Genomic DNA, 140343 nt, shown 5'->3' on the forward strand with positions numbered 1-140343 from the left:
GAGTAAGAGTTAAGACAGTAGCTATTAGGCCAGAAGAAGAGTCCAAGACCTTAACCATTAGGCCAGAGTAAGAGTTAAGACAGTAGCTATTAGGTCAGAAGAAGAGTCCAAGACCTTAACCATTAGGCCAGAGTAAGAGTTAAGACAGTAGCTATGAGGCCAGAGTAAGAGTTAAGACAGTAGCTATGAGGCCAGAGTAAGAGTTAAGACAGTAGCTATGAGGCCAGAGTAAGAGTTAAGACAGTAGCTATTAGGCCAGAGTAAGAGTTAAGACTGTAGCTATGAGGTCAGAGTAAGAGTTAATACAGTAGCTATGAGGCCAGAGTAAGTGTTAAGACAGTAGATATGAGGCCAGAGTAAGAGTTAAGACAGTAGCTATGCGGCCAGAGTAAGAGTCCAAGACCTTAACCATTAGGCCAGAGTAAGAGTTAAGACAGTAGCTATGAGGCCAGAGTAAGAGTTAAGACAGTAACTATGAGGCCAGAGTAAGAGTCCAAGACCTTAACCATTAGGCCAGAGTAAGAGTTAAGACAGTAGCTATGAGGCCAGAGTAGGAGTTAAGACAGTAGCTATGAGGCCAGAGTAAGAGTTAAGACAGAAGCTATGAGGCCAGAGTAAGAGTCCAAGACCTTAACCATTAGGCCAGAGTAAGAGTTAAGACAGTAGCTATTAGGCCAGAGTAAGAGTTAAGACAGTAACTATGAGGCCAGAGTAAGAGTCCAAGACCTTAACCATTAGGCCAGAGTAAGAGTTAAGACAGTAGCTATGAGGCCAGAGTAGGAGTTAAGACAGTAGCTATGAGGCCAGAGTAAGAGTTAAGACAGAAGCTATGAGGCCAGAGTAAGAGTCCAAGACCTTAACCATTAGGCCAGAGTAAGAGTTAAGACAGTAGCTATTAGGTCAGAAGAAGAGTCCAAGACCTTAACCATTAGGCCAGAGTAAGAGTTAAGACAGTAGCTATGAGGCCAGAGTAAGAGTTAAGACAGTAGCTATGAGGCCAGAGTAAGAGTTAAGACAGTAGCTATGAGGCCAGAGTAAGAGTTAAGACAGTAGCTATTAGGCCAGAGTAAGAGTTAAGACAGTAGCTATGAGGTCAGAGTAAGAGTTAAGACAGTAGCTATGAGGCCAGAGTAAGTGTTAAGACAGTAGATATGAGGCCAGAGTAAGAGTTAAGACAGTAGCTATGAGGCCAGAGTAAGAGTTAAGACAGTAGCTATTATAACAGAGTAAGAGTTAAGACGGTAGCTATGAGGCCAGAGTAAGAGTTAAGACAGTAGCTATGCGGCCAGAGTAAGAGTCCAAGACCTTAACCATTAGGCCAGAGTAAGAGTTAAGACAGTAGCTATGAGGCCAGAGTAAGAGTTAAGACAGTAACTATGAGGCCAGAGTAAGAGTCCAAGACCTTAACCATTAGGCCAGAGTAAGAGTTAAGACAGTAGCTATGAGGCCAGAGTAGGAGTTAAGACAGTAGCTATGAGGCCAGAGTAAGAGTTAAGACAGAAGCTATGAGGCCAGAGTAAGAGTCCAAGACCTTAACCATTAGGCCAGAGTAAGAGTTAAGACAGTAGCTATTAGGCCAGAGTAAGAGTTAAGACAGTAGCTATGAGGCCAGAGTAAGAGTTAAGACAGTAGCTATGAGGCCAGAGTAAGAGTTAACACAGTAGCTATGAGGCCAAAATAAGAGTTAAGACAGTAGCTATGAGGCCAGAGTAAGAGTCCAAGACCTTAACCATTAGGCCAGAGTAAGAGTTAAGACAGTTGTGATGAGGCCAGAGTAAGAGTTAAGACAGTAGCTAGGAGGCCAGAGTGAGAGTTAAGACAGTAGCTACGAGGCCAGAGTAAGAGTTAAGACAGTAGCTATTAGGCAAGAGTAAGAGTTAAGACAGTAGCTATGAGGTCAGAGTAAGAGTTAAGACAGTAGCTATGAGGCCAGAGTAAGTGTTAAGACAGTAGCTATGAGGCCAGATTAAGAGTTAAGACAGTAGCTATGAGGCCAGAGTAAGAGTTAAGACAGTAGCTATTAGGCCAGAGTAAGAGTTAAGACAGTAGCTATGAGGCCAGAGTAAGAGTTAAGACAGTAGCTATGAGGCCAGAGTAAGAGTCCAAGACCTTAACCATTAGGCCAGAGTACGAGTTAAGACAGTAGCTATGAGGCCAGAGTAGGAGTTAAGACAGTAGCTATGAGGCCAGAGTAAGAGTCCAAGACCTTAACCATTAGGCCAGAGTAAGAGTTAAGACAGTAGCTATTAGGCCAAAGTAAGAGTTAAGACAGTAGCTATTAGGCCAGAGTAAGAGTTAAGACAGTAGCTATGAGGCCACAGTAAGAGTTAAGACAGTGGCTATTAGGCCAGAGTAAGAGTCCAAGACCTTAACCATTAGGCCAGAGTAAGAGTTAAGACAGTAGCTCTGAGGCCAGAGTAAGAGTTAAGACAATAGCTATGAGATCAGAGTAAGAGTTAAGACAGTAGCTATGAGGCCAGAGTAAGAGTTAAGACAGTAGCTATGAGGCCAGAGTAAGAGTCCAAGACCTTAACCATTAGGCCAGAGTAAGAGTTAAGACAGTAGCTATGAGGCCAGAGTAAGAGTTAAGACAGTAGCTATGAGGCCAGAGTAAGAGTTAAGACAGTAGCTATGAGGCCAGAGTAAGAGTTAAGACAGTAGCTATTAGGCCAGAGTAGGAGGTAAGACAGTAGCTATGAGGCCAGAGTAAGAGTTAACACAGTAGCTATGAGGCCAGAGTAAGAGTCCAAGACCTTAACCATTAGGCCAGAGTAAGAGTTAAGACAGTAGCTATGAGGCCAGAGTAAGAGTTAAGACAGTAGCTATGAGGCCAGAGTAAGAGTTAAGACAGTAAGACAGTAGCTATGAGGCCAGAGTAAGAGTTAAGACAGTAGCTATGAGGCCAGAGTAAGAGTTAAGACAGTAGCTATGAGGCCAGAGTAAGAGTAAAGACAGTAGCTATGAGGCCAGAGTAAGAGTCCAAGACCTTAACCATTAGGCCAGAGTAAGAGTTAAGACAGTAGCTATGAGGCCAGAGTAAGAGATAAGACAGTAGCTATGAGGCCAGAGTAAGAGTTAAGACAGTAGCTATGAGGCCAGAGTAAGTGTCCAAGACCTTAACCATTAGGCCAGAGTAAGAGTTAAGACAGTAGCTATGAGGCCAGAGTAAGAGTTAAGACAGTAACTATGAGGCCAGAGTAAGAGTCCAAGACCTTAACCATTAGGCCAGAGTAAGAGTTAAGACAGTAGCTATGAGGCCAGAGTAGGAGTTAAGACAGTAGCTATGAGGCCAGAGTAAGAGTTAGGACAGTAGCTATGAGGCCAGAGTAAGAGTCCAAGACCTTAACAATTAGGCCAGAGTAAGAGTTAAGACAGTAGCTATGAGGCCAGAGTAAGAGTCCAAGACCTTAACCATTAGGCCAGAGTAAGAGTTAAGACAGTAGCTATTAGGCCAGAGTAAGAGTTAAGACAGTAGCTATTAGGCCAGAGTAAGAGTTAAGACAGTAGCTATTATGCCAGAGTAAGAGTTAAGACAGTAGCTATGAGGCTAGAGTAAGAGTCCAAGACCTTAAACATTAGGCCAGAGTAAGTGTTAAGACAGTAGCTATGAGGCCAGAGTAAGAGTTAAGACAGTAGCTATTAGGCCAGAGTAAGAGTTAAGACAGTAGCTATGAGGCCAGAGTAAGAGTTAAGACAGTAGCTATTAGGCCAGAAGAAGAGTCCAAGACCTTAACCATTAGGCCAGAGTAAGAGTTAAGACAGTAGCTATTAGGTCAGAAGAAGAGTCCAAGACCTTAACCATTAGGCCAGAGTAAGAGTTAAGACAGTAGCTATGAGGCCAGAGTAAGAGTTAAGACAGTAGCTATGAGGCCAGAGTAAGAGTTAAGACAGTAGCTATGAGGCCAGAGTAAGAGTTAAGACAGTAGCTATTAGGCCAGAGTAAGAGTTAAGACTGTAGCTATGAGGTCAGAGTAAGAGTTAATACAGTAGCTATGAGGCCAGAGTAAGTGTTAAGACAGTAGATATGAGGCCAGAGTAAGAGTTAAGACAGTAGCTATGCGGCCAGAGTAAGAGTCCAAGACCTTAACCATTAGGCCAGAGTAAGAGTTAAGACAGTAGCTATGAGGCCAGAGTAAGAGTTAAGACAGTAACTATGAGGCCAGAGTAAGAGTCCAAGACCTTAACCATTAGGCCAGAGTAAGAGTTAAGACAGTAGCTATGAGGCCAGAGTAGGAGTTAAGACAGTAGCTATGAGGCCAGAGTAAGAGTTAAGACAGAAGCTATGAGGCCAGAGTAAGAGTCCAAGACCTTAACCATTAGGCCAGAGTAAGAGTTAAGACAGTAGCTATTAGGCCAGAGTAAGAGTTAAGACAGTAGCTATGAGGCCAGAGTAAGAGTTAAGACAGTAGCTATGAGGCCAGAGTAAGAGTTAACACAGTAGCTATGAGGCCAAAATAAGAGTTAAGACAGTAGCTATGAGGCCAGAGTAAGAGTCCAAGACCTTAACCATTAGGCCAGAGTAAGAGTTAAGACAGTTGTGATGAGGCCAGAGTAAGAGTTAAGACAGTAGCTAGGAGGCCAGAGTGAGAGTTAAGACAGTAGCTACGAGGCCAGAGTAAGAGTTAAGACAGTAGCTATTAGGCCAGAGTAAGAGTTAAGACAGTAGCTATGAGGTCAGAGTAAGAGTTAAGACAGTAGCTATGAGGCCAGAGTAAGTGTTAAGACAGTAGCTATGAGGCCAGATTAAGAGTTAAGACAGTAGCTATGAGGCCAGAGTAAGAGTTAAGACAGTAGCTATTAGGCCAGAGTAAGAGTTAAGACAGTAGCTATGAGGCCAGAGTAAGAGTTAAGACAGTAGCTATGAGGCCAGAGTAAGAGTCCAAGACCTTAACCATTAGGCCAGAGTAAGAGTTAAGACAGTAGCTATGAGGACAGAGTAAGAGTTAAGACAGTAACTATGAGGCCAGAGTAAGAGTCCAAGACCTTAACCATTAGGCCAGAGTACGAGTTAAGACAGTAGCTATGAGGCCAGAGTAGGAGTTAAGACAGTAGCTATGAGGCCAGAGTAAGAGTCCAAGACCTTAACCATTAGGCCAGAGTAAGAGTTAAGACAGTAGCTATTAGGCCAAAGTAAGAGTTAAGACAGTAGCTATTAGGCCAGAGTAAGAGTTAAGACAGTAGCTATGAGGCCACAGTAAGAGTTAAGACAGTGGCTATTAGGCCAGAGTAAGAGTCCAAGACCTTAACCATTAGGCCAGAGTAAGAGTTAAGACAGTAGCTCTGAGTCCAGAGTAAGAGTTAAGACAATAGCTATGAGATCAGAGTAAGAGTTAAGACAGTAGCTATGAGGCCAGAGTAAGAGTTAAGACAGTAGCTATGAGGCCAGAGTAAGAGTCCAAGACCTTAACCATTAGGCCAGAGTAAGAGTTAAGACAGTAGCTATGAGGCCAGAGTAAGAGTTAAGACAGTAGCTATGAGGCCAGAGTAAGAGTTAAGACAGTAGCTATGAGGCCAGAGTAAGAGTTAAGACAGTAGCTATTAGGCCAGAGTAGGAGGTAAGACAGTAGCTATGAGGCCAGAGTAAGAGTTAACACAGTAGCTATGAGGCCAGAGTAAGAGTCCAAGACCTTAACCATTAGGCCAGAGTAAGAGTTAAGACAGTAGCTATGAGGCCAGAGTAAGAGTTAAGACAGTAGCTATGAGGCCAGAGTAAGAGTTAAGACAGTAAGACAGTAGCTATGAGGCAAGAGTAAGAGTTAAGACAGTAGCTATGAGGCCAGAGTAAGAGTTAAGACAGTAGCTATGAGGCCAGAGTAAGAGTAAAGACAGTAGCTATGAGGCCAGAGTAAGAGTCCAAGACCTTAACCATTAGGCCAGAGTAAGAGTTAAGACAGTAGCTATGAGGCCAGAGTAAGAGATAAGACAGTAGCTATGAGGCCAGAGTAAGAGTTAAGACAGTAGCTATGAGGCCAGAGTAAGTGTCCAAGACCTTAACCATTAGGCCAGAGTAAGAGTTAAGACAGTAGCTATGAGGCCAGAGTAAGAGTTAAGACAGTAACTATGAGGCCAGAGTAAGAGTCCAAGACCTTAACCATTAGGCCAGAGTAAGAGTTAAGACAGTAGCTATGAGGCCAGAGTAGGAGTTAAGACAGTAGCTATGAGGCCAGAGTAAGAGTTAGGACAGTAGCTATGAGGCCAGAGTAAGAGTCCAAGACCTTAACAATTAGGCCAGAGTAAGAGTTAAGACAGTAGCTATGAGGCCAGAGTAAGAGTCCAAGACCTTAACCATTAGGCCAGAGTAAGAATTAAGACAGTAGCTATTAGGCCAGAGTAAGAGTTAAGACAGTAGCTATTAGGCCAGAGTAAGAGTTAAGACAGTAGCTATTATGCCAGAGTAAGAGTTAAGACAGTAGCTATGAGGCTAGAGTAAGAGTCCAAGACCTTAAACATTAGGCCAGAGTAAGTGTTAAGACAGTAGCTATGAGGCCAGAGTAAGAGTTAAGACAGTAGCTATTAGGCCAGAGTAAGAGTTAAGACAGTAGCTATGAGGCCAGAGTAAGAGTTAAGACAGTAGCTATTAGGCCAGAAGAAGAGTCCAAGACCTTAACCATTAGGCCAGAGTAAGAGTTAAGACAGTAGCTATTAGGTCAGAAGAAGAGTCCAAGACCTTAACCATTAGGCCAGAGTAAGAGTTAAGACAGTAGCTATGAGGCCAGAGTAAGAGTTAAGACAGTAGCTATGAGGCCAGAGTAAGAGTTAAGACAGTAGCTATGAGGCCAGAGTAAGAGTTAAGACAGTAGCTATTAGGCCAGAGTAAGAGTTAAGACTGTAGCTATGAGGTCAGAGTAAGAGTTAATACAGTAGCTATGAGGCCAGAGTAAGTGTTAAGACAGTAGATATGAGGCCAGAGTAAGAGTTAAGACAGTAGCTATGAGGCCAGAGTAAGAGTTAAGACAGTAGCTATTATAACAGAGTAAGAGTTAAGACAGTAGCTATGAGGCCAGAGTAAGAGTTAAGACAGTAGCTATGCGGCCAGAGTAAGAGTCCAAGACCTTAACCATTAGGCCAGAGTAAGAGTTAAGACAGTAGCTATGAGGCCAGAGTAAGAGTTAAGACAGTAACTATGAGGCCAGAGTAAGAGTCCAAGACCTTAACCATTAGGCCAGAGTAAGAGTTAAGACAGTAGCTATGAGGCCAGAGTAGGAGTTAAGACAGTAGCTATGAGGCCAGAGTAAGAGTTAAGACAGTAGCTATGAGGCCAGAGTAAGAGTTAACACAGTAGCTATGAGGCCAAAATAAGAGTTCAGACAGTAGCTATGAGGCCAGAGTAAGAGTCCAAGACCTTAACCATTAGGCCAGAGTAAGAGTTAAGACAGTTGTGATGAGGCCAGAGTAAGAGTTAAGACAGTAGCTATGAGGCCAGAGTAAGAGTTAAGACAGTAGCTATGAGGCCAGAGTAAGAGTTAAGACAGTAGCTATTAGGCCAGAGTAAGAGTTAAGACAGTAGCTATGAGGTCAGAGTAAGAGTTAAGACAGTAGCTATGAGGCCAGAGTAAGTGTTAAGACAGTAGCTATGAGGCCAGAGTAAGAGTTAAGACAGTAGCTATGAGGCCAGAGTAAGAGTTAAGACAGTAGCTATTAGGCCAGAGTAAGAGTTAAGACAGTAGCTATGAGGCCAGAGTAAGAGTTAAGACAGTAGCTATGAGGCCAAAGTAAGAGTCCAAGACCTTAACCATTAGGCCAGAGTAAGAGTTAAGACAGTAGCTATGAGGACAGAGTAAGAGTTAAGACAGTAACTATGAGGCCAGAGTAAGAGTCCAAGACCTTAACCATTAGGCCAGAGTACGAGTTAAGACAGTAGCTATGAGGCCAGAGTAGGAGTTAAGACAGTAGCTATGAGGCCAGAGTAAGAGTTAAGACAGTAGCTATGAGGCCAGAGTAAGAGTCCAAGACCTTAACCATTAGGCCAGAGTAAGTGTTAAGACAGTAGCTATGAGGCCAGAGTAAGAGTTAAGATAGTAGCTATTAGGCCAGAGTAAGAGTTAAGACAGTAGCTATGAGGCCAGAGTAAGAGTTAAGAAGGTAGCTATTAGGCCAGAAGAAGAGTCCAAGACCTTAACCATTAGGCCAGAGAAAGAGTTAAGACAGAAGCTATTAGGTCAGAAGAAGAGTCCAAGACCTTAACCATTAGGCCAGAGTAAGAGTTAAGACAGTAGCTATGAGGCCAGAGTAAGAGTTAAGACAGTAGCTATGAGGCCAGAGTAAGAGTTAAGACAGTAGCTATGAGGCCAGAGTAAGAGTTAAGACAGTAGCTATTGGGCCAGAGTAAGAGTTAAGACAGTAGCTATGAGGTCAGAGTAAGAGTTAAGACAGTAGCTATGAGGCCAGAGTAAGTGTTAAGACAGTAGCTATGAGGCCAGAGTAAGAGTTAAGACAGTAGCTATGAGGCCAGAGTAAGAGTTAAGACAGTAGCTATTATAACAGAGTAAGAGTTAAGACAGTAGCTATGAGGCCAGAGTAAGAGTTAAGACAGTAGCTATGCGGCCAGAGTAAGAGTCCAAGACCTTAACCATTAGGCCAGAGTAAGAGTTAAGACAGTAGCTATGAGGCCAGAGTAAGAGTTAAGACAGTAACTATGAGGCAGAGTAAGAGTCCAAGACCTTAACCATCAGGCCAGAGTAAGAGTTAAGCCAGTAGCTATGAGGCCAGAGTAGGAGTTAAGACAGTAGCTATGAGGCCAGAGTAAGAGTCCAAGACCTTAACCATTAGGCCAGAGTAAGAGTTAAGACAGTAGCTATTAGGCCAGAGTAAGAGTTAAGACAGTAGCTATGAGTCCAGAGTAAGAGTTAAGACAGTAGCTATGAGGCCAGAGTAAGAGTTAACACAGTAGCTATGAGGCCAAAATAAGAGTTAAGACAGTAGCTATGAGGCCAGAGTAAGAGTCCAAGACCTTAACCATTAGGCCAGAGTAAGAGTTAAGACAGTTGTGATGAGGCCAGAGTAAGAGTTAAGACAGTAGCTATGAGGCCAGAGTAAGAGTTAAGACAGTAGCTATGAGGCCAGAGTAAGAGTTAAGACAGTAGCAATTAGGCCAGAGTAAGAGTTAAGACAGTAGCTATGAGGTCAGAGTAAGAGTTAAGACAGTAGCTATGAGGCCAGAGTAAGTGTTAAGACAGTAGCTATGAGGCCAGAGTAAGAGTTAAGACAGTAGCTATTAGGCCAGAGTAAGAGTTAATACAGTAGCTATGAGGCCAGAGTAAGAGTTAAGACAGTAGCTATGAGGCCAGAGTAAGAGTCCAAGACCTTAACCATTAGGCCAGAGTAAGAGTTAAGACAGTAGCTATGAGGCCAGAGTAAGAGTTAAGACAGTAACTATGAGGCCAGAGTAAGAGTCCAAGACCTTAACCATTAGGCCAGAGTACGAGTTAAGACAGTAGCTATGAGGCCAGAGTAGGAGTTAAGACAGTAGCTATGAGGCCAGAGTAAGAGTTAAGACAGTAGCTATGAGGCCAGAGTAAGAGTCCAAGACCTTAACCATTAGGCCAGAGTAAGAGTTAAGACAGTTGTGATGAGGCCAGAGTAAGAGTTAAGACAGTAGCTATGAGGCCAGAGTAAGAGTTAAGACAGTAGCTATGAGGCCAGAGTAAGAGTTAAGACAGTAGCTATTAGGCCAGAGTAAGAGTTAAGACAGTAGCTATGAGGTCAGAGTAAGAGTTAAGACAGTAGCTATGAGGCCAGAGTAAGTGTTAAGACAGTAGCTATGAGGCCAGAGTAAGAGTTAAGACAGTAGCTATTAGGCCAGAGTAAGAGTTAATACAGTAGCTATGAGGCCAGAGTAAGAGTTAAGACAGTAGCTATGAGGCCAGAGTAAGAGTCCAAGACCTTAACCATTAGGCCAGAGTAAGAGTTAAGACAGTAGCTATGAGGCCAGAGTAAGAGTTAAGACAGTAACTATGAGGCCAGAGTAAGAGTCCAAGACCTTAACCATTAGGCCAGAGTACGAGTTAAGACAGTAGCTATGAGGCCAGAGTAGGAGTTAAGACAGTAGCTATGAGGCCAGAGTAAGAGTTAAGACAGTAGCTATGAGGCCAGAGTAAGAGTCCAAGACCTTAACCATTAGGCCAGAGTAAGAGTTAAGACAGTAGCTATGAGGCCAGAGTAAGAGTTAAGACAGTAGCTATGAGGCCAGAGTAAGAGTTAAGACAGTAGCTATTAGGCCAGAGTAAGAGTTAAGACAGTAGCTATGAGGTCAGAGTAAGAGTTAAGACAGTAGCTATGAGGCCAGAGTAAGAGTTAAGACAGTAGCTATGAGGCCAGTGTAAGAGTTAAGACAGTAGCTATGAGGCCAGAGTAAGAGTTAAGACAGTAGCTATTAGGCCAGAGTAAGAGTTAAGACAGTAGCTATGAGGCCAGAGTAAGAGTCCAAGACCTTAACCATTAGGCCAGAGTAAGAGTTAAGACAGTAGCTATGAGGCCAGAGTAAGATTTAAGACAGTAGCTATTAGGCCAGAGTAAGACTTAAGACAGTAGCTATGAGGCCAGAGTAAGAGTTAAGACAGTAGCTATGAGGCCAGAGTAAGAGTTAAGATAGTAGCTATGAGGCCAGAGTAAGAGTTAAGACAGTAGCTATTAGGCCAGAGTAAGAGTTAAGACAGTAGCTATGAGGCCAGAGTAAGAGTCCAAGACCTTAACCATTAGGCCAGAGTAAGTGTTAAGACAGTAGCTATGAGGCCAGAGTAAGAGTTAAGACAGTAGCTATTAGGCCAGAGTAAGAGTTAAGACAGTAGCTATGAGGCCAGAGTAAGAGTTAAGACCGTAGCTATTAGGCCAGAAGAAGAGTCCAAGACCTTAACCATTAGGCCAGAGTAAGAGTTAAGACAGTAGCTATTAGGTCAGAAGAAGAGTCCAAGACCTTAACCATTAGGCCAGAGTAAGAGTTAAGACAGTAGCTATGAGGCCAGAGTAAGAGTTAAGACAGTAGCTATAAGGCCAGAGTCCAAGACCTTAACCATTAGGCCAGAGTAAGAGTTAAGACAGTAGCTATGAGGCCAGAGTAAGAGTTAAGACAGTAGCTATTAGGCCAGAGTAAGAGTTAAGACAGTAGCTATGAGGCCAGAGTAAGAGTCCAAGACCTTAACCATTAGGCCAGAGTAAGAGTTAAGATAGTAGCTATGAGGCCAGAGTAAGAGTTAAGACAGTAGCTATGAGGCCAGAGTAAGAGTTAAGACAGTAGCTATGAGGCCAGAGTAAGAGTTAAGACAGTAGCTATTAGGCCAGAGTAGGAGGTAAGACAGTAGCTATGAGGCCAGAGTAAGAGTTAAGACAGTAGCTATGAGGCCAGAGTAAGAGTCCAAGACCTTAACCATTAGGCCAGAGTAAGAGTTGAGACAGTAGCTATGAGGCCAGAGTAAGAGTTAAGACAGTAGCTATGAGGCCAGAGTAAGAGTTAAGACAGTAAGACAGTAGCTATGAGGCCAGAGTAAGAGTTAAGACAGTAGCTATGAGGCCAGAGTAAGAGTTAAGACAGTAGCTATGAGGCCAGAGTAAGAGTAAAGACAGTAGCTATGAGGCCAGAGTAAGAGTCCAAGACCTTAACCATTAGGCCAGAGTAAGAGTTAAGACAGTAGCTATGAGGCCAGAGTAAGATATAAGACAGTAGCTATGAGGCCAGAGTAAGAGTTAAGACAGTAGCTATGAGGCCAGAGTAAGTGTCCAAGACCTTAACCATTAGGCCAGAGTAAGAGTTAAGACAGTAGCTATGAGGCCAGAGTAAGAGTTAAGACAGTAACTATGAGGCCAGAGTAAGAGTCCAAGACCTTAACCATTAGGCCAGAGTAAGAGTTAAGACAGTAGCTATGAGGCCAGAGTAGGAGTTAAGACAGTAGCTATGAGGCCAGAGTAAGAGTTAGGACAGTAGCTATGAGGCCAGAGTAAGAGTCCAAGACCTTAACCATTAGGCCAGAGTAAGAGTTAAGACAGTAGCTATGAGGCCAGAGTAAGAGTCCAAGACCTTAACCATTAGGCCAGAGTAAGAGTTAAGACAGTAGCTATTAGGCCAGAGTAAGAGTTAAGACAGTAGCTATTAGGCCAGAGTAAGAGTTAAGACAGTAGCTATTATGCCAGAGTAAGAGATAAGACAGTAGCTATGAGGCTAGAGTAAGAGTCCAAGACCTTAAACATTAGGCCAGAGTAAGTGTTAAGACAGTAGCTATGAGGCCAGAGTAAGAGTTAAGACAGTAGCTATTAGGCCAGAGTAAGAGTTAAGACAGTAGCTATGAGGCCAGAGTAAGAGTTAAGACAGTAGCTATTAGGCCAGAAGAAGAGTCCAAGACCTTAACCATTAGGCCAGAGTAAGAGTTAAGACAGTAGCTATTAGGTCAGAAGAAGAGTCCAAGACCTTAACCATTAGGCCAGAGTAAGAGTTAAGACAGTAGCTATGAGGCCAGAGTAAGAGTTAAGACAGTAGCTATGAGGCCAGAGTAAGAGTTAAGACAGTAGCTATGAGGCCAGAGTAAGAGTTAAGACAGTAGCTATTAGGCCAGAGTAAGAGTTAAGACTGTAGCTATGAGGTCAGAGTAAGAGTTAATACAGTAGCTATGAGGCCAGAGTAAGTGTTAAGACAGTAGATATGAGGCCAGAGTAAGAGTTAAGACAGTAGCTATGAGGCCAGAGTAAGAGTTAAGACAGTAGCTATTATAACAGAGTAAGAGTTAAGACAGTAGCTATGAGGCCAGAGTAAGAGTTAAGACAGTAGCTATGCGGCCAGAGTAAGAGTCCAAGACCTTAACCATTAGGCCAGAGTAAGAGTTAAGACAGTAGCTATGAGGCCAGAGTAAGAGTTAAGACAGTAACTATGAGGCCAGAGTAAGAGTCCAAGACCTTAACCATTAGGCCAGAGTAAGAGTTAAGACAGTAGCTATGAGGCCAGAGTAGGAGTTAAGACAGTAGCTATGAGGCCAGAGTAAGAGTTAAGACAGTAGCTATGAGGCCAGAGTAAGAGTTAACACAGTAGCTATGAGGCCAAAATAAGAGTTCAGACAGTAGCTATGAGGCCAGAGTAAGAGTCCAAGACCTTAACCATTAGGCCAGAGTAAGAGTTAAGACAGTTGTGATGAGGCCAGAGTAAGAGTTAAGACAGTAGCTATGAGGCCAGAGTAAGAGTTAAGACAGTAGCTATGAGGCCAGAGTAAGAGTTAAGACAGTAGCTATGAGGCCAGAGTAAGAGTTAAGACAGTAGCTATGAGGCCATAGTAAGAGTCCAAGACCTTAACCATTAGGCCAGAGTAAGAGTTAAGACAGTAGCTATGAGGCCAGAGTAAGAGTAAAGACAGTAGCTATGAGGCCAGAGTAAGAGTCCAAGACCTTAACCATTAGGCCAGAGTAAGAGTTAAGACAGTAGCTATGAGGCCAGAGTAAGATATAAGACAGTAGCTATGAGGCCAGAGTAAGAGTTAAGACAGTAACTATGAGGCCAGAGTAAGAGTCCAAGACCTTAACTCATAGCTACTGTCTTAACTCTTACTCTGGCCTAATGGTTAAGGTCTTGGACTCTTACTCTGGCCTCATAGCTACTGTCTTAACTCTTACTCTGGCCTCATAGCTACTGTCTTAACTCTTACTCTGACCTCATAGCTATTGTCTTAACTCTTACTCTGGCCTCATAGCTACTGTCTTAACTCTTACTCTGGCCTCAGAGCTACTGTCTTAACTCTTACTCTGGCCTAATGGTTAAGGTCTTGGACTCTTACTCTGGCATAATAGCTACTGTCTTAACTCTTACTTTGGCCTCATAGCTACTGTTTTAACTCTTACTCTGGCCTAATAGCTACTGTCTTAACTCTTACTTTGGCCTAATAGCTACTGTCTTAACTCTTACTCTGGCCTAATGGTTAAGGTCTTGGACTCTTATTCTGGCCTAATAGCTACTGTCTTAACTCTTACTCTAGCCTTATAGCTACTGTCTTAACTCTTACTCTGGCCTCATAGCTACTGTCTTAACGCTTACTCTGGCCTAAGTGTTAAGGTCTTGGACTCTGGCCTCATAGCTACTGTCTTAACTCTTACTCTGGCCTCATAGCTATTGTCTTAACTCTTACTCTGGCCTAATGGTTAAGGTCTTGGACTCTTCTTCTGACCTAATAGCTACTGTCTTAACTCTTACTCTGGCCTAATGGTTAAGGTCTTGGACTCTTCTTCTGGCCTAATAGCTACTGTCTTAACTCTTACTCTGGCCTCATAGCTACTGTCTTAACTCTTACTCTGGCCTAATAGCTACTGTCTTAACTCTTACTCTGGCCTCATAGCTACTGTCTTAACACTTACTCTGGCCTAATGGTTAAGGTCTTGGACTCTTACTCTGGCCTCATAGCTACTGTCTTAACTCTTACTCTGGCCTAATAGCTACTGTCTTAACTCTTACTCTGGCCTCATAGCTACTATCTTAACTCTTACTCTGGCCTCATAGCTACTGTCTTAACTCTTACTCTGACCTCATAGCTACTGTCTTAACTCTTACTCTGGCCTAATAGCTACTGTCTTAACTCTTACTCTGGCCTCATAGCTACTGTCTTAACTCTTACTCTGGCCTAATGGTTAAGGTCTTGGACTCTTACTCTGGCCTCATAGCTACTGTCTTAACTCTTACTCTGGCCTAATAGCTACTGTCTTAACTCTTACTCTGGCCTCATAGCTACTGTCTTAACTCTTACACTGGCCTCATAGCTACTGTCTTAACTCTTACTCTGGCCTCATAGCTACTGTCTTAACTCTTACTCTGACCTCATAGCTACTGTCTTAACTCTTACTCTGGCCTAATAGCTACTGTCTTAACTCTTACTCTGGCCTCATAGCTACTGTCTTAACACTTACTCTGGCCTAATGGTTAAGGTCTTGGACTCTTACTCTGGCCTCATAGCTACTGTCTTAACTCTTACTCTGGCCTAATAGCTACTGTCTTAACTCTTACTCTGGCCTCATAGCTACTATCTTAACTCTTACTCTGGCCTCATAGCTACTGTCTTAACTCTTACTCTGACCTCATAGCTACTGTCTTAACTCTTACTCTGGCCTAATAGCTACTGTCTTAACTCTTACTCTGGCCTCATAGCTACTGTCTTAACTCTTACTCTGGCCTAATGGTTAAGGTCTTGGACTCTTACTCTGGCCTCATAGCTACTGTCTTAACTCTTACTCTGGCCTAATAGCTACTGTCTTAACTCTTACTCTGGCCTCATAGCTACTGTCTTAACTCTTACACTGGCCTCATAGCTACTGTCTTAACTCTTACTCTGGCCTCATAGCTACTGTCTTAACTCTTACTCTGACCTCATAGCTACTGTCTTAACTCTTACTCTGGCCTAATAGCTACTGTCTTAACTCTTACTCTGGCCTCATAGCTACTGTCTTAACTCTTACTCTGGCCTCATAGCTACTGTCTTAACTCTTACTCTGGCCTAATGGTTAAGGTCTTGGACTCTTACTATGGCCTCATAGCTACTGTCTTAACTCTTACTCTGGCCTCATAGCTACTGTCTTAACTCCTACTATGGCCTCATAGCTACTGTCTTAACTCGTACTCTGGCCTAATGGTTAAGGTCTTGGACTCTTACTCTGGCCTCATAGTTACTGTCTTAACTCTTACTCTGTCCTCATAGCTACTGTCTTAACTCTTACTCTGGCCTAATGGTTAAGGTCTTGGACTCTTACTCTGGCCTCATAGTTACTGTCTTAACTCTTACTCTGGCCTCATAGCTACTGTCTTAACTCTTACTCTGGCCTAATGGTTAAGGTCTTGGACTCTTACTCTGGCCGCATAGCTACTGTCTTAACTCTTACTCTGGCCTCATAGCTACTGTCTTAACTCTTACTCTGTTATAATAGCTACTGTCTTAACTCTTACTCTGGCCTCATAGCTACTGTCTTAACTCTTACTCTGGCCTCATATCTACTGTCTTAACACTTACTCTGGCCTCATAGCTAGTGTCTTAACTCTTACTCTGGCCTCATAGCTACTGTCTTAACTCTTACTCTGGCCTAATAGCTACTGTCTTAACTCTTACTCTGGCCTAATAGCTACTGTCTTAACTCTTACTCTGGCCTCATAGCTACTGTCTTAACTCTCACTCTGGCCTCATAGCTACTGTCTTAACTCTTACTCTGACCTCATCACAACTGTCTTAACTCTTACTCTGGCCTAATGGTTAAGGTCTTGGACTCTTACTCTGGCCTCATAGCTACTGTCGTAACTCTTATTGTGGCCTCATAGCTACTGTCTTAACTCTTACTCTGGCCTCATAGCTACTGTCTTAACTCTTACTCTGGCCTAATAGCTACTGTCTTAACTCTTACTCTGGGCTAATGGTTAAGGTCTTGGACTCTTACTCTGGCCTCATAGCTACTGTTTTAACTCTTACTCTAAGACAGTATCTATGAGGCCAGAGTAAGAGTTAAGACAGTAGCTATTAGGCCAGAGTAAGAGTTAAGACAGTAGCTATGAGGCCAGAGTAAGAGTTAAGACAGTAGCTATGAGGCCAGAGTAAGAGTTAAGACAGTAGCTATGAGGCCAGAGTAAGAGTTAAGACAGTAGCTATAAGGCTAGAGTAAGAGTTAAGACAGTAGCTATTAGGCCAGAATAAGAGTCCAAGACCGTAACCATTAGGCCAGAGTAAGAGTTAAGACAGTAGCTATTAGGCCAAAGTAAGAGTTAAGACAGTAGCTATTAGGCCAGAGTAAGAGTTAAGACAGTAGCTATGAGGCCAAAGTAAGAGTTAAGACAGTAGCTATTAGGCCAGAGTAAGAGTTTGGACAGTAGCTATGAGGCCAGAGTAAGAGTCCAAGACCTTAACCATTAGGCCAGAGTAAGAGTTAAGACAGTAGCTATGAGGCCAGAGTAAGAGTTAAGACAGTAGCTATGAGGCCAAAGTAAGAGTTAAGACAGTAGCTATTAGGCCAAAGTAAGAGTTAAGACAGTAGCTATTAGGCCAGAGTAAGAGTTAAGACAGTAGCTATGAGGCCAAAGTAAGAGTTAAGACAGTAGCTATTAGGCCAGAGTAAGAGTCCAAGACCTTAACCATTAGGCCAGAGTAAGAGTTAAGACAGTAGCTCTGAGGCCAGAGTAATAGTTAAGACAGTAGCTAGCTATGAGGCCAGAGTAAGAGTTAAGACAATAGCTATGAGGTCAGAGTAGGAGTTAAGACAGTAGCTATGAGGCCAGAGTAAGAGTTAAGACAGTAGCTATGAGGCCAGAGTAAGAGTCCAAGACCTTAACCATTAGGCCAGAGTAAGAGTTAAGACAGTAGCTATGAGACCAGAGTAAGAGTTAAGACAGTAGCTATGAGGCCAGAGTAAGAGTTAAGACAGTAGCTATTAGGCCAGAGTAGGAGGTAAGACAGTAGCTATGAGGCCAGAGTAAGAGTTAAGACAGTAGCTATGAGGCCAGAGTAAGAGTCCAAGACCTTAACCATTAGGCCAGAGTAAGAGTTAAGACAGTAGCTATGAGGCCAGAGTAAGAGTTAAGACAGTAGCTATGAGGCCAGAGTAAGAGTTAAGACAGTAGCTATGAGGCCAGAGTAAGAGTTAAGACAGTAGCTATGAGGCCAGAGTAAGAGTTAAGACAGTAGCTATGAGGCCAGAGTAAGAGATAAGACAGTAGCTATGAGGCCAGAGTAAGAGTTAAGACAGTAGCTATGAGGCCAGAGTAAGTGTCCAAGACCTTAACCATTAGGCCAGAGTAAGAGTTAAGACAGTAGCTATGAGGCCAGAGTAAGAGTTAAGACAGTAACTATGAGGCCAGAGTAAGAGTCCAAGACCTTAACCATTAGGCCAGAGTAAGAGTTAAGACAGTAGCTATGAGGCCAGAGTAGGAGTTAAGACAGTAGCTATGAGGCCAGAGTAAGAGTTAGGACAGTAGCTATGAGGCCAGAGTAAGAGTCCAAGACCTTAACCATTAGGCCAGAGTAAGAGTTAAGACAGTAGCTATGAGGCCAGAGTAAGAGTCCAAGACCTTAACCATTAGGCCAGAGTAAGAGTTAAGACAGTAGCTATGAGGCCAGAGTAGGAGTTAAGACAGTAGCTATGAGGCCAGAGTAAGAGTTAAGACAATAGTTATGAGGTCAGAGTAAGAGTTAAGACAGTAGCTATGAGGCCAGAGTAAGAGTTAAGACAGTAGCTATGAGGCCAGAGTAAGAGTCCAAGACCTTAACCATTAGGCCAGAGTAAGAGTTAAGACAGTGGCTATGAGGCCAGAGTAAGAGTTAAGACAGTAGCTATGAGGCCAGAGTAAGAGTTAAGACAGTAGCTATGAGGCCAGAGTAAGAGTTAAGACAGTAGCTATTAGGCCAGAGTAGGAGGTAAGACAGTAGCTATGAGGCCAGAGTAAGAGTTAAGACAGTAGCTATGAGGCCAGAGTAAGAGTCCAAGACCTTAACCATTAGGCCAGAGTAAGAGTTAAGACAGTAGCTATGAGGCCAGAGTAAGAGTTAAGACAGTAGCTATGAGGCCAGAGTAAGAGTTAAGACAGTAGCTATGAGGCCAGAGTAAGAGTTAAAACAGTAGCTATGAGGCCAGAGTAAGAGTCCAAGACCTTAACCATTAGGCCAGAGTAAGAGTTAAGACAGTAGCTATGAGGCCAGAGTAAGAGATAAGACAGTAGCTATGAGGCCAGAGTAAGAGTTAGGACAGTAGCTATGAGGCCAGAGTAAGAGTCCAAGACCTTAACCATTAGGCCAGAGTAGGAGTTAAGACAGTAGCTATGAGGCCAGAGTAAGAGTTAGGACAGTAGCTATTATGCCAGAGTAAGAGTTAAGACAGTAGCTATTAGGCCAGGGTAAGAGTTAAGACAGTAGCTATGAGACCAGAGTAAGAGTCCAAGACCTTAACCATTAGGCCAGAGTAAGAGTTAAGACAGTAGCTATGAGGCCAGAGTAAGAGTTAAGACAGTAGCTATAAGGCCAGAGTAAGAGTTAAGACAGTAGCTATTAGGCCAGAGTAAGAGTCCAAGACCTTAACCATTAGGCCAGAGTAAGAGTTAAGACAGTAGCTATTAGGCCAAAGTAAGAGTTAAGACAGTAGCTATTAGGCCAGAGTAGGAGTTAAGACAGTAGCTATGAGGCCAGAGTAAGAGTTAAGACAGTAGCTATTAGGCCAGAGTAAGAGTCCAAGACCTTAACCATTAGGCCAGAGTAAGAGTTAAGACAGTAGCTCTGAGGCCAGAGTACGAGTTAAGACAGTAGCTATGAGGCCAGAGTAAGAGTTAAGACAATAGTTATGAGGTCAGAGTAAGAGTTAAGACAGTAGCTATGAGGCCAGAGTAAGAGTTAAGACAGTAGCTATGAGGCCAGAGTAAGAGTCCAAGACCTTAACCATTAGGCCAGAGTAAGAGTTAAGACAGTGGCTATGAGGCCAGAGTAAGAGTTAAGACAGTAGCTATGAGGCCAGAGTAAGAGTTAAGACAGTAGCTATGAGGCCAGAGTAAGAGTTAAGACAGTAGCTATTAGGCCAGAGTAGGAGGTAAGACAGTAGCTATGAGGCCAGAGTAAGAGTTAAGACAGTAGCTATGAGGCCAGAGTAAGAGTCCAAGACCTTAACCATTAGGCCAGAGTAAGAGTTAAGACAGTAGCTATGAGGCCAGAGTAAGAGTTAAGACAGTAGCTATGAGGCCAGAGTAAGAGTTAAGACAGTAGCTATGAGGCCAGAGTAAGAGTTAAAACAGTAGCTATGAGGCCAGAGTAAGAGTCCAAGACCTTAACCATTAGGCCAGAGTAAGAGTTAAGACAGTAGCTATGAGGCCAGAGTAAGAGATAAGACAGTAGCTATGAGGCCAGAGTAAGAGTTAAGACAGTAGCTATGAGGCCAGAGTAAGTGTCCAAGACCTTAACCATTAGGCCAGAGTAAGAGTTAAGACAGTAGCTATGAGGCCAGAGTAAGAGTTAAGACAGTAACTATGAGGCCAGAGTAAGAGTCCAAGACGTTAACCATTAGGCCAGAGTAAGAGTTAAGACAGTAGCTATGAGGCCAGAGTAGGAGTTAAGACAGTAGCTATGAGGCCAGAGTAAGAGTCCAAGACCTTAACCATTAGGCCAGAGTAAGAGTTAAGACAGTAGCTATGAGGCCAGAGTAAGAGTCCAAGACCTTAACCATTAGGCCAGAGTAAGAGTTAAGACAGTAGCTATTAGGCCAGAGTAAGAGTTAAGACAGTAGCTATTAGGCCAGAGTAAGAGTTAAGACAGTAGCTATTATGCCAGAGTAAGAGTTAAGACAGTAGCTATGAGGCTAGAGTAAGAGTCCAAGACCTTAACCATTAGGCCAGAGTAAGAGTTAAGACAGTAGCTATGAGGCCAGAGTAAGAGTTAAGACAGTAGCTATGAGGCCAGAGTAAGAGTTAAGACAGTAGCTATTAGGCCAGAGTAAGAGTTAAGACAGTAGCTATGAGACCAGAGTAAGAGTCCAAGACCTTAACCATTAGGCCAGAGTAAGAGTTAAGACAGTAGCTATGAGGCCAGAGTAAGAGTTAAGACAGTAGCTATGAGGCCAGAGTAATAGTTAAGACAGTAGCTATTAGGCCAGTGTAAGAGTCTAAGACCTTAACCATTAGGCCAGAGTAAGAGTTAAGACAGTAGCTATGAGGCCAGAGTAAGAGTTAAGACAGCAGCTATGAGGCCAGAGTAAGATTCCAAGACCTTAACCATTAGGCCAGAGTAAGAGTTAAGACAGTAGCTATGAGGCCAGAGTAAGAGTTACGACAGTAGCTATTAGGCCAGAGTAAGAGTTAAGACAGTAGCTATTAGGCCAGAGTAAGAGTCCAAGACTTTAACCATTAGGCCAGAGTAAGAGTTACGACAGTAGCTATGAGGCCAGAGTAAGAGTTAAGACAGTAGCTATGAGGCCAGAGTAAGAGTTAAGACAGCAGTTATTAGGCCAGAGTAAGAGTTAAGACAGTAGCTATTAGGCCAGAGTAAGAGTTAAGACAGCAGCTATGAGGCCAGAGTAAGAGTTAAGACAGTAGCTATGAGGCCAGAGTAAGAGTTAAGCCAGTAGCTATGAGGCCAGAGTAAGAGTTAAGACAGTAGCTATGAGGCCAGAATAAGAGTTAAGACAGTAGCTATTAGGCCAGAGTAAGAGTTAAGACAGTAGCTATGAGGCCAGAGTAAGAGTTAGGACAGTAGCTATGAGACCAGAGTAAGAGTCCAAGACCTTAACCATTAGGCCAGAGTAAGAGTTAAGACAGTTGCGATGAGGCCAGAGTAAGAGTTAAGCCAGTAGCTATGAGGCCAGAGTAAGAGTTAAGACAGTAGCTATGAGGCCAGAGTAAGAGTTAAGACAGTAGCTATTAGGCCAGAGTAAGAGTTAAGACAGTAGCTATGAGGCCAGAGTAAGAGTTAAGACAGTAGCTATGCGGCCAGAGTAAGAGTCCAAGACCTTAACCATTAGGCCAGAGTAAGAGTTAATACAGTAGCTATGAGGCCAGAGTAAGAGTTAAGACAGTAACTATTAGGCCAGAGTAAGAGTCCAAGACCTTAACCATTAGGCCAGAGTAAGAGTTAAGACAGTAGCTATGAGGCCAGAGTAGGAGTTAAGACAGTAGCTATGAGGCCAGAGTAAGAGTTAAGACAGTAGCTATGAGGCCAGAGTAAGAGTCCAAGACCTTAACCATTAGGCCAGAGTAAGAGTTAAGACAGTAGCTATTAGGCCAGAGTAAGAGTTAAGACAGTAGCTATGAGGCCAGAGTAAGAGTTAAGACAGTAGCTATGAGGCCAGAGTAAGAATTAACACAGTAGCTATGAGGCCAAAATAAGAGTTAAGACAGTAGCTATGAGGCCAGAGTAAGAGTCCAAGACCTTAACCATTAGGCCAGAGTAAGAGTTAAGACAGTTGCGATGAGGCCAGAGTAAGAGTTAAGACAGTAGCTATGAGGCCAGAGTAAGAGTTAAGACAGTAGCTATGAGGCCAGAGTAAGAGTTAAGACAGTAGCTATTAGGCCAGAGTAAGAGTTAAGACAGTAGCTATGAGGTCAGAGTAAGAGTTAAGACAGTAGCTATGAGGCCAGAGTAAGTGTTAAGACAGTAGCTATGAGGCCAGAGTAAGAGTTAAGACAGTAGCTATGAGGCCAGAGTAAGAGTTAAGACAGTAGCTATGAGGCCAGAGTAAGAGTTCAGACAGTAACTATGAGGCCAGAGTAAGAGTTAAGACAGTAGCTATGAGGCCAGAGTAAGAGTCCAATACCTTAACCATTAGGCCAGAGTAAGAGTTAAGACAGTAGCTATGAGGCCAGAGTAAGAGTCCAAGACCTTAACCATTAGGCCAGAGTAAGAGTTAAGACAGAAGCTATGAGGCCAGAGTAAGAGTTAAGACAGTAACTATGAGGCCAGAATAAGAGTTAAGACAGTAGCTATTAGGCCAGAGTAAGAGTTAAGACAGTAGCTATGAGGCCAGAGTAGGAGTCCAAGACCTTAACCATTAGGCCAGAGTAAGAGTTAAGACAGTAGCTATGAGGCCAGAGTAAGAGTTAAGACAGTAGCTATAAGGCCAGAGTAAGAGTTAAGACAGTAGCTATTAGGCCAGAGTAAGAGTCCAAGACCTAAACCATTAGGCCAGAGTAAGAGTTAAGACAGTAGCTATGAGGCCAGAGTAAGAGTTACAACAGTAGCTATTAGGCCAGAGTAAGAGTTAAGACAGTAGCTATTAGGCCAGAGTAAGAGTCCAAGACTTTAACCATTAGGCAAGAGTGAGAGTTAAGACAGTACCTATGAGGCCAGAGTAAGAGTTAAGACAGTAGCTATGAGGCCAGAGTAAGAGTTAAGACAGTAGCTATTAGGCCAGAGTAAGAGTTAAGACAGTAGCTATTAGGCCAGAGTAAGAGTTAAGACAGTAGCTATGAGGCCAGAGTAAGAGTTAAGACAGTAGCTATGAGGCCAGAGTAAGAGTTAACACAGTAGCTATGAGGCCAAAATAAGAGTTAATACAGTAGCTATGAGGCCAGAGTAAGAGTTAAGACAGTAGCTATTAGGCCAGAGTAAGAGTTAAGACAGTAGCTATGAGGCCAGAGTAAGAGTCCAAGACCTTAACCATTAGGCCAGAGTAAGAGTTAAGACAGTAGCTATGAGGCCAGAGTAAGAGTTAAGACAGTAGCTATGAGACCAGAGTAAGAGTTAAGACAGTAGCTATTAGGCCAGAGTAAGAGTTAAGACAGTAGCTATGAGGCCACAGTAGGAGTCCAAGACCTTAACCATTAGGCCAGAGTAAGAGTTAAGACAGTAGCTATGAGGCCAGAGTAAGAGTTAAGACAGTAGCTATGAGGCCAGAGTAAGAGTTAAGACAGTAGCTATTAGGCAAGTGTAAGAGTCTAAGACCTTAACCATTAGGCCAGAGTACGAGTTAAGACAGTTGCGATGAGGCCAGAGTAAGAGTTAAGACAGTAGCTATGAGTCCAGAGTAAGAGTTAAGACAGTAGCTATGAGGCCAGAGTAAGAGTTAAGACATTAGCTATTAGGCCAGAGTAAGAGTTAAGACAGTAGCTATGAGGTCAGAGTAAGAGTTAAGACAGTAGCTATGAGGCCAGAGAAAGTGTTAAGACAGTAGTTATAAGGCCAGAGTAAGAGTTAAGACAGTATCTATGAGGCCAGAGTAAGAGTTAAGACAGTAGCTATTAGGCCAGAGTAAGAGTTAAGACAGTAGCTATGAGGCCAGAGTAAGAGTTAAGACAGTAGCTATGCGGCCAGAGTAAGAGTCCAAGACCTTAACCATTAGGCCAGAGTAAGAGTTAATACAGTAGCTATGAGGCCAGAGTAAGAGTTAAGACAGTAACTATTAGGCCAGAGTAAGAGTCCAAGACCTTAACCATTAGGCCAGAGTAAGAGTTAAGACAGTAGCTATGAGGCCAGAGTAGGAGTTAAGACAGTAGCTATGAGGCCAGAGTAAGAGTTAAGACAGTAGCTATGAGGCCAGAGTAAGAGTCCAAGACCTTAACCATTAGGCCAGAGTAAGAGTTAAGACAGTAGCTATTAGGCCAGAGTAAGAGTTAAGACAGTAGCTATGAGGCCAGAGTAAGAGTTAAGACAGTAGCTATGAGGCCAGAGTAAGAATTAACACAGTAGCTATGAGGCCAAAATAAGAGTTAAGACAGTAGCTATGAGGCCAGAGTAAGAGTCCAAGACCTTAACCATTAGGCCAGAGTAAGAGTTAAGACAGTTGCGATGAGTCCAGAGTAAGAGTTAAGACAGTAGCTATGAGGCCAGAGTAAGAGTTAAGACAGTAGCTATGAGGCCAGAGTAAGAGTTAAGACAGTAGCTATTAGGCCAGAGTAAGAGTTAAGACAGTAGCTATGAGGTCAGAGTAAGAGTTAAGACAGTAGCTATGAGGCCAGAGTAAGTGTTAAGACAGTAGCTATGAGGCCAGAGTAAGAGTTAAGACAGTAGCTATGAGGCCAGAGTAAGAGTTAAGACAGTAGCTATGAGGCCAGAGTAAGAGTTCAGACAGTAACTATGAGGCCAGAGTAAGAGTTAAGACAGTAGCTATGAGGCCAGAGTAAGAGTCCAATACCTTAACCATTAGGCCAGAGTAAGAGTTAAGACAGTAGCTATGAGGCCAGAGTAAGAGTCCAAGACCTTAACCATTAGGCCAGAGTAAGAGTTAAGACAGAAGCTATGAGGCCAGAGTAAGAGTTAAGACAGTAACTATGAGGCCAGAATAAGAGTTAAGACAGTAGCTATTAGGCCAGAGTAAGAGTTAAGACAGTAGCTATGAGGCCAGAGTAGGAGTCCAAGACCTTAACCATTAGGCCAGAGTAAGAGTTAAGACAGTAGCTATGAGGCCAGAGTAAGAGTTAAGACAGTAGCTATAAGGCCAGAGTAAGAGTTAAGACAGTAGCTATTAGGCCAGAGTAAGAGTCCAAGACCTAAACCATTAGGCCAGAGTAAGAGTTAAGACAGTAGCTATGAGGCCAGAGTAAGAGTTACAACAGTAGCTATTAGGCCAGAGTAAGAGTTAAGACAGTAGCTATTAGGCCAGAGTAAGAGTCCAAGACTTTAACCATTAGGCAAGAGTGAGAGTTAAGACAGTACCTATGAGGCCAGAGTAAGAGTTAAGACAGTAGCTATGAGGCCAGAGTAAGAGTTAAGACAGTAGCTATTAGGCCAGAGTAAGAGTTAAGACAGTAGCTATTAGGCCAGAGTAAGAGTTAAGACAGTAGCTATGAGGCCAGAGTAAGAGTTAAGACAGTAGCTATGAGGCCAGAGTAAGAGTTAACACAGTAGCTATGAGGCCAAAATAAGAGTTAATACAGTAGCTATGAGGCCAGAGTAAGAGTTAAGACAGTAGCTATTAGGCCAGAGTAAGAGTTAAGACAGTAGCTATGAGGCCAGAGTAAGAGTCCAAGACCTTAACCATTAGGCCAGAGTAAGAGTTAAGACAGTAGCTATGAGGCCAGAGTAAGAGTTAAGACAGTAGCTATGAGACCAGAGTAAGAGTTAAGACAGTAGCTATTAGGCCAGAGTAAGAGTTAAGACAGTAGCTATGAGGCCACAGTAGGAGTCCAAGACCTTAACCATTAGGCCAGAGTAAGAGTTAAGACAGTAGCTATGAGGCCAGAGTAAGAGTTAAGACAGTAGCTATGAGGCCAGAGTAAGAGTTAAGACAGTAGCTATTAGGCAAGTGTAAGAGTCTAAGACCTTAACCATTAGGCCAGAGTACGAGTTAAGACAGTTGCGATGAGGCCAGAGTAAGAGTTAAGACAGTAGCTATGAGTCCAGAGTAAGAGTTAAGACAGTAGCTATGAGGCCAGAGTAAGAGTTAAGACAGTAGCTATTAGGCCAGAGTAAGAGTTAAGACAGTAGCTATGAGGTCAGAGTAAGAGTTAAGACAGTAGCTATGAGGCCAGAGAAAGTGTTAAGACAGTAGTTATAAGGCCAGAGTAAGAGTTAAGACAGTATCTATGAGGCCAGAGTAAGAGTTAAGACAGTAGCTATTAGGCCAGAGTAAGAGTTAAGACAGTAGCTATGAGGCCAGAGTAAGAGTTAAGACAGTAGCTATGCGGCCAGAGTAAGAGTCCAAGACCTTAACCATTAGGCCAGAGTAAGAGTTAAGACAGTAGCTATGAGGCCAGAGTAAGAGTTAAGACAGTAACTATTAGGCCAGAGTAAGAGTCCAAGATCTTAACCATTAGGCCAGAGTAAGAGTTAAGACAGTAGCTATGAGGCCAGAGTAGGAGTTAAGACAGTAGCTATGAGGCCAGAGTAAGAGTTAAGACAGTAGCTATGAGGCCAGAGTAAGAGTCCAAGACCTTAACCATTAGGCCAGAGTAAGAGTTAAGACAGTAGCTATTAGGCCAGAGTAAGAGTTAAGACAGTAGCTATGAGGCCAGAGTAAGAGTTAAGACAGTAGCTATGAGGCCAGAGTAAGAATTAACACAGTAGCTATGAGGCCAAAATAAGAGTTAAGACAGTAGCTATGAGGCCAGAGTAAGAGTCCAAGACCTTAACCATTAGGCCAGAGTAAGAGTTAAGACAGTTGCGATGAGGCCAGAGTAAGAGTTAAGACAGTAGCTATGAGGCCAGAGTAAGAGTTAAGACAGTAGCTATGAGGCCAGAGTAAGAGTTAAGACAGTAGCTATTAGGCCAGAGTAAGAGTTAAGACAGTAGCTATGAGGTCAGAGTAAGAGTTAAGACAGTAGCTATGAGGCCAGAGTAAGTGTTAAGACAGTAGCTATGAGGCCAGAGTAAGAGTTAAGACAGTAGCTATTAGGCCAGAGTAAGAGTTAAGACAGTAGCTATGAGGCCAGAGTAAGAGTCCAAGACCTTAACCATTAGGCCAGAGTAAGAGTTAAGACAGTAGCTATGAGGCCAGAGTAAGAGTTAAGACAGTAACTATGAGGCCAGAGTAAGAGTCCAAGACCTTAACCATTAGGCCAGAGTAAGAGTTAAGACAGTAGCTATGAGGCCAGAGTAGGTGTTAAGACAGTAGCTATGAGGCCAGAGTAAGAGTTAAGACAGTAGCTATGAGGCCAGAGTAAGAGTCCAAGACCTTAACCATTAGGCCAGAGTAAGAGTTAAGACAGTAGCTATGAGGCCAGAGTAAGAGTTAAGACAGTAGCTATGAGGCCAGAGTAAGAGTTAAGACAGTAGCTATTAGGCCAGAGTAAGAGTTAAGACAGTAGCTATGAGGCCAGAGTAAGAGTTAAGACAGTAGCTATGAGGCCGGAGTAAGAGGTAAGATAGTAGCTATGAGGCCAGAGTAAGAGTTAAGACAGTAGCTATTAGGCCAGAGTAAGAGTTAAGACAGTAGCTATGAGGCCAGAGTAAGAGTCCAAGACCTTAACCATTAGGCCAGAGTAAGTGTTAAGACAGTAGCTATGAGGCCAGAGTAAGAGTTAAGACAGTAGCTATTAGGCCAGAGTAAGAGTTAAGACAGTAGCTATGAGGCCAGAGTAAGAGTTAAGACAGTAGCTATTAGGCCAGAAGAAGAGTCCAAGACCTTAACCATTAGGCCAGAGTAAGAGTTAAGACAGTAGCTATTAGGTCAGAAGAAGAGTCCAAGACCTTAACCATTAGGCCAGAGTAAGAGTTAAGACAGTAGCTATGAGGTCAGAGTAAGAGTTAAGACAGTAGCTATGAGGCCAGAGTCCAAGACCTTAACCATTAGGCCAGAGTAAGAGTTAAGACAGTAGCTATGAGGCCAGAGTAAGAGTTAAGACAGTAGCTATAAGGCCAGAGTAAGAGTTAAGACAGTAGCTATTAGGCCAGAGTAAGAGTCCAAGACCTTAACCATTAGTCCAGAGTAAGAGTTAAGACAGTAGCTATTAGGCCAAAGTAAGAGTTAAGACAGTAGCTATTAGGCCAGAGTAAGAGTTAAGACAGTAGCTATGAGGCCAGAGTAAGAGTTAAGACAGTAGCTATTAGGCCAGAGTAAGAGTCCAAGACCTTGACCATTAGGCCAGAGTAAGAGTTAAGACAGTAGCTCTGAGGCCAGAGTAAGAGTTAAGACAGTAGCTATGAGGCCAGAGTAAGAGTTAAGACAATAGCTATGAGGTCAGAGTAAGAGTTAAGACAGTAGCTATGAGGCCAGAGTAAGAGTTAAGACAGTAGCTATGAGGCCAGAGTAAGAGTCCAAGACCTTAACCATTAGGCCAGAGTAAGAGTTAAGACAGTAGCTATGAGGCCAGAGTAAGAGTTAAGACAGTAGCTATGAGGCCAGAGTAAGAGTTAAGACAGTAGCTATGAGGCCAGAGTAAGAGTTAAGACAGTAGCTATTATGCCAGAGTAGGAGGAAAGACAGTAGCTATGAGGCCAGAGTAAGAGTTAAGACAGTAGCTATGAGGCCAGAGTAAGAGTCCAAGACTTTAACCATTAGGCCAGAGTAAGAGTTACGACAGTAGCTATGAGGCCAGAGTAAGAGTTAAGACAGTAGCTATGAGGCCAGAGTAAGAGTTAAGACAGCAGTTATTAGGCCAGAGTAAGAGTTAAGACAGTAGCTATTAGGCCAGAGTAAGAGTTAAGACAGTAGCTATGAGGCCAGAGTAAGAGTTAAGACAGTAGCTATGAGGCCAGAGTAAGAGTTAAGCCAGTAGCTATGAGGCCAGAGTAAGAGTTAAGACAGTAGCTATGAGGCCAGAATAAGAGTTAAGACAGTAGCTATTAGGCCAGAGTAAGAGTTAAGACAGTAGCTATGAGGCCAGAGTAAGAGTTAGGACAGTAGCTATGAGACCAGAGTAAGAGTCCAAGACCTTAACCATTAGGCCAGAGTAAGAGTTAAGACAGTTGCGATGAGGCCAGAGTAAGAGTTAAGCCAGTAGCTATGAGGCCAGAGCAAGAGTTAAGACAGTAGCTATGAGGCCAGAGTAAGAGTTAAGACAGTAGCTATTAGGCCAGAGTAAGAGTTAAGACAGTAGCTATGAGGCCAGAGTAAGAGTTAAGACAGTAGCTATGCGGCCAGAGTAAGAGTCCAAGACCTTAACCATTAGGCCAGAGTAAGAGTTAATACAGTAGCTATGAGGCCAGAGTAAGAGTTAAGACAGTAACTATTAGGCCAGAGTAAGAGTCCAAGACCTTAACCATTAGGCCAGAGTAAGAGTTAAGACAGTAGCTATGAGGCCAGAGTAGGAGTTAAGACAGTAGCTATGAGGCCAGAGTAAGAGTTAAGACAGTAGCTATGAGGCCAGAGTAAGAGTCCAAGACCTTAACCATTAGGCCAGAGTAAGAGTTAAGACAGTAGCTATTAGGCCAGAGTAAGAGTTAAGACAGTAGCTATGAGGCCAGAGTAAGAGTTAAGACAGTAGCTATGAGGCCAGAGTAAGAATTAACACAGTAGCTATGAGGCCAAAATAAGAGTTAAGACAGTAGCTATGAGGCCAGAGTAAGAGTCCAAGACCTTAACCATTAGGCCAGAGTAAGAGTTAAGACAGTTGCGATGAGGCCAGAGTAAGAGTTAAGACAGTAGCTATGAGGCCAGAGTAAGAGTTAAGACAGTAGCTATGAGGCCAGAGTAAGAGTTAAGACAGTAGCTATTAGGCCAGAGTAAGAGTTAAGACAGTAGCTATGAGGTCAGAGTAAGAGTTAAGACAGTAGCTATGAGGCCAGAGTAAGTGTTAAGACAGTAGCTATGAGGCCAGAGTAAGAGTTAAGACAGTAGCTATGAGGCCAGAGTAAGACTTAAGACAGTAGCTATGAGGCCAGAGTAAGAGTTCAGACAGTAACTATGAGGCCAGAGTAAGAGTTAAGACAGTAGCTATGAGGCCAGAGTAAGAGTCCAATACCTTAACCATTAGGCCAGAGTAAGAGTTAAGACAGTAGCTATGAGGCCAGAGTAAGAGTCCAAGACCTTAACCATTAGGCCAGAGTAAGAGTTAAGACAGAAGCTATGAGGCCAGAGTAAGAGTTAAGACAGTAACTATGAGGCCAGAATAAGAGTTAAGACAGTAGCTATTAGGCCAGAGTAAGAGTTAAGACAGTAGCTATGAGGCCAGAGTAGGAGTCCAAGACCTTAACCATTAGGCCAGAGTAAGAGTTAAGACAGTAGCTATGAGGCCAGAGTAAGAGTTAAGACAGTAGCTATAAGGCCAGAGTAAGAGTTAAGACAGTAGCTATTAGGCCAGAGTAAGAGTCCAAGACCTAAACCATTAGGCCAGAGTAAGAGTTAAGACAGTAGCTATGAGGCCAGAGTAAGAGTTACAACAGTAGCTATTAGGCCAGAGTAAGAGTTAAGACAGTAGCTATTAGGCCAGAGTAAGAGTCCAAGACTTTAACCATTAGGCAAGAGTGAGAGTTAAGACAGTACCTATGAGGCCAGAGTAAGAGTTAAGACAGTAGCTATGAGGCCAGAGTAAGAGTTAAGACAGTAGCTATTAGGCCAGAGTAAGAGTTAAGACAGTAGCTATTAGGCCAGAGTAAGAGTTAAGACAGTAGCTATGAGGCCAGAGTAAGAGTTAAGACAGTAGCTATGAGGCCAGAGTAAGAGTTAACACAGTAGCTATGAGGCCAAAATAAGAGTTAATACAGTAGCTATGAGGCCAGAGTAAGAGTTAAGACAGTAGCTATTAGGCCAGAGTAAGAGTTAAGACAGTAGCTATGAGGCCAGAGTAAGAGTCCAAGACCTTAACCATTAGGCCAGAGTAAGAGTTAAGACAGTAGCTATGAGGCCAGAGTAAGAGTTAAGACAGTAGCTATGAGACCAGAGTAAGAGTTAAGACAGTAGCTATTAGGCCAGAGTAAGAGTTAAGACAGTAGCTATGAGGCCACAGTAGGAGTCCAAGACCTTAACCATTAGGCCAGAGTAAGAGTTAAGACAGTAGCTATGAGGCCAGAGTAAGAGTTAAGACAGTAGCTATGAGGCCAGAGTAAGAGTTAAGACAGTAGCTATTAGGCAAGTGTAAGAGTCTAAGACCTTAACCATTAGGCCAGAGTACGAGTTAAGACAGTTGCGATGAGGCCAGAGTAAGAGTTAAGACAGTAGCTATGAGTCCAGAGTAAGAGTTAAGACAGTAGCTATGAGGCCAGAGTAAGAGTTAAGACAGTAGCTATTAGGCCAGAGTAAGAGTTAAGACAGTAGCTATGAGGTCAGAGTAAGAGTTAAGACAGTAGCTATGAGGCCAGAGAAAGTGTTAAGACAGTAGTTATAAGGCCAGAGTAAGAGTTAAGACAGTATCTATGAGGCCAGAGTAAGAGTTAAGACAGTAGCTATTAGGCCAGAGTAAGAGTTAAGACAGTAGCTATGAGGCCAGAGTAAGAGTTAAGACAGTAGCTATGCGGCCAGAGTAAGAGTCCAAGACCTTAACCATTAGGCCAGAGTAAGAGTTAAGACAGTTGCGATGAGGCCAGAGTAAGAGTTAAGCCAGTAGCTATGAGGCCAGAGTAAGAGTTAAGACAGTAGCTATTAGGCCAGAGTAAGAGTTAAGACAGTAGCTATGAGGCCAGAGTAAGAGTTAAGACAGTAGCTATGAGGCCGGAGTAAGAGGTAAGATAGTAGCTATGAGGCCAGAGTAAGAGTTAAGACAGTAGCTATTAGGCCAGAGTAAGAGTTAAGACAGTAGCTATGAGGCCAGAGTAAGAGTCCAAGACCTTAACCATTAGGCCAGAGTAAGTGTTAAGACAGTAGCTATGAGGCCAGAGTAAGAGTTAAGACAGTAGCTATTAGGCCAGAGTAAGAGTTAAGACAGTAGCTATGAGGCCAGAGTAAGAGTTAAGACAGTAGCTATTAGGCCAGAAGAAGAGTCCAAGACCTTAACCATTAGGCCAGAGTAAGAGTTAAGACAGTAGCTATTAGGTCAGAAGAAGAGTCCAAGACCTTAACCATTAGGCCAGAGTAAGAGTTAAGACAGTAGCTATGAGGTCAGAGTAAGAGTTAAGACAGTAGCTATGAGGCCAGAGTCCAAGACCTTAACCATTAGGCCAGAGTAAGAGTTAAGACAGTAGCTATGAGGCCAGAGTAAGAGTTAAGACAGTAGCTATAAGGCCAGAGTAAGAGTTAAGACAGTAGCTATTAGGCCAGAGTAAGAGTCCAAGACCTTAACCATTAGTCCAGAGTAAGAGTTAAGACAGTAGCTATTAGGCCAAAGTAAGAGTTAAGACAGTAGCTATTAGGCCAGAGTAAGAGTTAAGACAGTAGCTATGAGGCCAGAGTAAGAGTTAAGACAGTAGCTATTAGGCCAGAGTAAGAGTCCAAGACCTTGACCATTAGGCCAGAGTAAGAGTTAAGACAGTAGCTCTGAGGCCAGAGTAAGAGTTAAGACAGTAGCTATGAGGCCAGAGTAAGAGTTAAGACAATAGCTATGAGGTCAGAGTAAGAGTTAAGACAGTAGCTATGAGGCCAGAGTAAGAGTTAAGACAGTAGCTATGAGGCCAGAGTAAGAGTCCAAGACCTTAACCATTAGGCCAGAGTAAGAGTTAAGACAGTAGCTATGAGGCCAGAGTAAGAGTTAAGACAGTAGCTATGAGGCCAGAGTAAGAGTTAAGACAGTAGCTATGAGGCCAGAGTAAGAGTTAAGACAGTAGCTATTATGCCAGAGTAGGAGGAAAGACAGTAGCTATGAGGCCAGAGTAAGAGTTAAGACAGTAGCTATGAGGCCAGAGTAAGAGTCCAAGACTTTAACCATTAGGCCAGAGTAAGAGTTACGACAGTAGCTATGAGGCCAGAGTAAGAGTTAAGACAGTAGCTATGAGGCCAGAGTAAGAGTTAAGACAGCAGTTATTAGGCCAGAGTAAGAGTTAAGACAGTAGCTATTAGGCCAGAGTAAGAGTTAAGACAGTAGCTATGAGGCCAGAGTAAGAGTTAAGACAGTAGCTATGAGGCCAGAGTAAGAGTTAAGCCAGTAGCTATGAGGCCAGAGTAAGAGTTAAGACAGTAGCTATGAGGCCAGAATAAGAGTTAAGACAGTAGCTATTAGGCCAGAGTAAGAGTTAAGACAGTAGCTATGAGGCCAGAGTAAGAGTTAGGACAGTAGCTATGAGACCAGAGTAAGAGTCCAAGACCTTAACCATTAGGCCAGAGTAAGAGTTAAGACAGTTGCGATGAGGCCAGAGTAAGAGTTAAGCCAGTAGCTATGAGGCCAGAGCAAGAGTTAAGACAGTAGCTATGAGGCCAGAGTAAGAGTTAAGACAGTAGCTATTAGGCCAGAGTAAGAGTTAAGACAGTAGCTATGAGGCCAGAGTAAGAGTTAAGACAGTAGCTATGCGGCCAGAGTAAGAGTCCAAGACCTTAACCATTAGGCCAGAGTAAGAGTTAATACAGTAGCTATGAGGCCAGAGTAAGAGTTAAGACAGTAACTATTAGGCCAGAGTAAGAGTCCAAGACCTTAACCATTAGGCCAGAGTAAGAGTTAAGACAGTAGCTATGAGGCCAGAGTAGGAGTTAAGACAGTAGCTATGAGGCCAGAGTAAGAGTTAAGACAGTAGCTATGAGGCCAGAGTAAGAGTCCAAGACCTTAACCATTAGGCCAGAGTAAGAGTTAAGACAGTAGCTATTAGGCCAGAGTAAGAGTTAAGACAGTAGCTATGAGGCCAGAGTAAGAGTTAAGACAGTAGCTATGAGGCCAGAGTAAGAATTAACACAGTAGCTATGAGGCCAAAATAAGAGTTAAGACAGTAGCTATGAGGCCAGAGTAAGAGTCCAAGACCTTAACCATTAGGCCAGAGTAAGAGTTAAGACAGTTGCGATGAGGCCAGAGTAAGAGTTAAGACAGTAGCTATGAGGCCAGAGTAAGAGTTAAGACAGTAGCTATGAGGCCAGAGTAAGAGTTAAGACAGTAGCTATTAGGCCAGAGTAAGAGTTAAGACAGTAGCTATGAGGTCAGAGTAAGAGTTAAGACAGTAGCTATGAGGCCAGAGTAAGTGTTAAGACAGTAGCTATGAGGCCAGAGTAAGAGTTAAGACAGTAGCTATGAGGCCAGAGTAAGACTTAAGACAGTAGCTATGAGGCCAGAGTAAGAGTTCAGACAGTAACTATGAGGCCAGAGTAAGAGTTAAGACAGTAGCTATGAGGCCAGAGTAAGAGTCCAATACCTTAACCATTAGGCCAGAGTAAGAGTTAAGACAGTAGCTATGAGGCCAGAGTAAGAGTCCAAGACCTTAACCATTAGGCCAGAGTAAGAGTTAAGACAGAAGCTATGAGGCCAGAGTAAGAGTTAAGACAGTAACTATGAGGCCAGAATAAGAGTTAAGACAGTAGCTATTAGGCCAGAGTAAGAGTTAAGACAGTAGCTATGAGGCCAGAGTAGGAGTCCAAGACCTTAACCATTAGGCCAGAGTAAGAGTTAAGACAGTAGCTATGAGGCCAGAGTAAGAGTTAAGACAGTAGCTATAAGGCCAGAGTAAGAGTTAAGACAGTAGCTATTAGGCCAGAGTAAGAGTCCAAGACCTAAACCATTAGGCCAGAGTAAGAGTTAAGACAGTAGCTATGAGGCCAGAGTAAGAGTTACAACAGTAGCTATTAGGCCAGAGTAAGAGTTAAGACAGTAGCTATTAGGCCAGAGTAAGAGTCCAAGACTTTAACCATTAGGCAAGAGTGAGAGTTAAGACAGTACCTATGAGGCCAGAGTAAGAGTTAAGACAGTAGCTATGAGGCCAGAGTAAGAGTTAAGACAGTAGCTATTAGGCCAGAGTAAGAGTTAAGACAGTAGCTATTAGGCCAGAGTAAGAGTTAAGACAGTAGCTATGAGGCCAGAGTAAGAGTTAAGACAGTAGCTATGAGGCCAGAGTAAGAGTTAACACAGTAGCTATGAGGCCAAAATAAGAGTTAATACAGTAGCTATGAGGCCAGAGTAAGAGTTAAGACAGTAGCTATTAGGCCAGAGTAAGAGTTAAGACAGTAGCTATGAGGCCAGAGTAAGAGTCCAAGACCTTAACCATTAGGCCAGAGTAAGAGTTAAGACAGTAGCTATGAGGCCAGAGTAAGAGTTAAGACAGTAGCTATGAGACCAGAGTAAGAGTTAAGACAGTAGCTATTAGGCCAGAGTAAGAGTTAAGACAGTAGCTATGAGGCCACAGTAGGAGTCCAAGACCTTAACCATTAGGCCAGAGTAAGAGTTAAGACAGTAGCTATGAGGCCAGAGTAAGAGTTAAGACAGTAGCTATGAGGCCAGAGTAAGAGTTAAGACAGTAGCTATTAGGCAAGTGTAAGAGTCTAAGACCTTAACCATTAGGCCAGAGTACGAGTTAAGACAGTTGCGATGAGGCCAGAGTAAGAGTTAAGACAGTAGCTATGAGTCCAGAGTAAGAGTTAAGACAGTAGCTATGAGGCCAGAGTAAGAGTTAAGACAGTAGCTATTAGGCCAGAGTAAGAGTTAAGACAGTAGCTATGAGGTCAGAGTAAGAGTTAAGACAGTAGCTATGAGGCCAGAGAAAGTGTTAAGACAGTAGTTATAAGGCCAGAGTAAGAGTTAAGACAGTATCTATGAGGCCAGAGTAAGAGTTAAGACAGTAGCTATTAGGCCAGAGTAAGAGTTAAGACAGTAGCTATGAGGCCAGAGTAAGAGTTAAGACAGTAGCTATGCGGCCAGAGTAAGAGTCCAAGACCTTAACCATTAGGCCAGAGTAAGAGTTAATACAGTAGCTATGAGGCCAGAGTAAGAGTTAAGACAGTAACTATTAGGCCAGAGTAAGAGTCCAAGACCTTAACCATTAGGCCAGAGTAAGAGTTAAGACAGTAGCTATGAGGCCAGAGTAGGAGTTAAGACAGTAGCTATGAGGCCAGAGTAAGAGTTAAGACAGTAGCTATGAGGCCAGAGTAAGAGTCCAAGACCTTAACCATTAGGCCAGAGTAAGAGTTAAGACAGTAGCTATTAGGCCAGAGTAAGAGTTAAGACAGTAGCTATGAGGCCAGAGTAAGAGTTAAGACAGTAGCTATGAGGCCAGAGTAAGAATTAACACAGTAGCTATGAGGCCAAAATAAGAGTTAAGACAGTAGCTATGAGGCCAGAGTAAGAGTCCAAGACCTTAACCATTAGGCCAGAGTAAGAGTTAAGACAGTTGCGATGAGTCCAGAGTAAGAGTTAAGACAGTAGCTATGAGGCCAGAGTAAGAGTTAAGACAGTAGCTATGAGGCCAGAGTAAGAGTTAAGACAGTAGCTATTAGGCCAGAGTAAGAGTTAAGACAGTAGCTATGAGGTCAGAGTAAGAGTTAAGACAGTAGCTATGAGGCCAGAGTAAGAGTTAAGACAGTAGCTATGAGGCCAGAGTAAGAGTTAAGACAGTAGCTATGAGGCCAGAGTAAGAGTTCAGACAGTAACTATGAGGCCAGAGTAAGAGTTAAGACAGTAGCTATGAGGCCAGAGTAAGAGTCCAATACCTTAACCATTAGGCCAGAGTAAGAGTTAAGACAGTAGCTATGAGGCCAGAGTAAGAGTCCAAGACCTTAACCATTAGGCCAGAGTAAGAGTTAAGACAGAAGCTATGAGGCCAGAGTAAGAGTTAAGACAGTAACTATGAGGCCAGAATAAGAGTTAAGACAGTAGCTATTAGGCCAGAGTAAGAGTTAAGACAGTAGCTATGAGGCCAGAGTAGGAGTCCAAGACCTTAACCATTAGGCCAGAGTAAGAGTTAAGACAGTAGCTATGAGGCCAGAGTAAGAGTTAAGACAGTAGCTATAAGGCCAGAGTAAGAGTTAAGACAGTAGCTATTAGGCCAGAGTAAGAGTCCAAGACCTAAACCATTAGGCCAGAGTAAGAGTTAAGACAGTAGCTATGAGGCCAGAGTAAGAGTTACAACAGTAGCTATTAGGCCAGAGTAAGAGTTAAGACAGTAGCTATTAGGCCAGAGTAAGAGTCCAAGACTTTAACCATTAGGCAAGAGTGAGAGTTAAGACAGTACCTATGAGGCCAGAGTAAGAGTTAAGACAGTAGCTATGAGGCCAGAGTAAGAGTTAAGACAGTAGCTATTAGGCCAGAGTAAGAGTTAAGACAGTAGCTATTAGGCCAGAGTAAGAGTTAAGACAGTAGCTATGAGGCCAGAGTAAGAGTTAAGACAGTAGCTATGAGGCCAGAGTAAGAGTTAACACAGTAGCTATGAGGCCAAAATAAGAGTTAATACAGTAGCTATGAGGCCAGAGTAAGAGTTAAGACAGTAGCTATTAGGCCAGAGTAAGAGTTAAGACAGTAGCTATGAGGCCAGAGTAAGAGTCCAAGACCTTAACCATTAGGCCAGAGTAAGAGTTAAGACAGTAGCTATGAGGCCAGAGTAAGAGTTAAGACAGTAGCTATGAGACCAGAGTAAGAGTTAAGACAGTAGCTATTAGGCCAGAGTAAGAGTTAAGACAGTAGCTATGAGGCCACAGTAGGAGTCCAAGACCTTAACCATTAGGCCAGAGTAAGAGTTAAGACAGTAGCTATGAGGCCAGAGTAAGAGTTAAGACAGTAGCTATGAGGCCAGAGTAAGAGTTAAGACAGTAGCTATTAGGCAAGTGTAAGAGTCTAAGACCTTAACCATTAGGCCAGAGTACGAGTTAAGACAGTTGCGATGAGGCCAGAGTAAGAGTTAAGACAGTAGCTATGAGTCCAGAGTAAGAGTTAAGACAGTAGCTATGAGGCCAGAGTAAGAGTTAAGACAGTAGCTATTAGGCCAGAGTAAGAGTTAAGACAGTAGCTATGAGGTCAGAGTAAGAGTTAAGACAGTAGCTATGAGGCCAGAGAAAGTGTTAAGACAGTAGTTATAAGGCCAGAGTAAGAGTTAAGACAGTATCTATGAGTCCAGAGTAAGAGTTAAGACAGTAGCTATTAGGCCAGAGTAAGAGTTAAGACAGTAGCTATGAGGCCAGAGTAAGAGTTAAGACAGTAGCTATGCGGCCAGAGTAAGAGTCCAAGACCTTAACCATTAGGCCAGAGTAAGAGTTAAGACAGTAGCTATGAGGCCAGAGTAAGAGTTAAGACAGTAACTATTAGGCCAGAGTAAGAGTCCAAGACCTTAACCATTAGGCCAGAGTAAGAGTTAAGACAGTAGCTATGAGGCCAGAGTAGGAGTTAAGACAGTAGCTATGAGGCCAGAGTAAGAGTTAAGACAGTAGCTATGAGGCCAGAGTAAGAGTCCAAGACCTTAACCATTAGGCCAGAGTAAGAGTTAAGACAGTAGCTATTAGGCCAGAGTAAGAGTTAAGACAGTAGCTATGAGGCCAGAGTAAGAGTTAAGACAGTAGCTATGAGGCCAGAGTAAGAATTAACACAGTAGCTATGAGGCCAAAATAAGAGTTAAGACAGTAGCTATGAGGCCAGAGTAAGAGTCCAAGACCTTAACCATTAGGCCAGAGTAAGAGTTAAGACAGTTGCGATGAGGCCAGAGTAAGAGTTAAGACAGTAGCTATGAGGCCAGAGTAAGAGTTAAGACAGTAGCTATGAGGCCAGAGTAAGAGTTAAGACAGTAGCTATTAGGCCAGAGTAAGAGTTAAGACAGTAGCTATGAGGTCAGAGTAAGAGTTAAGACAGTAGCTATGAGGCCAGAGTAAGTGTTAAGACAGTAGCTATGAGGCCAGAGTAAGAGTTAAGACAGTAGCTATTAGGCCAGAGTAAGAGTTAAGACAGTAGCTATGAGGCCAGAGTAAGAGTCCAAGACCTTAACCATTAGGCTAGAGTAAGAGTTAAGACAGTAGCTATGAGGCCAGAGTAAGAGTTAAGACAGTAACTATGAGGCCAGAGTAAGAGTCCAAGACCTTAACCATTAGGCCAGAGTAAGAGTTAAGACAGTAGCTATGAGGCCAGAGTAGGTGTTAAGACAGTAGCTATGAGGCCAGAGTAAGAGTTAAGACAGTAGCTATGAGGCCAGAGTAAGAGTCCAAGACCTTAACCATTAGGCCAGAGTAAGAGTTAAGACAGTAGCTATGAGGCCAGAGTAAGAGTTAAGACAGTAGCTATGAGGCCAGAGTAAGAGTTAAGACAGTAGCTATTAGGCCAGAGTAAGAGTTAAGACAGTAGCTATGAGGCCAGAGTAAGAGTTAAGACAGTAGCTATGAGGCCGGAGTAAGAGGTAAGATAGTAGCTATGAGGCCAGAGTAAGAGTTAAGACAGTAGCTATTAGGCCAGAGTAAGAGTTAAGACAGTAGCTATGAGGCCAGAGTAAGAGTCCAAGACCTTAACCATTAGGCCAGAGTAAGTGTTAAGACAGTAGCTATGAGGCCAGAGTAAGAGTTAAGACAGTAGCTATTAGGCCAGAGTAAGAGTTAAGACAGTAGCTATGAGGCCAGAGTAAGAGTTAAGACAGTAGCTATTAGGCCAGAAGAAGAGTCCAAGACCTTAACCATTAGGCCAGAGTAAGAGTTAAGACAGTAGCTATTAGGTCAGAAGAAGAGTCCAAGACCTTAACCATTAGGCCAGAGTAAGAGTTAAGACAGTAGCTATGAGGTCAGAGTAAGAGTTAAGACAGTAGCTATGAGGCCAGAGTCCAAGACCTTAACCATTAGGCCAGAGTAAGAGTTAAGACAGTAGCTATGAGGCCAGAGTAAGAGTTAAGACAGTAGCTATAAGGCCAGAGTAAGAGTTAAGACAGTAGCTATTAGGCCAGAGTAAGAGTCCAAGACCTTAACCATTAGTCCAGAGTAAGAGTTAAGACAGTAGCTATTAGGCCAAAGTAAGAGTTAAGACAGTAGCTATTAGGCCAGAGTAAGAGTTAAGACAGTAGCTATGAGGCCAGAGTAAGAGTTAAGACAGTAGCTATTAGGCCAGAGTAAGAGTCCAAGACCTTGACCATTAGGCCAGAGTAAGAGTTAAGACAGTAGCTCTGAGGCCAGAGTAAGAGTTAAGACAGTAGCTATGAGGCCAGAGTAAGAGTTAAGACAATAGCTATGAGGTCAGAGTAAGAGTTAAGACAGTAGCTATGAGGCCAGAGTAAGAGTTAAGACAGTAGCTATGAGGCCAGAGTAAGAGTCCAAGACCTTAACCATTAGGCCAGAGTAAGAGTTAAGACAGTAGCTATGAGGCCAGAGTAAGAGTTAAGACAGTAGCTATGAGGCCAGAGTAAGAGTTAAGACAGTAGCTATGAGGCCAGAGTAAGAGTTAAGACAGTAGCTATTATGCCAGAGTAGGAGGAAAGACAGTAGCTATGAGGCCAGAGTAAGAGTTAAGACAGTAGCTATGAGGCCAGAGTAAGAGTCCAAGACCTTAACCATTAGGCCAGAGTGAGAGTTAAGACAGTAGCTATGAGTCCAGAGTAAGAGTTAAGACAGTAGCTATGAGGCCAGAGTACGAGTTAAGACAGTAGCTATGAGGCCAGAGTAAGAGTTAAGACAGTAGCTATGAGGCCAGAGTAAGAGTCCAAGACCTTAACCATTAGGCCAGAGTAAGAGTTAAGACAGTCGCTATGAGGCCAGAGTAAGAGATAAGACAGTAGCTATGAGGCCAGAGTAAGAATTAAGACAGTAGCTATGAGGCCAGAGTAAGTGTCCAAGACCTTAACCATTAGGCCAGAGTAAGAGTTAAGACAGTAGCTATGAGTACAGAGTAAGAGTTAAGACAGTAACTATGAGGCCAGAGTAAGAGTCCAAGACCTTAACCATTAGGCCAGAGTAAGAGTTAAGACAGTAGCTATGAGGCCAGAGTAGGAGTTAAGACAGTAGCTATGAGGCCAGAGTAAGAGTTAGGACAGTAGCTATGAGGCCAGAGTAAGAGTCCAAGACCTTAACCATTAGGCCAGAGTAAGAGTTAAGACAGTAGCTATGAGGCCAGAGTAAGAGTCCAAGACCTTAACCATTAGGCCAGAGTAAGAGTTAAGACAGTAGCTATTAGGCCAGAGTAAGAGTTAAGACAGTAGCTATGAGGCCAGAGTCCAAGACCTTAACCATTAGGCCAGAGTAAGAGTTAAGACAGTAGCTATGAGGCCAGAGTAAGAGTTAAGACAGTAGCTATAAGGCCAGAGTAAGAGTTAAGACAGTAGCTATTAGGCCAGAGTAAGAGTCCAAGACCTTAACCATTAGTCCAGAGTAAGAGTTAAGACAGTAGCTATTAGGCCAAAGTAAGAGTTAAGACAGTAGCTATTAGGCCAGAGTAAGAGTTAAGACAGTAGCTATGAGGCCAGAGTAAGAGTTAAGACAGTAGCTATTAGGCCAGAGTAAGAGTCCAAGACCTTGACCATTAGGCCAGAGTAAGAGTTAAGACAGTAGCTCTGAGGCCAGAGTAAGAGTTAAGACAGTAGCTATGAGGCCAGAGTAAGAGTTAAGACAATAGCTATGAGGTCAGAGTAAGAGTTAAGACAGTAGCTATGAGGCCAGAGTAAGAGTTAAGACAGTAGCTATGAGGCCAGAGTAAGAGTCCAAGACCTTAACCATTAGGCCAGAGTAAGAGTTAAGACAGTAGCTATGAGGCCAGAGTAAGAGTTAAGACAGTAGCTATGAGGCCAGAGTAAGAGTTAAGACAGTAGCTATGAGGCCAGAGTAAGAGTTAAGACAGTAGCTATTATGCCAGAGTAGGAGGAAAGACAGTAGCTATGAGGCCAGAGTAAGAGTTAAGACAGTAGCTATGAGGCCAGAGTAAGAGTCCAAGACCTTAACCATTAGGCCAGAGTGAGAGTTAAGACAGTAGCTATGAGTCCAGAGTAAGAGTTAAGACAGTAGCTATGAGGCCAGAGTAAGAGTTAAGACAGTAGCTATGAGGCCAGAGTAAGAGTTAAGACAGTAGCTATGAGGCCAGAGTAAGAGTCCAAGACCTTAACCATTAGGCCAGAGTAAGAGTTAAGACAGTCACTATGAGGCCAGAGTAAGAGATAAGACAGTAGCTATGAGGCCAGAGTAAGAATTAAGACAGTAGCTATGAGGCCAGAGTAAGTGTCCAAGACCTTAACCATTAGGCCAGAGTAAGAGTTAAGACAGTAGCTATGAGTACAGAGTAAGAGTTAAGACAGTAACTATGAGGCCAGAGTAAGAGTCCAAGACCTTAACCATTAGGCCAGAGTAAGAGTTAAGACAGTAGCTATGAGGCCAGAGTAGGAGTTAAGACAGTAGCTATGAGGCCAGAGTAAGAGTTAGGACAGTAGCTATGAGGCCAGAGTAAGAGTCCAAGACCTTAACCATTAGGCCAGAGTAAGAGTTAAGACAGTAGCTATGAGGCCAGAGTAAGAGTCCAAGACCTTAACCATTAGGCCAGAGTAAGAGTTAAGACAGTAGCTATTAGGCCAGAGTAAGAGTTAAGACAGTAGCTATTATGCCAGAGTAAGAGTTAAGACAGTAGCTATGAGGCTAGAGTAAGAGTTCAAGACCTTAACCATTAGGCCAGAGTAAGAGTTAAGACAGTAGCTATGATGCCAGAATAAGAGTTAAGACAGTAGCTATGAGGCCAGAGTAAGAGTTAAGACAGTAGCTATGAGGCCAGAGTAAGAGTTAAGACAGTAGCTATTAGGCCAGAGTAAGAGTTAAGACAGTAGCTATGAGACCAGAGTAAGAGTCCAAGACCTTAACCATTAGGCCAGAGTAAGAGTTAAGACAGTAGCTATGAGGCCAGAGTAAGAGTTAAGACAGTAGCTATAAGGCCAGAGTAAGAGTTAAGACAGTAGCTATTAGGCCAGAGTAAGAGTCCAAGACCTTAACCATTAGGCCAGAGTAAGAGTTAAGACAGTAGCTATTAGGCCAAAGTAAGAGTTAAGACAGTAGCTATTAGGCCAGAGTAAGAGTTAAGACAGTAGCTATGAGGCCAGAGTAAGAGTTAAGACAGTAGCTATTAGGCCAGAGTAAGAGTCCAAGACCTTAACCATTAGGCCAGAGTAAGAGTTAAGACAGTAGCTCTGAGGCCAGAGTACGAGTTAAGACAGTAGCTATGAGGCCAGAGTAAGAGTTAAGACAATAGCTATGAGGTCAGAGTAAGAGTTAAGACAGTAGCTATGAGGCCAGAGTAAGAGTTAAGACAGTAGCTATGAGGCCAGAGTAAGAGTCCAAGACCTTAACCATTAGGCCAGAGTAAGAGTTAAGACAGTAGCTATGAGGCCAGAGTAAGAGTTAAGACAGTAGCTATGAGGCCAGAGTAAGAGTTAAGACAGTAGCTATTAGGCCAGAGTAGGAGGTAAGACAGTAGCTATGAGGCCAGAGTAAGAGTTAAGACAGTAGCTATGAGGCCAGAGTAAGAGTCCAATACCTTAACCATTAGGCCAGAGTAAGAGTTAAGACAGTAGCTATGAGGCCAGAGTAAGAGTTAAGACAGTAGCTATGAGGCCAGAGTAAGAGTTAAGACAGTAGCTATGAGGCCAGAGTAAGAGTTAAGACAGTAGCTATGAGGCCAGAGTAAGAGTCCAAGACCTTAACCATTAGGCCAGAGTAAGAGTTAAGACAGTAGCTATGAGGCCAGAGTAAGAGATAAGACAGTAGCTATGAGGCCAGAGTAAGAGTTAAGACAGTAGCTATGAGGCCAGAGTAAGTGTCCAAGACCTTAACTATTAGGCCAGAGTAAGAGTTAAGACAGTAGCTATGAGGCCAGAGTAAGAGTTAAGACAGTAACTATGAGGCCAGAGTAAGAGACCAAGACCTTAACCATTAGGCCAGAGTAAGAGTTAAGACAGTAGCTATGAGGCCAGAGTAGGAGTTAAGACAGTAGCTATGAGGCCAGAGTAAGAGTTAGGACAGTAGCTATGAGGCCAGAGTAAGAGTCCAAGACCTTAACCATTAGGCCAGAGTAAGAGTTAAGACAGTAGCTATGAGGCCAGAGTAAGAGTCCAAGACCTTAACTATTAGGCCAGAGTAAGAGTTAAGACAGTAGCTATGAGGCCAGAGTAAGAGTTAAGACAGTAGCTATTAGGCCAGTGTAAGAGTTAAGACAGTAGCTATTAGACCAGAGTAAGAGTTAAGACAGTAGCTATGAGGCCAGAGTAAGAGTCCAAGACCTTAACCATTATGCCAGAGTAAGAGTTAAGACAGTAGCTATGAGGCCAGAGTAAGAGTTAAGACAGTAGCTATGAGGCCAGAGTAAGAGTTAAGACAGTAGATATGAGGCCAGAGTAAGAGTCCAAGACCTTAACCATTAGGCCAGAGTAAGAGTTAAGACAGTAGCTATGAGGCCAGAGTAAGAGTTAAGACAGTAGCTATTAGGCCAGAGTAAGAGTTAAGACAGTAGCTATGAGGCCAGAGTAAGAGTTAAGACAGTAGCTATTAGGCCAGAGTAAGAGTTAAGACAGTAGCTATGAGGCCAGAATAAGAGTTAAGACAGTAGCTATTAGGCCAGAGTAAGAGTTAAGACAGTAGCTATGAGGCCAGAGTAAGAGTCCAAGACCTTAACCATTAGGCCGGAGTAAGAGTTAAGACAGTGGCTATGAGGCCAGAATAAGAGTTAAGACAGTAGCTATTAGGCCAGAGTAAGAGTCCAAGACCTTAACCATTAGGCCAGAGTAAGAGTTAAGACAGTAGCTCTGAGGCCAGAGTAAGAGTTAAGACAGTAGCTATGAGGCCAGAGTAAGAGTTAAGACAGTAGCTATGAGGCCAGAGTAAGAGTTCAGACAGTAACTATGAGGCCAGAGTAAGAGTTAAGACAGTAGCTATGAGGCCAGAGTAAGAGTCCAATACCTTAACCATTAGGCCAGAGTAAGAGTTAAGACAGTAGCTATGAGGCCAGAGTAAGAGTCCAAGACCTTAACCATTAGGCCAGAGTAAGAGTTAAGACAGAAGCTATGAGGCCAGAGTAAGAGTTAAGACAGTAGCTATGAGGCCAGAGTAAGAGTTAACACAGTAGCTATGAGGCCAAAATAAGAGTTAATACAGTAGCTATGAGGCCAGAGTAAGAGTTAAGACAGTAACTATTAGGCCAGAGTAAGAGTTAAGACAGTAGCTATGAGGCCAGAGTAAGAGTCCAAGACCTTAACCATTAGGCCAGAGTAAGAGTTAAGACAGTAGCTATGAGGCCAGAGTAAGAGTTAAGACAGTAGCTATGAGACCAGAGTAAGAGTTAAGACAGTAGCTATTAGGCCAGAGTAAGAGTTAAGACAGTAGCTATGAGGCCAAAGTAGGAGTCCAAGACCTTAACCATTAGGCCAGAGTAAGAGTTAAGACAGTAGCTATGAGGCCAGAGTAAGAGTTAAGACAGTAGCTATGAGGCCAGAGTAAGAGTTAAGACAGTAGCTATTAGGCAAGTGTAAGAGTCTAAGACCTTAACCATTAGGCCAGAGTACGAGTTAAGACAGTAGCTATGAGGCCAGAGTAAGAGTTAAGACAGTAGCTATGAGGCCAGAGTAAGAGTCCAAGACCTTAACCATTAGGCCAGAGTAAGAGTTAAGACAGTAGCTATGAGACCAGAGTAAGAGATAAGACAGTAGCTATGAGGCCAGAGTAAGAGTTAAGACAGTAGCTATTAGGCCAGCGTAAGAGTTAATACAGTAGCTATGAAGCCAGAGTAAGAGTTAAGACAGTAGCTATGAGGCCAGAGTAAGAGTTAACACAGTAGCTATGAGGCCAAAATAAGAGTTAAGACAGTAGCTATGAGGCCAGAGTAAGAGTCCAAGACCTTAACCATTAGGCCAGAGTAAGAGTTAAGACAGTTGCGATGAGGCCAGAGTAAGAGTTAAGACAGTAGCTATGAGTCCAGAGTAAGAGTTAAGACAGTAGCTATGAGGCCAGAGTAAGAGTTAAGACAGTAGCTATTAGGCCAGAGTAAGAGTTAAGACAGTAGCTATGAGGTCAGAGTAAGAGTTAAGACAGTAGCTATGAGGCCAGAGAAAGTGTTAAGACAGTAGTTATGAGGCCAGAGTAAGAGTTAAGACAGTATCTATGAGGCCAGAGTAAGAGTTAAGACAGTAGCTATGAGGCCAGAGTAAGAGTCCAAGACCTTAACCATTAGGCCAGAGTAAGAGTTAAGACAGTTGCGATGAGGCCAGAGTAAGAGTTAAGACAGTAGCTATGAGTCCAGAGTAAGAGTTAAGACAGTAGCTATGAGGCCAGAGTAAGAGTCCAAGACCTTAACCATTAGGCCAGAGTAAGAGTTAAGACAGTAGCTATGAGGCCAGAGTAAGAGTTAAGACAGTAGCTATGAGGCCAGAGTAAGAGTTAAGACAGTAGCTATTAGGCCAGAGTAGGAGGTAAGACAGTAGCTATGAGGCCAGAGTAAGAGTTAAGACAGTAGCTATGAGGCCAGAGTAAGAGTCCAATACCTTAACCATTAGGCCAGAGTAAGAGTTAAGACAGTAGCTATGAGGCCAGAGTAAGAGTTAAGACAGTAGCTATGAGGCCAGAGTAAGAGTTAAGACAGTAGCTATGAGGCCAGAGTAAGAGTTAAGACAGTAGCTATGAGGCCAGAGTAAGAGTCCAAGACCTTAACCATTAGGCCAGAGTAAGAGTTAAGACAGTAGCTATGAGGCCAGAGTAAGAGATAAGACAGTAGCTATGAGGCCAGAGTAAGAGTTAAGACAGTAGCTATGAGGCCAGAGTAAGTGTCCAAGACCTTAACCATTAGGCCAGAGTAAGAGTTAAGACAGTAGCTATGAGGCCAGAGTAAGAGTTAAGACAGTAACTATGAGGCCAGAGTAAGAGACCAAGACCTTAACCATTAGGCCAGAGTAAGAGTTAAGACAGTAGCTATGAGGCCAGAGTAGGAGTTAAGACAGTAGCTATGAGGCCAGAGTAAGAGTTAGGACAGTAGCTATGAGGCCAGAGTAAGAGTCCAAGACCTTAACCATTAGGCCAGAGTAAGAGTTAAGACAGTAGCTATGAGGCCAGAGTAAGAGTCCAAGACCTTAACTATTAGGCCAGAGTAAGAGTTAAGACAGTAGCTATGAGGCCAGAGTAAGAGTTAAGACAGTAGCTATTAGGCCAGTGTAAGAGTTAAGACAGTAGCTATTAGACCAGAGTAAGAGTTAAGACAGTAGCTATGAGGCCAGAGTAAGAGTCCAAGACCTTAACCATTATGCCAGAGTAAGAGTTAAGACAGTAGCTATGAGGCCAGAGTAAGAGTTAAGACAGTAGCTATGAGGCCAGAGTAAGAGTTAAGACAGTAGATATGAGGCCAGAGTAAGAGTCCAAGACCTTAACCATTAGGCCAGAGTAAGAGTTAAGACAGTAGCTATGAGGCCAGAGTAAGAGTTAAGACAGTAGCTATTAGGCCAGAGTAAGAGTTAAGACAGTAGCTATGAGGCCAGAGTAAGAGTTAAGACAGTAGCTATTAGGCCAGAGTAAGAGTTAAGACAGTAGCTATGAGGCCAGAGTAAGAGTTAAGACAGTAGCTATTAGGCCAGAGTAAGAGTTAAGACAGTAGCTATTAGGCCAGAGTAAGAGTCCAAGACCTTAACCATTAGGCCGGAGTAAGAGTTAAGACAGTGGCTATGAGGCCAGAATAAGAGTTAAGACAGTAGCTATTAGGCCAGAGTAAGAGTCCAAGACCTTAACCATTAGGCCAGAGTAAGAGTTAAGACAGTAGCTCTGAGGCCAGAGTAAGAGTTAAGACAGTAGCTATGAGGCCAGAGTAAGAGTTAAGACAGTAGCTATGAGGCCAGAGTAAGAGTTCAGACAGTAACTATGAGGCCAGAGTAAGAGTTAAGACAGTAGCTATGAGGCCAGAGTAAGAGTCCAATACCTTAACCATTAGGCCAGAGTAAGAGTTAAGACAGTAGCTATGAGGCCAGAGTAAGAGTCCAAGACCTTAACCATTAGGCCAGAGTAAGAGTTAAGACAGAAGCTATGAGGCCAGAGTAAGAGTTAAGACAGTAGCTATGAGGCCAGAGTAAGAGTTAACACAGTAGCTATGAGGCCAAAATAAGAGTTAATACAGTAGCTATGAGGCCAGAGTAAGAGTTAAGACAGTAGCTATTAGGCCAGAGTAAGAGTTAAGACAGTAGCTATGAGGCCAGAGTAAGAGTCCAAGACCTTAACCATTAGGCCAGAGTAAGAGTTAAGACAGTAGCTATGAGGCCAGAGTAAGAGTTAAGACAGTAGCTATGAGACCAGAGTAAGAGTTAAGACAGTAGCTATTAGGCCAGAGTAAGAGTTAAGACAGTAGCTATGAGGCCAAAGTAGGAGTCCAAGACCTTAACCATTAGGCCAGAGTAAGAGTTAAGACAGTAGCTATGAGGCCAGAGTAAGAGTTAAGACAGTAGCTATGAGGCCAGAGTAAGAGTTAAGACAGTAGCTATTAGGCAAGTGTAAGAGTCTAAGACCTTAACCATTAGGCCAGAGTACGAGTTAAGACAGTAGCTATGAGGCCAGAGTAAGAGTTAAGACAGTAGCTATGAGGCCAGAGTAAGAGTCCAAGACCTTAACCATTAGGCCAGAGTAAGAGTTAAGACAGTAGCTATGAGACCAGAGTAAGAGATAAGACAGTAGCTATGAGGCCAGAGTAAGAGTTAAGACAGTAGCTATTAGGCCAGCGTAAGAGTTAATACAGTAGCTATGAAGCCAGAGTAAGAGTTAAGACAGTAGCTATGAGGCCAGAGTAAGAGTTAACACAGTAGCTATGAGGCCAAAATAAGAGTTAAGACAGTAGCTATGAGGCCAGAGTAAGAGTCCAAGACCTTAACCATTAGGCCAGAGTAAGAGTTAAGACAGTTGCGATGAGGCCAGAGTAAGAGTTAAGACAGTAGCTATGAGTCCAGAGTAAGAGTTAAGACAGTAGCTATGAGGCCAGAGTAAGAGTTAAGACAGTAGCTATTAGGCCAGAGTAAGAGTTAAGACAGTAGCTATGAGGTCAGAGTAAGAGTTAAGACAGTAGCTATGAGGCCAGAGAAAGTGTTAAGACAGTAGTTATGAGGCCAGAGTAAGAGTTAAGACAGTATCTATGAGGCCAGAGTAAGAGTTAAGACAGTAGCTATTAGGCCAGAGTAAGAGTTAAGACAGTAGCTATGAGGCCAGAGTAAGAGTTAAGACAGTAGCTATGTGGCCAGAGTAAGAGTCCAAGACCTTAACCATTAGGCCAGAGTAAGAGTTAAGACAGTAGCTATGAGGCCAGAGTAAGAGTTAAGACAGTAACTATTAGGCCAGAGTAAGAGTCCAAGACCTTAACCATTAGGCCAGAGTAAGAGTTAAGACAGTAGCTATGAGGCCAGAGTAGGAGTTAAGACAGTAGCTATGAGGCCAGAGTAAGAGTTAAGACAGTAGCTATGAGGCCAGAGTAAGAGTCCAAGACCTTAACCATTAGGCCAGAGTAAGAGTTAAGACAGTAGCTATTAGGCCAGAGTAAGAGTTAAGACAGTAGCTATGAGGCCAGAGTAAGAGTTAAGACAGTAGCTATGAGGCCAGAGTAAGAATTAACACAGTAGCTATGAGGCCAAAATAAGAGTTAAGACAGTAGCTATGAGGCCAGAGTAAGAGTCCAAGACCTTAACCATTAGGCCAGAGTAAGAGTTAAGACAGTTGCGATGAGGCCAGAGTAAGAGTTAAGACAGTAGCTATGAGGCCAGAGTAAGAGTTAAGACAGTAGCTATGAGGCCAGAGTAAGAGTTAAGACAGTAGCTATTAGGCCAGAGTAAGAGTTAAGACAGTAGCTATGAGGTCAGAGTAAGAGTTAAGACAGTAGCTATGAGGCCAGAGTAAGTGTTAAGACAGTAGCTATGAGGCCAGAGTAAGAGTTAAGACAGTAGCTATTAGGCCAGAGTAAGAGTTAAGACAGTAGCTATGAGGCCAGAGTAAGAGTCCAAGACCTTAACCATTAGGCCAGAGTAAGAGTTAAGACAGTAGCTATGAGGCCAGAGTAAGAGTTAAGACAGTAACTATGAGGCCAGAGTAAGAGTCCAAGACCTTAACCATTAGGCCAGAGTAAGAGTTAAGACAGTAGCTATGAGGCCAGAGTAGGTGTTAAGACAGTAGCTATGAGGCCAGAGTAAGAGTTAAGACAGTAGCTATGAGGCCAGAGTAAGAGTCCAAGACCTTAACCATTAGGCCAGAGTAAGAGTTAAGACAGTAGCTATGAGGCCAGAGTAAGAGTTAAGACAGTAGCTATGAGGCCAGAGTAAGAGTTAAGACAGTAGCTATTAGGCCAGAGTAAGAGTTAAGACAGTAGCTATGAGGCCAGAGTAAGAGTTAAGACAGTAGCTATCAGGCCAGAGTAAGAGTTAAGACAGTAGCTATGAGGCCAGAGTAAGAGTTAACACAGTAGCTATGAGGCCAAAATAAGAGTTAATACAGTAGCTATGAGGCCAGAGTAAGAGTTAAGACAGTAGCTATTAGGCCAGAGTAAGAGTTAAGACAGTAGCTATGAGGCCAGAGTAAGAGTCCAAGACCTTAACCATTAGGCCAGAGTAAGAGTTAAGACAGTAGCTATGAGGCCAGAGTAAGAGTTAAGACAGTAGCTATGAGACCAGAGTAAGAGTTAAGACAGTAGCTATTAGGCCAGAGTAAGAGTTAAGACAGTAGCTATGAGGCCAAAGTAGGAGTCCAAGACCTTAACCATTAGGCCAGAGTAAGAGTTAAGACAGTAGCTATGAGGCCAGAGTAAGAGTTAAGACAGTAGCTATGAGGCCAGAGTAAGAGTTAAGACAGTAGCTATTAGGCAAGTGTAAGAGTCTAAGACCTTAACCATTAGGCCAGAGTACGAGTTAAGACAGTAGCTATGAGGCCAGAGTAAGAGTTAAGACAGTAGCTATGAGGCCAGAGTAAGAGTCCAAGACCTTAACCATTAGGCCAGAGTAAGAGTTAAGACAGTAGCTATGAGACCAGAGTAAGAGATAAGACAGTAGCTATGAGGCCAGAGTAAGAGTTAAGACAGTAGCTATTAGGCCAGCGTAAGAGTTAATACAGTAGCTATGAAGCCAGAGTAAGAGTTAAGACAGTAGCTATGAGGCCAGAGTAAGAGTTAACACAGTAGCTATGAGGCCAAAATAAGAGTTAAGACAGTAGCTATGAGGCCAGAGTAAGAGTCCAAGACCTTAACCATTAGGCCAGAGTAAGAGTTAAGACAGTTGCGATGAGGCCAGAGTAAGAGTTAAGACAGTAGCTATGAGTCCAGAGTAAGAGTTAAGACAGTAGCTATGAGGCCAGAGTAAGAGTTAAGACAGTAGCTATTAGGCCAGAGTAAGAGTTAAGACAGTAGCTATGAGGTCAGAGTAAGAGTTAAGACAGTAGCTATGAGGCCAGAGAAAGTGTTAAGACAGTAGTTATGAGGCCAGAGTAAGAGTTAAGACATTATCTATGAGGCCAGAGTAAGAGTTAAGACAGTAGCTATGAGGCCAGAGTAAGAGTCCAAGACCTTAACCATTAGGCCAGAGTAAGAGTTAAGACAGTTGCGATGAGGCCAGAGTAAGAGTTAAGACAGTAGCTATGAGTCCAGAGTAAGAGTTAAGACAGTAGCTATGAGGCCAGAGTAAGAGTCCAAGACCTTAACCATTAGGCCAGAGTAAGAGTTAAGACAGTAGCTATGAGGCCAGAGTAAGAGTTAAGACAGTAGCTATGAGGCCAGAGTAAGAGTTAAGACAGTAGCTATTAGGCCAGAGTAGGAGGTAAGACAGTAGCTATGAGGCCAGAGTAAGAGTTAAGACAGTAGCTATGAGGCCAGAGTAAGAGTCCAATACCTTAACCATTAGGCCAGAGTAAGAGTTAAGACAGTAGCTATGAGGCCAGAGTAAGAGTTAAGACAGTAGCTATGAGGCCAGAGTAAGAGTTAAGACAGTAGCTATGAGGCCAGAGTAAGAGTCCAAGACCTTAACCATTAGGCCAGAGTAAGAGTTAAGACAGTAGCTATGAGGCCAGAGTAAGAGATAAGACAGTAGCTATGAGGCCAGAGTAAGAGTTAAGACAGTAGCTATGAGGCCAGAGTAAGTGTCCAAGACCTTAACCATTAGGCCAGAGTAAGAGTTAAGACAGTAGCTATGAGGCCAGAGTAAGAGTTAAGACAGTAACTATGAGGCCAGAGTAAGAGACCAAGACCTTAACCATTAGGCCAGAGTAAGAGTTAAGACAGTAGCTATGAGGCCAGAGTAGGAGTTAAGACAGTAGCTATGAGGCCAGAGTAAGAGTTAGGACAGTAGCTATGAGGCCAGAGTAAGAGTCCAAGACCTTAACCATTAGGCCAGAGTAAGAGTTAAGACAGTAGCTATGAGGCCAGAGTAAGAGTCCAAGACCTTAACTATTAGGCCAGAGTAAGAGTTAAGACAGTAGCTATGAGGCCAGAGTAAGAGTTAAGACAGTAGCTATTAGGCCAGTGTAAGAGTTAAGACAGTAGCTATTAGACCAGAGTAAGAGTTAAGACAGTAGCTATGAGGCCAGAGTAAGAGTCCAAGACCTTAACCATTATGCCAGAGTAAGAGTTAAGACAGTAGCTATGAGGCCAGAGTAAGAGTTAAGACAGTAGCTATGAGGCCAGAGTAAGAGTTAAGACAGTAGATATGAGGCCAGAGTAAGAGTCCAAGACCTTAACCATTAGGCCAGAGTAAGAGTTAAGACAGTAGCTATGAGGCCAGAGTAAGAGTTAAGACAGTAGCTATTAGGCCAGAGTAAGAGTTAAGACAGTAGCTATGAGGCCAGAGTAAGAGTTAAGACAGTAGCTATTAGGCCAGAGTAAGAGTTAAGACAGTAGCTATGAGGCCAGAGTAAGAGTTAAGACAGTAGCTATTAGGCCAGAGTAAGAGTTAAGACAGTAGCTATGAGGCCAGAGTAAGAGTCCAAGACCTTAACCATTAGGCCGGAGTAAGAGTTAAGACAGTGGCTATGAGGCCAGAATAAGAGTTAAGACAGTAGCTATTAGGCCAGAGTAAGAGTCCAAGACCTTAACCATTAGGCCAGAGTAAGAGTTAAGACAGTAGCTCTGAGGCCAGAGTAAGAGTTAAGACAGTAGCTATGAGGCCAGAGTAAGAGTTAAGACAGTAGCTATGAGGCCAGAGTAAGAGTTCAGACAGTAACTATGAGGCCAGAGTAAGAGTTAAGACAGTAGCTATGAGGCCAGAGTAAGAGTCCAATACCTTAACCATTAGGCCAGAGTAAGAGTTAAGACAGTAGCTATGAGGCCAGAGTAAGAGTCCAAGACCTTAACCATTAGGCCAGAGTAAGAGTTAAGACAGAAGCTATGAGGCCAGAGTAAGAGTTAAGACAGTAGCTATGAGGCCAGAGTAAGAGTTAACACAGTAGCTATGAGGCCAAAATAAGAGTTAATACAGTAGCTATGAGGCCAGAGTAAGAGTTAAGACAGTAGCTATTAGGCCAGAGTAAGAGTTAAGACAGTAGCTATGAGGCCAGAGTAAGAGTCCAAGACCTTAACCATTAGGCCAGAGTAAGAGTTAAGACAGTAGCTATGAGGCCAGAGTAAGAGTTAAGACAGTAGCTATGAGACCAGAGTAAGAGTTAAGACAGTAGCTATTAGGCCAGAGTAAGAGTTAAGACAGTAGCTATGAGGCCAAAGTAGGAGTCCAAGACCTTAACCATTAGGCCAGAGTAAGAGTTAAGACAGTAGCTATGAGGCCAGAGTAAGAGTTAAGACAGTAGCTATGAGGCCAGAGTAAGAGTTAAGACAGTAGCTATTAGGCAAGTGTAAGAGTCTAAGACCTTAACCATTAGGCCAGAGTACGAGTTAAGACAGTAGCTATGAGGCCAGAGTAAGAGTTAAGACAGTAGCTATGAGGCCAGAGTAAGAGTCCAAGACCTTAACCATTAGGCCAGAGTAAGAGTTAAGACAGTAGCTATGAGACCAGAGTAAGAGATAAGACAGTAGCTATGAGGCCAGAGTAAGAGTTAAGACAGTAGCTATTAGGCCAGCGTAAGAGTTAATACAGTAGCTATGAAGCCAGAGTAAGAGTTAAGACAGTAGCTATGAGGCCAGAGTAAGAGTTAACACAGTAGCTATGAGGCCAAAATAAGAGTTAAGACAGTAGCTATGAGGCCAGAGTAAGAGTCCAAGACCTTAACCATTAGGCCAGAGTAAGAGTTAAGACAGTTGCGATGAGGCCAGAGTAAGAGTTAAGACAGTAGCTATGAGTCCAGAGTAAGAGTTAAGACAGTAGCTATGAGGCCAGAGTAAGAGTTAAGACAGTAGCTATTAGGCCAGAGTAAGAGTTAAGACAGTAGCTATGAGGTCAGAGTAAGAGTTAAGACAGTAGCTATGAGGCCAGAGAAAGTGTTAAGACAGTAGTTATGAGGCCAGAGTAAGAGTTAAGACAGTATCTATGAGGCCAGAGTAAGAGTTAAGACAGTAGCTATTAGGCCAGAGTAAGAGTTAAGACAGTAGCTATGAGGCCAGAGTAAGAGTTAAGACAGTAGCTATGTGGCCAGAGTAAGAGTCCAAGACCTTAACCATTAGGCCAGAGTAAGAGTTAAGACAGTAGCTATGAGGCCAGAGTAAGAGTTAAGACAGTAACTATTAGGCCAGAGTAAGAGTCCAAGACCTTAACCATTAGGCCAGAGTAAGAGTTAAGACAGTAGCTATGAGGCCAGAGTAGGAGTTAAGACAGTAGCTATGAGGCCAGAGTAAGAGTTAAGACAGTAGCTATGAGGCCAGAGTAAGAGTCCAAGACCTTAACCATTAGGCCAGAGTAAGAGTTAAGACAGTAGCTATTAGGCCAGAGTAAGAGTTAAGACAGTAGCTATGAGGCCAGAGTAAGAGTTAAGACAGTAGCTATGAGGCCAGAGTAAGAATTAACACAGTAGCTATGAGGCCAAAATAAGAGTTAAGACAGTAGCTATGAGGCCAGAGTAAGAGTCCAAGACCTTAACCATTAGGCCAGAGTAAGAGTTAAGACAGTTGCGATGAGGCCAGAGTAAGAGTTAAGACAGTAGCTATGAGGCCAGAGTAAGAGTTAAGACAGTAGCTATGAGGCCAGAGTAAGAGTTAAGACAGTAACTATGAGGCCAGAGTAAGAGACCAAGACCTTAACCATTAGGCCAGAGTAAGAGTTAAGACAGTAGCTATGAGGCCAGAGTAGGAGTTAAGACAGTAGCTATGAGGCCAGAGTAAGAGTTAGGACAGTAGCTATGAGGCCAGAGTAAGAGTCCAAGACCTTAACCATTAGGCCAGAGTAAGAGTTAAGACAGTAGCTATGAGGCCAGAGTAAGAGTCCAAGACCTTAACTATTAGGCCAGAGTAAGAGTTAAGACAGTAGCTATGAGGCCAGAGTAAGAGTTAAGACAGTAGCTATTAGGCCAGTGTAAGAGTTAAGACAGTAGCTATTAGACCAGAGTAAGAGTTAAGACAGTAGCTATGAGGCCAGAGTAAGAGTCCAAGACCTTAACCATTATGCCAGAGTAAGAGTTAAGACAGTAGCTATGAGGCCAGAGTAAGAGTTAAGACAGTAGCTATGAGGCCAGAGTAAGAGTTAAGACAGTAGATATGAGGCCAGAGTAAGAGTCCAAGACCTTAACCATTAGGCCAGAGTAAGAGTTAAGACAGTAGCTATGAGGCCAGAGTAAGAGTTAAGACAGTAGCTATTAGGCCAGAGTAAGAGTTAAGACAGTAGCTATGAGGCCAGAGTAAGAGTTAAGACAGTAGCTATTAGGCCAGAGTAAGAGTTAAGACAGTAGCTATGAGGCCAGAGTAAGAGTTAAGACAGTAGCTATTAGGCCAGAGTAAGAGTTAAGACAGTAGCTATGAGGCCAGAGTAAGAGTCCAAGACCTTAACCATTAGGCCGGAGTAAGAGTTAAGACAGTGGCTATGAGGCCAGAATAAGAGTTAAGACAGTAGCTATTAGGCCAGAGTAAGAGTCCAAGACCTTAACCATTAGGCCAGAGTAAGAGTTAAGACAGTAGCTCTGAGGCCAGAGTAAGAGTTAAGACAGTAGCTATGAGGCCAGAGTAAGAGTTCAGACAGTAACTATGAGGCCAGAGTAAGAGTTAAGACAGTAGCTATGAGGCCAGAGTAAGAGTCCAATACCTTAACCATTAGGCCAGAGTAAGAGTTAAGACAGTAGCTATGAGGCCAGAGTAAGAGTCCAAGACCTTAACCATTAGGCCAGAGTAAGAGTTAAGACAGAAGCTATGAGGCCAGAGTAAGAGTTAAGACAGTAGCTATGAGGCCAGAGTAAGAGTTAACACAGTAGCTATGAGGCCAAAATAAGAGTTAATACAGTAGCTATGAGGCCAGAGTAAGAGTTAAGACAGTAGCTATTAGGCCAGAGTAAGAGTTAAGACAGTAGCTATGAGGCCAGAGTAAGAGTCCAAGACCTTAACCATTAGGCCAGAGTAAGAGTTAAGACAGTAGCTATGAGGCCAGAGTAAGAGTTAAGACAGTAGCTATGAGACCAGAGTAAGAGTTAAGACAGTAGCTATTAGGCCAGAGTAAGAGTTAAGACAGTAGCTATGAGGCCAAAGTAGGAGTCCAAGACCTTAACCATTAGGCCAGAGTAAGAGTTAAGACAGTAGCTATGAGGCCAGAGTAAGAGTTAAGACAGTAGCTATGAGGCCAGAGTAAGAGTTAAGACAGTAGCTATTAGGCAAGTGTAAGAGTCTAAGACCTTAACCATTAGGCCAGAGTACGAGTTAAGACAGTAGCTATGAGGCCAGAGTAAGAGTTAAGACAGTAGCTATGAGGCCAGAGTAAGAGTCCAAGACCTTAACCATTAGGCCAGAGTAAGAGTTAAGACAGTAGCTATGAGACCAGAGTAAGAGATAAGACAGTAGCTATGAGGCCAGAGTAAGAGTTAAGACAGTAGCTATTAGGCCAGCGTAAGAGTTAATACAGTAGCTATGAAGCCAGAGTAAGAGTTAAGACAGTAGCTATGAGGCCAGAGTAAGAGTTAACACAGTAGCTATGAGGCCAAAATAAGAGTTAAGACAGTAGCTATGAGGCCAGAGTAAGAGTCCAAGACCTTAACCATTAGGCCAGAGTAAGAGTTAAGACAGTTGCGATGAGGCCAGAGTAAGAGTTAAGACAGTAGCTATGAGTCCAGAGTAAGAGTTAAGACAGTAGCTATGAGGCCAGAGTAAGAGTTAAGACAGTAGCTATTAGGCCAGAGTAAGAGTTAAGACAGTAGCTATGAGGTCAGAGTAAGAGTTAAGACAGTAGCTATGAGGCCAGAGAAAGTGTTAAGACAGTAGTTATGAGGCCAGAGTAAGAGTTAAGACAGTATCTATGAGGCCGGAGTAAGAGTTAAGACAGTAGCTATTAGGCCAGAGTAAGAGTTAAGACAGTAGCTATGAGGCCAGAGTAAGAGTTAAGACAGTAGCTATGTGGCCAGAGTAAGAGTCCAAGACCTTAACCATTAGGCCAGAGTAAGAGTTAAGACAGTAGCTATGAGGCCAGAGTAAGAGTTAAGACAGTAACTATTAGGCCAGAGTAAGAGTCCAAGACCTTAACCATTAGGCCAGAGTAAGAGTTAAGACAGTAGCTATGAGGCCAGAGTAGGAGTTAAGACAGTAGCTATGAGGCCAGAGTAAGAGTTAAGACAGTAGCTATGAGGCCAGAGTAAGAGTCCAAGACCTTAACCATTAGGCCAGAGTAAGAGTTAAGACAGTAGCTATTAGGCCAGAGTAAGAGTTAAGACAGTAGCTATGAGGCCAGAGTAAGAGTTAAGACAGTAGCTATGAGGCCAGAGTAAGAATTAACACAGTAGCTATGAGGCCAAAATAAGAGTTAAGACAGTAGCTATGAGGCCAGAGTAAGAGTCCAAGACCTTAACCATTAGGCCAGAGTAAGAGTTAAGACAGTTGCGATGAGGCCAGAGTAAGAGTTAAGACAGTAGCTATGAGGCCAGAGTAAGAGTTAAGACAGTAGCTATGAGGCCAGAGTAAGAGTTAAGACAGTAGCTATTAGGCCAGAGTAAGAGTTAAGACAGTAGCTATGAGGTCAGAGTAAGAGTTAAGACAGTAGCTATGAGGCCAGAGTAAGTGTTAAGACAGTAGCTATGAGGCCAGAGTAAGAGTTAAGACAGTAGCTATTAGGCCAGAGTAAGAGTTAAGACAGTAGCTATGAGGCCAGAGTAAGAGTCCAAGACCTTAACCATTAGGCCAGAGTAAGAGTTAAGACAGTAGCTATGAGGCCAGAGTAAGAGTTAAGACAGTAACTATGAGGCCAGAGTAAGAGTCCAAGACCTTAACCATTAGGCCAGAGTAAGAGTTAAGACAGTAGCTATGAGGCCAGAGTAGGTGTTAAGACAGTAGCTATGAGGCCAGAGTAAGAGTTAAGACAGTAGCTATGAGGCCAGAGTAAGAGTCCAAGACCTTAACCATTAGGCCAGAGTAAGAGTTAAGACAGTAGCTATGAGGCCAGAGTAAGAGTTAAGACAGTAGCTATGAGGCCAGAGTAAGAGTTAAGACAGTAGCTATTAGGCCAGAGTAAGAGTTAAGACAGTAGCTATGAGGCCAGAGTAAGAGTTAAGACAGTAGCTATGAGGCCAGAGTAAGAGTTAAGACAGTAGCTATGAGGCCAGAGTAAGAGTTAACACAGTAGCTATGAGGCCAAAATAAGAGTTAATACAGTAGCTATGAGGCCAGAGTAAGAGTTAAGACAGTAGCTATTAGGCCAGAGTAAGAGTTAAGACAGTAGCTATGAGGCCAGAGTAAGAGTCCAAGACCTTAACCATTAGGCCAGAGTAAGAGTTAAGACAGTAGCTATGAGGCCAGAGTAAGAGTTAAGACAGTAGCTATGAGACCAGAGTAAGAGTTAAGACAGTAGCTATTAGGCCAGAGTAAGAGTTAAGACAGTAGCTATGAGGCCAAAGTAGGAGTCCAAGACCTTAACCATTAGGCCAGAGTAAGAGTTAAGACAGTAGCTATGAGGCCAGAGTAAGAGTTAAGACAGTAGCTATGAGGCCAGAGTAAGAGTTAAGACAGTAGCTATTAGGCAAGTGTAAGAGTCTAAGACCTTAACCATTAGGCCAGAGTACGAGTTAAGACAGTAGCTATGAGGCCAGAGTAAGAGTTAAGACAGTAGCTATGAGGCCAGAGTAAGAGTCCAAGACCTTAACCATTAGGCCAGAGTAAGTGTTAAGACAGTAGCTATGAGACCAGAGTAAGAGATAAGACAGTAGCTATGAGGCCAGAGTAAGAGTTAAGACAGTAGCTATTAGGCCAGCGTAAGAGTTAATACAGTAGCTATGAAGCCAGAGTAAGAGTTAAGACAGTAGCTATGAGGCCAGAGTAAGAGTTAACACAGTAGCTATGAGGCCAAAATAAGAGTTAAGACAGTAGCTATGAGGCCAGAGTAAGAGTCCAAGACCTTAACCATTAGGCCAGAGTAAGAGTTAAGACAGTTGCGATGAGGCCAGAGTAAGAGTTAAGACAGTAGCTATGAGTCCAGAGTAAGAGTTAAGACAGTAGCTATGAGGCCAGAGTAAGAGTTAAGACAGTAGCTATTAGGCCAGAGTAAGAGTTAAGACAGTAGCTATGAGGTCAGAGTAAGAGTTAAGACAGTAGCTATGAGGCCAGAGAAAGTGTTAAGACAGTAGTTATGAGGCCAGAGTAAGAGTTAAGACAGTATCTATGAGGCCAGAGTAAGAGTTAAGACAGTAGCTATGAGGCCAGAGTAAGAGTCCAAGACCTTAACCATTAGGCCAGAGTAAGAGTTAAGACAGTTGCGATGAGGCCAGAGTAAGAGTTAAGACAGTAGCTATGAGTCCAGAGTAAGAGTTAAGACAGTAGCTATGAGGCCAGAGTAAGAGTCCAAGACCTTAACCATTAGGCCAGAGTAAGAGTTAAGACAGTAGCTATGAGGCCAGAGTAAGAGTTAAGACAGTAGCTATGAGGCCAGAGTAAGAGTTAAGACAGTAGCTATTAGGCCAGAGTAGGAGGTAAGACAGTAGCTATGAGGCCAGAGTAAGAGTTAAGACAGTAGCTATGAGGCCAGAGTAAGAGTCCAATACCTTAACCATTAGGCCAGAGTAAGAGTTAAGACAGTAGCTATGAGGCCAGAGTAAGAGTTAAGACAGTAGCTATGAGGCCAGAGTAAGAGTTAAGACAGTAGCTATGAGGCCAGAGTAAGAGTTAAGACAGTAGCTATGAGGCCAGAGTAAGAGTTAAGACAGTAGCTATGAGGCCAGAGTAAGTGTCCAAGACCTTAACCATTAGGCCAGAGTAAGAGTTAAGACAGTAGCTATGAGGCCAGAGTAAGAGATAAGACAGTAGCTATGAGGCCAGAGTAAGAGTTAAGACAGTAGCTATGAGGCCAGAGTAAGTGTCCAAGACCTTAACCATTAGGCCAGAGTAAGAGTTAAGACAGTAGCTATGAGGCCAGAGTAAGAGTTAAGACAGTAACTATGAGGCCAGAGTAAGAGACCAAGACCTTAACCATTAGGCCAGAGTAAGAGTTAAGACAGTAGCTATGAGGCCAGAGTAGGAGTTAAGACAGTAGCTATGAGGCCAGAGTAAGAGTTAGGACAGTAGCTATGAGGCCAGAGTAAGAGTCCAAGACCTTAACCATTAGGCCAGAGTAAGAGTTAAGACAGTAGCTATGAGGCCAGAGTAAGAGTCCAAGACCTTAACTATTAGGCCAGAGTAAGAGTTAAGACAGTAGCTATGAGGCCAGAGTAAGAGTTAAGACAGTAGCTATTAGGCCAGTGTAAGAGTTAAGACAGTAGCTATTAGACCAGAGTAAGAGTTAAGACAGTAGCTATGAGGCCAGAGTAAGAGTCCAAGACCTTAACCATTATGCCAGAGTAAGAGTTAAGACAGTAGCTATGAGGCCAGAGTAAGAGTTAAGACAGTAGCTATGAGGCCAGAGTAAGAGTTAAGACAGTAGATATGAGGCCAGAGTAAGAGTCCAAGACCTTAACCATTAGGCCAGAGTAAGAGTTAAGACAGTAGCTATGAGGCCAGAGTAAGAGTTAACACAGTAGCTATTAGGCCAGAGTAAGAGTTAAGACAGTAGCTATGAGGCCAGAGTAAGAGTTAAGACAGTAGCTATTAGGCCAGAGTAAGAGTTAAGACAGTAGCTATGAGGCCAGAGTAAGAGTTAAGACAGTAGCTATTAGGCCAGAGTAAGAGTTAAGACAGTAGCTATGAGGCCAGAGTAAGAGTCCAAGACCTTAACCATTAGGCCGGAGTAAGAGTTAAGACAGTGGCTATGAGGCCAGAATAAGAGTTAAGACAGTAGCTATTAGGCCAGAGTAAGAGTCCAAGACCTTAACCATTAGGCCAGAGTAAGAGTTAAGACAGTAGCTCTGAGGCCAGAGTAAGAGTTAAGACAGTAGCTATGAGGCCAGAGTAAGAGTTAAGACAGTAGCTATGAGGCCAGAGTAAGAGTTCAGACAGTAACTATGAGGCCAGAGTAAGAGTTAAGACAGTAGCTATGAGGCCAGAGTAAGAGTCCAATACCTTAACCATTAGGCCAGAGTAAGAGTTAAGACAGTAGCTATGAGGCCAGAGTAAGAGTCCAAGACCTTAACCATTAGGCCAGAGTAAGAGTTAAGACAGAAGCTATGAGGCCAGAGTAAGAGTTAAGACAGTAGCTATGAGGCCAGAGTAAGAGTTAACACAGTAGCTATGAGGCCAAAATAAGAGTTAATACAGTAGCTATGAGGCCAGAGTAAGAGTTAAGACAGTAGCTATTAGGCCAGAGTAAGAGTTAAGACAGTAGCTATGAGGCCAGAGTAAGAGTCCAAGACCTTAACCATTAGGCCAGAGTAAGAGTTAAGACAGTAGCTATGAGGCCAGAGTAAGAGTTAAGACAGTAGCTATGAGACCAGAGTAAGAGTTAAGACAGTAGCTATTAGGCCAGAGTAAGAGTTAAGACAGTAGCTATGAGGCCAAAGTAGGAGTCCAAGACCTTAACCATTAGGCCAGAGTAAGAGTTAAGACAGTAGCTATGAGGCCAGAGTAAGAGTTAAGACAGTAGCTATGAGGCCAGAGTAAGAGTTAAGACAGTAGCTATTAGGCAAGTGTAAGAGTCTAAGACCTTAACCATTAGGCCAGAGTACGAGTTAAGACAGTAGCTATGAGGCCAGAGTAAGAGTTAAGACAGTAGCTATGAGGCCAGAGTAAGAGTCCAAGACCTTAACCATTAGGCCAGAGTAAGAGTTAAGACAGTAGCTATGAGACCAGAGTAAGAGATAAGACAGTAGCTATGAGGCCAGAGTAAGAGTTAAGACAGTAGCTATTAGGCCAGCGTAAGAGTTAATACAGTAGCTATGAAGCCAGAGTAAGAGTTAAGACAGTAGCTATGAGGCCAGAGTAAGAGTTAACACAGTAGCTATGAGGCCAAAATAAGAGTTAAGACAGTAGCTATGAGGCCAGAGTAAGAGTCCAAGACCTTAACCATTAGGCCAGAGTAAGAGTTAAGACAGTTGCGATGAGGCCAGAGTAAGAGTTAAGACAGTAGCTATGAGTCCAGAGTAAGAGTTAAGACAGTAGCTATGAGGCCAGAGTAAGAGTTAAGACAGTAGCTATTAGGCCAGAGTAAGAGTTAAGACAGTAGCTATGAGGTCAGAGTAAGAGTTAAGACAGTAGCTATGAGGCCAGAGAAAGTGTTAAGACAGTAGTTATGAGGCCAGAGTAAGAGTTAAGACAGTATCTATGAGGCCAGAGTAAGAGTTAAGACAGTAGCTATTAGGCCAGAGTAAGAGTTAAGACAGTAGCTATGAGGCCAGAGTAAGAGTTAAGACAGTAGCTATGTGGCCAGAGTAAGAGTCCAAGACCTTAACCATTAGGCCAGAGTAAGAGTTAAGACAGTAGCTATGAGGCCAGAGTAAGAGTTAAGACAGTAACTATTAGGCCAGAGTAAGAGTCCAAGACCTTAACCATTAGGCCAGAGTAAGAGTTAAGACAGTAGCTATGAGGCCAGAGTAGGAGTTAAGACAGTAGCTATGAGGCCAGAGTAAGAGTTAAGACAGTAGCTATGAGGCCAGAGTAAGAGTCCAAGACCTTAACCATTAGGCCAGAGTAAGAGTTAAGACAGTAGCTATTAGGCCAGAGTAAGAGTTAAGACAGTAGCTATGAGGCCAGAGTAAGAGTTAAGACAGTAGCTATGAGGCCAGAGTAAGAATTAACACAGTAGCTATGAGGCCAAAATAAGAGTTAAGACAGTAGCTATGAGGCCAGAGTAAGAGTCCAAGACCTTAACCATTAGGCCAGAGTAAGAGTTAAGACAGTTGCGATGAGGCCAGAGTAAGAGTTAAGACAGTAGCTATGAGGCCAGAGTAAGAGTTAAGACAGTAGCTATGAGGCCAGAGTAAGAGTTAAGACAGTAGCTATTAGGCCAGAGTAAGAGTTAAGACAGTAGCTATGAGGTCAGAGTAAGAGTTAAGACAGTAGCTATGAGGCCAGAGTAAGTGTTAAGACAGTAGCTATGAGGCCAGAGTAAGAGTTAAGACAGTAGCTATTAGGCCAGAGTAAGAGTTAAGACAGTAGCTATGAGGCCAGAGTAAGAGTCCAAGACCTTAACCATTAGGCCAGAGTAAGAGTTAAGACAGTAGCTATGAGGCCAGAGTAAGAGTTAAGACAGTAACTATGAGGCCAGAGTAAGAGTCCAAGACCTTAACCATTAGGCCAGAGTAAGAGTTAAGACAGTAGCTATGAGGCCAGAGTAGGTGTTAAGACAGTAGCTATGAGGCCAGAGTAAGAGTTAAGACAGTAGCTATGAGGCCAGAGTAAGAGTCCAAGACCTTAACCATTAGGCCAGAGTAAGAGTTAAGACAGTAGCTATGAGGCCAGAGTAAGAGTTAAGACAGTAGCTATGAGGCCAGAGTAAGAGTTAAGACAGTAGCTATTAGGCCAGAGTAAGAGTTAAGACAGTAGCTATGAGGCCAGAGTAAGAGTTAAGACAGTAGCTATGAGGCCGGAGTAAGAGGTAAGATAGTAGCTATGAGGCCAGAGTAAGAGTTAAGACAGTAGCTATTAGGCCAGAGTAAGAGTTAAGACAGTAGCTATGAGGCCAGAGTAAGAGTCCAAGACCTTAACCATTAGGCCAGAGTAAGTGTTAAGACAGTAGCTATGAGGCCAGAGTAAGAGTTAAGACAGTAGCTATTAGGCCAGAGTAAGAGTTAAGACAGTAGCTATGAGGCCAGAGTAAGAGTTAAGACAGTAGCTATTAGGCCAGAAGAAGAGTCCAAGACCTTAACCATTAGGCCAGAGTAAGAGTTAAGACAGTAGCTATTAGGTCAGAAGAAGAGTCCAAGACCTTAACCATTAGGCCAGAGTAAGAGTTAAGACAGTAGCTATGAGGTCAGAGTAAGAGTTAAGACAGTAGCTATGAGGCCTGAGTCCAAGACCTTAACCATTAGGCCAGAGTAAGAGTTAAGACAGTAGCTATGAGGCCAGAGTAAGAGTTAAGACAGTAGCTATAAGGCCAGAGTAAGAGTTAAGACAGTAGCTATTAGGCCAGAGTAAGAGTCCAAGACCTTAACCATTAGTCCAGAGTAAGAGTTAAGACAGTAGCTATTAGGCCAAAGTAAGAGTTAAGACAGTAGCTATTAGGCCAGAGTAAGAGTTAAGACAGTAGCTATGAGGCCAGAGTAAGAGTTAAGACAGTAGCTATTAGGCCAGAGTAAGAGTCCAAGACCTTGACCATTAGGCCAGAGTAAGAGTTAAGACAGTAGCTCTGAGGCCAGAGTAAGAGTTAAGACAGTAGCTATGAGGCCAGAGTAAGAGTTAAGACAATAGCTATGAGGTCAGAGTAAGAGTTAAGACAGTAGCTATGAGGCCTGAGTAAGAGTTAAGACAGTAGCTATGAAGCCAGAGTAAGAGTCCAAGACCTTAACCATTAGGCCAGAGTAAGAGTTAAGACAGTAGCTATGAGGCCAGAGTAAGAGTTAAGACAGTAGCTATGAGGCCAGAGTAAGAGTTAAGACAGTAGCTATTATGCCAGAGTAGGAGGAAAGACAGTAGCTATGAGGCCAGAGTAAGAGTTAAGACAGTAGCTATGAGGCCAGAGTAAGAGTCCAAGACCTTAACCATTAGGCCAGAGTGAGAGTTAAGACAGTAGCTATGAGTCCAGAGTAAGAGTTAAGACAGTAGCTATGAGGCCAGAGTAAGAGTTAAGACAGTAGCTATGAGGCCAGAGTAAGAGTTAAGACAGTAGCTATGAGGCCAGAGTAAGAGTCCAAGACCTTAACCATTAGGCCAGAGTAAGAGTTAAGACAGTAGCTATGAGGCCAGAGTAAGAGTTAAGACAGTAGCTATTAGGCCAGAGTAAGAGTTAAGACAGTAGCTATGAGGCCAGAGTAAGAGTTAAGACAGTAGCTATTAGGCCAGAGTAAGAGTTAAGACAGTAGCTATGAGGCCAGAGTAAGAGTTAAGACAGTAGCTATTAGGCCAGAGTAAGAGTTAAGACAGTAGCTATGAGGCCAGAGTAAGAGTCCAAGACCTTAACCATTAGGCCGGAGTAAGAGTTAAGACAGTGGCTATGAGGCCAGAATAAGAGTTAAGACAGTAGCTATTAGGCCAGAGTAAGAGTCCAAGACCTTAACCATTAGGCCAGAGTAAGAGTTAAGACAGTAGCTCTGAGGCCAGAGTAAGAGTTAAGACAGTAGCTATGAGGCCAGAGTAAGAGTTAAGACAGTAGCTATGAGGCCAGAGTAAGAGTTCAGACAGTAACTATGAGGCCAGAGTAAGAGTTAAGACAGTAGCTATGAGGCCAGAGTAAGAGTCCAATACCTTAACCATTAGGCCAGAGTAAGAGTTAAGACAGTAGCTATTAGGCCAGAGTAAGAGTCCAAGACCTAAACCATTAGGCCAGAGTAAGAGTTAAGACAGTAGCTATGAGGCCAGAGTAAGAGTTACAACAGTAGCTATGAGGCCAGAGTAAGAGTTAAGACAGTAGCTATGAGGCCAGAGTAAGAGTTAAGACAGTAGCTATTAGGCCAGAGTAGGAGGTAAGACAGTAGCTATGAGGCCAGAGTAAGAGTTAAGACAGTAGCTATGAGGCCAGAGTAAGAGTCCAATACCTTAACCATTAGGCCAGAGTAAGAGTTAAGACAGTAGCTATGAGGCCAGAGTAAGAGTTAAGACAGTAGCTATGAGGCCAGAGTAAGAGTTAAGACAGTAGCTATGAGGCCAGAGTAAGAGTTAAGACAGTAGCTATGAGGCCAGAGTAAGAGTCCAAGACCTTAACCATTAGGCCAGAGTAAGAGTTAAGACAGTAGCTATGAGGCCAGAGTAAGAGATAAGACAGTAGCTATGAGGCCAGAGTAAGAGTTAAGACAGTAGCTATGAGGCCAGAGTAAGTGTCCAAGACCTTAACCATTAGGCCAGAGTAAGAGTTAAGACAGTAGCTATGAGGCCAGAGTAAGAGTTAAGACAGTAACTATGAGGCCAGAGTAAGAGACCAAGACCTTAACCATTAGGCCAGAGTAAGAGTTAAGACAGTAGCTATGAGGCCAGAGTAGGAGTTAAGACAGTAGCTATGAGGCCAGAGTAAGAGTTAGGACAGTAGCTATGAGGCCAGAGTAAGAGTCCAAGACCTTAACCATTAGGCCAGAGTAAGAGTTAAGACAGTAGCTATGAGGCCAGAGTAAGAGTCCAAGACCTTAACTATTAGGCCAGAGTAAGAGTTAAGACAGTAGCTATGAGGCCAGAGTAAGAGTTAAGACAGTAGCTATTAGGCCAGTGTAAGAGTTAAGACAGTAGCTATTAGACCAGAGTAAGAGTTAAGACAGTAGCTATGAGGCCAGAGTAAGAGTCCAAGACCTTAACCATTATGCCAGAGTAAGAGTTAAGACAGTAGCTATGAGGCCAGAGTAAGAGTTAAGACAGTAGCTATGAGGCCAGAGTAAGAGTTAAGACAGTAGATATGAGGCCAGAGTAAGAGTCCAAGACCTTAACCATTAGGCCAGAGTAAGAGTTAAGACAGTAGCTATGAGGCCAGAGTAAGAGTTAAGACAGTAGCTATTAGGCCAGAGTAAGAGTTAAGACAGTAGCTATGAGGCCAGAGTAAGAGTTAAGACAGTAGCTATTAGGCCAGAGTAAGAGTTAAGACAGTAGCTATGAGGCCAGAGTAAGAGTTAAGACAGTAGCTATTAGGCCAGAGTAAGAGTTAAGACAGTAGCTATGAGGCCAGAGTAAGAGTCCAAGACCTTAACCATTAGGCCGGAGTAAGAGTTAAGACAGTGGCTATGAGGCCAGAATAAGAGTTAAGACAGTAGCTATTAGGCCAGAGTAAGAGTCCAAGACCTTAACCATTAGGCCAGAGTAAGAGTTAAGACAGTAGCTCTGAGGCCAGAGTAAGAGTTAAGACAGTAGCTATGAGGCCAGAGTAAGAGTTAAGACAGTAGCTATGAGGCCAGAGAAAGAGTTCAGACAGTAACTATGAGGCCAGAGTAAGAGTTAAGACAGTAGCTATGAGGCCAGAGTAAGAGTCCAATACCTTAACCATTAGGCCAGAGTAAGAGTTAAGACAGTAGCTATGAGGCCAGAGTAAGAGTCCAAGACCTTAACCATTAGGCCAGAGTAAGAGTTAAGACAGAAGCTATGAGGCCAGAGTAAGAGTTAAGACAGTAACTATGAGGCCAGAGTAAGAGTTAAGACAGTAGCTATTAGGCCAGAGTAAGAGTTAAGACAGTAGCTATGAGGCCAGAGTAGGAGTCCAAGACCTTAACCATTAGGCCAGAGTAAGAGTTAAGACAGTAGCTATGAGGCCAGAGTAAGAGTTAAGACAGTAGCTATGAGGCCAGAGTAAGAGTTAAGACAGTAGCTATGAGGCCAGAGTAAGAGTTCAGACAGTAACTATGAGGCCAGAGTAAGAGTTAAGACAGTAGCTATGAGGCCAGAGTAAGAGTCCAATACCTTAACCATTAGGCCAGAGTAAGAGTTAAGACAGTAGCTATTAGGCCAGAGTAAGAGTCCAAGACCTAAACCATTAGGCCAGAGTAAGAGTTAAGACAGTAGCTATGAGGCCAGAGTAAGAGTTACAACAGTAGCTATGAGGCCAGAGTAAGAGTTAAGACAGTAGCTATGAGGCCAGAGTAAGAGTTAAGACAGTAGCTATTAGGCCAGAGTAGGAGGTAAGACAGTAGCTATGAGGCCAGAGTAAGAGTTAAGACAGTAGCTATGAGGCCAGAGTAAGAGTCCAATACCTTAACCATTAGGCCAGAGTAAGAGTTAAGACAGTAGCTATGAGGCCAGAGTAAGAGTTAAGACAGTAGCTATGAGGCCAGAGTAAGAGTTAAGACAGTAGCTATGAGGCCAGAGTAAGAGTTAAGACAGTAGCTATGAGGCCAGAGTAAGAGTCCAAGACCTTAACCATTAGGCCAGAGTAAGAGTTAAGACAGTAGCTATGAGGCCAGAGTAAGAGATAAGACAGTAGCTATGAGGCCAGAGTAAGAGTTAAGACAGTAGCTATGAGGCCAGAGTAAGTGTCCAAGACCTTAACCATTAGGCCAGAGTAAGAGTTAAGACAGTAGCTATGAGGCCAGAGTAAGAGTTAAGACAGTAACTATGAGGCCAGAGTAAGAGACCAAGACCTTAACCATTAGGCCAGAGTAAGAGTTAAGACAGTAGCTATGAGGCCAGAGTAGGAGTTAAGACAGTAGCTATGAGGCCAGAGTAAGAGTTAGGACAGTAGCTATGAGGCCAGAGTAAGAGTCCAAGACCTTAACCATTAGGCCAGAGTAAGAGTTAAGACAGTAGCTATGAGGCCAGAGTAAGAGTCCAAGACCTTAACTATTAGGCCAGAGTAAGAGTTAAGACAGTAGCTATGAGGCCAGAGTAAGAGTTAAGACAGTAGCTATTAGGCCAGTGTAAGAGTTAAGACAGTAGCTATTAGACCAGAGTAAGAGTTAAGACAGTAGCTATGAGGCCAGAGTAAGAGTCCAAGACCTTAACCATTATGCCAGAGTAAGAGTTAAGACAGTAGCTATGAGGCCAGAGTAAGAGTTAAGACAGTAGCTATGAGGCCAGAGTAAGAGTTAAGACAGTAGATATGAGGCCAGAGTAAGAGTCCAAGACCTTAACCATTAGGCCAGAGTAAGAGTTAAGACAGTAGCTATGAGGCCAGAGTAAGAGTTAAGACAGTAGCTATTAGGCCAGAGTAAGAGTTAAGACAGTAGCTATGAGGCCAGAGTAAGAGTTAAGACAGTAGCTATTAGGCCAGAGTAAGAGTTAAGACAGTAGCTATGAGGCCAGAGTAAGAGTTAAGACAGTAGCTATTAGGCCAGAGTAAGAGTTAAGACAGTAGCTATGAGGCCAGAGTAAGAGTCCAAGACCTTAACCATTAGGCCGGAGTAAGAGTTAAGACAGTGGCTATGAGGCCAGAATAAGAGTTAAGACAGTAGCTATTAGGCCAGAGTAAGAGTCCAAGACCTTAACCATTAGGCCAGAGTAAGAGTTAAGACAGTAGCTCTGAGGCCAGAGTAAGAGTTAAGACAGTAGCTATGAGGCCAGAGTAAGAGTTAAGACAGTAGCTATGAGGCCAGAGAAAGAGTTCAGACAGTAACTATGAGGCCAGAGTAAGAGTTAAGACAGTAGCTATGAGGCCAGAGTAAGAGTCCAATACCTTAACCATTAGGCCAGAGTAAGAGTTAAGACAGTAGCTATGAGGCCAGAGTAAGAGTCCAAGACCTTAACCATTAGGCCAGAGTAAGAGTTAAGACAGAAGCTATGAGGCCAGAGTAAGAGTTAAGACAGTAACTATGAGGCCAGAGTAAGAGTTAAGACAGTAGCTATTAGGCCAGAGTAAGAGTTAAGACAGTAGCTATGAGGCCAGAGTAGGAGTCCAAGACCTTAACCATTAGGCCAGAGTAAGAGTTAAGACAGTAGCTATGAGGCCAGAGTAAGAGTTAAGACAGTAGCTATAAGGCCAGAGTAAGAGTTAAGACAGTAGCTATTAGGCCAGAGTAAGAGTCCAAGACCTAAACCATTAGGCCAGAGTAAGAGTTAAGACAGTAGCTATGAGGCCAGAGTAAGAGTTACAACAGTAGCTATTAGGCCAGAGTAAGAGTTAAGACAGTAGCTATTAGGCCAGAGTAAGAGTCCAAGACTTTAACCATTAGGCAAGAGTGAGAGTTAAGACAGTACCTATGAGGCCAGAGTAAGAGTTAAGACAGTATCTATGAGGCCAGAGTAAGAGTTAAGACAGTAGCTATTAGGCCAGAGTAAGAGTTAAGACAGTAGCTATGAGGCCAGAGTAAGAGTTAAGACAGTAGCTATTAGGCCAGAGTAAGAGTCCAAGACCTTGACCATTAGGCCAGAGTAAGAGTTAAGACAGTAGCTCTGAGGCCAGAGTAAGAGTTAAGACAGTAGCTATGAGGCCAGAGTAAGAGTTAAGACAATAGCTATGAGGTCAGAGTAAGAGTTAAGACAGTAGCTATGAGGCCAGAGTAAGAGTTAAGACAGTAGCTATGAGGCCAGAGTAAGAGTCCAAGACCTTAACCATTAGGCCAGAGTAAGAGTTAAGACAGTAGCTATGAGGCCAGAGTAAGAGTTAAGACAGTAGCTATGAGGCCAGAGTAAGAGTTAAGACAGTAGCTATGAGGCCAGAGTAAGAGTTAAGACAGTAGCTATTATGCCAGAGTAGGAGGAAAGACAGTAGCTATGAGGCCAGAGTAAGAGTTAAGACAGTAGCTATGAGGCCAGAGTAAGAGTCCAAGACCTTAACCATTAGGCCAGAGTGAGAGTTAAGACAGTAGCTATGAGTCCAGAGTAAGAGTTAAGACAGTAGCTATGAAGCCAGAGTAAGAGTTAAGACAGTAGCTATGAGGCCAGAGTAAGAGTTAAGACAGTAGCTATGAGGCCAGAGTAAGAGTCCAAGACCTTAACCATTAGGCCAGAGTAAGAGTTAAGACAGTCGCTATGAGGCCAGAGTAAGAGATAAGACAGTAGCTATGAGGCCAGAGTAAGAATTAAGACAGTAGCTATGAGGCCAGAGTAAGTGTCCAAGACCTTAACCATTAGGCCAGAGTAAGAGTTAAGACAGTAGCTATGAGTACAGAGTAAGAGTTAAGACAGTAACTATGAGGCCAGAGTAAGAGTCCAAGACCTTAACCATTAGGCCAGAGTAAGAGTTAAGACAGTAGCTATGAGGCCAGAGTAGGAGTTAAGACAGTAGCTATGAGGCCAGAGTAAGAGTTAGGACAGTAGCTATGAGGCCAGAGTAAGAGTCCAAGACCTTAACCATTAGGCCAGAGTAAGAGTTAAGACAGTAGCTATGAGGCCAGAGTAAGAGTCCAAGACCTTAACCATTAGGCCTGAGTAAGAGTTAAGACAGTAGCTATTAGGCCAGAGTAAGAGTTAAGACAGTAGCTATTAGGCCAGAGTAAGAGTTAAGACAGTAGCTATTATGCCAGAGTAAGAGTTAAGACAGTAGCTATGAGGCTAGAGTAAGAGTTCAAGACCTTAACCATTAGGCCAGAGTAAGAGTTAAGACAGTAGCTATGATGCCAGAATAAGAGTTAAGACAGTAGCTATGAGGCCAGAGTAAGAGTTAAGACAGTAGCTATGAGGCCAGAGTAAGAGTTAAGACAGTAGCTATTAGGCCAGAGTAAGAGTTAAGACAGTAGCTATGAGACCAGAGTAAGAGTCCAAGACCTTAACCATTAGGCCAGAGTAAGAGTTAAGACAGTAGCTATGAGGCCAGAGTAAGAGTTAAGACAGTAGCTATAAGGCCAGAGTAAGAGTTAAGACAGTAGCTATTAGGCCAGAGTAAGAGTCCAAGACCTTAACCATTAGGCCAGAGTAAGAGTTAAGACAGTAGCTATTAGGCCAAAGTAAGAGTTAAGACAGTAGCTATTAGGCCAGAGTAAGAGTTAAGACAGTAGCTATGAGGCCAGAGTAAGAGTTAAGACAGTAGCTATTAGGCCAGAGTAAGAGTCCAAGACCTTAACCATTAGGCCAGAGTAAGAGTTAAGACAGTAGCTCTGAGGCCAGAGTACGAGTTAAGACAGTAGCTATGAGGCCAGAGTAAGAGTTAAGACAATAGCTATGAGGTCAGAGTAAGAGTTAAGACAGTAGCTATGAGGCCAGAGTAAGAGTTAAGACAGTAGCTATGAGGCCAGAGTAAGAGTCCAAGACCTTAACCATTAGGCCAGAGTAAGAGTTAAGACAGTAGCTATTAGGCCAGAGTAGGAGGTAAGACAGTAGCTATGAGGCCAGAGTAAGAGTTAAGACAGTAGCTATGAGGCCAGAGTAAGAGTCCAATACATTAACCATTAGGCCAGAGTAAGAGTTAAGACAGTAGCTATGAGGCCAGAGTAAGAGTTAAGACAGTAGCTATGAGGCCAGAGTAAGAGTTAAGACAGTAGCTATGAGGCCAGAGTAAGAGTTAAGACAGTAGCTATGAGGCCAGAGTAAGAGTCCAAGACCTTAACCATTAGGCCAGAGTAAGAGTTAAGACAGTAGCTATGAGGCCAGAGTAAGAGTTAAGACAGTAACTATGAGGCCAGAGTAAGAGACCAAGACCTTAACCATTAGGCCAGAGTAAGAGTTAAGACAGTAGCTATGAGGCCAGAGTAGGAGTTAAGACAGTAGCTATGAGGCCAGAGTAAGAGTTAGGACAGTAGCTATGAGGCCAGAGTAAGAGTCCAAGACCTTAACCATTAGGCCAGAGTAAGAGTTAAGACAGTAGCTATGAGGCCAGAGTAAGAGTCCAAGACCTTAACTATTAGGCCAGAGTAAGAGTTAAGACAGTAGCTATGAGGCCAGAGTAAGATTTTAGACAGTAGCTATTAGGCCAGTGTAAGAGTTAAGACAGTAGCTATTAGACCAGAGTAAGAGTTAAGACAGTAGCTATGAGGCCAGAGTAAGAGTCCAAGACCTTAACCATTATGCCAGAGTAAGAGTTAAGACAGTAGCTATGAGGCCAGAGTAAGAGTTAAGACAGTAGCTATGAGGCCAGAGTAAGAGTTAAGACAGTAGATATGAGGCCAGAGTAAGAGTCCAAGACCTTAACCATTAGGCCAGAGTAAGAGTTAAGACAGTAGCTATGAGGCCAGAGTAAGAGTTAAGACAGTAGCTATTAGGCCAGAGTAAGAGTTAAGACAGTAGCTATGAGGCCAGAGTAAGAGTTAAGACAGTAGCTATTAGGCCAGAGTAAGAGTTAAGACAGTAGCTATGAGGCCAGAGTAAGAGTTAAGACAGTAGCTATTAGGCCAGAGTAAGAGTTAAGACAGTAGCTATGAGGCCAGAGTAAGAGTCCAAGACCTTAACCATTAGGCCGGTGTAAGAGTTAAGACAGTGGCTATGAGGCCAGAATAAGAGTTAAGACAGTAGCTATTAGGCCAGAGTAAGAGTCCAAGACCTTAACCATTAGGCCAGAGTAAGAGTTAAGACAGTAGCTCTGAGGCCAGAGTAAGAGTTAAGACAGTAGCTATGAGGCCAGAGTAAGAGTTAAGACAGTAGCTATGAGGCCAGAGTAAGAGTTCAGACAGTAACTATGAGGCCAGAGTAAGAGTTAAGACAGTAGCTATGAGGCCAGAGTAAGAGTCCAATACCTTAACCATTAGGCCAGAGTAAGAGTTAAGACAGTAGCTATGAGGCCAGAGTAAGAGTCCAAGACCTTAACCATTAGGCCAGAGTAAGAGTTAAGACAGAAGCTATGAGGCCAGAGTAAGAGTTAAGACAGTAACTATGAGGCCAGAGTAAGAGTTAAGACAGTAGCTATTAGGCCAGAGTTAGAGTTAAGACAGTAGCTATGAGGCCAGAGTAGGAGTCCAAGACCTTAACCATTAGGCCAGAGTAAGAGTTAAGACAGTAGCTATGAGGCCAGAGTAAGAGTTAAGACAGTAGCTATAAGGCCAGAGTAAGAGTTAAGACAGTAGCTATTAGGCCAGAGTAAGAGTCCAAGACCTAAACCATTAGGCCAGAGTAAGAGTTAAGACAGTAGCTATGAGGCCAGAGTAAGAGTTACAACAGTAGCTATTAGGCCAGAGTAAGAGTTAAGACAGTAGCTATGAGGTCAGAGTAAGAGTTAAGACAGTAGCTATGAGGCCAGAGTAAGTGTTAAGACAGTAGCTATGAGGCCAGAGTAAGAGTTAAGACAGTAGCTATTAGGCCAGAGTAAGAGTTAAGACAGTAGCTATGAGGCCAGAGTAAGAGTCCAAGACCTTAACCATTAGGCCAGAGTAAGAGTTAAGACAGTAGCTATGAGGCCAGAGTAAGAGTTAAGACAGTAACTATGAGGCCAGAGTAAGAGTCCAAGACCTTAACCATTAGGCCAGAGTAAGAGTTAAGACAGTAGCTATGAGGCCAGAGTAGGTGTTAAGACAGTAGCTATGAGGCCAGAGTAAGAGTTAAGACAGTAGCTATGAGGCCAGAGTAAGAGTCCAAGACCTTAACCATTAGGCCAGAGTAAGAGTTAAGACAGTAGCTATGAGGCCAGAGTAAGAGTTAAGACAGTAGCTATGAGGCCAGAGTAAGAGTTAAGACAGTAGCTATTAGGCCAGAGTAAGAGTTAAGACAGTAGCTATGAGGCCAGAGTAAGAGTTAAGACAGTAGCTATGAGGCCGGAGTAAGAGGTAAGATAGTAGCTATGAGGCCAGAGTAAGAGTTAAGACAGTAGCTATTAGGCCAGAGTAAGAGTTAAGACAGTAGCTATGAGGCCAGAGTAAGAGTCCAAGACCTTAACCATTAGGCCAGAGTAAGTGTTAAGACAGTAGCTATGAGGCCAGAGTAAGAGTTAAGACAGTAGCTATTAGGCCAGAGTAAGAGTTAAGACAGTAGCTATGAGGCCAGAGTAAGAGTTAAGACAGTAGCTATTAGGCCAGAAGAAGAGTCCAAGACCTTAACCATTAGGCCAGAGTAAGAGTTAAGACAGTAGCTATTAGGTCAGAAGAAGAGTCCAAGACCTTAACCATTAGGCCAGAGTAAGAGTTAAGACAGTAGCTATGAGGTCAGAGTAAGAGTTAAGACAGTAGCTATGAGGCCAGAGTCCAAGACCTTAACCATTAGGCCAGAGTAAGAGTTAAGACAGTAGCTATGAGGCCAGAGTAAGAGTTAAGACAGTAGCTATAAGGCCAGAGTAAGAGTTAAGACAGTAGCTATTAGGCCAGAGTAAGAGTCCAAGACCTTAACCATTAGTCCAGAGTAAGAGTTAAGACAGTAGCTATTAGGCCAAAGTAAGAGTTAAGACAGTAGCTATTAGGCCAGAGTAAGAGTTAAGACAGTAGCTATGAGGCCAGAGTAAGAGTTAAGACAGTAGCTATTAGGCCAGAGTAAGAGTCCAAGACCTTGACCATTAGGCCAGAGTAAGAGTTAAGACAGTAGCTCTGAGGCCAGAGTAAGAGTTAAGACAGTAGCTATGAGGCCAGAGTAAGAGTTAAGACAATAGCTATGAGGTCAGAGTAAGAGTTAAGACAGTAGCTATGAGGCCTGAGTAAGAGTTAAGACAGTAGCTATGAAGCCAGAGTAAGAGTCCAAGACCTTAACCATTAGGCCAGAGTAAGAGTTAAGACAGTAGCTATGAGGCCAGAGTAAGAGTTAAGACAGTAGCTATGAGGCCAGAGTAAGAGTTAAGACAGTAGCTATGAGGCCAGAGTAAGAGTTAAGACAGTAGCTATTATGCCAGAGTAGGAGGAAAGACAGTAGCTATGAGGCCAGAGTAAGAGTTAAGACAGTAGCTATGAGGCCAGAGTAAGAGTCCAAGACCTTAACCATTAGGCCAGAGTGAGAGTTAAGACAGTAGCTATGAGTCCAGAGTAAGAGTTAAGACAGTAGCTATGAGGCCAGAGTAAGAGTTAAGACAGTAGCTATGAGGCCAGAGTAAGAGTTAAGACAGTAGCTATGAGGCCAGAGTAAGAGTCCAAGACCTTAACCATTAGGCCAGAGTAAGAGTTAAGACAGTAGCTATGAGGCCAGAGTAAGAGTTAAGACAGTAGCTATTAGGCCAGAGTAAGAGTTAAGACAGTAGCTATGAGGCCAGAGTAAGAGTTAAGACAGTAGCTATTAGGCCAGAGTAAGAGTTAAGACAGTAGCTATGAGGCCAGAGTAAGAGTTAAGACAGTAGCTATTAGGCCAGAGTAAGAGTTAAGACAGTAGCTATGAGGCCAGAGTAAGAGTCCAAGACCTTAACCATTAGGCCGGAGTAAGAGTTAAGACAGTGGCTATGAGGCCAGAATAAGAGTTAAGACAGTAGCTATTAGGCCAGAGTAAGAGTCCAAGACCTTAACCATTAGGCCAGAGTAAGAGTTAAGACAGTAGCTCTGAGGCCAGAGTAAGAGTTAAGACAGTAGCTATGAGGCCAGAGTAAGAGTTAAGACAGTAGCTATGAGGCCAGAGTAAGAGTTCAGACAGTAACTATGAGGCCAGAGTAAGAGTTAAGACAGTAGCTATGAGGCCAGAGTAAGAGTCCAATACCTTAACCATTAGGCCAGAGTAAGAGTTAAGACAGTAGCTATTAGGCCAGAGTAAGAGTCCAAGACCTAAACCATTAGGCCAGAGTAAGAGTTAAGACAGTAGCTATGAGGCCAGAGTAAGAGTTACAACAGTAGCTATGAGGCCAGAGTAAGAGTTAAGACAGTAGCTATGAGGCCAGAGTAAGAGTTAAGACAGTAGCTATTAGGCCAGAGTAGGAGGTAAGACAGTAGCTATGAGGCCAGAGTAAGAGTTAAGACAGTAGCTATGAGGCCAGAGTAAGAGTCCAATACCTTAACCATTAGGCCAGAGTAAGAGTTAAGACAGTAGCTATGAGGCCAGAGTAAGAGTTAAGACAGTAGCTATGAGGCCAGAGTAAGAGTTAAGACAGTAGCTATGAGGCCAGAGTAAGAGTCCAAGACCTTAACCATTAGGCCAGAGTAAGAGTTAAGACAGTAGCTATGAGGCCAGAGTAAGAGATAAGACAGTAGCTATGAGGCCAGAGTAAGAGTTAAGACAGTAGCTATGAGGCCAGAGTAAGTGTCCAAGACCTTAACCATTAGGCCAGAGTAAGAGTTAAGACAGTAGCTATGAGGCCAGAGTAAGAGTTAAGACAGTAACTATGAGGCCAGAGTAAGAGACCAAGACCTTAACCATTAGGCCAGAGTAAGAGTTAAGACAGTAGCTATGAGGCCAGAGTAGGAGTTAAGACAGTAGCTATGAGGCCAGAGTAAGAGTTAGGACAGTAGCTATGAGGCCAGAGTAAGAGTCCAAGACCTTAACCATTAGGCCAGAGTAAGAGTTAAGACAGTAGCTATGAGGCCAGAGTAAGAGTCCAAGACCTTAACTATTAGGCCAGAGTAAGAGTTAAGACAGTAGCTATGAGGCCAGAGTAAGAGTTAAGACAGTAGCTATTAGGCCAGTGTAAGAGTTAAGACAGTAGCTATTAGACCAGAGTAAGAGTTAAGACAGTAGCTATGAGGCCAGAGTAAGAGTCCAAGACCTTAACCATTATGCCAGAGTAAGAGTTAAGACAGTAGCTATGAGTACAGAGTAAGAGTTAAGACAGTAACTATGAGGCCAGAGTAAGAGTCCAAGACCTTAACCATTAGGCCAGAGTAAGAGTTAAGACAGTAGCTATGAGGCCAGAGTAGGAGTTAAGACAGTAGCTATGAGGCCAGAGTAAGAGTTAAGACAGTAGATATGAGGCCAGAGTAAGAGTCCAAGACCTTAACCATTAGGCCAGAGTAAGAGTTAAGACAGTAGCTATGAGGCCAGAGTAAGAGTTAAGACAGTAGCTATTAGGCCAGAGTAAGAGTTAAGACAGTAGCTATGAGGCCAGAGTAAGAGTTAAGACAGTAGCTATTAGGCCAGAGTAAGAGTTAAGACAGTAGCTATGAGGCCAGAGTAAGAGTTAAGACAGTAGCTTTTAGGCCAGAGTAAGAGTTAAGACAGTAGCTATGAGGCCAGAGTAAGAGTCCAAGACCTTAACCATTAGGCCGGAGTAAGAGTTAAGACAGTGGCTCTGAGGCCAGAATAAGAGTTAAGACAGTAGCTATTAGGCCAGAGTAAGAGTCCAAGACCTTAACCATTAGGCCAGAGTAAGAGTTAAGACAGTAGCTCTGAGGCCAGAGTAAGAGTTAAGACAGTAGCTATGAGGCCAGAGTAAGAGTTAAGACAGTAGCTATGAGGCCAGAGTAAGAGTTCAGACAGTAACTATGAGGCCAGAGTAAGAGTTAAGACAGTAGCTATGAGGCCAGAGTAAGAGTCCAATACCTTAACCATTAGGCCAGAGTAAGAGTTAAGACAGTAGCTATGAGGCCAGAGTAAGAGTCCAAGACCTTAACCATTAGGCCAGAGTAAGAGTTAAGACAGAAGCTATGAGGCCAGAGTAAGAGTTAAGACAGTAGCTATGAGGCCAGAGTAATAATTAAGACAGTAGCTATTAGGCCAGAGTAAGAGTCCAAGACCTAAACCATTAGGCCAGAGTAAGAGTTAAGACAGTAGCTATGAGGCCAGAGTAAGAGTTACAACAGTAGCTATTAGGCCAGAGTAAGAGTTAAGACAGTAGCTATTAGGCCAGAGTAAGAGTCCAAGACTTTAACCATTAGGCAAGAGTGAGAGTTAAGACAGTACCTATGAGGCCAGAGTAAGAGTTAAGACAGTATCTATGAGGCCAGAGTAAGAGTTAAGACAGTAGCTATTAGGCCAGAGTAAGAGTTAAGACAGTAGCTATGAGGCCAGAGTAAGAGTTAAGACAGTAGCTATTAGGCCAGAGTAAGAGTCCAAGACCTTGACCATTAGGCCAGAGTAAGAGTTAAGACAGTAGCTCTGAGGCCAGAGTAAGAGTTAAGACAGTAGCTATGAGGCCAGAGTAAGAGTTAAGACAATAGCTATGAGGTCAGAGTAAGAGTTAAGACAGTAGCTATGAGGCCAGAGTAAGAGTTAAGACAGTAGCTATGAGGCCAGAGTAAGAGTCCAAGACCTTAACCATTAGGCCAGAGTAAGAGTTAAGACAGTAGCTATGAGGCCAGAGTAAGAGTTAAGACAGTAGCTATGAGGCCAGAGTAAGAGTTAAGACAGTAGCTATGAGGCCAGAGTAAGAGTTAAGACAGTAGCTATTATGCCAGAGTAGGAGGAAAGACAGTAGCTATGAGGCCAGAGTAAGAGTTAAGACAGTAGCTATGAGGCCAGAGTAAGAGTCCAAGACCTTAACCATTAGGCCAGAGTGAGAGTTAAGACAGTAGCTATGAGTCCAGAGTAAGAGTTAAGACAGTAGCTATGAGGCCAGAGTAAGAGTTAAGACAGTAGCTATGAGGCCAGAGTAAGAGTTAAGACAGTAGCTATGAGGCCAGAGTAAGAGTCCAAGACCTTAACCATTAGGCCAGAGTAAGAGTTAAGACAGTCGCTATGAGGCCAGAGTAAGAGATAAGACAGTAGCTATGAGGCCAGAGTAAGAATTAAGACAGTAGCTATGAGGCCAGAGTAAGTGTCCAAGACCTTAACCATTAGGCCAGAGTAAGAGTTAAGACAGTAGCTATGAGTACAGAGTAAGAGTTAAGACAGTAACTATGAGGCCAGAGTAAGAGTCCAAGACCTTAACCATTAGGCCAGAGTAAGAGTTAAGACAGTAGCTATGAGGCCAGAGTAGGAGTTAAGACAGTAGCTATGAGGCCAGAGTAAGAGTTAGGACAGTAGCTATGAGGCCAGAGTAAGAGTCCAAGACCTTAACCATTAGGCCAGAGTAAGAGTTAAGACAGTAGCTATGAGGCCAGAGTAAGAGTCCAAGACCTTAACCATTAGGCCTGAGTAAGAGTTAAGACAGTAGCTATTAGGCCAGAGTAAGAGTTAAGACAGTAGCTATTAGGCCAGAGTAAGAGTTAAGACAGTAGCTATTATGCCAGAGTAAGAGTTAAGACAGTAGCTATGAGGCTAGAGTAAGAGTTCAAGACCTTAACCATTAGGCCAGAGTAAGAGTTAAGACAGTAGCTATGATGCCAGAATAAGAGTTAAGACAGTAGCTATGAGGCCAGAGTAAGAGTTAAGACAGTAGCTATGAGGCCAGAGTAAGAGTTAAGACAGTAGCTATTAGGCCAGAGTAAGAGTTAAGACAGTAGCTATGAGACCAGAGTAAGAGTCCAAGACCTTAACCATTAGGCCAGAGTAAGAGTTAAGACAGTAGCTATGAGGCCAGAGTAAGAGTTAAGACAGTAGCTATAAGGCCAGAGTAAGAGTTAAGACAGTAGCTATTAGGCCAGAGTAAGAGTCCAAGACCTTAACCATTAGGCCAGAGTAAGAGTTAAGACAGTAGCTATTAGGCCAAAGTAAGAGTTAAGACAGTAGCTATTAGGCCAGAGTAAGAGTTAAGACAGTAGCTATGAGGCCAGAGTAAGAGTTAAGACAGTAGCTATTAGGCCAGAGTAAGAGTCCAAGACCTTAACCATTAGGCCAGAGTAAGAGTTAAGACAGTAGCTCTGAGGCCAGAGTACGAGTTAATACAGTAGCTATGAGGCCAGAGTAAGAGTTAAGACAATAGCTATGAGGTCAGAGTAAGAGTTAAGACAGTAGCTATGAGGCCAGAGTAAGAGTTAAGACAGTAGCTATGAGGCCAGAGTAAGAGTCCAAGACCTTAACCATTAGGCCAGAGTAAGAGTTAAGACAGTAGCTATTAGGCCAGAGTAGGAGGTAAGACAGTAGCTATGAGGCCAGAGTAAGAGTTAAGACAGTAGCTATGAGGCCAGAGTAAGAGTCCAATACCTTAACCATTAGGCCAGAGTAAGAGTTAAGACAGTAGCTATGAGGCCAGAGTAAGAGTTAAGACAGTAGCTATGAGGCCAGAGTAAGAGTTAAGACAGTAGCTATGAGGCCAGAGTAAGAGTTAAGACAGTAGCTATGAGGCCAGAGTAAGAGTCCAAGACCTTAACCATTAGGCCAGAGTAAGAGTTAAGACAGTAGCTATGAGGCCAGAGTAAGAGATAAGACAGTAGCTATGAGGCCAGAGTAAGAGTTAAGACAGTAGCTATGAGGCCAGAGTAAGTGTCCAAGACCTTAACCATTAGGCCAGAGTAAGAGTTAAGACAGTAGCTATGAGGCCAGAGTAAGAGTTAAGACAGTAACTATGAGGCCAGAGTAAGAGACCAAGACCTTAACCATTAGGCCAGAGTAAGAGTTAAGACAGTAGCTATGAGGCCAGAGTAGGAGTTAAGACAGTAGCTATGAGGCCAGAGTAAGAGTTAGGACAGTAGCTATGAGGCCAGAGTAAGAGTCCAAGACCTTAACCATTAGGCCAGAATAAGAGTTAAGACAGTAGCTATGAGGCCAGAGTAAGAGTCCAAGACCTTAACTATTAGGCCAGAGTAAGAGTTAAGACAGTAGCTATGAGGCCAGAGTAAGAGTTAAGACAGTAGCTATTAGGCCAGTGTAAGAGTTAAGACAGTAGCTATGAGGCCAGAGTAAGAGTCCAAGACCTTAACCATTATGCCAGAGTAAGAGTTAAGACAGTAGCTATGAGGCCAGAGTAAGAGTTAAGACAGTAGCTATGAGGCCAGAGTAAGAGTTAAGACAGTAGATATGAGGCCAGAGTAAGAGTCCAAGACCTTAACCATTAGGCCAGAGTAAGAGTTAAGACAGTAGCTATGAGGCCAGAGTAAGAGTTAAGACAGTAGCTATTAGGCCAGAGTAAGAGTTAAGACAGTAGCTATTAGGCCAGAGTAAGAGTTAAGACAGTAGCTATGAGGCCAGAGTAAGAGTTAAGACAGTAGCTATGAGGCCAGAGTAAGAGTTAAGACAGTAGCTATGAGGCCAGAGTAAGAGTTAAGACAGTAGCTATTAGGCCAGAGTAAGAGTTAAGACAGTAGCTATGAGGCCAGAGTAAGAGTCCAAGACCTTAACCATTAGGCCGGAGTAAGAGTTAAGACAGTGGCTATGAGGCCAGAATAAGAGTTAAGACAGTAGCTATTAGGCCAGAGTAAGAGTCCAAGACCTTAACCATTAGGCCAGAGTAAGAGTTAAGACAGTAGCTCTGAGGCCAGAGTAAGAGTTAAGACAGTAGCTATGAGGCCAGAGTAAGAGTTAAGACAGTAGCTATGAGGCCAGAGTAAGAGTTCAGACAGTAACTATGAGGCCAGAGTAAGAGTTAAGACAGTAGCTATGAGGCCAGAGTAAGAGTCCAATACCTTAACCATTAGGCCAGAGTAAGAGTTAAGACAGTAGCTATGAGGCCAGAGTAAGAGTCCAAGACCTTAACCATTAGGCCAGAGTAAGAGTTAAGACAGAAGCTATGAGGCCAGAGTAAGAGTTAAGACAGTAACTATGAGGCCAGAGTAAGAGTTAAGACAGTAGCTATTAGGCCAGAGTAAGAGTTAAGACAGTAGCTATGAGGCCAGAGTAGGAGTCCAAGACCTTAACCATTAGGCCAGAGTAAGAGTTAAGACAGTAGCTATGAGGCCAGAGTAAGAGTTAAGACAGTAGCTATAAGGCCAGAGTAAGAGTTAAGACAGTAGCTATTAGGCCAGAGTAAGAGTCCAAGACCTAAACCATTAGGCCAGAGTAAGAGTTAAGACAGTAGCTATGAGGCCAGAGTAAGAGTTACAACAGTAGCTATTAGGCCAGAGTAAGAGTTAAGACAGTAGCTATTAGGCCAGAGTAAGAGTCCAAGACTTTAACCATTAGGCAAGAGTGAGAGTTAAGACAGTACCTATGAGGCCAGAGTAAGAGTTAAGACAGTATCTATGAGGCCAGAGTAAGAGTTAAGACAGTAGCTATTAGGCCAGAGTAAGAGTTAAGACAGTAGCTATTAGGCCAGAGTAAGAGTTAAGACAGTAGCTATGAGGCCAGAGTAAGAGTTAAGACAGTAGCTATGAGGCCAGAGTAAGAGTTAACACAGTAGCTATGAGGCCAAAATAAGAGTTAAGACAGTAGCTATGAGGCCAGAGTAAGAGTTAAGACAGTAGCTATTAGGCCAGAGTAAGAGTTAAGACAGTAGCTATGAGGCCAGAGTAAGAGTCCAAGACCTTAACCATTAGGCCAGAGTGAGAGTTAAGACAGTAGCTATGAGGCCAGAGTAAGAGTTAAGACAGTAGCTATGAGACCAGAGTAAGAGTTAAGACAGTAGCTATTAGGCCAGAGTAAGAGTTAAGACAGTAGCTATGAGGCCAAAGTAGGAGTCCAAGACCTTAACCATTAGGCCAGAGTAAGAGTTAAGACAGTAGCTATGAGGCCAGAGTAAGAGTTAAGACAGTAGCTATGAGGCCAGAGTAAGAGTTAAGACAGTAGCTATTAGGCAAGTGTAAGAGTCTAAGACCTTAACCATTAGGCCAGAGTACGAGTTAAGACAGTAGCTATGAGGCCAGAGTAAGAGTTAAGACAGTAGCTATTAGGCCAGAGTAAGAGTTAAGACAGTAGCTATTAGGCCAGAGTAAGAGTTAAGACAGTAGCTATGAGGCCAGAGTAAGAGTTAAGACAGTAGCTATGAGGCCAGAGTAAGAGTTAACACAGTAGCTATGAGGCCAAAATAAGAGTTAATACAGTAGCTATGAGGCCAGAGTAAGAGTTAAGACAGTAGCTATTAGGCCAGAGTAAGAGTTAAGACAGTAGCTATGAGGCCAGAGTAAGAGTCCAAGACCTTAACCATTAGGCCAGAGTAAGAGTTAAGACAGTAGCTATGAGGCCAGAGTAAGAGTTAAGACAGTAGCTATGAGACCAGAGTAAGAGTTAAGACAGTAGCTATTAGGCCAGAGTAAGAGTTAAGACAGTAGCTATGAGGCCAAAGTAGGAGTCCAAGACCTTAACCATTAGGCCAGAGTAAGAGTTAAGACAGTAGCTATGAGGCCAGAGTAAGAGTTAAGACAGTAGCTATGAGGCCAGAGTAAGAGTTAAGACAGTAGCTATTAGGCAAGTGTAAGAGTCTAAGACCTTAACCATTAGGCCAGAGTACGAGTTAGGACAGTAGCTATGAGGCCAGAGTAAGAGTTAAGACAGTAGCTATGAGGCCAGAGTAAGAGTCCAAGACCTTAACCATTAGGCCAGAGTAAGAGTTAAGACAGTAGCTATGAGACCAGAGTAAGAGATAAGACAGTAGCTATGAGGCCAGAGTAAGAGTTAAGTCAGTAGCTATTAGGCCAGAGTAAGAGTTAATACAGTAGCTATGAAGCCAGAGTAAGAGTTAAGACAGTAGCTATGAGGCCAGAGTAAGAGTTAACACAGTAGCTATGAGGCCAAAATAAGAGTTAAGACAGTAGCTATGAGGCCAGAGTAAGAGTCCAAGACCTTAACCATTAGGCCAGAGTAAGAGTTAAGACAGTTGCGATGAGGCCAGAGTAAGAGTTAAGACAGTAGCTATGAGTCCAGAGTAAGAGTTAAGACAGTAGCTATGAGGCCAGAGTAAGAGTTAAGACAGTAGCTATTAGGCCAGAGTAAGAGTTAAGACAGTAGCTATGAGGCCAAAGTAAGAGTTAAGACAGTAGCTATGAGACCAGAGTAAGAGTCCAAGACCTTAACCATTAGGCCAGAGTAAGAGTTAAGACAGTAGCTATGAGGCCAGAGTAAGAGTTAAGACAGTAGCTATAAGGCCAGAGTAAGAGTTAAGACAGTAGCTATTAGGCCAGAGTAAGAGTCCAAGACCTTAACCATTAGGCCAGAGTAAGAGTTAAGACAGTAGCTATTAGGCCAAAGTAAGAGTTAAGACAGTAGCTATTAGGCCAGAGTAAGAGTTAAGACAGTAGCTATGAGGCCAGAGTAAGAGTTAAGACAGTAGCTATTAGGCCAGAGTAAGAGTCCAAGACCTTAACCATTAGGCCAGAGTAAGAGTTAAGACAGTAACTCTGAGGCCAGAGTACGAGTTAAGACAGTAGCTATGAGGCCAGAGTAAGAGTTAAGACAATAGCTATGAGGTCAGAGTAAGAGTTAAGACAGTAGCTATGAGGCCAGAGTAAGAGTTAAGACAGTAGCTATGAGGCCAGAGTAAGAGTCCAAGACCTTAACCATTAGGCCAGAGTAAGAGTTAAGACAGTAGCTATGAGGCCAGAGTAAGAGTTAAGACAGTAGCTATTAGGCCAGAGTAGGAGGTAAGACAGTAGCTATGAGGCCAGAGTAAGAGTTAAGACAGTAGCTATGAGGCCAGAGTAAGAGTCCAATACCTTAACCATTAGGCCAGAGTAAGAGTTAAGACAGTAGCTATGAGGCCAGAGTAAGAGTTAAGACAGTAGCTATGAGGCCAGAGTAAGAGTTAAGACAGTAGCTATGAGGCCAGAGTAAGAGTTAAGACAGTAGCTATGAGGCCAGAGTAAGAGTCCAAGACCTTAACCATTAGGCCAGAGTAAGAGTTAAGACAGTAGCTATGAGGCCAGAGTAAGAGTCCAAGACCTTAACCATTAGGCCAGAGTAAGAGTTAAGACAGAAGCTATGAGGCCAGAGTAAGAGTTAAGACAGTAGCTATGAGGCCAGAGTAATAATTAAGACAGTAGCTATTAGGCCAGAGTAAGAGTCCAAGACCTAAACCATTAGGCCAGAGTAAGAGTTAAGACAGTAGCTATGAGGCCAGAGTAAGAGTTACAACAGTAGCTATTAGGCCAGAGTAAGAGTTAAGACAGTAGCTATTAGGCCAGAGTAAGAGTCCAAGACTTTAACCATTAGGCAAGAGTGAGAGTTAAGACAGTAGCTATGAGACCAGAGTAAGAGTTAAGACAGTAGCTATGAGGCCAGAGTAAGAGTTAAGACAGTAGCTATGAGACCAGAGTAAGAGTTAAGACAGTAGCTATTAGGCCAGAGTAAGAGTTAAGACAGTAGCTATGAGGCCAAAGTAGGAGTCCAAGACCTTAACCATTAGGCCAGAGTAAGAGTTAAGACAGTAGCTATGAGGCCAGAGTAAGAGTTAAGACAGTAGCTATGAGGCCAGAGTAAGAGTTAAGACAGTAGCTATTAGGCAAGTGTAAGAGTCTAAGACCTTAACCATTAGGCCAGAGTACGAGTTAAGACAGTAGCTATGAGGCCAGAGTAAGAGTTAAGACAGTAGCTATTAGGCCAGAGTAAGAGTTAAGACAGTAGCTATTAGGCCAGAGTAAGAGTTAAGACAGTAGCTATGAGGCCAGAGTAAGAGTTAAGACAGTAGCTATGAGGCCAGAGTAAGAGTTAACACAGTAGCTATGAGGCCAAAATAAGAGTTAATACAGTAGCTATGAGGCCAGAGTAAGAGTTAAGACAGTAGCTATTAGGCCAGAGTAAGAGTTAAGACAGTAGCTATGAGGCCAGAGTAAGAGTCCAAGACCTTAACCATTAGGCCAGAGTAAGAGTTAAGACAGTAGCTATGAGGCCAGAGTAAGAGTTAAGACAGTAGCTATGAGACCAGAGTAAGAGTTAAGACAGTAGCTATTAGGCCAGAGTAAGAGTTAAGACAGTAGCTATGAGGCCAAAGTAGGAGTCCAAGACCTTAACCATTAGGCCAGAGTAAGAGTTAAGACAGTAGCTATGAGGCCAGAGTAAGAGTTAAGACAGTAGCTATGAGGCCAGAGTAAGAGTTAAGACAGTAGCTATTAGGCAAGTGTAAGAGTCTAAGACCTTAACCATTAGGCCAGAGTACGAGTTAGGACAGTAGCTATGAGGCCAGAGTAAGAGTTAAGACAGTAGCTATGAGGCCAGAGTAAGAGTCCAAGACCTTAACCATTAGGCCAGAGTAAGAGTTAAGACAGTAGCTATGAGACCAGAGTAAGAGATAAGACAGTAGCTATGAGGCCAGAGTAAGAGTTAAGTCAGTAGCTATTAGGCCAGAGTAAGAGTTAATACAGTAGCTATGAAGCCAGAGTAAGAGTTAAGACAGTAGCTATGAGGCCAGAGTAAGAGTTAACACAGTAGCTATGAGGCCAAAATAAGAGTTAAGACAGTAGCTATGAGGCCAGAGTAAGAGTCCAAGACCTTAACCATTAGGCCAGAGTAAGAGTTAAGACAGTTGCGATGAGGCCAGAGTAAGAGTTAAGACAGTAGCTATGAGTCCAGAGTAAGAGTTAAGACAGTAGCTATGAGGCCAGAGTAAGAGTTAAGACAGTAGCTATTAGGCCAGAGTAAGAGTTAAGACAGTAGCTATGAGGCCAAAGTAAGAGTTAAGACAGTAGCTATGAGACCAGAGTAAGAGTCCAAGACCTTAACCATTAGGCCAGAGTAAGAGTTAAGACAGTAGCTATGAGGCCAGAGTAAGAGTTAAGACAGTAGCTATAAGGCCAGAGTAAGAGTTAAGACAGTAGCTATTAGGCCAGAGTAAGAGTCCAAGACCTTAACCATTAGGCCAGAGTAAGAGTTAAGACAGTAGCTATTAGGCCAAAGTAAGAGTTAAGACAGTAGCTATTAGGCCAGAGTAAGAGTTAAGACAGTAGCTATGAGGCCAGAGTAAGAGTTAAGACAGTAGCTATTAGGCCAGAGTAAGAGTCCAAGACCTTAACCATTAGGCCAGAGTAAGAGTTAAGACAGTAACTCTGAGGCCAGAGTACGAGTTAAGACAGTAGCTATGAGGCCAGAGTAAGAGTTAAGACAATAGCTATGAGGTCAGAGTAAGAGTTAAGACAGTAGCTATGAGGCCAGAGTAAGAGTTAAGACAGTAGCTATGAGGCCAGAGTAAGAGTCCAAGACCTTAACCATTAGGCCAGAGTAAGAGTTAAGACAGTAGCTATGAGGCCAGAGTAAGAGTTAAGACAGTAGCTATTAGGCCAGAGTAGGAGGTAAGACAGTAGCTATGAGGCCAGAGTAAGAGTTAAGACAGTAGCTATGAGGCCAGAGTAAGAGTCCAATACCTTAACCATTAGGCCAGAGTAAGAGTTAAGACAGTAGCTATGAGGCCAGAGTAAGAGTTAAGACAGTAGCTATGAGGCCAGAGTAAGAGTTAAGCCAGTAGCTATGAGGCCAGAGTAAGAGTTAAGACAGTAGCTATGAGGCCAGAGTAAGAGTCCAAGACCTTAACCATTAGGCCAGAGTAAGAGTTAAGACAGTAGCTATGAGGCCAGAGTAAGAGATAAGACAGTAGCTATGAGGCCAGAGTAAGAGTTAAGACAGTAGCTATGAGGCCAGAGTAAGTGTCCAAGACCTTAACCATTAGGCCAGAGTAAGAGTTAAGACAGTAGCTATGAGGCCAGAGTAAGAGTTAAGACAGTAACTATGAGGCCAGAGTAAGAGACCAAGGCCTTAACCATTAGGCCAGAGTAAGAGTTAAGACAGTAGCTATGAGGCCAGAGTAGGAGTTAAGACAGTAGCTATGAGGCCAGAGTAAGAGTTAGGACAGTAGCTATGAGGCCAGAGTAAGAGTCCAAGACCTTAACCATTAGGCCAGAGTAAGAGTTAAGACAGTAGCTATGAGGCCAGAGTAAGAGTCCAAGACCTTAACTATTAGGCCAGAGTAAGAGTTAAGACAGTAGCTATGAGGCCAGAGTAAGAGTTAAGACAGTAGCTATTAGGCCAGTGTAAGAGTTAAGACAGTAGCTATTAGACCAGAGTAAGAGTTAAGACAGTAGCTATGAGGCCAGAGTAAGAGTCCAAGACCTTAACCATTATGCCAGAGTAAGAGTTAAGACAGTAGCTATGAGGCCAGAGTAAGAGTTAAGACAGTAGCTATGAGGCCAGAGTAAGAGTTAAGACAGTAGATATGAGGCCAGAGTAAGAGTCCAAGACCTTAACCATTAGGCCAGAGTAAGAGTTAAGACAGTAGCTATGAGGCCAGAGTAAGAGTTAAGACAGTAGCTATTAGGCCAGAGTAAGAGTTAAGACAGTAGCTATGAGGCCAGAGTAAGAGTTAAGACAGTAGCTATTAGGCCAGAGTAAGAGTTAAGACAGTAGCTATGAGGCCAGAGTAAGAGTTAAGACAGTAGCTATTAGGCCAGAGTAAGAGTTAAGACAGTAGCTATGAGGCCAGAGTAAGAGTCCAAGACCTTAACCATTAGGCCGGAGTAAGAGTTAAGACAGTGGCTATGAGGCCAGAATAAGAGTTAAGACAGTAGCTATTAGGCCAGAGTAAGAGTCCAAGACCTTAACCATTAGGCCAGAGTAAGAGTTAAGGCAGTAGCTCTGAGGCCAGAGTAAGAGTTAAGACAGTAGCTATGAGGCCAGAGTAAGAGTTAAGACAGTAGCTATGAGGCCAGAGTAAGAGTTCAGACAGTAACTATGAGGCCAGAGTAAGAGTTAAGACAGTAGCTATGAGGCCAGAGTAAGAGTCCAATACCTTAACCATTAGGCCAGAGTAAGAGTTAAGACAGTAGCTATGAGGCCAGAGTAAGAGTCCAAGACCTTAACCATTAGGCCAGAGTAAGAGTTAAGACAGAAGCTATGAGGCCAGAGTAAGAGTTAAGACAGTAACTATGAGGCCAGAGTAAGAGTTAAGACAGTAGCTATTAGGCCAGAGTAAGAGTTAAGACAGTAGCTATGAGGCCAGAGTAGGAGTCCAAGACCTTAACCATTAGGCCAGAGTAAGAGTTAAGACAGTAGCTATGAGGCCAGAGTAAGAGTTAAGACAGTAGCTATAAGGCCAGAGTAAGAGTTAAGACAGTAGCTATTAGGCCAGAGTAAGAGTCCAAGACCTAAACCATTAGGCCAGAGTAAGAGTTAAGACAGTAGCTATGAGGCCAGAGTAAGAGTTACAACAGTAGCTATTAGGCCAGAGTAAGAGTTAAGACAGTAGCTATTAGGCCAGAGTAAGAGTCCAAGACTTTAACCATTAGGCAAGAGTGAGAGTTAAGACAGTACCTATGAGGCCAGAGTAAGAGTTAAGACAGTATCTATGAGGCCAGAGTAAGAGTTAAGACAGTAGCTATTAGGCCAGAGTAAGAGTTAAGACAGTAGCTATTAGGCCAGAGTAAGAGTTAAGACAGTAGCTATGAGGCCAGAGTAAGAGTTAAGACAGTAGCTATGAGGCCAGAGTAAGAGTTAACACAGTAGCTATGAGGCCAAAATAAGAGTTAAGACAGTAGCTATGAGGCCAGAGTAAGAGTTAAGACAGTAGCTATTAGGCCAGAGTAAGAGTTAAGACAGTAGCTATGAGGCCAGAGTAAGAGTCCAAGACCTTAACCATTAGGCCAGAGTGAGAGTTAAGACAGTAGCTATGAGGCCAGAGTAAGAGTTAAGACAGTAGCTATGAGACCAGAGTAAGAGCTAAGACAGTAGCTATTAGGCCAGAGTAAGAGTTAAGACAGTAGCTATGAGGCCAAAGTAGGAGTCCAAGACCTTAACCATTAGGCCAGAGTAAGAGTTAAGACAGTAGCTATGAGGCCAGAGTAAGAGTTAAGACAGTAGCTATGAGGCCAGAGTAAGAGTTAAGACAGTAGCTATTAGGCAAGTGTAAGAGTCTAAGACCTTAACCATTAGGCCAGAGTACGAGTTAAGACAGTAGCTATGAGGCCAGAGTAAGAGTTAAGACAGTAGCTATTAGGCCAGAGTAAGAGTTAAGACAGTAGCTATTAGGCCAGAGTAAGAGTTAAGACCGTAGCTATGAGGCCAGAGTAAGAGTTAAGACAGTAGCTATGAGGCCAGAGTAAGAGTCCAAGACCTTAACCATTAGGCCAGAGTAAGAGTTAAGACAGTAGCTATGAGGCCAGAGTAAGAGTTAAGACAGTAGCTATGAGACCAGAGTAAGAGTTAAGACAGTAGCTATTAGGCCAGAGTAAGAGTTAAGACAGTAGCTATGAGGCCAAAGTAGGAGTCCAAGACCTTAACCATTAGGCCAGAGTAAGAGTTAAGACAGTAGCTATGAGGCCAGAGTAAGAGTTAAGACAGTAGCTATGAGGCCAGAGTAAGAGTTAAGACAGTAGCTATTAGGCAAGTGTAAGAGTCTAAGACCTTAACCATTAGGCCAGAGTACGAGTTAAGACAGTAGCTATGAGGCCAGAGTAAGAGTTAAGACAGTAGCTATGAGGCCAGAGTAAGAGTCCAAGACCTTAACCATTAGGCCAGAGTAAGAGTTAAGACAGTAGCTATGAGACCAGAGTAAGAGATAAGACAGTAGCTATGAGGCCAGAGTAAGAGTTAAGACAGTAGCTATTAGGCCAGAGTAAGAGTTAATACAGTAGCTATGAAGCCAGAGTAAGAGTTAAGACAGTAGCTATGAGGCCAGAGTAAGAGTTAACACAGTAGCTATGAGGCCAAAATAAGAGTTAAGACAGTAGCTATTAGGCCAGAGTAAGAGTCCAAGACCTTAACCATTAGGCCAGAGTAGGAGTTAAGACAGTTGCGATGAGGCCAGAGTAAGAGTTAAGACAGTAGCTATGAGTCCAGAGTAAGAGTTAAGACAGTAGCTATGAGGCCAGAGTAAGAGTTAAGACAGTAGCTATTAGGCCAGAGTAAGAGTTAAGACAGTAGCTATGAGGTCAGAGTAAGAGTTAAGACAGTAGCTATGAGGCCAGAGAAAGTGTTAAGACAGTAGTTATGAGGCCAGAGTAAGAGTTAAGACAGTATCTATGAGGCCAGAGTAAGAGTTAAGACAGTAGCTATTAGGCCAGAGTAAGAGTTAAGACAGTAGCTATGAGGCCAGAGTAAGAGTTAAGACAGTAGCTATGCGGCCAGAGTAAGAGTCCAAGACCTTAACCATTAGGCCAGAGTAAGAGTTAAGACAGTAGCTATGAGGCCAGAGTAAGAGTTAAGACAGTAACTATTAGGCCAGAGTAAGAGTCCAAGACCTTAACCATTAGGCCAGAGTAAGAGTTAAGACAGTAGCTATGAGGCCAGAGTAGGAGTTAAGACAGTAGCTATGAGGCCAGAGTAAGAGTTAAGACAGTAGCTATGAGGCCAGAGTAAGAGTCCAAGACCTTAACCATTAGGCCAGAGTAAGAGTTAAGACAGTAGCTATTAGGCCAGAGTAAGAGTTAAGACAGTAGCTATGAGGCCAGAGTAAGAGTTAAGACAGTAGCTATGAGACCAGAGTAAGAATTAACACAGTAGCTATGAGGCCAAAATAAGAGTTAAGACAGTAGCTATGAGGCCAGAATAAGAGTCCAAGACCTTAACCATTAGGCCAGAGTAAGAGTTAAGACAGTTGCGATGAGGCCAGAGTAAGAGTTAAGACAGTAGCTATGAGGCCAGAGTAAGAGTTAAGACAGTAGCTATGAGGCCAGAGTAAGAGTTAAGACAGTAGCTATTAGGCCAGAGTAAGAGTTAAGACAGTAGCTATGAGGTCAGAGTAAGAGTTAAGACAGTAGCTATGAGGCCAGAGTAAGTGTTAAGACAGTAGCTATGAGGCCAGAGTAAGAGTTAAGACAGTAGCTATTAGGCCAGAGTAAGAGTTAAGACAGTAGCTATGAGGCCAGAGTAAGAGTCCAAGACCTTAACCATTAGGCCAGAGTAAGAGTTAAGACAGTAGCTATGAGGCCAGAGTAAGAGTTAAGACAGTAACTATGAGGCCAGAGTAAGAGTCCAAGACCTTAACCATTAGGCCAGAGTAAGAGTTAAGACAGTAGCTATGAGGCCAGAGTAGGTGTTAAGACAGTAGCTATGAGGCCAGAGTAAGAGTTAAGACAGTAGCTATGAGGCCAGAGTAAGAGTCCAAGACCTTAACCATTAGGCCAGAGTAAGAGTTAAGACAGTAGCTATGAGGCCAGAGTAAGAGTTAAGACAGTAGCTATGAGGCCAGAGTAAGAGTTAAGACAGTAGCTATTAGGCCAGAGTAAGAGTTAAGACAGTAGCTATTAGGCAAGAGTAGGAGGTAAGACAGTAGCTATGAGGCCAGAGTAAGAGTCCAAGACCTTAACCATTAGGCCAGAGTAAGAGTTAAGACAGTAGCTATGAGGCCAGAGTAAGAGTTAAGACAGTAGCTATAAGGCCAGAGTAAGAGTTAAGACAGTAGCTATTAGGCCAGAGTAAGAGTCCAAGACCTTAACCATTAGGCCAGAGTAAGAGTTAAGACAGTGCTATTAGGCCAAAGTAAGAGTTAAGACAGTAGCTATTAGGCCAGAGTAAGAGTTAAGACAGTAGCTATGAGGCCAGAGTAAGAGTTAAGACAGTAGCTATTAGGCCAGAGTAAGAGTCCAAGACCTTAACCATTAGGCCAGAGTAAGAGTTAAGACAGTAGCTCTGAGGCCAGAGTACGAGTTAAGACAGTAGCTATGAGGCCAGAGTAAGAGTTAAGACAATAGCTATGAGGTCAGAGTAAGAGTTAAGACAGTAGCTATGAGGCCAGAGTAAGAGTTAAGACAGTAGCTATGAGGCCAGAGTAAGAGTCCAAGACCTTAACCATTAGGCCAGAGTAAGAGTTAAGACAGTAGCTATGAGGCCAGAGTAAGAGTTAAGACAGTAGCTATGAGGCCAGAGTAAGAGTTAAGACGGTAGCTATTAGGCCAGAGTAGGAGGTAAGACAGTAGCTATGAGGCCAGAGTAAGAGTTAAGACAGTAGCTATGAGGCCAGAGTAAGAGTCCAATACCTTAACCATTAGGCCAGAGTAAGAGTTAAGACAGTAGCTATGAGGCCAGAGTAAGAGTCCAAGACCTTAACTATTAGGCCAGAGTAAGAGTTAAGACAGTAGCTATGAGGCCAGAGTAAGAGTTAAGACAGTAGCTATGAGGCCAGAGTAAGAGTCCAAGACCTTAACCATTAGGCCAGAGTAAGAGTTAAGACAGTAGCTATGAGGCCAGAGTAAGAGATAAGACAGTAGCTATGAGGCCAGAGTAAGAGTTAAGACAGTAGCTATGAGGCCAGAGTAAGTGTCCAAGACCTTAACCATTAGGCCAGAGTAAGAGTTAAGACAGTAGCTATGAGGCCAGAGTAAGAGTTAAGACAGTAACTATGAGGCCAGAGTAAGAGACCAAGACCTTAACCATTAGGCCAGAGTAAGAGTTAAGACAGTAGCTATGAGGCCAGAGTAGGAGTTAAGACAGTAGCTATGAGGCCAGAGTAAGAGTTAGGACAGTAGCTATGAGGCCAGAGTAAGAGTCCAAGACCTTAACCATTAGGCCAGAGTAAGAGTTAAGACAGTAGCTATGAGGCCAGAGTAAGAGTCCAAGACCTTAACTATTAGGCCAGAGTAAGAGTTAAGACAGTAGCTATGAGGCCAGAGTAAGAGTTAAGACAGTAGCTATTAGGCCAGTGTAAGAGTTAAGACAGTAGCTATTAGACCAGAGTAAGAGTTAAGACAGTAGCTATGAGGCCAGAGTAAGAGTCCAAGACCTTAACCATTATGCCAGAGTAAGAGTTAAGACAGTAGCTATGAGGCCAGAGTAAGAGTTAAGACAGTAGCTATGAGGCCAGAGTAAGAGTTAAGACAGTAGATATGAGGCCAGAGTAAGAGTCCAAGACCTTAACCATTAGGCCAGAGTAAGAGTTAAGACAGTAGCTATGAGGCCAGAGTAAGAGTTAAGACAGTAGCTATTAGGCCAGAGTAAGAGTTAAGACAGTAGCTATGAGGCCAGAGTAAGAGTTAAGACAGTAGCTATTAGGCCAGAGTAAGAGTTAAGACAGTAGCTATGAGGCCAGAGTAAGAGTTAAGACAGTAGCTATTAGGCCAGAGTAAGAGTTAAGACAGTAGCTATGAGGCCAGAGTAAGAGTCCAAGACCTTAACCATTAGGCCGGAGTAAGAGTTAAGACAGTGGCTATGAGGCCAGAATAAGAGTTAAGACAGTAGCTATTAGGCCAGAGTAAGAGTCCAAGACCTTAACCATTAGGCCAGAGTAAGAGTTAAGACAGTAGCTCTGAGGCCAGAGTAAGAGTTAAGACAGTAGCTCTGAGGCCAGAGTAAGAGTTAAGACAGTAGCTATGAGGCCAGAGTAAGAGTTCAGACAGTAACTATGAGGCCAGAGTAAGAGTTAAGACAGTAGCTATGAGGCCAGAGTAAGAGTCCAATACCTTAACCATTAGGCCAGAGTAAGAGTTAAGACAGTAGCTATGAGGCCAGAGTAAGAGTCCAAGACCTTAACCATTAGGCCAGAGTAAGAGTTAAGACAGAAGCTATGAGGCCAGAGTAAGAGTTAAGACAGTAACTATGAGGCCAGAGTAAGAGTTAAGACAGTAGCTATTAGGCCAGAGTAAGAGTTAAGACAGTAGCTATGAGGCCAGAGTAGGAGTCCAAGACCTTAACCATTAGGCCAGAGTAAGAGTTAAGACAGTAGCTATGAGGCCAGAGTAAGAGTTAAGACAGTAGCTATAAGGCCAGAGTAAGAGTTAAGACAGTAGCTATTAGGCCAGAGTAAGAGTCCAAGACCTAAACCATTAGGCCAGAGTAAGAGTTAAGACAGTAGCTATGAGGCCAGAGTAAGAGTTACAACAGTAGCTATTAGGCCAGAGTAAGAGTTAAGACAGTAGCTATTAGGCCAGAGTAAGAGTCCAAGACTTTAACCATTAGGCAAGAGTGAGAGTTAAGACAGTACCTATGAGGCCAGAGTAAGAGTTAAGACAGTATCTATGAGGCCAGAGTAAGAGTTAAGACAGTAGCTATTAGGCCAGAGTAAGAGTTAAGACAGTAGCTATTAGGCCAGAGTAAGAGTTAAGACAGTAGCTATGAGGCCAGAGTAAGAGTTAAGACAGTAGCTATGAGGCCAGAGTAAGAGTTAACACAGTAGCTATGAGGCCAGTGTAAGAGTCCAAGACCTTAACCATTAGGCCAGAGTAAGAGTTAAGACAGTAGCTATGAGGCCCGAGTAAGAGTTAAGACAGTAGCTATTAGGCCAGAGTAAGAGTCCAAGACCTTAACCATTAGGCCAGAGTAAGAGTTAAGACAGTAGCTATGAGGCCAGAGTAAGAGTTAAGACAGTAGCTATTAGGCCAGAGTAAGAGTCCAAGACCTTAACCATTAGGCCAGAGTAAGAGTTAAGACAGTAGCTATGAGGCCAGAGTAAGAGTTAAGACAGTAGCTATGAGGCCAGAGTAAGAGTTAAGACAGTAGCTATAAGGCCAGAGTAAGAGTTAAGACAGTAGCTATTAGGCCAGAGTAAGAGTCCAAGACCTTAACCATTAGGCCAGAGTAAGAGTTAAGACAGTAGCTATTAGGCCAAAGTAAGAGTTAAGACAGTAGCTATTAGGCCAGAGTAAGAGTTAAGACAGTAGCTATGAGGCCAGAGTAAGAGTTAAGACAGTAGCTATTAGGCCAGAGTAAGAGTCCAAGACCTTAACCATTAGGCCAGAGTAAGAGTTAAGACAGTAGCTCTGAGGCCAGAGTACGAGTTAAGACAGTAGCTATGAGGCCAGAGTAAGAGTTAAGACAATAGCTATGAGGTCAGAGTAAGAGTTAAGACAGTAGCTATGAGGCCAGAGTAAGAGTTAAGACAGTAGCTATGAGGCCAGAGTAAGAGTCCAAGACCTTAACCATTAGGCCAGAGTAAGAGTTAAGACAGTAGCTATGAGGCCAGAGTAAGAGTTAAGACAGTAGCTATGAGGCCAGAGTAAGAGTTAAGACAGTAGCTATTAGGCCAGAGTAGGAGGTAAGACAGTAGCTATGAGGCCAGAGTAAGAGTTAAGACAGTAGCTATGAGGCCAGAGTAAGAGTCCAATACCTTAACCATTAGGCCAGAGTAAGAGTTAAGACAGTAGCTATGAGGCCAGAGTAAGAGTTAAGACAGTAGCTATGAGGCCAGAGTAAGAGTTAAGACAGTAGCTATGAGGCCAGAGTAAGAGTTAAGACAGTAGCTATGAGGCCAGAGTAAGAGTCCAAGACCTTAACCATTAGGCCAGAGTAAGAGTTAAGACAGTAGCTATGAGGCCAGAGTAAGATATAAGACAGTAGCTATGAGGCCAGAGTAAGAGTTAAGACAGTAGCTATGAGGCCAGAGTAAGTGTCCAAGACCTTAACCATTAGGCCAGAGTAAGAGTTAAGACAGTAGCTATGAGGCCAGAGTAAGAGTTAAGACAGTAACTATGAGGCCAGAGTAAGAGACCAAGACCTTAACCATTAGGCCAGAGTAAGAGTTAAGACAGTAGCTATGAGGCCAGAGTAGGAGTTAAGACAGTAGCTATGAGGCCAGAGTAAGAGTTAGGACAGTAGCTATGAGGCCAGAGTAAGAGTCCAAGACCTTAACCATTAGGCCAGAGTAAGAGTTAAGACAGTAGCTATGAGGCCAGAGTAAGAGTCCAAGACCTTAACTATTAGGCCAGAGTAAGAGTTAAGACAGTAGCTATGAGGCCAGAGTAAGAGTTAAGACAGTAGCTATTAGGCCAGTGTAAGAGTTAAGACAGTAGCTATTAGACCAGAGTAAGAGTTAAGACAGTAGCTATGAGGCCAGAGTAAGAGTCCAAGACCTTAACCATTATGCCAGAGTAAGAGTTAAGACAGTAGCTATGAGGCCAGAGTAAGAGTTAAGACAGTAGCTATGAGGCCAGAGTAAGAGTTAAGACAGTAGATATGAGGCCAGAGTAAGAGCCCAAGACCTTAACCATTAGGCCAGAGTAAGAGTTAAGACAGTAGCTATGAGGCCAGAGTAAGAGTTAAGACAGTAGCTATTAGGCCAGAGTAAGAGTTAAGACAGTAGCTATGAGGCCAGAGTAAGAGTTAAGACAGTAGCTATTAGGCCAGAGTAAGAGTTAAGACAGTAGCTATGAGGCCAGAGTAAGAGTTAAGACAGTAGCTATTAGGCCAGAGTAAGAGTTAAGACAGTAGCTATGAGGCCAGAGTAAGAGTCCAAGACCTTAACCATTAGGCCGGAGTAAGAGTTAAGACAGTGGCTATGAGGCCAGAATAAGAGTTAAGACAGTAGCTATTAGGCCAGAGTAAGAGTCCAAGACCTTAACCATTAGGCCAGAGTAAGAGTTAAGACAGTAGCTCTGAGGCCAGAGTAAGAGTTAAGACAGTAGCTATGAGGCCAGAGTAAGAGTTAAGACAGTAGCTATGAGGCCAGAGTAAGAGTTCAGACAGTAACTATGAGGCCAGAGTAAGAGTCCAATACCTTAACCATTAGGCCAGAGTAAGAGTTAAGACAGAAGCTATGAGGCCAGAGTAAGAGTTAAGACAGTAGCTATGAGGCCAGAGTAAGAGTTAAGACAGTAGCTATGAGGCCAGAGTAAGAGTTAAGACAGTAGCTATGAGGCCAGAGTAAGAGTCCAAGACCTTAACCATTAGGCCAGAGTAAGAGTTAAGACAGTAGCTATGAGGCCAGAGTAAGAGTCCAAGACCTTAACCATTAGGCCAGAGTAAGAGTTAAGACAGAAGCTATGAGGCCAGAGTAAGAGTTAAGACAGTAGCTATAAGGCCAGAGTAAGAGATAAGACAGTAGCTATGAGGCCAGAGTAAGAGTTAAGACAGTAGCTATTAGGCCAGAGTAAGAGTTAATACAGTAGCTATGAAGCCAGAGTAAGAGTTAAGACAGTAGCTATGAGGCCAGAGTAAGAGTTAACACAGTAGCTATGAGGCCAAAATAAGAGTTAAGACAGTAGCTATGAGGCCAGAGTAAGAGTTACAACAGTAGCTATTAGGCCAGAGTAAGAGTTAAGACAGTAGCTATTAGGCCAGAGTAAGAGTCCAAGACTTTAACCATTAGGCAAGAGTGAGAGTTAAGACAGTACCTATGAGGCCAGAGTAAGAGTTAAGACAGTAGCTATGAGGCCAGAGTAAGAGTTAAGACAGTAGCTATTAGGCCAGAGTAAGAGTTAAGACAGTAGCTATTAGGCCAGAGTAAGAGTTAAGACAGTAGCTATGAGGCCAGAGTAAGAGTTAAGACAGTAGCTATGAGGCCAGAGTAAGAGTTAACACAGTAGCTATGAGGCCAAAATAAGAGTTAATACAGTAGCTATGAGGCCAGAGTAAGAGTTAAGACAGTAGCTATTAGGCCAGAGTAAGAGTTAAGACAGTAGCTATGAGGCCAGAGTAAGAGTCCAAGACCTTAACCATTAGGCCAGAGTAAGAGTTAAGACAGTAGCTATGAGGCCAGAGTAAGAGTTAAGACAGTAGCTATGAGGCCAGAGTAAGAGTTAAGACAGTAGCTATGAGGCCAGAGTAAGAGTTCAGACAGTAACTATGAGGCCAGAGTAAGAGTTAAGACAGTAGCTATGAGGCCAGAGTAAGAGTCCAATACCTTAACCATTAGGCCAGAGTAAGAGTTAAGACAGTAGCTATGAGGCCAGAGTAAGAGTCCAAGACCTTAACCATTAGGCCAGAGTAAGAGTTAAGACAGAAGCTATGAGGCCAGAGTAAGAGTTAAGACAGTAGCTATAAGGCCAGAGTAAGAGATAAGACAGTAGCTATGAGGCCAGAGTAAGAGTTAAGACAGTAGCTATTAGGCCAGAGTAAGAGTTAATACAGTAGCTATGAAGCCAGAGTAAGAGTTAAGACAGTAGCTATGAGGCCAGAGTAAGAGTTAACACAGTAGCTATGAGGCCAAAATAAGAGTTAAGACAGTAGCTATGAGGCCAGAGTAAGAGTTACAACAGTAGCTATTAGGCCAGAGTAAGAGTTAAGACAGTAGCTATTAGGCCAGAGTAAGAGTCCAAGACTTTAACCATTAGGCAAGAGTGAGAGTTAAGACAGTACCTATGAGGCCAGAGTAAGAGTTAAGACAGTAGCTATGAGGCCAGAGTAAGAGTTAAGACAGTAGCTATTAGGCCAGAGTAAGAGTTAAGACAGTAGCTATTAGGCCAGAGTAAGAGTTAAGACAGTAGCTATGAGGCCAGAGTAAGAGTTAAGACAGTAGCTATGAGGCCAGAGTAAGAGTTAACACAGTAGCTATGAGGCCAAAATAAGAGTTAATACAGTAGCTATGAGGCCAGAGTAAGAGTTAAGACAGTAGCTATTAGGCCAGAGTAAGAGTTAAGACAGTAGCTATGAGGCCAGAGTAAGAGTCCAATACCTTAACCATTAGGCCAGAGTAAGAGTTAAGACAGTAGCTATGAGGCCAGAGTAAGAGTTAAGACAGTAGCTATGAGACCAGAGTAAGAGTTAAGACAGTAGCTATTAGGCCAGAGTAAGAGTTAAGACAGTAGCTATGAGGCCAAAGTAGGAGTCCAAGACCTTAACCATTAGGCCAGAGTAAGAGTTAAGACAGTAGCTATGAGGCCAGAGTAAGAGTTAAGACAGTAGCTATGAGGCCAGAGTAAGAGTTAAGACAGTAGCTATTAGGCAAGTGTAAGAGTCTAAGACCTTAACCATTAGGCCAGAGTACGAGTTAAGACAGTAGCTATGAGGCCAGAGCAAGAGTTAAGACAGTAGCTATGAGGCCAGAGTAAGAGTCCAAGACCTTAACCATTAGGCCAGAGTAAGAGTTAAGACAGTAGCTATGAGACCAGAGTAAGAGATAAGACAGTAGCTATGAGGCCAGAGTAAGAGTTAAGACAGTAGCTATTAGGCCAGAGTAAGAGTTAATACAGTAGCTATGAAGCCAGAGTAAGAGTTAAGACAGTAGCTATGAGGCCAGAGTAAGAGTTAACACAGTAGCTATGAGGCCAAAATAAGAGTTAAGACAGTAGCTATGAGGCCAGAGTAAGAGTCCAAGACCTTAACCATTAGGCCAGAGTAAGAGTTAAGACAGTTGCGATGAGGCCAGAGTAAGAGTTAAGACAGTAGCTATGAGTCCAGAGTAAGAGTTAAGACAGTAGCTATGAGTCCAGAGTAAGAGTTAAGACAGTAGCTATTAGGCCAGAGTAAGAGTTAAGACAGTAGCTATGAGGTCAGAGTAAGAGTTAAGACAGTAGCTATGAGGCCAGAGAAAGTGTTAAGACAGTAGTTATGAGGCCAGAGTAAGAGTTAAGACAGTATCTATGAGGCCAGAGTAAGAGTTAAGACAGTAGCTATTAGGCCAGAGTAAGAGTTAAGACAGTAGCTATGAGGCCAGAGTAAGAGTTAAGACAGTAGCTATGCGGCCAGAGTAAGAGTCCAAGACCTTAACCATTAGGCCAGAGTAAGAGTTAAGACAGTAGCTATGAGGCCAGAGTAAGAGTTAAGACAGTAACTATTAGGCCAGAGTAAGAGTCCAAGACCTTAACCATTAGGCCAGAGTAAGAGTTAAGACAGTAGCTATGAGGCCAGAGTAGGAGTTAAGACAGTAGCTATGAGGCCAGAGTAAGAGTTAAGACAGTAGCTATGAGGCCAGAGTAAGAGTCCAAGACCTTAACCATTAGGCCAGAGTAAGAGTTAAGACAGTAGCTATTAGGCCAGAGTAAGAGTTAAGACAGTAGCTATGAGGCCAGAGTAAGAGTTAAGACAGTAGCTATGAGGCCAGAGTAAGAATTAACACAGTAGCTATGAGGCCAAAATAAGAGTTAAGACAGTAGCTATGAGGCCAGAGTAAGAGTCCAAGACCTTAACCATTAGGCCAGAGTAAGAGTTAAGACAGTTGCGATGAGGCCAGAGTAAGAGTTAAGACAGTAGCTATGAGGCCAGAGTAAGAGTTAAGACAGTAGCTATGAGGCCAGAGTAAGAGTTAAGACAGTAGCTATTAGGCCAGAGTAAGAGTTAAGACAGTAGCTATGAGGTCAGAGTAAGAGTTAAGACAGTAGCTATGAGGCCAGAGTAAGTGTTAAGACAGTAGCTATGAGGCCAGAGTAAGAGTTAAGACAGTAGCTATTAGGCCAGAGTAAGAGTTAAGACAGTAGCTATGAGGCCAGAGTAAGAGTCCAAGACCTTAACCATTAGGCCAGAGTAAGAGTTAAGACAGTAGCTATGAGGCCAGAGTAAGAGTTAAGACAGTAACTATGAGGCCAGAGTAAGAGTCCAAGACCTTAACCATTAGGCCAGAGTAAGAGTTAAGACAGTAGCTATGAGGCCAGAGTAAGTGTTAAGACAGTAGCTATGAGGCCAGAGTAAGAGTTAAGACAGTAGCTATGAGGCCAGAGTAAGAGTCCAAGACCTTAACCATTAGGCCAGAGTAAGAGTTAAGACAGTAGCTATGAGGCCAGAGTAAGAGTTAAGACAGTAGCTATTAGGCCAGAGTAAGAGTTAAGACAGTAGCTATGAGGCCAGAGTAAGAGTTAAGACAGTAGCTATGAGGCCGGAGTAAGAGGTAAGATAGTAGCTATGAGGCCAGAGTAAGAGTTAAGACAGTAGCTATTAGGCCAGAGTAAGAGTTAAGACAGTAGCTATGAGGCCAGAGTAAGAGTCCAAGACCTTAACCATTAGGCCAGAGTAAGTGTTAAGACAGTAGCTATGAGGCCAGAGTAAGAGTTAAGACAGTAGCTATTAGGCCAGAGTAAGAGTTAAGACAGTAGCTATGAGGCCAGAGTAAGAGTTAAGACAGTAGCTATTAGGCCAGAAGAAGAGTCCAAGACCTTAACCATTAGGCCAGAGTAAGAGTTAAGACAGTAGCTATTAGGTCAGAAGAAGAGTCCAAGACCTTAACCATTAGGTCAGAGTAAGAGTTAAGACAGTAGCTATGAGGTCAGAGTAAGAGTTAAGACAGTAGCTATGAGGCCAGAGTCCAAGACCTTAACCATTAGGCCAGAGTAAGAGTTAAGACAGTAGCTATGAGGCCAGAGTAAGAGTTAAGACAGTAGCTATAAGGCCAGAGTAAGAGTTAAGACAGTAGCTATTAGGCCAGAGTAAGAGTCCAAGACCTTAACCATTAGTCCAGAGTAAGAGTTAAGACAGTAGCTATGAGGCCAGAGTAAGAGTTAAGACAGTAGCTATGAGGCCAGAGTAAGAGTTAAGACAGTAGATATGAGGCCAGAGTAAGAGTCCAAGACCTTAACCATTAGGCCAGAGTAAGAGTTAAGACAGTAGCTATGAGGCCAGAGTAAGAGTCCAAGACCTTAACCATTAGGCCAGAGTAAGAGTTAAGACAGTAGCTATTAGGCCATAGTAAGAGTTAAGACAGTAGCTATTATGCCAGAGTAAGAGTTAAGACAGTAGCTATGAGGTCAGAGTAAGAGTCCAAGACCTTAACCATTAGGCCAGAGTACGAGTTAAGACAGTAGCTATGAGGCCAGAGTAAGAGTTAAGACAGTAGCTATGAGGCCAGAGTAAGAGTTAAGACAGTAGTTATTAGGCCAGATTAAGAGTTAAGACAGTAGCTATTAAGGCAAGAGTAAGAGTCCAAGACCTTAACCATTAGGCCAGAGTAAGAGTTAAGACAGTAGCTATGAGGCCAGAGTAAGAGTTAAGACAGTAGCTATGAGGCCAGAGTAAGAGTTAAGACAGTAGCTATTAGGCCAGTGTAAGAGTCTAAGACATTAACCATTAGGCCAGAGTAAGAGTTAAGACAGTAGCTATGAGGCCAGAGTAAGAGTTAAGACAGTAGCTATGAGGCCAGAGTAAGAGTCCAAGACCTTAACCATTAGGCCAGAGTAAGAGTTAAGACAGTAGCTATGAGGCCAGAGTAAGAGTTAAGATAGTAGCTATGAGGCCAGAGTAAGAGTTAAGACAGTAGCTATGAGGCCAGAGATAGAATTAAGACAGTAGCTATGAGGCCAGAGTAAGAGTTAAGACAGTAGCTATGAGGCCAGAGTAAGAGTCCAATACCTTAACCATTAGGCCAGAGTAAGAGTTAAGACAGTTGCTATGAGGCCAGCGTAAGAGTTAAGACAGTAGCTATGAGGCCAGAGTAAGAGTTAAGACAGTAGCTATGAGGCCAGAGTAAGAGTTAAGACAGTAGCTATTAGGCCAGAGTAAGAGTTAAGACAGTAGCCATTAGGCCAGAGTAAGAGTTAAGACAGTAGCTATGAGGCCAGAGTAAGAGTTAAGACAGTAGCTATGAGACCAGAGTAAGAGTCCAAGACCTTAACCATTAGGCCAGAGTAAGAGATAAGACAGTAGCTATAAGGCCAGAGTAAGAGTTAAGACAGTAGTTATTAGGCCAGAGTAAGAGTTAAGACAGTAGCTATGAGGCCAGAGTAAGAGTTAAGACAGTAGCTATTAGGTCAGAAGAAGAGTCCAAGACCTTAACCATTAGGCCAGAGTAAGAGTTAAGACAGTAGCTATGAGGCCAGAGTAAGAGTTAAGACAGTAGCTATGAGGCCAGAGGAAGAGTCCAAGACCTTAACCATTAGGCCAGAGTAAGAGTTAAGACAGTAGCTATGAGGCCAGAGTAAGAGTTAAGACAGTAGCTATTAGGCCAGAGTAAGAGTTAAGACAGTAGCTATTAGGCCAGAGTAAGAGTCCAAGACCTTAACCATTAGGCCAGAGTAAGAGTTAAGACAGTAGCTATGAGGCCAAAGTAAGAGTTAAGACAGTAGCTATGAGGCCAGAGTAAGAGTTAAGACAGTAGCTATGAGGCCAGAGTAAGAGTTAAGACAGTAGCTATTAGGCCAGAGTAAGAGTCCAAGACCTTAACCATTAGGCCAGAGTAAGAGTTAAGACAGTAGCTCTGAGGCCAGTGTAAGAGTTAAGACAGTAGCTATGAGGCCAGAGTAAGAGTTAAGACAATAGCTATGAGGCCAGAGTAAGAGTTAAGACAGTAGCTATGAGGCCAGAGTAAGAGTTAAGACAGTAGCTATTAGGCCAGAGTAAGAGTCCAAGACCTTAACCATTAGGCCAGAGTAAGAGTTAAGACAGTAGCTATGAGGCCAAAGTAAGAGTTAAGACAGTAGCTATGAGGCCAGAGTAAGAGTTAAGACAGTAGCTATTAGGCCAGAGTAAGAGTCGAAGACCTTAACCATTAGGCCAGAGTAAGAGTTAAGACAGTAGCTCTGAGGCCAGTGTAAGAGTTAAGACAGTAGCTATGAGGCCAGAGTAAGAGTTAAGACAATAGCTATGAGGCCAGAGTAAGAGTTAAGACAGTAGCTATGAGGCCAGAGTAAGAGTTATGACAGTAGCTATGAGGCCAGAGTAAGAGTCCAAGACCTTAACCATTAGGCCAGAGTAAGAGTTAAGACAGTAGCTATGAGGCCAGAGTAAGAGTTAAGACAGTAGCTATGAGGCCAGAGTAAGAGTTAAGACAGTAGCTATGAGGCAAGAGTAAGAGTTAAGACAGTAGCTATTAGGCCAGAGTAAGAGTCAAGACAGTAGCTATGAGGCCAGAGTAAGAGTCCAAGACCTTAACCATTAGGCCAGAGTAAGAGTTAAGACAGTAGCTATGAGGCCAGAGTAAGAGTTAAGACAGTAGCCATGAGGCCAGAGTAAGAGTTAAGACAGTAGCTATTAGGCCAGAGTAAGAGTTAAGACAGTAGCCATTAGGCCAGAGTAAGAGTTAAGACAGTAGCTATGAGGCCAGAGTAAGAGTTAAGACAGTAGCTATGAGACCAGAGTAAGAGTCCAAGACCTTAACCATTAGGCCAGAGTGATAGTTAAGACAGTAGCTATAAGGCCAGAGTAAGAGTTAAGACAGTAGCTATTAGGCCAGAGTAAGAGTTAAGACAGTAGCTATGAGGCCAGAGTAAGAGTTAAGACAGTAGCTATTAGGTCAGAAGAAGAGTCCAAGACCTTAACCATTAGGCCAGAGTAAGAGTTAAGACAGTAGCTATGAGGCCAGAGTAAGAGTTAAGACAGTAGCTATGAGGCCAGAGGAAGAGTCCAAGACCTTAACCATTAGGCCAGAGTAAGAGTTAAGACAGTAGCTATGAGGCCCGAGTAAGAGTTAAGACAGTAGCTATTAGGCCAGAGTAAGAGTTAAGACAGTAGCTATTAGGCCAGAGTAAGAGTCCAAGACCTTAACCATTAGGCCAGAGTAAGAGTTAAGACAGTAGCTATGAGGCCAAAGTAAGAGTTAAGACAGTAGCTATGAGGCCAGAGTAAGAGTTAAGACAGTAGCTATGAGGCCAGAGTAAGAGTTAAGACAGTAGCTATTAGGCCAGAGTAAGAGTCCAAGACCTTAACCATTAGGCCAGAGTAAGAGTTAAGGCAGTAGCTCTGAGGCCAGTGTAAGAGTTAAGACAGTAGCTATGAGGCCAGAGTAAGAGTTAAGACAATAGCTATGAGGCCAGAGTAAGAGTTAAGACAGTAGCTATGAGGCCAGAGTAAGAGTTAAGACAGTAGCTATTAGGCCAGAGTAAGAGTCCAAGACCTTAACCATTAGGGCAGAGTAAGAGTTAAGACAGTAGCTATGAGGCCAAAGTAAGAGTTAAGACAGTAGCTAAGAGGCCAGAGTAAGAGTTAAGACAGTAGCTATTAGGCCAGAGTAAGAGTCGAAGACCTTAACCATTAGGCCAGAGTAAGAGTTAAGACAGTAGCTCTGAGGCCAGTGTAAGAGTTAAGACAGTAGCTATGAGGCCAGAGTAAGAGTTAAGACAATAGCTATGAGGCCAGAGTAAGAGTTAAGACAGTAGCTATGAGGCCAGAGTAAGAGTTAGGACAGTAGCTATGAGGCCAGAGTAAGAGTCCAAGACCTTAACCATTAGGCCAGAGTAAGAGTTAAGACAGTAGCTATGAGGCCAGAGTAAGAGTTAAGACAGTAGCTATGAGGCCAGAGTAAGAGTTAAGACAGTAGCTATGAGGCAAGAGTAAGAGTTAAGACAGTAGCTATTAGGCCAGAGTAAGAGTTAAGACAGTAGCTATGAGGCCAGAGTAAGAGTCAAGACAGTAGCTATGAGGCCAGAGTAAGAGTCCAAGACCTTAACCATTAGGCCAGAGTAAGAGTTAAGACAGTAGCTATGAGGCCAGAGTAAGAGTTAAGACAGTAGCTATGAGGCCAGAGTAAGAGTTAAGACAGTAGCTATGAGGCCAGAGTAAGAGTTAAGACAGTAGCTATGAGGCCAGAGTAAGAGTTAAGACAGTATATATGAGGCCAGAGTAAGAGTCCAAGACCTTAACCATTAGGCCAGTGTAAGAGTTAAGACAGTGGCTATGAGGCCAGAGTACGAGTTAATACAGTAGCTATTAGGCCAGAGTAAGAGTCCAAGACCTTAACCATTAGGCCAGACTAAGAGTTAAGACAGTAGCTCTGAGGCCAGTGTAAGAGTTAAGACAGTAGCTATTAGGCCAGAGTAAGAGTTAAGACAGTCGCTATTCGGCCAGAGTAAGAGTTAAGACAGTAGCTATGAGGCCAGAGTAAGAGTTAAGACAGTAGCTATGATGCCAGAGTAAGAGTCCAAGACCTTAACCATTAGGCCAGAGTAAGAGTTAAGACAGTAGACATGAGGCCAGAGTAAGAGATAAGACAGTAGCTATGAGGCCAGAGTAAGAGTTAAGACAGTAGCTATGAGGCCAGAGTAAGTGTCCAAGACCTTAACCATTAGGCCAGAGTTAGCGTTAAGACAGTAGCTATGAGGCCCGAGTAAGAGTTAAGACAGTAGCTATTAGGCCAGAGTAAGAGTCCAAGACCTTAACCATTAGGCCAGAGTAAGAGTTAAGACAGTAGCTCTGAGGCCAGAGTAAGAGTTAAGACAGTAGCTATGAGGCCAGAGTAAGAGTTAAGACAGTAGCTATGAGGCCAGAGTAAGAGTCCAAGACCTTAACCATTAGGCCAGAGTAAGAGTTAAGACAGTAGCTATGAGACCAGAGTAAGAGTTAAGACAGTAGCTATGAGGCCAGAGTAAGAGTCCAAGACCTTAACCATTAGGCCAGAGTAAGAGTTAAGACAGTAGCTATGAGGCCAGAGTAAGAGATAAGACAGTAGCTATGAGGCCAGAGTAAGTGTCCAAGACCTTAACCATTAGGCCAGAGTAAGAGTTAAGACAGTAGCTATGAGGCCCGAGTAAGAGTTAAGACAGTAGCTATTAGGCCAGAGTAAGAGTCCAAGACCTTAACCATTAGGCCAGAGTAAGAGTTAAGACAGTAGCTATGAGGCCAGAGTAAGAGTTAAGACAGTAGCTATGAGGCCAGTGTAAGAGTTAAGACAGTAGCTATGAGGCCAGAGTAAGAGTTAAGACAGTAGCTATGAGGCCAGAGTAAGAGTTAAGACAGTAGCTATGAGGCCAGAGTAAGAGTCCAAGACCTTAACCATTAGGCCAGAGTAAGAGTTAAGACAGTAGCTATGAGGCCACAGTAGCTATGAGGCCAGAGTAAGAGTTAAGACAGTAGCTATGAGGCCAGTGTAAGAGTCCAAGACCTTAACCATTAGGCCAGAGTAAGAGTTAAGACAGTAGCTATGAGGCCAGAGTAAGAGTCCAAGACCTTAACCATTAGGCCAGAGTAAGAGTTAAGACAGTAGCTATTAGGCCAGAGTAAGAGTTAAGACAGTAGCTATGAGGCCAGAGTAAGAGTCCAAGACCTTAACCATTAGGCCAGAGTAAGAGTTAAGACAGTAGCTATGAGGCCAGAGTAAGAGTTAAGACAGTAGCTATGAGGCCAGAGTAAGAGTCCAAGACCTTAACCATTAGGCCAGAGTAAGAGTTAAGACAGTAGCTATGAGGCCAGAGTAAGAGTTAAGACAGTAGCTATTAGGCCAGAGTAAGAGTTAAGACAGTAGCTATTAGGCCAGACTAAGAGTTAAGACCTTAACCATTAGGCCAGAGTAAGAGTTAAGACAGTAGCTATTAGGCCAGAGTAAGAGTCCAAGACCTTAACCATTAGGCCAGAGTAAGAGTTAAGACAGTAGCTATGAGGCCAGAGTAAGAGTTAAGACAGTAGCTATTAGGCCAGAGTAAGAGTTAAGACAGTAGCTATTAGGCCAGAGTAAGAGTTAAGACAGTCGCTATTAGGCCAGAGTATGAGTTAAGACAGTAGCTATGAGGCCAGAGTAAGAGTTAAGACAGTAGCTATGAGGCCAGAGTAAGAGTCCAAGACCTTAACCATTAGGCCAGAGTAAGAGTTAAGACAGTAGCTATGAGGCCAGAGTAAGAGTCCAAGACCTTAACCATTAGGCCAGAGTAAGAGTTAAGACAGTAGCTATTAGGCCAGAGTAAGAGTTAAGACAGTAGCTATGAGGCCAGAGTAAGAGTTAAGACAGTAGCTATTAGGCCAGAGTAAGAGTCCAAGACCTTAACCATTAGGCCAGAGTAAGAGTTAAGACAGTAGCTATGAGGCCAGAGTAAGAGTTAAGACAGTAGCTATGAGGCCAGAGTAAGAGCCCAAGACCTTAACCATTAGGCCAGAGTAAGAGTTAAGACAGTACCTATGAGGCCAGAGTAAGAGTTAAGACAGTAGCTATGAGGCCAGAGTAAGAGTCCAAGACCTTAACCATTAGGCCAGAGTAAGAGTTAAGACAGTAGCTATGAGGCCAGAGTAAGAGTTAAGACAGTAGCTATGAGGCCAGAGTAAGAGTTAAGACAGTAGCTATGAGGCCAGAGTAAGAGTCCAAGACCTTAACCATTAGGCCAGAGTAAGAGTTAAGACAGTAGCTATGAGGCCAGAGTAAGAGTTAAGACAGTAGCTATTAGGCCAGAGTAAGAGTTAAGACAGTAGCTATTAGGCCAGAGTAAGAGTCCAAGACCTTAACCATTAGGCCAGAGTACGAGTTAAGACAGTAGCTATGAGGCCAGAGTAAGAGTTAAGACAGTAGCTATTAGGCCAGAGTAAGAGTTAAGACAGTAGCTATTAGGCCAGAGTAAGAGTTAAGACAGTAGCTATGAGGCCAGAGTAAGAGTTAAGACAGTAGATATGAGGCCAGAGTAAGAGTCCAAGACCTTAACCATTAGGCCAGAGTAAGAGTTAAGACAGTAGCTATGAGGCCAGAGTAAGAGTCCAAGACCTTAACCATTAGGCCAGAGTAAGAGTTAAGACAGTAGCTATTAGGCCAGAGTAAGAGTTAAGACAGTAGCTATTATGCCAGAGTAAGAGTTAAGACAGTAGCTATGAGGTCAGAGTAAGAGTCCAAGACCTTAACCATTAGGCCAGAGTAAGAGTTAAGACAGTAGCTATGAGGCCAGAGTAAGAGTTAAGACAGTAGCTATGAGGCCAGAGTAAGAGTTAAGACAGTAGATATGAGGCCAGAGTAAGAGTCCAAGACCTTAACCATTAGGCCAGAGTAAGAGTTAAGACAGTAGCTATGAGGCCAGAGTAAGATTCCAAGACCTTAACCATTAGGCCAGAGTAAGAGTTAAGACAGTAGCTATTAGGCCAGAGTAAGAGTTAAGACAGTAGCTATTATGCCAGAGTAAGAGTTAAGACAGTAGCTATGAGGTCAGAGTAAGAGTCCAAGACCTTAACCATTAGGCCAGAGTAAGAGTTAAGACAGTAGCTATGAGGCCAGAGTAAGAGTTAAGACAGTAGCTATGAGGCCAGAGTAAGAGTTAAGACAGTAGTTATTAGGCCAGATTAAGAGTTAAGACAGTAGCTATGAGGCCAGAGTAAGAGTCCAAGACCTTAACCATTAGGCCATGTTGAAAATTGGAATAACGATGTGAGTAAGCATTCACTGAAGACATGAATTCACGTTAAGGACCGCGTTTCTTCCTCTATGTTGACTAAAGCCAGGACTCCATTTTGTATTGTCATGCTTCCACGTGCGCAGCACGAGAAGAGTCCTACCTTCATGTTAGTTGCTCTTGTAATCTGCCTAGTAACAGTCTATAAATAGTTCCTTTGTCCGTCTGGCGCATGCCCAGACTTGACCACATCTGTTATCAGTTAGTCCTTGCTTGACCATGTTTTCGTGGGCTCAAGGAGTGTGTTGGCTCCGCCCATATATTGATTCTCTATCGAAAATGACCATAAAAGGTAATATTCTTTGCCTCATGTTGTATCCACCCACTTATGAACCCCTCTGTTGTGTATAAAAGGGGACCGTGTATGCAAGTTCTGTGTGCTACTCTATGCAATACGGAGAGTGTTGTATGGATTGTAGGACCACCCTTAAGGGTTAATAAACGTTGTCTTTGTACTTTACAGTTTCCGTGCCAACTTCCTTGTAGATTCCATTTGCAGGAGAGCGAACCCTTATGTCCTGCGGGCCTAGCTGGGGCCTGTATTCATCAATTGGCGCTCGTCACGTGGGGCTCATCGGCGACTCGGATTCTCGAAGGACTGGTCATGACGAAGGTGAGGAATTTGGCCGGGGATGTGATCACTGCCAGAGGCACTTTAGTCCTGGCATCCCGAGGTTTTCTTCCTTCCCTTCCGAGCTGACCATCTGGGTGGCGCCGGTCTTCGACTGAGACCTCTTTTGTCGGTCCTGCCGTGACAGCCGTTTGGGCGAATTTTGGAGCTTGGCAGTTGGAATCTGGACACTCTTGATTGGTAAGAACCGTTGTACGGCACTTGCTCCGAGTTTTGAAGCCTGGTTTGGCTATTTGAGTTTGATTTGTGATGACCGGTCATATCTTGTATTGATTATTGTGGGAATATATGCGTTGCAACACATATAGGCAGGTAATGTGGAGATATTTCTCCGGAGCTGTGTAAAGTTGAACGGCGCAACGTTTAAGTGCCATTTTTTTGATAATACTGCATATTTTGCATTATTTTTTGAGCATGCTTGCTTTTAGCGCACTCCGTAAGTGATGCTGCTGCTTTGGAAACCGGCTAAACCTCAAAGGAATCTGCTCCAGCTCCCCCAGAGGGGACTCCCAATAGGGATATGTATGTGAAGCATGGTCTTTCTTCCATAATGTACAGCACAATATGGAGGAAATACACCAAGAAGGATCCTGAGTTACGATGGCCTTTGTATTGATCGTTTGATATGCGTAAGATTGAGTATGTGGAACAGTGTATGTGCAAACGGCGTGCTCCTCAAGATATGTTTGAGTGTGTGCGGTTATGGGTGAAGGAAGTGCGTGAGCGAGAGAAAAGTGAGAAAGCGCTGTTTGATAAGGAACAGCGGAAGAATGATCATGTGCGGGCGCAGGACGCGAAGCGTCGGGAGGACAAAGAACAGGCGGAGAGACAGGAGAAAGAGCGTAGGCTGCAAGTGTCGGGTCAATATGCTGTTCGGCAGCCTCTTTATCCTGTCCTTACTAATCTTGATGATGATTTTTTCCTCTTAGATCGTTCCCCGCCACCTTATGTAGGTGCGTCTGCCCCGACGGTTCAGGATTTGGGATCGGGTAAAGATAAGATAGACACGCGCTCCATGTTATCTCTTGAGCGTTCGGGTGAGCTTCGGAAAATTTCTTATCGTGCAGTTTCAAATAAGCTGTCTCTTGCAGAACTGTTACCGGATCTAGAAGGGTGGCAGGATAGGGAGAAGTTGTATTTTGCTGCCGTTTTTGCTGATGAAGTGATTGCTGCCTTTCGCAAACATTCTGATGCTTTTGAACCACAAGAGATAGCGTCGGAGTCTAGAGCACTACGTAATGGTACTTTCTCTCCCTCTCAGGTGCCTGATGCGGTCCGACGTCTGTTTGCGCTACGGGACGAAATGCTTCGACTGCGAGACATGGCGCGTCGGTCCAAGGAGAAGGAGAGCTCGACCTTGCAGGCGGACAACCAGCAGCCATCTTCCTCCCAGTCAGATAAGAGCGAGCTAGTGCATGCTAAACCCATGCGAGAGGCGGCACCTTTGTATGTTCCTCCTAAAGGAGCGGGAACTAGTTCAGATATTACCTCCGCTGATGCTAAGGGATATTTTGTGTACAATTGGGTTTATACTCCCTGGCATAGGGCTGATGTTATGGCGTTGAAGAATGCATTACCTGATCCCCGCAAGAATCCAGCGGCCTTTTACGAAGAAGTCGAAGGGGCCTTGAATTCTTGTTCTATGACCTTAGCAGATATAGATCTGTTCTTTGGGCTTATCTTACCACCGGATATGTGGCGATCTGTATGGAAGGTGGATGATCACGCCGCTTTTAAGGCCCGGTGGTCTGAGCTTGAAGATGCGGATAGGGAGAGAAAGCCCGCGCAGAAACCGCCTCAGATTATCTTAGATCTCCCCGCTGCTATTTTGGCCAAGTTAAAAACCATCATTCCCCCTAAAAAGATTGACTGGAACATGTTAGCCTCGTGTAAACAGAAAGTTGATGAGTCAGTTGCAGATTTCTTTACGCGTTTCGAGGAGACGTTTCATGATTTTAGCGGTCAGTCACTTACGGATGATATGGGTCGACACCTCTTTGCCGATAAATATGTGGCGAATTTATTACCGGCAATAGCAGCTCGTCTAAAAGCGAGTGAAAGTTCTTGGTCCACCGCGTCCCCGACAGCCCTCCTGACTATAGCTCAGTATTATGAGCGTCAGGAACAAGAAGCGAAGGGGCAGGAGGAGAAGAAGTCAAAAGATTTAAAAACGAAGGTGATGTTAGCGCAAGTGTACGGTCCACCCCGTCGGGGTGTTAATAGAGGCAGAGGCGGAGTCTATGGTCCTCCTTCGGGTCGATCAGATTTAAATAGGAATCAATGTGCGTATTGTAAACAATTGGGACACTGGGCCAGAGATTGCCCGGCGTTGTATGCATCGCGTCAGGGGCATAATCCGGGTGGACTAAGAGGTAGAGGGGGCCCGTCGAATTTTAGAGGGAATTCTAATGATCATGATCGTTTTGAACCTCACGGGCAGCAACGAGATAGACCTAATGTCTTTGATCGGCAGCACCAGTATCAAGTGTCAGGGACTGACCGCTCTGGGTACCATGATTCACAGCATGCATAGGAATGCGTTGGATGGGGTTGGAATCAGTTGAGGTGCCGGTTGATCAGAAGGGTCCTTATGTATCAGCGAAGGTTTTGGGTTCTACTGATCAGTTCCTAGTGGATACAGGAGCGACTCGTAGCGCGCTGTCCAAACAATTGGTTCCGAGGGCTCCCCCATCTGGCTTAATGGTTACATCGGTAGGGTTTGACGGTACACTCTCCCGAAGCCCTCTTTCTCGACCCCTTACATTTCAGGTTGATTCCTTTTCTGCACCCTGTCCGTTTTTGCTTGCCCCGAACACTCCTGACAACATTATGGGTCTTGATATGCTTAAGCACTTCAGAGCTACGATCCGCCTTTCCCCTGCTGGAGTGCGTGTGATATTAAATGATAATCACCCTCTGTCTGAACGGATGTGTGTGGTTGCAGAGGATGCTGTGTTAGCGACTCTCCCTCGTACCTTGTGGGCCATTTCAGATACCGATGTGGGACAGATGGTAATTCCGCCTGTTCACATTAGTGTCCAGGAGGGGGCGGTATTGCCACGCCTCCCGCAGTATTGTATTTCCCAGGAGGGGGAGGAGGCTCTTATACAGATTGTGCAGGATTTGATTAAGGTGGGAGTAGTGGAGGAAGTTCCCTACAACGTCTGTAACAGTCCAATTCTTCCCATCTTGAAAAAAGACACGGATGCCAAAGTTTATCGGTTTATAATTGATTTGAGGGAAGTAAACAAGATCGTGATACCTCAGTATCCAGTGGTTTCTGATATAACGACGTTGCTTACTTTGGTCCCGCCAACGGCAACCGCGTTTTCAGTTATTGATTTGAAAAATGCCTTCTTTTCGATTCCTATTCATCCTGATAGTCGATACCTTTTTGGTTTCACACTGAATAATAGGTCTTATCGATTTTGTAGAGTTCCTCAAGGCTACACAGAAAGCCCTAGCATTTATAGTCAGGCCCTGAAAAGGCAATTGGACTCCTTTGTTTTGCCCGAGGGTGTCACCCTCATACAATATGTCGATGACATCTTGTTGGCGGCTGACACTCCTGACCTGTGTGAGAAAAGTACGTTATCCTTGCTTTCCTTTCTGGCATCTCATAATCACAAAGTGTCGAGGAAAAAATTGCAATTCTGTAGACCAAAGGTGACTTATTTGGGTCACCTTTTGTCTAAGGAGGGGCGTGCACTCACACCAGATCGTATTCAAGGTATTCTGGACACGCCAGTGCCTTCCACGCAGAAGGACGTGCGTGCATTTTTGGGTCTTGTTTCTTTTTGTAGGCAATGGATATTAGGGTTTTCACACATAGCTAAGCCATTATTAGCCCTGTTGACAAAAGACACACCTATTCCTCTTCCCTGGTCAAGTGAGTGTGACATTGCCTTTCAGAAATTGCGACAAGCCCTCTGTTCAGCACGAGTGTTAGGGACCCCTGACTATACAAAACCCTTTTCGTTGTATGTGCATGAGAGAGATGGATGTGCATTATCAGTTTTAGTGCAGATGCACGGCGACAAGCAGCGCCCTTGTGCATACTTTTCGGCTGTACTTGATCCTGTTGCCCGAGCATTGCCTGGTTGTTTTCGCTCGGTTGCGGCGACAGCTGTGTCAATACGCCAAAGTGAGGGAATTGTGTTATCCCATAAGCTGTTGGTATTAGTCCCCCATGCCGTTGATGCCCTGCTTAATCAAACAAAGACGCAGCATTTGACCAGTGCCCGTTTAACGGGATATGAGTTGAGGCTTTTGGCTCCTCATATTACGTTAAAGAGGTGCGTAACGTTAAATCCGGCCACATTGTTACCGTTCCCGGAAACTCAAGCAGAAGCACGAAAAGCACATGATTGTATTCTTGTGACTGAGGAACAGACAAAGGGTTGTATTGATCTCCAGGATACGCCCTTTCCCGATGTAGATGGAGAATTGTGGGTGGACGCATCATGCCTGAAGCTACCAGATGGTACGACTTCAGCAGCGTATGCAATTACCACACTGCAAACAATAGTGGAGACAGCACGCATACCACAGAAATCAGCTCAAGCAGCGGAACTGATAGCATTAACACGAGCATGTGAGCTTAGTACAGGATTGTGTGTGAATGTTTATACAGATAGCCGCTATGCCTTCGGAGTAGCGCACGATTTCGGCCTACTCTGGAAGGAGAGGGGGTTTCTAACGTCGCATGGAGTACAGATAATGCATGGAGAGTTAGTTCACAACCTTTTGACTGCATTAACATATCCGAAGAAGGTTGCTATAGTTAAATGTAGTGCCCATAAGAATTGATTGACCAAGTTGGAGAAGGGAATGCTTTGGCAGACCGGGTGGCACGGGAGACTGCAATGCAGCCTGGTGCTACTGCCATGTACGTAGTGAAGTCCCAGGTAGAAAGATGGCACGATGCAAAGAGAAAAGTGCTGGAAATACAGAGGACCGCTTCTGACAAAGAACGGGAGCAAAGGTCCAATGATGGAGAATTGGATGATGAGGGTTGTTGGAGAAATAAGCAGATGGATAGATGGAAGTTACCCACAGCGTTTGTACAACCTATGGTTCAGATGGCACATGGGCTAGCACATGTTGGATCTTCCGCAATTGTAAAATTGCTTACGCAAGTCTGGGAGCATCCAGAGATTGCTAGCACCGCAAAGAGGGTGGTGCAGACCTGCATGATTTGCCTGAGGTACAACCCAGGAAAGGGTACTCGAACTCCAGCAGGAGGATTTGCGACGCCTACTGCACCCTTTGAGGTTTTGCAGATGGATTACATCCAGCTCGAGCGCTGTAATAATTTGAAGTATGTTCTAGTAGTGGTTTGTGCCTTCAGCAAATGGGTTGAGGCATACCCTACGAAAGATAATACTGCAATGACTACAGCTAAGATGCTATTGAAAGAGTTCTTCCCTCGGTATGGCGTCTGTAGGCTGCTGTGGAGCGATAACGGACCCCACTTTATAGCGGATGTTATAAAGTATGTCCTGAAGGGTCTGGGCATCACCCAGAAGTTCCACGCAGTGTTTCACCCTCAGTCTGCAGGACTGGTCGAGAAGTATAATGGTACGCTGAAGCTCAAGATCGCGAAGATCCAAGCTTCGACTTCTTTGACTTGGCCCGATGCTTTGCCCCTGGCATTATTGTCAATTAGATCGATACCGCACTCTCGAACCGGTCTTACACCATACGAAATTGTTTTTGGACGCCCAATGAATATTTGGGGTCCGCCACGACCTAAGGCTGTGTATGATGTACCTTGTGTAATGATGAATGATTATCTGGCACAGCTAACGGATAACTTGGTTTCTATTCATCAACAGGTCCGAGAGGCGCTCCCTGATCGGTCCACAGGCGAAGGTCACTGTCTCCGACCTGGAGACTATGTGATGGTGAAAATCTTTGAAAGGACGAACAGCTTGGAGCCGAGATGGGTTGGTCCTGAACAAGTCCTACTTGCAACGAGGACGGCTGTGCGGGTTTCCAACAGAAAGAATTGGATCCATTCCCTGCACTGTCGTAAAGTACCGCCCGGATTGGTGGAGCCTGCTGTATTGACCGACCATCGAGAAGTTCTGACTGCGGAGAAAGGCCGTGCTGTGGAACCGAACGACACTGAGGAGCTCTTTCCGGACCACGTGATTCCTGGAGGAAGGCGATATCATCTCAGACCAAGGAAGTGAATTCTTCAGTAGTAGAACACGTTGTCAGAACGGCCCTTGGGTTAGTGAAACGGAGAGCCAATGAGGCAAGGGGGGGGGATCAGCCCTGCATTAGTGTAGCGACACCCGTCTTGGCCCGCTGGTGAAGAAATCAACCGCTGCCCAAGGGGAAGAGTTCTGACAACCTTTTAGTCTCAGGAAGATATTGATTTTTCATTCTGACATGGAGAAAAAGAAAATCCTTTGTGCAACAGGTTTTATGTTTACAGTAGCTATTGTTGGGATAACCACATGGTTTGTGGAGGATGTGACTCCTGCTCGAGAGTTGCTTGTTTTGACTACTCCAGTGCCCGAGGAGCACTATTTTTATACATTACCGTATCAAGAGTTGAAGCATCGCCAGTCTTATTTGAATAACACTTTTATCCAGATGTTGCATCATACGCATGTTGCCACCAATGCTACGAACTGTTGGATATGTGGCATGATGCCAGCTCACCAAAAGAAAGGAGGAACCCCGTTCATACCTCTTCCTTTCTCCCATAATGGCTCTTGTAGAGCATGGTACACCTTGCTTTTTGCTACCCGGAAACCTACAGTGGGACGGCTACTTTTCAGACTTAATAGGGAATGTCATCAAGATAAAGATGGATATCCGCAAGCGAATGGGACAATTTGGAAATGGGAAGAGTATCGACCGGACAATGAATCGATTCCCTATATTTTCACGAACACCAGAGACACTGTGGGGAAAGACCGATTTGTGATTCAAGTGGCACAAGCTCAAGCGGACCTGTGTGTCCAGAGTGTGGGTTATATTCCTGTTGGTGTTAGTGATTGCATTACCATTTTAAATATCGATGGGTTGAATAACAGTACCTTCTTAGCATCCCATAATACATACTTCGTATGTGGAAATAAAGGTTATTACCGCTTGCCAGCCGGTTGGTCTGGAGTATGTTATGTAGCATTCCTATTACCTCCTGTATTTCTGGCACCTGCATCTTATCATAAAGATTTGAAGTTGTTGAATAATGTGACTGTAAATAGGTATAAACGTACTCTATCAATTGATGACGTGGATCAGACTGACACTAGTCTGCAGCAGTATATTGATTTTAATTTAGGATTGTTCTTCTTTGTTGGAGCTGCTCTAAATAGCAGGAAAGTCCGGAGGTTAACAAGAGTTGTAGAGGCTGTGACAAATCAAACCGCTGCTGCTCTTGGCAATCTTACGGAAGAATTGCAAATTACTAGAATTGTTGCATTGCAGAATCGTATGGTGCTAGATGTTATGTTAGCTGACCGAGGTGGAGCTTGTAAAATTATCGGAAGTAGTTGTTGTGTGTTTATTCCTGATCACACGCCATCAGTTTATAATGCCATTAATAAACTGTATAAAATTGCAGCCGAAATCCATACAGAAAACGCCACTTGGACCTTTTCTGGATGGTTTTGGGCATTGATTACCACATGGGGGTGGAAGGTGTTAACTGGTCTCTGTATTATTGTAGCGATTTTGTTTTCTTGTTGCATTTGCATTCAATGTGGCCCCCTACTCTGTTCCCTATGTGTGTCACTCTGTATTCCTTATAAGAAAGCTATTGCCAATGTCACTTACCAGAAACATTTGACCAAAGAAATAGAAGAAATGATGAAAATCGATATATATGATGATTATCCTAATAAACCGGATGTCTTCAGTAAATGCTGAAAGGGTCGTCTGTTGAAAATTGGAATAACGATGTGAGTAAGCATTCACTGAAGACATGAATTCACGTTAAGGACCGCGTTTCTTCCTCTATGTTGACTAAAGCCAGGACTCCATTTTGTATTGTCATGCTTCCACGTGCGCAGCACGAGAAGAGTCCTACCTTCGTGTTAGTTGCTCTTGTAATCTGCCTAGTAACAGTCTATAAATAGTTCCTTTGTCCGTCTGGCACATGCCCAGACTTGACCACATCTGTTATCAGTTAGTCCTTGCTTGACCATGTTTTCGCGGGCTCAAGGAGTGTGTTGGCTCCGCCCATATATTGATTCTGTATCGAAAATGACCATAAAAGGTAATATTCTTTGCCTCATAAGAGTTAAGACAGTAGCTATGAGGCCAGAGTAAGAGTTAAGACAGTAGCTATGAGGCCAGAGTAAGAGTTAAGACAGTAGCTATTAGGCCAGTGTAAGAGTCTAAGACCTTAACCATTAGGCCAGAGTTAGAGTTAAGACAGTAGCTATGAGGCCAGAGAAAGAGTTAAGACAGTAGCTATGAGGCCAGAGTAAGAGTCCAAGACCTTAACCATTAGGCCAGAGTAAGAGTTAAGACAGTAGCTATGAGGCCAGAGTAAGAGTTAAGATAGTAGCTATGAGGCCAGAGTAAGAGTTAAGACAGTAGCTATTAGGCCAGAGTAAGAGTTAAGACAGTAGCTATGAGGCCAGAGTAAGAGTTAAGACAGTAGCTATGAGGCCAGAGTAAGAGTTAAGACAGTAGCTATGAGGCCAGAGTAAGAGTTAAGACAGTAGCTATGAGGCCAGAGTAAGAGTTAAGACAGTAGCTATGAGGCCAGAGTAAGAGTTAAGACAGTAGCTATTCGGCCAGTGTAAGAGTTAAGACAGTAGCTATGAGGCCAGAGTAAGAGTTAAGACAGTAGCTATGAGACCAGAGTAAGAGTCCAAGACCTTAACCATTAGGCCAGAGTAAGAGTTAAGACAGTAGCTATTCGGCCAGTGTAAGAGTTAAGACAGTAGCTATGAGGCCAGAGTAAGAGTTAAGACAGTAGCTATGAGGCCAGAGGAAGAGTCCAAGACCTTAACCATTAGGCCAGAGTAAGAGTTAAGACAGTAGCTATGAGGCCAGAGTAAGAGTTAAGACAGTAGCTATTAGGCCAGAGTAAGAGTTAAGACAGTAGCTATGAGGCCAGAGTAAGAGTCCAAGACCTTAACCATTAGGCCAGAGTAAGAGTTAAGACAGTAGCTATGAGGCCAAAGTAAGAGTTAAGACAGTAGCTATGAGGCCAGAGTAAGAGTTAAGACAGTAGCTATTAGGCCAGAGTAAGAGTTCAAGACCTTAACCATTAGGCCAGAGTAAGAGTTAAGACAGTAGCTCTGAGGCCAGTGTAAGAGTTAAGACAGTAGCTATGAGGCCAGAGTAAGAGTTAAGACAATAGCTATGAGGCCAGAGTAAGAGTTAAGACAGTAGCTATGAGGCCAGAGTAAGAGTTAAGACAGTAGCTATGAGGCCAGAGTAAGAGTCCAAGACCTTAACCATTAGGCCAGAGTAAGAGTTAAGACAGTAGCTATGAGGCCAGAGTAAGAGTTAAGACAGTAGCTATGAGGCCAGAGTAAGAGTTAAGACAGTAGCTATGAGGCCAGATTAAGAGTTAAGACAGTAGCTATTAGGCCAGAGTAAGAGTTAAGACAGTAGCTATGAGGCCAGAGTAAGAGTCAAGACAGTAGCTATGAGGCCAGAGTAAGAGTCCAAGACCTTAACCATTAGGCCAGAGTAAGAGTTAAGACAGTAGTTATGAGGCCAGAGTAAGAGTTAAGACAGTAGCTATGAGGCCAGAGTAAGAGTTAAGACAGTAGCTATGAGGCCAGAGTAAGAGTTAAGACAGTAGCTATGAGGCCAGAGTAAGAGTCCAAGACCTTAACCATTAGGCCAGAGTAAGAGTTAAGACAGTAGCTATGAGGCCAGAGTAAGAGATAAGACAGTAGCTATGAGGCCAGAGTAAGAGTTAAGACAGTAGTTATGAGGCCAGAGTAAGTGTCCAAGACCTTAACCATTAGGCCAGAGTAAGCGTTAAGACAGTAGCTATGAGGCCCGAGTAAGAGTTAAGACAGTAGCTATTAGGCCAGAGTAAGAGTCCAAGACCTTAACCATTAGGCCAGAGTAAGAGTTAAGACAGTAGCTCTGAGGCCAGAGTAAGAGTTAAGACAGTAGCTATGAGGCCAGAGTAAGAGTTAAGACAGTAGCTATGAGGCCAGAGTAAGAGGCCAAGACCTTAACCATTAGGCCAGAGTAAGAGTTAAGACAGTAGCTATGAGACCAGAGTAAGAGTTAAGACAGTAGCTATGAGGCCAGAGTAAGAGTCCAAGACCTTAACCATTAGGCCAGAGTAAGAGTTAAGACAGTAGCTATGAGGCCAGAGTAAGAGATAAGACAGTAGCTATGAGGCCAGAGTAAGAGTTAAGACAGTAGCTATGAGGCCAGAGTAAGTGTCCAAGACCTTAACCATTAGGCCAGAGTAAGAGTTAAGACAGTAGCTATGAGGCCCAAGTAAGAGATAAGACAGTAGCTATTAGGCCAGAGTAAGAGTCCAAGACCTTAACCTTTAGGCCAGAGTAAGAGTTAAGACAGTAGCGATGAGGCCAGAGTTAGAGTTAAGACAGTAGCTATGAGGCCAGTGTAAGAGTTAAGACAGTAGCTATGAGGCCAGAGTAAGAGTTAAGACAGTAGCTATGAGGCCAGAGTAAGAGTTAAGACAGTAGCTATGAGGCCAGAGTAAGAGTCCAAGACCTTAACCATTAGGCCAGAGTAAGAGTTAAGACAGTAGCTATGAGGCCAGAGAAAGAGTTAAGACAGTAGCTATGAGGCCAGAGTAAGAGTTAAGACAGTAGCTATGAGGCCAGTGTAAGAGTCCAAGACCTTAACCATTAGGCCAGAGTAAGAGTTAAGACAGTAGCTATGAGGCCAGAGTAAGAGTCCAAGACCTTAACCATTAGGCCAGAGTAAGAGTTAAGACAGTAGCTATTAGGCCAGAGTAAGAGTTAAGACAGTAGCTATGAGGCCAGAGTAAGAGTTAAGACAGTAGCTATTAGGCCAGAGTAAGAGTCCAAGACCTTAACCATTAGGCCAGAGTAAGAGTTAAGACAGTAGCTATGAGGCTAGAGTAAGAGTTAAGACAGTAGCTATGAGGCCAGAGTAAGAGTCCAAGACCTTAACCATTAGGCCAGAGTAAGAGTTAAGACAGTAGCTATGAGGCCAGAGTAAGAGTTAAGACAGTAGCTATGAGGCCAGAGTAAGAGTCCAAGACCTTAACCATTAGGCCAGAGTAAGAGTTAAGACAGTAGCTATGAGGCCAGAGTAAGAGTTAAGACAGTAGCTATGAGGCCAGAGTAAGAGTTAAGACAGTAGCTATGAGGCCAGAGTAAGAGTCCAAGACCTTAACCATTAGGCCAGAGTAAGAGTTAAGACAGTAGCTATGAGGCCAGAGTAAGAGTTAAGACAGTAGCTATGAGGCCAGAGTAAGAGTTAAGACAGTAGCTATTAGGCCAGAGTAAGAGTTAAGACAGTAGCTATTAGGCCAGAGTAAGAGTCCAAGCCCTTAACCATTAGGCCAGAGTAAGAGTTAAGACAGTAGCTATGAGGCCAGAGTAAGAGTTAAGACAGTAGCTATTAGGCCAGAGTAAGAGTTAAGACAGTAGCTATTAGGCCAGAGTAAGAGTTAAGACCTTAACCATTAGGCCAGAGTAAGAGTTAAGACAGTAGCTATTAGGCCAGAGTAAGAGTCCAAGCCCTTAACCATTAGGCCAGAGTAAGAGTTAAGACAGTAGCTATGAGGCCAGAGTAAGAGTTAAGACAGTAGCTATTAGGCCAGAGTAAGAGTTAAGACAGTAGCTATTAGGCCAGAGTAAGAGTTAAGACAGTCGCTATTAGGCCAGAGTATGAGTTAAGACAGTAGCTATGAGGCCAGAGTAAGAGTTAAGACAGTAGCTATGAGGCCAGAGTAAGAGTCCAAGACCTTACCCATTAGGCCAGAGTAAGAGTTAAGACAGTAGCTATGAGGCCAGAGTAAGTGTTAAGACAGTAGATATGAGGCCAGAGTAAGAGTTAAGACAGTAGCTATGAGGCCAGAGTAAGAGTTAAGACAGTAGCTATTAGGCCAGAGTAAGAGTTAAGACAGTAGCTATGAGGCCAGAGTAAGAGTTAAGACAGTAGCTATGAGGCCAGAGTAAGAGTCCAAGACCTTAACCATTAGGCCAGAGTAAGAGTTAAGACAGTAGCTATGAGGCCAGAGTAAGAGTTAAGACAGTAGCTATGAGGCCAGAGTAAGAGTCCAAGACCTTAACCATTAGGCCAGAGTAAGAGTTAAGACAGAAGGGGGATGGGAGCACACTGCTACCTCCCAGCACAGTTCGCCCCTTTGCATCCTGGTACATGCAGTTCAATTTAAATGCTTACTTGAAATTTTGCAGAGTGTCTCACCAAAGTTGGTGCAGGTTAGTGCTGTTAATCTCTAGACACATGTGTTTCTGGATTTCATCCTTCTTCAGTAGAGATAAAACAAAATTCTTCTGGGGTTTGCTGAGAAAGCTGAAACAATCCTCTCAGGTCTCTGTACCTCTCCCTGGCGCACAGGTGCCTCCCATGAGCTCGTCAGCCCAGTGGCTCAAGGGAGCCTTTTTGAAACAGAAGGGGGATGGGAGCACACTGCTACCTCCCAGCACAGTTCGCCCCTTTGCATCCTGGTACATGCAGTTCAATTTAAATGCTTACTTGAAATTTTGCAGAGTGTCTCACCAAAGTTGGTGCAGGTTAGTGCTGTTAATCTCTAGACACATGTGTTTCTGGATTTCATCCTTCTTCAGTAGAGATAAAACAAAATTATTCTGGGGTTTGCTGAGAAAGCTGCCACAATCCTCTCAGGTCTCTGTACCTCTCCCTGGCGCACAGGTGCCTCCCATGAGCTCGTCAGCCCAGTGGCTCAAGGGAGCCTTTTTGAAACAGAAGGGGGATGGGAGCACACTGCTACCTCCCAGCACAGTTCGCCCCTTTGCATCCTGGTACATGCAGTTCAATTTAAATGCTTACTTGAAATTTTGCAGAGTGTCTCACCAAAGTTGGTGCAGGTTAGTGCTGTTAATCTGTAGACACATGTGTTTCTGGATTTCATCCTTCTTCAGTAGAGATAAAACGAAATTCTTCTGGGGTTTGCTGAGAAAGCTGCCACAATCCTCTCAGGTCTCTGTACCTCTCCCTGGCGCACAGGTGCCTCCCATGAGCTCGTCAGCCCAGTGGCTCAAGGGAGCCTTTTTGAAACAGAAGGGGGATGGGAGCACACTGCTACCTCCCAGCACAGTTCGCCCCTTTGCATCCTGGTACATGCAGTTCAATTTAAATGCTTACTTGAAATTTTGCAGAGTGTCTCACCAAAGTTGGTGCAGGTTAGTGCTGTTAATCTCTAGACATGTGTTTCTGGATTTCATCCTTCTTCAGTAGAGATAAAACGAAATTCTTCTGGGGTTTGCTGAGAAAGCTGAAACAATCCTCTCAGGTCTCTGTACCTCTCCCTGGCGCACAGGTGCCTCCCATGAGCTCGTCAGCCCAGTGGCTCAAGGGAGCCTTTTTGAAACAGAAGGGGGATGGGAGCACACTGCTACCTCCCAGCACAGTTCGCCCCTTTGCATCCTGGTACATGCAGTTCAATTTAAATGCTTACTTGAAATTTTGCAGAGTGTCTCACCAAAGTTGGTGCAGGTTAGTGCTGTTAATCTCTAGACACATGTGTTTCTGGATTTCATCCTTCTTCAGTAGAGATAAAACGAAATTCTTCTGGGGTTTGCTGAGAAAGCTGCCACAATCCTCTCAGGTCTCTGTACCTCTCCCTGGCGCACAGGTGCCTCCCATGAGCTCGTCAGCCCAGTGGCTCAAGGGAGCCTTTTTGAAACATAAGGGGGATGGGAGCACACTGCTACCTCCCAGCACAGTTCGCCCCTTTGCAACCTGGTACATGCAGTTCAATTTAAATGCTTACTTGAAATTTTGCAGAGTGTCTCACCAAAGTTGGTTCAGGTTAGTGCTGTTAATCTCTAGACACATGTGTTTCTGGATTTCATCCTTCTTCAGTAGAGATAAAACGAAATTCTTCTGGGGTTTGCTGAGAAAGCTGCCACAATCCTCTCAGGTCTCTGTACCTCTCCCTGGCGCACAGGTGCCTCCCATGAGCTCGTCAGCCCAGTGGCTCAAGGGAGCCTTTTTGAAACAGAAGGGGGATGGGAGCACACTGCTACCTCCCAGCACAGTTCGCCCCTTTGCATCCTGGTACATGCAGTTCAATTTAAATGCTTACTTGAAATTTTGCAGAGTGTCTCACCAAAGTTGGTGCAGGTTAGTGCTGTTAATCTCTAGACACATGTGTTTCTGGATTTCATCCTTCTTCAGTAGAGATAAAACGAAATTCTTCTGGGGTTTGCTGAGAAAGCTGAAACAATCCTCTCAGGTCTCTGTACCTCTCCCTGGCGCACAGGTGCCTCCCATGAGCTCGTCAGCCCAGTGGCTCAAGGGAGCCTTTTTGAAACAGAAGGGGGATGGGAGCACACTGCTACCTCCCAGCACAGTTCGCCCCTTTGCATCCTGGTACATGCAGTTCAATTTAAATGCTTACTTGAAATTTTGCAGAGTGTCTCACCAAAGTTGGTGCAGGTTAGTGCTGTTAATCTCTAGACACATGTGTTTCTGGATTTCATCCTTCTTCAGTAGAGATAAAACGAAATTCTTCTGGGGTTTGCTGAGAAAGCTGCCACAATCCTCTCAGGTTTCTGTACCTCTCCCTGGCGCACAGGTGCCTCCCATGAGCTCGTCAGCCCAGTGGCTCAAGGGAGCCTTTTTGAAACATAAGGGGGATGGGAGCACACTGCTACCTCCCAGCACAGTTCGCCCCTTTGCATCCTGGTACATGCAGTTCAATTTAAATGCTTACTTGAAATTTTGCAGAGTGTTTCACCAAAGTCGGTTCAGGTTAGTGCTGTTAATCTCTAGACACATGTGTTTCTGGATTTCATCCTTCTTCAGTAGAGATAAAACAAAATTCTTCTGGGGTTTGCTGAGAAAGCTGCCACAATCCTCTCAGGTCTCTGTACCTCTCCCTGGCGCACAGGTGCCTCCCATGAGCTCGTCAGCCCAGTGGCTCAAGGGAGCCTTTTTGAAACAGAAGGGGGATGGGAGCACACTGCTACCTCCCAGCACAGTTCGCCCCTTTGCATCCTGGTACATGCAGTTCAATTTAAATGCTTACTTGAAATCTTGCAGAGTGTCTCACCAAAGTTGGTGCAGGTTAGTGCTGTTAATCTCTAGACACATGTGTTTCTGGATTTCATCCTTCTTCAGTAGAGATAAAACGAAATTCTTCTGGGGTTTGCTGAGAAAGCTGAAACAATCCTCTCAGGTCTCTGTACCTCTCCCTGGCGCACAGGTGCCTCCCATGAGCTCGTCAGCCCAGTGGCTCAAGGGAGCCTTTTTGAAACAGAAGGGGGATGGGAGCACACTGCTACCTCCCAGCACAGTTCGCCCCTTTGCATCCTGGTACATGCAGTTCAATTTAAATGCTTACTTGAAATTTTGCAGAGTGTCTCACCAAAGTTGGTGCAGGTTAGTGCTGTTAATCTCTAGACACATGTGTTTCTGGATTTCATCCTTCTTCAGTAGAGATAAAACAAAATTATTCTGGGGTTTGCTGAGAAAGCTGCCACAATCCTCTCAGGTCTCTGTACCTCTCCCTGGCGCACAGGTGCCTCCCATGAGCTCGTCAGCCCAGTGGCTCAAGGGAGCCTTTTTGAAACAGAAGGGGGATGGGAGCCCACTGCTACCTCCCAGCACAGTTCGCCCCTTTGCATCCTGGTACATGCAGTTCAATTTAAATGCTTACTTGAAATTTTGCAGAGTGTCTCACCAAAGTTGGTGCAGGTTAGTGCTGTTAATCTCTAGACACATGTGTTTCTGGATTTCATCCTTCTTCAGTAGAGATAAAACGAAATTCTTCTGGGGTTTGCTGAGAAAGCTGCCACAATCCTCTCAGGTCTCTGTACCTCTCCCTGGTGCACAGGTGCCTCCCATGAGCTCGTCCGCCCAGTGGCTCAAGGGAGCCTTTTTGAAACAGAAGGGGGATGGGAGCACACTGCTACCTCCCAGCACAGTTCGCCCCTTTGCATCCTGGTACATGCAGTTCAATTTAAATGCTTACTTGAAATTTTGCAGAGTGTCTCACCAAAGTTGGTGCAGGTTAGTGCTGTTAATCTCTAGACACATGTGTTTCTGGATTTCGTCCTTCTTCAGTAGAGATAAAACGAAATTCTTCTGGGGTTTGCTGAGAAAGCTGAAACAATCGTCTCAGGTCTCTGTACCTCTCCCTGGCGCACAGGTGCCTCCCATGAGCTCGTCAGCCCAGTGGCTCAAGGGAGCCTTTTTGAAACAGAAGGGGGATGGGAGCACACTGCTACCTCCCAGCACAGTTCGCCCCTTTGCATCCTGGTACATGCAGTTCAATTTAAACGCTTACTTGAAATTTTGCAGAGTGTCTCACCAAAGTTGGTGCAGGTTAGTGCTGTTAATCTCTAGACACATGTGTTTCTGGATTTCATACTTCTTCAGTAGAGATAAAACGAAATTCTTCTGGGGTTTGCTGAGAAAGCTGCCACAATCCTCTCAGGTCTCTGTACCTCTCCCTGGCGCACAGGTGCCTCCCATGAGCTCGTCAGCCCAGTGGCTCAAGGGAGCCTTTTTGAAACATAAGGGGGATGGGAGCACACTGCTACCTCCCAGCACAGTTCGCCCCTTTGCATCCTGGTACATGCAGTTCAATTTAAATGCTTACTTGAAATTTTGCAGAGTGTCTCACCAAAGTTGGTGCAGGTTAGTGCTGTTAATCTCTAGACACATGTGTTTCTGGATTTCATCCTTCTTCAGTAGAGATAAAACGAAATTCTTCTGGGGTTTGCTGAGAAAGCTGCCACAATCCTCTCAGGTCTCTGTACCTCTCCCTGGCGCACAGGTGCCTCCCATGAGCTCGTCAGCCCAGTGGCTCAAGGGAGCCTTTTTGAAACAGAAGGGGGATGGGAGCACACTGCTACCTCCCAGCACAGTTCGCCCCTTTGCATCCTGGTACATGCAGTTCAATTTAAATGCTTACTTGAAATTTTGCAGAGTGTCTCACCAAAGTTGGTGCAGGTTAGTGCTGTTAATCTCTAGACACATGTGTTTCTGGATTTCATCCTTCTTCAGTAGAGATAAAACAAAATTCTTCTGGGGTTTGCTGAGAAAGCTGCCACAATCCTCTCAGGTCTCTGTACCTCTCCCTGGCGCACAGGTGCCTTCCCATGAGCTCGTCAGCCCAGTGGCTCAAGGGAGCCTTTTTGAAACAGAAGGGGGATGGGAGCACACTGCTACCTCCCAGCACAGTTCGCCCCTTTGCATCCTGGTACATGCAGTTCAATGTAAATGCTTACTTGAAATTTTGCAGAGTGTCTCACCAAAGTTGGTGCAGGTTAGTGCTGTTAATCTCTAGACACATGTGTTTCTGGATTTCATCCTTCTTCAGTAGAGATAAAACAAAATTCGTCTGGGGTTTGCTGAGAAAGCTGCCACAATCCTCTCAGGTCTCTGTACCTCTCCCTGGCGCACAGGTGCCTCCCATGAGCTCGTCAGCCCAGTGGCTCAAGGGAGCCTTTTTGAAACAGAAGGGGGATGGGAGCACACTGCTACCTCCCAGCACAGTTCGCCCCTTTGCATCCTGGTACATGCAGTTCAATTTAAATGCTTACTTGAAATTTTGCAGAGTGTCTCACCAAAGTTGGTGCAGGTTAGTGCTGTTAATCTCTAGACACATGAGTTTCTGGATTTCATCCTTCTTCAGTAGAGATAAAACGAAATTCTTCTGGGGTTTGCTGAGAAAGCTGCCACAATCCTCTCAGGTCTCTGTACCTCTCCCTGGTGCACAAGTGCCTCCCATGAGCTCGTCAGCCCAGTGGCTCAAGGGAGCCTTTTTGAAACAGAAGGGGGATGGGAGCACACTGCTACCTCACAGCACAGTTCACCCCTTTGCATCCTGGTACATGCAGTTCAATTTAAATGCTTACTTGAAATTTTGCAGAGTGTCTCACCAAAGTTGATGCAGGTTAGTGCTGTTAATCTCTAGACACATGTGTTTCTGGATTTCATCCTTCTTAAGTAGAGATAAAACAAAATTCTTCTGGGGTTTGCTGAGAAAGCTGCCTCAATCCTCTCAGGTCTCTGTACCTCTCCCTGGCGCACAGGTGCCTCCCATGAGCTCGTCAGCCCAGTGGCTCAAGGGAGCCTTTTTGAAACAGAAGGGGGATGGGAGCACACTGCTACCTCCCAGCACAGTTCGCCCCTTTGCATCCTGATACATGCAGTTCAATTTCAATGCTTACTTGAAATTTTGCAGAGTGTCTCACCAAAGTTGATGCAGGTTAGTGCTGTTAATCTCTAGACACATGTGTTTCTGGATTTCATCCTTCTTCAGTAGAGATAAAACAAAATTCTTCTGGGGTTTGCTGAGAAAGCTGCCACAATCCTCTCAGGTCTCTGTACCTCTCCCTGGCGCACAGGTGCCTCCCATGAGCTCGTCAGCCCAGTGGCTCAAGGGAGCCTTTTTGAAACAGAAGGGGGATGGGAGCACACTGCTACCTCCCAGCACAGTTCGCCCCTTTGCATCCTGGTACATGCAGTTCAATTTAAATGCTTACTTGAAATTTTGCAGAGTGTCTCACCAAAGTTGGTGCAGGTTAGTGCTGTTAATCTCTAGACACATGTGTTTCTGGATTTCATCCTTCTTCAGTAGAGATAAAACGAAATTCTTCTGGGGTTTGCTGAGAAAGCTGCCACAATCCTCTCAGGTCTCTGTACCTCTCCCTGGCGCACAGGTGCCTCCCATGAGCTCGTCAGCCCAGTGGCTCAAGGGAGCCTTTTTGAAACATAAGGGGGATGGGAGCACACTGCTACCTCCCAGCACAGTTCGCCCCTTTGCATCCTGGTACATGCAGTTCAATTTAAATGCTTACTTGAAATTTTGCAGAGTGTCTCACCAAAGTTGGTGCAGGTTAGTGCTGTTAATCTCTAGACACATGTGTTTCTGGATTTCATCCTTCTTCAGTAGAGATAAAACGAAATTCTTCTGGGGTTTGCTGAGAAAGCTGCCACAATCCTCTCAGGTCTCTGTACCTCTCCCTGGCGCACAGGTGCCTCCCATGAGCTCGTCAGCCCAGTGGCTCAAGGGAGCCTTTTTGAAACAGAAGGGGGATGGGAGCACACTGCTACCTCCCAGCACAGTTCGCCCCTTTGCATCCTGGTACATGCAGTTCAATTTAAATGCTTACTTGAAATTTTGCAGAGTGTCTCACCAAAGTTGGTGCAGGTTAGTGCTGTTAATCTCTAGACACATGTGTTTCTGGATTTCATCCTTCTTCAGTAGAGATAAAACAAAATTCTTCTGGGGTTTGCTGAGAAAGCTGCCACAATCCTCTCAGGTCTCTGTACCTCTCCCTGGCGCACAGGTGCCTTCCCATGAGCTCGTCAGCCCAGTGGCTCAAGGGAGCCTTTTTGAAACAGAAGGGGGATGGGAGCACACTGCTACCTCCCAGCACAGTTCGCCCCTTTGCATCCTGGTACATGCAGTTCAATGTAAATGCTTACTTGAAATTTTGCAGAGTGTCTCACCAAAGTTGGTGCAGGTTAGTGCTGTTAATCTCTAGACACATGTGTTTCTGGATTTCATCCTTCTTCAGTAGAGATAAAACAAAATTCGTCTGGGGTTTGCTGAGAAAGCTGCCACAATCCTCTCAGGTCTCTGTACCTCTCCCTGGCGCACAGGTGCCTCCCATGAGCTCGTCAGCCCAGTGGCTCAAGGGAGCCTTTTTGAAACAGAAGGGGGATGGGAGCACACTGCTACCTCCCAGCACAGTTCGCCCCTTTGCATCCTGGTACATGCAGTTCAATTTAAATGCTTACTTGAAATTTTGCAGAGTGTCTCACCAAAGTTGGTGCAGGTTAGTGCTGTTAATCTCTAGACACATGTGTTTCTGGATTTCATCCTTCTTCAGTAGAGATAAAACGAAATTCTTCTGGGGTTTGCTGAGAAAGCTGCCACAATCCTCTCAGGTCTCTGTACCTCTCCCTGGTGCACAAGTGCCTCCCATGAGCTCGTCAGCCCAGTGGCTCAAGGGAGCCTTTTTGAAACAGAAGGGGGATGGGAGCACACTGCTACCTCACAGCACAGTTCACCCCTTTGCATCCTGGTACATGCAGTTCAATTTAAATGCTTACTTGAAATTTTGCAGAGTGTCTCACCAAAGTTGATGCAGGTTAGTGCTGTTAATCTCTAGACACATGTGTTTCTGGATTTCATCCTTCTTAAGTAGAGATAAAACAAAATTCTTCTGGGGTTTGCTGAGAAAGCTGCCTCAATCCTCTCAGGTCTCTGTACCTCTCCCTGGCGCACAGGTGCCTCCCATGAGCTCGTCAGCCCAGTGGCTCAAGGGAGCCTTTTTGAAACAGAAGGGGGATGGGAGCACACTGCTACCTCCCAGCACAGTTCGCCCCTTTGCATCCTGATACATGCAGTTCAATTTCAATGCTTACTTGAAATTTTGCAGAGTGTCTCACCAAAGTTGATGCAGGTTAGTGCTGTTAATCTCTAGACACATGTGTTTCTGGATTTCATCCTTCTTCAGTAGAGATAAAACAAAATTCTTCTGGGGTTTGCTGAGAAAGCTGCCACAATCCTCTCAGGTCTCTGTACCTCTCCCTGGCGCACAGGTGCCTCCCATGAGCTCGTCAGCCCAGTGGCTCAAGGGAGCCTTTTTGAAACAGAAGGGGGATGGGAGCACACTGCTACCTCCCAGCACAGTTCGCCCCTTTGCATCCTGGTACATGCAGTTCAATTTAAATGCTTACTTGAAATTTTGCAGAGTGTCTCACCAAAGTTGGTGCAGGTTAGTGCTGTTAATCTCTAGACACATGTGTTTCTGGATTTCATCCTTCTTCAGTAGAGATAAAACGAAATTCTTCTGGGGTTTGCTGAGAAAGCTGCCACAATCCTCTCAGGTCTCTGTACCTCTCCCTGGCGCACAGGTGCCTCCCATGAGCTCGTCATCCCAGTGGCTCAAGGGAGCCTTTTTGAAACAGAAGGGGGATGGGAGCACACTGCTACCTCCCAGCACAGTTCGCCCCTTTGCATCCTGGTACATGCAGTTCAATTTAAATGCTTACTTGAAATTTTGCAGAGTGTCTCACCAATGGGAGGCACCTGTGAGCCAGGGAGAGGTACAGAGACCTGAGAGGATTGTGGCAGCTTTCTCAGCAAACCCCAGATGAATTTCGTTTTATCTCTACTGAAGAAGGATTAAATCCAGAAACACATGTGTCTAGAGATTAACAGCACTAACCTGCACCAACTTTGGTGAGACACTCTGCAAAATTTCAAGTAAGCATTTAAAATTGAACTGCATGTACCAGGATGCAAAGGGGCGAACTGTGCTGGGAGGTAGCAGTGTGCTCCCACCCCCCCCTTCTGTTTCAAAAAGGCTCCCTTGAGCCACTGAGCTGACGAGCTCATGGGAGGCACCTGTGAGCCAGGGAGAGGTACAGAGACCTGAGAGGATTGTGGCAGCTTTCTCAGCAAACCCCAGATGAATTTTGTTTTATCTCTACTGAAGAAGGATTAAATCCAGAAACACATGTGTCTAGAGATTAACAGCACTAACATGCACCAACTTTGGTGAGACACTCTGCAAAATTTCAAGTAAGCATTTAAAATTGAACTGCATGTACCAGGATGCAAAGGGGCGAACTGTGCTGGGAGGTAGCAGTGTGCTCCCACCCCCCCTTCTGTTTCAAAAAGGCTCCCTTGAGCCACTGAGCTGACGAGCTCATGGGAGGCACCTGTGAGCCAGGGAGAGGTACAGAGACCTGAGAGGATTGTGGCAGCTTTCTCAGCAAACCCCAGATAAATTTCGTTTTATCTCTACTGAAGAAGCATTAAATCCAGAAACACATGTGTCTAGAGATTAACAGCACTAACCTGCACCAACTTTGGTGAGACACTCTGCAAAATTTCAAGTAAGCATTTAAAATTGAACTGCATGTACCAGGATGCAAAGGGGCGAACTGTGCTGGGAGGTAGCAGTGTGCTCCCACCCCCCCCTTCTGTTTCAAAAAAGCTCCCTTGAGCCACTGAGCTGACGAGCTCATGGGAGGCACCTGTGAGCCAGGGAGAGGTACAGAGACCTGAGAGGATTGTGGCAGCTTTCTCAGCAAACCCCAGATGAATTTCGTTTTATCTCTACTGAAGAAGGATTAAATCCAGAAACACATGTGTCTAGAGATTAACAGCACTAACATGCACCAACTTTGGTGAGACACTCTGCAAAATTTCAAGTAAGCATTTAAAATTGAACTGCATGTACCAGGATGCAAAGGGGCGAACTGTGCTGGGAGGTAGCAGTGTGCTCCCACCCCCCCTTCTGTTTCAAAAAGGCTCCCTTGAGCCACTGAGCTGACGAGCTCATGGGAGGCACCTGTGAGCCAGGGAGAGGTACAGAGACCTGAAAGGATTGTGGCAGCTTTCTCAGCAAACCCCAGATGAATTTCGTTGAAGAAGGATTAAATCCAGAAACACATGTGTCTAGAGATTAACAGCACTAACCTGCACCAACTTTGGTGAGACACTCTGCAAAATTTCAAGTAAGCATTTAAAATTGAACTGCATGTACCAGGATGCAAAGGGGCGAACTGTGCTGGGAGGTAGCAGTGTGCTCCCACCCCCCCTTCTGTTTCAAAAAAGCTCCCTTGAGCCACTGAGCTGACGAGCTCAGGGGAGGCACCTGTGAGCCAGGGAGAGGTACAGAGACCTGAGAGGATTGTGGCATCTTTCTCAGCAAACCCCAGATGAATTTCGTTTTATCTCTACTGAAGAAGGATTAAATCCAGAAACACATGTGTCTAGAGATTAACAGCACTAACCTGCACACACTTTGGTGAGACACTCTGCAAAATTTCAAGTAAGCATTTAAAATTGAACTGCATGTACCAGGATGCAAAGGGGTGAACCGTGCTGGGAGGTAGCAGTGTGCTCCCACCCCCCCTTCTGTTTCAAAAAGGCTCCCTTGAGCCACTGAGCTGACGAGCTCATGGGAGGCACCTGTGAGCCAGGGAGAGGTACAGAGACCTGAGAGGATTGTGGCAGCTTTCTCAGCAAACCCCAGATGAATTTCGTTTTATCTCTACTGAAGAAGGATTAAATCCAGAAACACATGTGTCTAGAGATTAACAGCACTAACCTGCACAAACTTTGGTGAGACACTCTGCAAAATTTCAAGTAAGCATTTAAAATTGAACTGCATGTACCAGGATGCAAAGGGGCGAACTGTGCTGGGAGGTAGCAGTGTGCTCCCACCCCCCCTTCTGTTTCAAAAAGGCTCCCTTGAGCCACTGAGCTGACGAGCTCATGGGAGGCACCTGTGAGCCAGGGAGAGGTACAGAGACCTGAGAGGATTGTGGCAGCTTTCTCAGCAAACCCCAGATGAATTTCGTTTTATCTCTACTGAAGAAGGATTAAATCCAGAAACACATGTGTCTAGAGATTAACAGCACTAACCTGCACCAACTTTGGTGAGACACTCTCCAAAATTTCAAGTAAGCATTTAAAATTGAACTGCATGTACCAGGATGCAAAGGGGCGAACTGTGCTGGGAGGTAGCAGTGTGCTCCCACCCCCCCTTCTGTTTCAAAAAGGCTCCCTTGAGCCACTGAGCTGACGAGCTCATGGGAGGCACCTGTGAGCCAGGGAGAGGTACAGAGACCTGAGAGGATTGTGGCAGCTTTCTCAGCAAACCCCAGATGAATTTCGTTTTATCTCTACTGAAGAAGGATTAAATCCAGAAGCACATGTGTCTGGAGATTAACAGCACTAACCTGCACCAACTTTGGTGAGACACTCTGCAAAATTTCAAGTAAGCATTTTAAATTGAACTGCATGTACCAGGATGCAAAGGGGCGAACTGTGCTGGGAGGTAGCAGTGTGCTCCCACCCCCCCTTCTGTTTCAAAAAGGCTCCCTTGAGCCACTGAGCTGACGAGCTCATGGGAGGCACCTGTGAGCCAGGGAGAGGTACAGAGACCTGAGAGGATTGTGGCAGCTTTCTCAGCAAACCCCAGATGAATTTCAAAAAGGCTTCCTTGAGCCACTGAGCTGACGAGCTCATGGGAGGCACCTTAAACATTAGGCCAGAGTAAGAGTTAAGACAGTAGCTATGAGGCCAGAGTAAGAGTTAAGACAGTAGCTATGAGGCCAGAGGAAGAGTCCAAGACCTTAACCATTAGGCCAGAGTAAGAGTTAAGACAGTAGCTATGAGGCCAGAGTAAGAGTTAAGACAGTAGCTATTAGGCCAGAGTAAGAGTTAAGATAGTAGCTATTAGGCCAGAGTAAGAGTCCAAGACCTTAACCATTAGGCCAGAGTAAGAGTTAAGACAGTAGCTATGAGGCCAAAGTAAGAGTTAAGACAGCAGCTATGAGGCCAGAGTAAGAGTTAAGACAGTAGCTATGAGGCCAGAGTAAGAGTTAAGACAGTAGCTATGAGGCCAGAGTAAGAGTCCAAGACCTTAACCATTAGGCCAGAGTAAGAGTTAAGACAGTAGCTATGAGGCCAGAGTAAGAGTTAAGACAGTAGCTATGAGGCCAGAGTAAGAGTTAAGACAGTAGCTATGAGGCCAGAGTAAGAGTTAAGACAGTAGCTATTAGGCCAGAGTAAGAGTTAAGACAGTAGCTATGAGGCCAGAGTAAGAGTCAAGACAGTAGCTATGAGGCCAGAGTAAGAGTCCAAGACCTTAACCATTAGGCCAGAGTAAGAGTTAAGACAGTAGCTATGAGGCCAGAGTAAGAGTTAAGACAGTAGCTATGAGGCCGGAGTAAGAGTTAAGACAGTAGATATGAGGCCAGAGTAAGAGTTAAGGCAGTAGCTATGAGGCCAGAGTAAGAGTCCAAGACCTTAACCATTAGGCCAGAGTAAGAGTTAAGACAGTAGCTATGAGGCCAGAGTAAGAGATAAGACAGTAGCTATGAGGCCAGAGTAAGAGTTAAGACAGTAGCTATGAGGCCAGAGTAAGTGTCCAAGACCTTAACCATTAGGCCAGAGTAAGCGTTAAGACAGTAGCTATGAGGCCCGAGTAAGAGTTAAGGCAGTAGCTATTAGGCCAGAGTAAGAGTTAAGACAGTAGCTATGAGGCCAGAGTAAGAGTTAAGACAGTAGCTATGAGGCCAGAGTAAGAGTCCAAGACCTTAACCATTAGGCCAGAGTAAGAGTTAAGACAGTAGCTATGAGGCCAGAGTAAGAGTTAAGACAGTAGCTATGAGGCCAGAGTAAGAGTTAAGACAGTAGCTATGAGGCCAGAGTAAGAGTCCAAGACCTTAACCATTAGGCCAGAGTATGAGTTAAGACAGTAGCTATGAGGCCAGAGTAAGAGTCCAAGACCTTAACCATTAGGCCAGAGTAAGAGTTAAGACAGTAGCTATTAGGCCAGAGTAAGAGTTAAGACAGTACCTATTATGCCAGAGTAAGAGTTAACACAGTAGCTATGAGGTCAGAGTAAGAGTCCAAGACCTTAACCATTAGGCCAGAGTAAGAGTTAAGACAGTAGCTATGAGGTCAGAGTAAGAGTTAAGACAGTAGCTATGAGGCCAGAGTAAGAGTTAAGACAGTAGTTATTAGGCCAGATTAAGAGTTAAGACAGTAGCTATGAGGCCAGAGTAAGAGTCCAAGACCTTAACCATTAGGCCAGAGTAAGAGTTAAGACAGTAGCTATGAGGCCAGAGTAAGAGTTAAGACAGTAGCTATTAGGCCAGTGTAAGAGTCTAAGACCTTAACCATTAGGCCAGAGTAAGAGTTAAGACAGTAGCTATGAGGCCAGAGTAAGAGTTAAGACAGTAGCTATGAGGCCAGAGTAAGAGTCCAAGACCTTAACCATTAGGCCAGAGTAAGAGTTAAGACAGTAGCTATGAGGCCAGAGTAAGAGTTAAGACAGTAGCTATGAGGCCAGAGTAAGAGTTAAGACAGTAGCTATTAGGCAAGAGTAAGAGTTAAGACAGTAGCTATGAGGCCAGAGTAAGAGTTAAGACAGTAGCTATGAGGCCAGAGTAAGAGTCCAAGACCTTAACCATTAGGCCAGAGTAAGAGTTAAGACAGTTGCTATGAGGCCAGAGTAAGAGTTAAGACAGTAGCTATGAGGCCAGAGTAAGAGTTAAGACAGTAGCTATGAGGCCAGACTAAGAGTTAAGACAGTAGCTATTAGGCCAGTGTAAGAGTTAAGACAGTAGCTATTAGGCCAGAGTAAGAGTTAAGACAGTAGCTATGAGGCCAGAGTAAGAGTTAAGACAGTAGCTATGAGACCAGAGTAAGAGTCCAATTCCTTAACCATTAGGCCAGAGTAAGAGTTAAGACAGTAGCTATGAGGCCAGAGTGAGAGTTAAGACAGTAGCTATTAGGCCAGAAGAAGAGTCCAAGACCTTAAACATTAGGCCAGAGTAAGAGTTAAGACAGTAGCTATTAGGTCAGAAGAAGAGTCCAAGACCTTAACCGTTAGGCCAGAGTAAGAGTTAAGACAGTAGCTATGAGGCCAGAGTAAGAGTTAAGACAGTAGCTATGAGGCCAGAGGAAGAGTCTAAGACCTTAACCATTAGGCCAGAGTAAGAGTTAAGACAGTAGCTATGAGGCCAGAGTAAGAGTTAAGACAGTAGCTATTAGGCCAGAGTAAGAGTTAAGACAGTAGCTATTAGGCCAGAGTAAGAGTCCAAGACCTTAACCATTAGGCCAGAGTAAGAGTTAAGACAGTAGCTATGAGGCCAAAGTAAGAGTTAAGACAGTAGCTATGAGGCCAGAGTAAGAGTTAAGACAGTAGCTATTAGGCCAGAGTAAGAGTCCAAGACCTTAACCATTAGGCCAGAGTAAGAGTTAAGACAGTAGCTCTGAGGCCAGTGTGAGAGTTAAGACAGTAGCTATGAGGCCAGAGTAAGAGTTAAGACAATAGCTATGAGGCCAGAGTAAGAGTTAAGACAGTAGCTATGAGGCCAGAGTAAGAGTTAAGACAGTAGCTATGAGGCCAGAGTAAGAGTCCAAGACCTTAACCATTAGGCCAGAGTAAGAGTTAAGACATTAGCTATGAGGCCAGAGTAAGAGTTAAGACAGTAGCTATGAGGCCAGAGTAAGAGTTAAGACAGTAGCTATGAGGCCAGAGTAAGAGTTAAGACAGTAGCTATGAGGCCAGAGTAAGAGTTAAGACAGTAGCTATTAGGCCAGAGTAAGAGTTAAGACAGTAACTATGAGGCCAGAGTAAGAGTTAAGACAGTAGCTATTAGGCCAGAGTAAGAGTTAAGACAGTAGCTATGAGGCCAGAGTAAGAGTCCAAGACCTTAACCATTAGGCCAGAGTAAGAGTTAAGACAGTAGCTATGAGGCCAGAGTAAGAGATAAGACAGTATCTATGAGGCCAGAGTAAGAGTTAAGACAGTAGTTATGAGGCCAGAGTAAGTGTCCAAGACCTTAACCATTAGGCCAGAGTAAGCGTTAAGACAGTAGCTATGAGGCCCGAGTAAGAGTTAAGACAGTAGCTATTAGGCCAGAGTAAGAGTCCAAGACCTTAACCATTAGGCCAGAGTAAGAGTTAAGACAGTAGCTCTGAGGCCAGAGTAAGAGTTAAGACAGTAGCTATGAGGCCAGAGTAAGAGTTAAGACAGTAGCTATGAGGCCAGAGTAAGAGTCCAAGCCCTTAACCATTAGGCCAGAGTAAGAGTTAAGACAGTAGCTATGAGACCAGAGTAAGAGTTAAGACAGTCGCTATGAGGCCAGAGTAAGAGTCCAAGACCTTAACCATTAGGCCAGAGTAAGAGTTAAGACAGTAGCTATTAGGCCAGAGTAAGAGTTAAGACAGTAGCTATGAGGCCAGAGTAAGAGTTATGACAGTAGCTATTAGGCCAGAGTAGGAGTCCAAGACCTTAACCATTAGGCCAGAGTAAGAGTTAAGACAGTAGCTATGAGGCCAGAGTAAGAGTTAAGACAGTAGCTATGAGGCGAGAGTAAGACTCCAAGACCTTAACCATTAGGCCAGAGTAAGAGTTAAGACAGTAGCTATGAGGCCAGAGTAAGAGTTAATACAGTAGCTATGAGGCCAGAGTAAGAGTCCAAGACCTTAACCATTAGGCCAGAGTAAGAGTTAAGACAGTAGCTATGAGGCCAGAGTAAGAGTTAAGACAGTAGCTATGAGGCCAGAGTAAGAGTTAAGACAGTAGCTATGAGGCCAGAGTAAGAGTCCAAGACCTTAACCATTAGGCCAGAGTAAGAGTTAAGACAGTAGCTACGAGGCCAGAGTAAGAGTTAAGACAGTAGCTATTAGGCCAGAGTAAGAGTTAAGACAGTAGCTATTAGGCCAGAGTAAGAGTTAAGACAGTCGCTATTAGGCCAGAGTAAGAGTTAAGACAGTAGCTATGAGGCCAGAGTAAAAGTTAAGGCAGTAGCTATGAGGCCAGAGTAAGAGTCCAAGACCTTACCCATTAGGCCAGAGTAAGAGTTAAGACAGTAGCTATGAGGCCAGAGTAAGTGTTAAGACAGTAGCTATGAGGCCAGAGTAAGAGTTAAGACAGTAGCTATGAGGCCAGAGTAAGAGTTAAGACAATAGCTATTAGGCCAGAGTAAGAGTTAAGACAGTAGCTATGAGGCCAGAGTAAGAGTTAAGACAGTAGCTATGAGGCCAGAGTAAGAGTCCAAGACCTTAACCATTAGGCCAGAGTAAGAGTTAAGATAGTAGCTATGAGGCCAGAGTAAGAGTTCAGTCAGTAGCTATGAGGCCAGAGTAAGAGTTAAGAAAGCAGCTATGAGGCCAGAGTAAGAGTCCAAGCCCTTAACCATTAGGCCAGAGTAAGAGTTAAGACAGTAGCTATGAGGCCAGAGTAAGAGTTAAGACAGTAGCTATGAGGCCAGAGTAAGAGTTAAGACAGTAGCTATGAGGCCAGAGTAAGAGTCCAGTACCTTAACCATTAGGCCAGAGTAAGAGTTAAGACAGTAGCTATGAGGCCAGAGTAAGAGACCAAGACCTTAACCATTAGGCCAGAGTAAGAGTTAAGACAGTAGCTATTAGGCCAGAGTACGAGTTAAGACAGTAGCTATTATGCCAGAGTAAGAGTTAAGACAGTAGTTATGAGGCCAGAGTAAGAGTTAAGACAGTAGCTATGAGGACAGAGTAAGAGTTAAGACAGTAGCTATTAGGCCAGTGTAAGAGTCTAAGACCTTAACCATTAGGCCAGAGTAAGAGTTAAGACAGTAGCTATGAGGCCAGAGTAAGAGTTAAGACAGTAGTTATGAGGCCAGAGTAAGAGTCCAAGACCTTAACCATTAGGCCAGAGTAAGAGTTAAGACAGTAGCTATGAGGCCAGAGTAAGAGTTAAGACAGTAGCTATGAGGCCAGAGTAAGAGTTAAGACAGTAGCTATGAGGCCAGAGTAAGAGTTAAGACAGTAGCTATTAGTCCAGTGTAATAGTTAAGACAGTAGCTATTAGGCCAGAGTAAGAGTTAAGACAGTAGCTATGAGGCCAGAGTAAGAGTGAAGCCAGTAGCTATGAGACCAGAGTAAGAGTCCAAGACCTTAACCATTAGGCCAGAGTAAGAGTTAAGACAGTAGCTATGAGGCCAGAGTAAGAGTTAAGACAGTAGCTATGAGGCCAGTGTAAGAGTTAAGACAGTAGCTATTAGGCCAGAGTGAGAGTTAAGACAGTAGCTATGAGGCCAGAGTAAGAGTTAAGACAGTAGTTATGAGGCCAGAGTAAGAGTTAAGACAGTAGCTATGAGGCCAGAGTAAGAGTCCAAGACCTTAACCATTATGCTAGAGTAAGAGTTAAGACAGTAGCTATGAGGCCAGAGTAAGAGTTAAGACAGTAGCTATGATGCCAGAGTAAGAGTTAAGACAGTAGATATGAGGCCAGAGTAAGAGTCCAAGACTTTAACCATTAGGCCAGAGTAATAGTTAAGACAGTAGCTATGAGGCCAGAGTTATAGTTAAGACAGTAGCTATTAGGCCAGAGTAAGAGTTAAGACAGTAGCTATGAGGCCAGAGTAAGAGTTAAGACAGTAGCTATGAGGCCAGAGTAAGAGTTAAGACAGTAGCTATGAGGCCAGAGTAAGAGTTATGACAGTAGCTATTAGGCCAGAGTAAGAGTCCAAGACCTTAACCATTAGGCCAGAGTAATAGTTAAGACAGTAGCTATGAGGCCAGAGTAAGAGTTAAGACAGTAGCTATTAGGCCAGTGTAAGAGTCTAAG

The sequence above is a fragment of the Triturus cristatus genome, chromosome 10 (genome assembly GCF_964204655.1).
Source record: "Triturus cristatus chromosome 10, aTriCri1.1, whole genome shotgun sequence".
Classification (NCBI taxonomy): Eukaryota; Metazoa; Chordata; class Amphibia; order Caudata; family Salamandridae; genus Triturus; species Triturus cristatus.